The sequence below is a fragment of the Crocodylus siamensis genome, chromosome 6, assembly GCF_052110815.1.
Source record: "Crocodylus siamensis isolate JL-2025a chromosome 6, ASM5211081v1, whole genome shotgun sequence".
Classification (NCBI taxonomy): domain Eukaryota; kingdom Metazoa; phylum Chordata; order Crocodylia; family Crocodylidae; genus Crocodylus; species Crocodylus siamensis.
The window spans coordinates 72,261,080-72,405,258 of NC_143400.1; the positions used below are offsets into that span (position 1 = coordinate 72,261,080).

Here is a 144,179-nt window from a genome sequence, read left to right on the forward strand (position 1 = left end):
TAACCTGAGCTGGCTGCATTCCTGAGGGAGGGGGGAAACCTGCTCCCTCTGCCTACGTGACTGGCATCAGCCACCTGGGTGAGGGGCTTCTACCTGGGGAGCTGGAATCTGCCCGGTAACAGGTGATGCATTTCAAATTGGTTGGCTGACAGCCAACTGGGGCTGACTTCCACTGGACCAGGTGAATGAGGTCACAGGGGCTATATAGGTTGTGGGGGGAAGGAGGCTCTCTCTCTTCAGCCATGAGGTGAAGCAGCAGCAAAGCAGGGGAGACAGAGAAGCCTTACCATCTGGACCTAGCTCTCTCTCTCACCCCAAGACTCCAGAGGAAAAACTGGAGAACTCTGGAAGATGCTTGTGAGTAAGCTACCCAATCGGATTAGATATTTAGCTGGCAGTAACACAGATGCGTAATCAAAAGTCTACCTCAGCCACACTGTTTGCTCTTCAGGATTTCTAAGATATTGCTCAGTCCTGTACCCTAGTTTCTCCTACCCCTCGTAATCAATAAAGTTCTCCTTTTTGACTGGTGTGGGAGACTTATTGAGGGGTGGGTCTAAATTACGCCAGAGAGACCCCTTAGGTCTGCGGACTAAGGGAGATTTTACTTTTTGCCCCCCAGACTTGGGGAAGTGCCCCAAGTGCCTGTACTGGGTTGAGTACCCGTCGGACTATTAGGCCTGTGTTTCCCCGAGGACACAGGGCCGAGACAGTCCCTTCTCGGGGTGATGGCAGCGATGTTACCCCCAGACTAGCGAGTGTGCTCCGGAAGAGGGGTCGGCCAAGCATAAGGCGCCCCTAGGGAGGCATTCGGAGTCTGGAAGGTGGTCGGGCGCAGGGAGGTGGGCGGCTCAACGCAGGAGCGCCCCCTACTGGTCTGCCACAAATGTCATATATCTTGACTTCAAAAAAGCCTTCGATCTGGTATCCCATGATCACCTCCTGGCAAAACTGGCCAATTGTGGCGTTGGGTCCACCACGATCCACTGGCTGGGAAATTGTCTCCGTGGTTGGACCCAGAGGGTAGTAATTGATGAAAGTCAGTCATCATGGTGTCCTGTGATGAGTGGGGTCCCCCAAGGCTCTGTCCTTGGACCCATATTGTTCAACATCTTCATTAATGATGTGGACATTGGAGTCAGAAGCGGACTGGCCAAGTTTGCCAATGAGACCAAACTTTGGGGCAAAGTATCCACACCAGAAAACAGGTGGGTGATCCAGGCTGACCTGGACAGGCTCAGCAAATGGGCAGACAAGAACCTGATGGTGTTTAACACTGAAAAATGCAAGGATCTTCACCTTGGGAAGAAAAACCTGCAGCATCCTTATAGGCTTGGCAGTGCTACGCTGACTAGTACTATAGAAGAAAGAGACTTGGGGGTCATCATTGACCACAAGATGAACATGAGCCTGCAATGCAATGCTGCAGCTAGTAAAGTGACCAAAACACTGGCTTGCATCCATAGATGCTTCTCAAGCAAATCCCGGGATGTCATTTTCCCCTTGTACTTGGCCTTGCTGAGGCTGCAGCTGGAGTACTGTGTCCAGTGTTGGGCTCCACAATTCAAAAAGGATGTGGAGAAGCTTGAGAGAGTCCAGGGGAGAGCCATGCACGTGATGAGAGGTCAGGAAAACAGACCTTATGATAACAGGCTGAGAGTCATGGGGCTCTTTAGCCTGGAAAAGTGCAGGCTCAGGGGTGATCTGATGGCCACCTATAAGTTTATCAGGGGTGACCACCAGGATCTGGGGGAACGTTTGTTCACCAGAGCGCCCCAAGGGATGTCAAGGTTGAACGGTCATAAACTACTGCAAGACCGTTTCAGGCTTGACATAAGGAAGAATTTCTTTACTGTCCGAGCCCCCAAGGTCTGGAACAGCCTGCCATCGGAGGTGGTTCAAGCACATACATTGAATACCTTCAAGAGCAAATTGTATGCTTATCTTGCTGGGATCCTATGACCCCAGCTGACTTCCTGCCCTTTGGGCAGGGGGCTGAACTCAATGATTTTCCAAGGTCCCATCCAGCCCTAATGTCTATGAAAATCATACACAGGGATAAGGTAATCAAAATTTATTTATAGAAAGTTATACTCAGTCCAGCACTTCCTAATAAATATCAGCATAGAAATGCACAGATTTTACCAAAAGTATCATTCAGTCCTTTCCAAGTTGTTTGCAGAAGATGGAAACCTGACTTACATCATAGCGAACCTTGACTACAGGAAGAAATTGGAGAGCGGGGTTTACTATATTTATTTACTCTTTGGGGGCTTTTAATTTAGCTTTCTGATGTCTTAGCAGGGAATGAGCTGCTCTGCTTTCAGACTGAGACATAAGTCTATATAGAAGCATCACCACAAATACTATCCTCTAATTAACTTCCAATCTGGAATCCATATCCTTGTAAATCAGAATGGTTCCCAAAATCAGGAGAGAAAAAAAATTAACTACCATGATTTTCATTATAATGAACATCTCTTTAGATACCCAAGGATAAAGTGTACTTTCCATACTCAATCAGAAAAAAAAAAAAGATTAGGGTTTGGATTGCATAGTAACACTAATTTGTACAGTATAGCCCAAGGCACATATTTGGATTGGCACATGAAAGATTTTGTGCTGTGACTGCATAGCACTGTCATGATTGGAATCTTGCACATAAAAAAATAATCTAAATTAAATCCATCAGCCATAAGAATCAAGTAGGTAAGGAAGGGTGTTTGCAAAAAGGTCATAGCTCCAGCCAGAGTTGATGAGGTGATCAGGTTTTTGTATCTCACTAGAGAGGAAGAATGACATGGTATTTATTGAACACAAGCTTCTCTCATATTACAATCCTCAGAAAATTCAGAGTCCTAAATTTAAAATTAACAAGTTTATCACTGCAGGATAATTAATCTGGACAAGATTTTAGGACCATTTGATAAGATCCTTCTAACTTTCAACTTCTTCCATTGGTTTTAACACTTAATATTAGCCAGTAGCTAAATCAATGACATCAGCATTATTTTGCATAATCTTAATATGCATTAGAAACTACATATTGTTATACTAAAGTGAAGGAACACTAAAAGCAGGGGGAAAGCAGATTCTTCAGCTTTCTCTTTACCACTCATAAATACAACAGCATATTCAAGTGTTTTTTTACCCATTAGGTTTTATTTGAAGACAAAGGTTTCCATGACAGCTCATCTAGTATAGGCTGCTAAATTGTCTTGAATGGTTCTTGAAGTATTTAATATATCTAATAATAATGACGACTTGTTAATTTTATGCGCCCAGTGTTACGTCATCTCACTGTTTACCTCAGTAGATTAGCAAAAGAACCTGTACACACATACATATAACCTTTTCAAGTGCAGAGAGAAGTGTTGCTCCCCCCGTAACAGAGTGCTGTGCAGGAAGCATTCTGAGATGCAACAATTCCCCAGACCAAACAAAAGTTCACTATTGGCTCCAGTGGCCTGCTAGCCTGCAGTCCATTTCCCTTAACATTGGTCTCTTCTCCCTGCAAGGCTGCAAAGCTTTCAGAATGGAAGCAGGGAAAGAGAACAGAAAGAGTTCATTCTAGTGGTTTCCCAACCAGTGCTGGAGTGTGGGGTGGGTGAATTGGAGCCCCCCCCCCACCTCAAGGGGGGTTTCTAATACACCCGCCCCATCCTCCAGCATGGGCTGAAAAAACCCCAGACAAGGACTTCCTCCACTCCCTTCCTCCCTTCCGTTCTGAAAACAGTGACAGGCTGGCAGGCCACACAGACAGAAGTTACAGAAGATGCTTTGTTTTAAAATATCTTCATCTGACCCCTAATGCAATGATTTTTACTCAATCAAACATTTTTTAAGCTGTCCGCAGCCATGCACTTGCGTTTGGTCACGCCTATAAACTAGGGCTGTGTGAAACTTCAGTTGCTGATTCAATTTGGAGGAGATTTGGCCCGATTCAGCAGCTGAATCTGAATCAAATCAGGAGACCAATTAAAAGGTCTGAATCAATTTGAAGCCTCTGAATCGATTCAGAGAAGATTTGGAGATTCATGCAGTCCCCGTTTGCCACCGCAGGGAGCTGGACCCGGGCTCTGTACCAGTAAGCAGGGGGCAGGAATGAACCATGGGGGGACCCCCACCAGGCCCTATTCCCTACCTGCTCCCCCAGCTCCCCTGAACACCCCTCAGCCTCTGCCTACTCTCCCAGCCCCATAAGTGGTTGCCCCACCTGGCCCCAGCATCCCAACACTTAAAAACAAAAAATAGCCCCACACTCACCTGATGCTCATGGCAGAGCCCCCCCTGCCCCATCCCATGCATCACAGGGCAGTGGGGAATCGCTCTCCAGCCCCTCCCTGCCCAACCTCTGCCAGGGCTTTTTTTTTAAGTCATTTATTTATTCTTTTAAGTGCCAAGGCACTGGGGCCGGGCAGGGCAGCCATTGATGGGGCTGGAAGAGCAGGCAGGGGATGAGGCCTGTTCCATTCAGAGGTTTGGCCAATTTGGTGGCAACCAAATCTCCAAATCAGATTCAGCTGAATTGATTTGGGACAGTATTTGAATCACAAAATCAAATCACTGTCCCCCAAATCAGCTGAATCAGAAGTTGAAGCTAATACTAGCCACTTTGCACAGGCCTACTATAAACTGCTTTCTGTGGCCAGATCAGGCAAAAATTGTCACTTCTGTCTGCACCCTTACAGCTGCCTAATAATCAGAGACTCTAATATCAACGTGGCTCCTGATAATACATTCTCTTTAGTTTCAAAATTGGGATTAAAATTGTCAACGGTTGCTTGAGCGAGCCATAAACAGAATGAAAAGGAAACTGGAACAGCCTTAATTATTTCTGGTTCTTTTCAGTTTGGTGATGTAGGCTCTCAGTGGACACAGCATTTCCTTGGTGGTTAGTAGTGAGAGATGCTAGAGATTAAAAAAAAACCCTCAGCGTGTAGTGACCACCCGGCTTAATAAATACAGGCATTCTATGAATGAGAAGAACTAACAATAACAATAACTAACTTTATTGTGGACAGTAGACAATTTCTGCAGTCTTTTTGTCTGCTTCTAAGGGTGTAGACAGAAGTTCAGCTCCCAGGTACAACTCAGAATGATTTCTACAAAGTGTTCTGAGTTATGTTACCCCCAACCAAACAGAAATTCTCTGGTGGCTCCAGGAAGGAGGAGAATCTAACTTGAGCTGGGAGCGTGCAGCCCAGTTCCCATAGCAACAGCCAGGGCTCTCTGCCAGTGCTTGCTGTTTTCAGAATGGGAGAGGGGAAAAGCAGTGGAGGGAGTTTGCTCTTGGGGCTCCCCAGCTGATGTGGAAGAGTGGGTGAATTGAAGCCCCCTCCCCCCCTTTGGAGCCCCACCATTCTGAAAACTGTGACAGGCTGGTGATGAGGTTTGCTTTTGGGAATTGACTTGCAGGTAAATATATATGTATTAAAATAATGGTTCATCACAGCAGCAAGGGTTAATTGATTTCTAAAGGCCTGGTTGCCACACACAAAGTTCTCACAGCCTTTGAGGCAGATAGGGTGTCTAACCTAGGCAAGCAACAAGGCCAACAGTGTGGGAAGTTGTGGACATATACCACAGTGTTCCATGACATGAGATAAGGTGGCACCAGCTCACAAGGCCCGAGAATGGGGGGCCTGAGAGTTCCAGTTCTGGAGGAGCAGACCAAATTAGGAGAAGACCCAGAAAGCCCAAATTAGGATGTGTGCATGTAATGGGCTTGTGAAACAAAGGAATATGTTGACAGAACAAAACGTGAACAGAATGGTGACCACAGAAAGACCAATCAGCGATAGCCATGGGTGAAGTCATCAGGAGGGGAAAAGAATACAAAAGCAGAGACTTTAGAGCAACATCCCTGAAAAGGGTTCCCTGACAAAGGGGTCCCTGAGAAGGGAACCCGAGGCACTGTGGACAGAGGGCATATCATCCTTCTCATCCATCCCAATGGGGCAGGCAGGGAGTGCCCAGCAGCCCTGACCGCTCATGATCAGCCCGTGTCTCCCTGCTACAGTGTAAGCCTTGTGAGGGGCTATATTCTTCTCCTTGCTTAGCTGAAGCAGTACAGTCCATCAAGTGACACACTGTTTCTAGAAGCACTGGGGAGATGCTGGAGGACTGTACTATGGCTTCTCTCATAAGAGAACATATATTTGCTTTCCCAGGAGAAATTTTCCAAAAGTGATTTAACCCTGGTTGTTTCTGGTTTATTTTTTCCTTGCAGTGGCCATTTTTGCTCTGGGCGACAAATTCTGAACATCGTTTGTGATTTCTCCTGGTAGAGCAGCAACTCTCCCAGGAAAAATTGAATGTCTGTATGTGCCCAACTCTCCTGAGAGTTCATCTCCCAATTCCCAACTCTGGCCATTTTCTAAGTAAGGGAGTACTTCTAAATTATTACTTTTATGACTACACAGTGTACTGAGACTAATTTCACATCTGATGAAAACAAGGGCCAGAAGACAGTTTTTGGAAAAAATAATAATAATGACATGTTGATTTGGCAGAGACTTCTGGTGACCAATACTGCCTTCTGGAGCAAAAGTGTTTATGCCAACTACAAAGATATATAGTGTTCAGAGTTATAATCAGTTAGTAGTTTAACTCCATTGTTTACAATGAGGTCATATTAAGAATCATATTTTGCTGGTTCCTGTTGCAGTATCATTTTTAACTAAGAGCCTGATCCACAGGAAGTCAGTGGAGCTATTTTGCTTTGCTCTACTAGGTTCAGGCCCTAAAATTTAGACTGCATGTCTGGTTTAGAAAATGGAGGAACTTGGAAAGCAGAGGGTCTCTTCTCCTTACTTCACTGAAATTGGCTACTTAGCATTGCTAAACATATGACCACAACTGTGGAACACAAGAAGATATTTTATTACTGTTTTTATCCATGTGGAAAAAGACTTTCAACACTGACAGTTCACTCCTGTTATCATTAGTTAATGAGTTTATATTGATCCCTTTAGAAGTAAAATTGAGACAGTCTATTTTCTGTACTAGCCATACTGAACACATACCATTCATCTGTAGTCAGACAGATTAAAGAGTGCAAGTACAGCCGTTTTTGGCAAGATTCCACTTTATTTTAGTCATACATTTTCCAAGTAAAATGTATACCACATAAAACCTATTTTGTTTTTTAGTTTGTTCCAATTGAAATCATGAAAAAAAAACCCAAAACAAAAAACCCTCCTGTTGAACGGAAGTGGTGATGATGATGATTTGCATGTATACACTACTACAGTGGTCTCCAACCTTTTCCCACTTTTTGTAAGTAAAGGGCACCCCAGGATCTACCTCCCACACCCCACCCCAGTCCCTGTCCCCCTACCTCTCAGATAAGCTGCCCAGCCTGTGGCCCCACTCACCCAGCCCGGCCCGGGTGGCAGGGGACATGGCTCTGCTCAGTCACATGCATCCTGCTGCTCCTGATCATGGAACCTCTGACAGACTGAGACAGACTGTCAGAGGATCCATGATTGACCAGTCGATGGAGATGGAGATCAACTGGTTGGTGACCACTGTGCTACTAGAATGAAATCAAGTACTTTGTACCAACTCTCACAGACCTGATATTATTTTGTGGAAAAATATTTATCATTCACTTTATATCTTTCAATGCATAAGCATGTGCTAGGATTTCTCTAGGGTAGATATGCTGTCTTTTTTTAAATCCAGATAAGTAGTTCAGATATCAAAATACACACATCAGGTAAGGAAATTGGGATGTGGCAGGGGCGGGCAAAGTCCAGGCTGCAGGTTTGATACTGCTGGCAGTAGACTCCATTTCACAGCAGCCCCTACATGGAGGCACAACGTGCTGTGATAGCACAAGGCTGCGGTTGCCATGGAGACTGGCCCCAGCTGCACTGGTAGGCGCACAGCAGGGCAGGACAGGGGGCTGCTCTGGAGCTGCTGGGATCTTGCAGCAGGGGCATTTTGGTCATGGCCAGGGCAGAGCCACCAGCCTGCACACTCCGGGTGGGCAGGGGCTAGTGGGAAATGGAGTCCATCATTTTTCCTGCCCCTGGCATATGGTATAACAAAAGCTGCCTGATAAAAGCTTCTAATGGCTTCATTAAGTGGTTTTGCTGATTGAAGAGATAATTCACCTCCATTATTACTTGGTTCTTTTTGCTCCCATTCCAACAGAAAGGCAAGAATTTCTTATTTAGCAAAGTTGCCTTTGTGGTTTACAATCAAAATATTTGAATCTATGATTTTACTTTTACAACATAGATCTGAGGTGGTCTTTATTAAATCTATTTCCCAAATTTAGAGTTACAAAATAGGAAACTTCACTTTCAGGATTAATTCTGGAAAACCACCATGTGTCACATTATCAACACTTACACCTTAACAGAATTTAGCCCCATGTATGTTACTGCTGCATATATCAGCTTATCAGCATAAGAGAAGTCTGTGATAGTAAACTTTAGGTGTTACTTATTTTATTTACACCAGCACTGGAACAGAGGTGCTTAAACAGCATCCAAGGTATGCTGGATACTCTTTTAGGAGTCTTAGCCAAGGAACTGCTTCCTAAACATCAGTGTGACCTCAGAAATAGGCTCCAGCTAGAGGTAAAGGCTGCTGCAAATCCTCTTTCTGCTTGCACAATTCTCTTTTTAGGAAACATGTTTCCACAAAGAATCTTCATGAACCCAAACCAGTAAGAACAACCTTTGTAATTAAGGCTGATTGTTTGGTCAATTGTTAGGAAAGAGAACAAGGAAGACTGTGTTCAGGTTCAGACATGACACTTTTACCAATTGAAGGCTGCTTGCAGATGTTAAAAACCCCCAAAACATCCTTTACTATAAACTTGGTGCATTGCCCTGTTGAGCCCTGAGCATGCCCAGAAAAGACAAGGCCTTAGCTAGACCTGGCTAGCCCAATGTCTGTATAGATTGGGCACTTTAGTGGGTCTTTTTTTGGCATGTCTATCTAATAGTTGATTGAATCAGTTTTAAATAAAAGTGCCAAGAAGCCCTGCTGAGGTGCCTGAAGTAACATGCTGCTTCTTCCAAAAGCACTTTTTTAATGTCTGCAAGCAGCCCAAGTGATCAGAAATTGGTCTAAATCCGTAACAGGACAGAAGTTTGGTGCACAGAGACTGATATAAAACTGGTAGAACCCAGTCTAAGATAGACCTGGATCAATCAATGTGCACTTAAACTTAATTGATTTAGCTTAGATCGGTGCATTGAGCTTCAGTACCAAGTCCCCTACTGATTCAAGCTAGGTCGCTATCTGCCAATACCCCAAGCTCCTTGCAGCCCCTTACTATCCCCCCCCCCCGCCGGTGCAGGGAGGAACACTAGCTAGCACCCTGCTTTCATCTGCTCTGTCTGAGCGCTTAGTGGGCCCCGCTCCTAAGCTGTCACAGTGCTGAGTCAGGTCAGATCCTTTCTGCAAACCCACTTCCTCCCTCTGGCTAGCTGTGAGTTTCAGGCAGGCAGTATAGCTGGGGGTGGGGGTGGGGTTGGGGAGGGGGAAGGTGGCATCTATATCCCTGCACAAATCCCATTAGGAAGCACCCCACACCATACACACAGACCTGATACTGATCCCAGGAAAACCCCTGCAAGTGAGCACAGCCCCAAAGAGCTAGACCAGGCTGCTTGGGCATGGGTGAGCATTCCCCTTCCCCCTTCCATGTCATCTGTTAGCCACAGGCATCTGTCAGGTGCAGGCAGGAAGCTTGGGGCGGGAAGACTCACTGCTGGCCAGCAGCCCAGTTGGGCTATGCAGTGCTGCACCCACTTGCAGAGGTTCTCCTGAGATCAGTGTCAAGTCTGTGTGTACATTGTGGGGTGCTTTGTGATGGGTTTGTGCAGGGACACAGCTGCCTCCCTTCCCCCCTGCACTGCCTGCTTGCAGCTGACAGATGCCTGTGGCTGACAGACAACGTGTCAGAGGGAGAGGGGAATGCTCGCCTGTGCCTGGCAGTCAGTCAAGGGTGGCCTGGCTGCTCAGATGTGCTCAGCAGTCTCTGGCAGCCTGGGGATCCTGGGAGGCATGCAAGAGTGCCCCAAACCTGCTGGCCTTGGCTGGCGTAAGCAGCCTGTGCATTTCCTCGCTCCCGAAAGCATGAACACGTGTTCTGTTTGCTACCAATCTACCCTATACCTCATACAGGAAACCGCATAGCTTATACTGATTCTGCCTCAGACTTTTTGAAGCTGTACTTAGCCTGTCATTCTGATTTATCAGGATTGTGGAGAAATCATTCACTTTCTCAAATTGGATTGTTATGGCAGGGGTTAAGGTGACGTAGCCTTTGTGACAATCTGAATCCTTTCCTTGTTATACAATACAGGAGCACTCAACGAGTGGAGCAAATTTGGACAGTCCTTTAGTTCTACAGATCTGTTTTCACATTCTCAGCATTTAGGGGCTGGGGAAGGGAAAGCGGGTGTCAAGAAGCTGAAATTTTTTATCAATATCACATTTAAAAGGGAATTGAATCCCCACTTCCTGAGTCCTAATTCCATCTATTAACCACAAATGCACTCTTCTTCAACCTTAATTCACTCATGGAAGCTAACTATCTCCAGAATTAGTATCCTAGTACTTTCACAATAATTGGATATATGTAATTATAAATCAGCAGCATTTACCAAAAATTTACTTTTACAGCTACATGGTATCAACTCTTCATAGTGTATTAGTGCTCTAGCTGTTTTGGTTTATATACAACTGCACTGTTTGCCACTGTCAAAGATGTCCTTGAAAACATTTTCTTAATGGTCAGATGATATGATAGGAATGCTATGCAGCAAAATGAAAGCTAAGAACTTCATGTTTTTTGCAGCCTGAAAACTGATACATACCTTGCACACAGTAATACTTACAAGATATTTTCAGTGCTTTCCACCTGTGCCTGCAAAAATCTGTGTACCCACTGTGGGAAAATAGGTAAACATGCCTTTAAATATCTCCCAGGAGCAAAAAGGTTCTGCATTTTAAGTGAATATATTTGCAAGTTTTACAAAGACTTTAACAATTATTTTGAAACTTTCACTCTAGCTGCTTGCACCAAATAAGATGCTGCTACCACAGCAAGGTCAACTTAGGAAAGTTAAAGAACAGGGAAAGAAAAAAAAAACATGCCTTGAAATGACCTATGAACTTGCAGCACTGTTACTTGAGCTCTCCTAAGCTTTGTACTTCTCTCGTCTTTTCTTATTTGGGAGCAGGCACCAGGTACTCACTACCATTGCATCTTACATCTATTTACAGCCTATCACTATACCTTTTTAAGTGGGAGGGAGGAATGCCATTCAGGATCATGCACATCACCTGTCAGTTCTATCACACAATAAGTAGAAGCTAAACCACAATAATTTACCCAGTGATAAATTAAACCAGTGATCAATTATTGTGGTTTAGTTTTACTTACTGCAGGATGAAGTGGAAAATGTAAAAGGGACTGAATAAATTGACAAGTTCCCCTAAGTGGTAGATTCCTCCTTACTTCCTTTAAGCATAATTTAGTGGGAAATGGAGCTTTACATGTCAACAGCTTTTACCTCCTCCAAGATCCAACTTCGTGTTTTCCTTTCTCAAACTTCCCAGTGAAATCTATCAATCCCAGTTGTCTGGGAGAAACAAATCTAACTAAAGAAGAGTTAAGCAGATTTAAATGAGACTAGATGATGGAATGCCTAGATAGCTCTGGGGAAGCTTATTATCTATTGATCTAGTGAGATTAAGATTCTTACATCTCAGTTATGCTTGTCTAGCTTCTTAACAGACAAATGAGTTTAAGCAATCTGTTTCTAGTATTGCCTGTGGTATTTTCCTGCCTCCAACTGCATGGTTCCTACATTATCAATTTAAAGGTGGGAAAAGAAGAGGCAGGCTTTATTTTAACATATATAAAAAGCCTGCCATTATCATATTCAGCTGTGACCAATACATAGTCACTGGCATGCTTCAGCTGTAACACCTGTGAGTATATTCTTTACTTTGTTTCCTTTACTACACAGTGTAATAATAGTTGATTAAAATACTTAACTGAATTTTCTTTCCCTTAATATGCAGTCTTTACTCTTTCCATCTGTTTGCATATTTGGTCAGCTGAGAAGTCTGGGTAATGTGAGAATATCATTAAGTTTTCCAAAGGCAATTCTATCTTTTGATTGATGTCAAACCATAACCACTCTTCTATTGTGAAGGGCAACTTTGACTTTAAAATTTCTTCTTTCCCTATGGGCAAGACACTTCTTGCTGTGGTTTGCATAAACTTTCTTCCAAGAGAAGTGGTGCAGGCTTCTACCCTGGGGGTGTTTAAGAGGAGGTTAGATGCACATCTTGCTGGGGTCATTTGACCCCAGTACTCTTTCCTGCCATGGCAGGGGGTCAGACTAGATGATCTGCTTAGGTCCCTTCTGACCCTAGAAACTATAAGCAAACGACAGATGAGGAAGGGAAATGTGCAACCTCTGCTGCAGGTGAGAATGGGAAGGGATGAGAGATGCTGCTAAGCACTGGAGGCGATGGGCTACCAAGAGCAGGGGGAGGAAGTCTTACCTGCTTCCTGGACAAAAAGTCCCCAGTAGCTCCTATCTACTAGGGGAGGGGAGACGTGGGCTGCAAGCACTCCTGCTGTGCTGCTGGTATTTCCTACACCCTCCTTTTAGATTCCTAAATCTGCCTACTAGTAGAATGGAAATGCTAATCAAACTTCAGGATAACCAGGTAAGCAGAATGGCAATTTGATTGTCTACTTGCAACATGCCAGCAGTGGAATGTCTATACCAGGGGTCAGCAACCTACAGTCCATGGGCCACATCTGCCCTGTGGACATTAGGCTTTGCTAGCATTTGGTAGTGGGGAGGTTTAGCTGGGGGCACTCTTCCTATATTGCCACAGGGACAAAATACAGGCTGTCAGCATTCTCTTTGTGCCACCACAGGTAGAAGTATTGGCTACAGGTAGGTCCTAGTGCCCACATCCCTGTAATGATGTGAGGTGGGTCATTAGAAGGTGGTTACCACTGGTCTAAACCATTCATGTACAGAGTGATTCTGATTAATTTTTATAGTGCCACTTCATAACCCTGCGCACTCTAACCACAGGGGGGTTCAGCCCCGATGTCTAGAAATGTGGTTGAGCAGTGTAAAGTAAAAACTGAAATTGTTCTAAGTTCTAATACTGTCTGTTGCATTTTTGCTTTTTCTTTCAAGAATGAGGTCCTCGCAAGCTGACGCTTATTGAGAAAGACGTGACATTAAATTCTCTCTTTTTTTTCTCTTCCATCTCAGTCAAAGGACTTCATCCTTTGTAGCTAAGGCTACAAGTTGGCTCATCTGGCATTCTTTTAAAAAGGCTGCCGAAAAATCAATAATTCTGGCCCTTCAGAAGTGGATAAAAGGACATTTAGGCAGCATTTGTAAGAAACATTACAGTTTGCCAGTTTACAGCTGCTGTTTAATGTACATTTCATCAATCTTTAGGGAAAAGTAAACTGGGAAGTATAACTAGTAAAGAGACTGACTAGCACAATGCAGTACATTATAGAAATATTAGCAGATATTTAATATTACTTTTAGGACATTCAGGATAGGCCAAAGATGAAAGAGGTATTTCTATTACTGGCTGGTCATCCAGTGCTGAAATTTGCTTGGGTTAGTACTGTTGCCCAGAAAGCAAGATAATATTTGTATTAATTGATTGGCCTTCTTTTGCCAAAGGAATTTGACATTTTCCCCCTCAAAAAATGAGCTGACTTTAGAGGGTTTGGCTCACAAATGTACAACAGTAACTGCATGTTATGTCAGACCCAATGTACATTCAGACACCCCACTAATGGACTTTTGCTTGAACAATGCAGCGACCACCACCACAGGTCACCAGGAAGAACATACTGCAGTATTAGACCAGCACTACTGTAGCACCATGCAGGGTCTGATGATATTCCTATCTAAGTCATTCTCATTGTCTTAATGATGCAAGCTTGAGTCCTCCATGCTGAGCTGACTTTTGTTTAGTCTTCACCGAGAAGAAAAAAAGGTGTATTTTTAACTTGAATTAACCAGTGTGAGGTAAGAATCTCAGAAACTGTAAGGTAGTTTATAATTGTAAAGTGATTATCAAGTCAAATAAAAGCCTATAGGAGGGAACTAGTCTTTAATTTACCCTGCTAAATCATGTTTAAGCTATAAATTGTCTACTAGGCTTTTACCTTGCATTATCTAACATAATTTAAGAAAAATGCCTTTTCTTCTCCTTCCCTCCCCCCAAGTAATATGAGCCCTCAGCTAGGCAAAGTCTCTTGTGCAAGAGACCTACCAAGAGACCTACCTACCAAGAATCTGTAGTAAAGTGCAAGCTTCCCTACCTGTTAACTCAGTATGCAGAACTGTAGTTAACTCTGAGGTGACCCTTTGAAGTTCTCCATACATGCATGTTTGATGCAGCCAACCTTCCTTGCTGGCTAATTGTTAAGGTTGACTACACACACAGGCAAAGAACAATTTTCAGTAGGTCATAATATGCTCAAAAGTAATTTTTTTACTATTACAAGAACATTTTCTTTGAGTGTATCTGGACTGTTTTCTACCCTGCCTTCTTGCCAATGCTCAGCTTTCTATCCCAGCTGTTAAGGGTTAGAAGCATTTGAAAGGAGGTCACAGAATTGTCTTATATCTTTCACTGCTGATACACTCACTATACTCAAACAGGACCATCTGTCATGAAACTTTCTAATTACGGTCAATCTGAGGCAGAGGTCAGGGCTGGTAATTTACAGCATGAAAAACCAAGAGATTTGAATGTTAATAGTATCTAATACTGGAGGTTAATACAGAAATGCTCCAGCAGCCTTATCTATAGCTGTTGCTAACATTTAGACTATAATATGCTCTTTCAAATACCATTTAAAAAGGCCAAGACAGCATTGTATTTCTCATAAAAATAGGAGCTTGACCAATACCTTTAGCCAGCATTTGTCCCGTTTCCCACCTTTATACAGCATGTGTTCAAGACAAATGTATTTCATTACTACTTGTCTTAGGTATGCAGTATATTTCAAGAGTGAAAAACCATCCTTTGACTTACCATGGAAGGGGTCTATATAATGCAAGAAAGTCACAGAAAGTATATTTACTGGTTACAGAAAAGCAAAACCACAGAATGGCAAGGTTTGGGGAGGGGAAGACTCAGTATAATTAACATTTATGATTAATGTTGTTCGAGATAAACAGGTTTCCAATAGGCATTCTTCAGAAAGTAGAAATTGCACTCAGTCAAAGCCAACAGGAAGGATCATAAGCTAATTCAGATAAAATGCAAGCTAGTATTATGAGGTAATCTGAATAGTAAATAGCCAAAGGCAAATTTTAAAAAGGCAGTACATACCTACTCACACACCAGATAACAGGAAATTACTGAAGGACATTAGAGATTTTTGTAGGAATACTTACCCCTCTATCAGCATGTGTACACTCCTGCCTTTATTTCCCTGGTGAAGAGTCTTCCCCAAGGAATGATCTCACCCACTGGACAAGTCAAAAGTCCTAAGACATGGAGAAAAGCAAAATAGAGCGTCATCCTTCTTTCCCCCTTATAGAGCTGCAGCCACGGAGTTCTTCCTTCTTCATTTTGGAGACTTTCCACTTAAGAGTCTTAGAAAAAATAGGGTTGGAAGGGACCTCAGGAGGTCAACTAGTCCAAACCCCTACTCAAAGCAGGACCATCCCCGACTAGATCATCCAGTCAAGACTTTGTCTAGCCTGGTCTTAAAAATCTCTGATCTGCACATTATAGGAATTGATATGCACTTTATAGCCCACCCCACTTTACCTACTGGACAACAGACTAAGGGTGCAAACAAGTGTTCATCTCACCCAGGTCTTGGTTTAGGTGGTTTACTTTAAGCTACCTAGAGAGGTAGGTGCAGTCATTTGCTGCTGACAGGAGCGGTGCAGGGAGCCCAAGATAAACTTGGGATAGGCAGAGCGGGTGGTAGGACTGGAGGGAACTGGCAGGTCCAGGTGTGGGAGAAGTGTTATCCAGGTGGGAGAGGGTTTGAGGGGTAGGAATACCACAACTCTGGGGCTGTGCTGAGAACACATGCAGAGACATTTGCAAGGTCAGGCTAACCCCTTCCTAGACTAAGTTAACCCTTTCTCAGTGTAAGCTAGTGCACCTCCTGAGATGCACTAACTTAGATCAGGCATGCAATTTTTTGGCCACTTTAAACCCTCTGAACACCTGCAAGAGTACATCAAGAGTCAAGCCATCCATGGCCCTCCATGGGCTACAGTGTTCTTCTCAGTGCTTGACATTGCAGGGTTTTCTGCATTACTGGGCATCAGTTTACAGGAGTCCAAGCACTTTCCTGATCCCCAGCTCAAGCCTGGAATCCTGTACTACAAAGTGTTCTACTTCCTAATTTAGCTTTTTTCTACTGATGCAGTCCTCCAAACCCTGTCCCCAGCATCTGTTTAAAGGGATCTCTTGCCTAGTTGTCACAGCAACTCCTGTTCTTCAGCAGGTTTCTTCCAAAGCATCCTGAAGCAGTTTTTGCTGATGATTCTCTAGCTCCCTTTAAGCAAATCATGATAGTTCAGTCCCTAGAATAGCAGTATAAAAATGCAAAACCAAAGACACTTCATAGATCTCTCCCCTAGTTCAACAAGATTATTTTTATATCCTTCTTGTCCCTTCCTACCAGGCCCTCCAACTAGTCATGTACCATGAATAACAAGATTGCAGTGCGTCACAGGAAATGTAGTCTTGCCAGGGATCCAAGTCCATAGGGAGGAGTGAGGGCATGAAGTAATCAAACTACATCTCCCAGGAGGCAACATGCACCCGAGGCGGATCCACTTTAATACTGAGATGAGTCAAAGAAAGAAAGAAAGAAATTTCTAAATTGATATGCTTGGTGCAACTTTGATATTTTGACTGTCACCTTGATTCTAGAGGAATGTTGAAATACTAGGAATTAGTCATGTTGAAATACAGAGAATTGGAAAAATCCTGAATTTTTTGCTACTCTGTTAAGGATACAGTATGAGACCTTGATTAATATATCAGGATAAAGTAATATAGCTTCTGGAAGGAAACAATATGCCTCCCCAATCTATGAAAATTCTTTTAGCATATCAGAAAAATAGCGGATACAAGATTTATTTACATCTTAAAGTCTTTGATCAAAGTTTCTCACAGCAGGCTACTTAAGGAAACAAAGTAGACCTTGGTCAAGGGTTGAAGTTCAGTTATAGATAGGAATATGGCTGAGAAGCAGAAAACAGAGATTAGAAATAAACTGTCACTTTTCAGCATAGCATGAAGTTAACCATGGCATACCACAACTATAATCCATATTGTTTAACAGATTAATTACCTGAAAAGATCATGAGCAAAAAAATGGCAGAATTTGCATATGATGAAATATTGGTTCAGTGAAGACTTGAAATCTAGTGAAGACTTCAGACTGATCTACTGAATTGAAGAGAAAAAATTTTAACATGAATTTTTCAGTACTGACCAATGCAAAATAATTCCATTCGGAAAAAAATCATCTGAACTTCTTATAGCCATTTCTGGATTCTAAAATAACTGTATTAACTCAGGAAAAAAAAGATATGTGCATGTGGACAGTTCATTCTGCAGTGGTGGTACACAAGCAAATAAATGCTAGATACATTAAGCGAGGAATAAAGTAGTACTGCAAATATAATGGCGCCCTACAAAACAGTGGTATGCCCTCATATATAATACTATATTCATTCTGTTTGCTCAATCTGAAAAAAGGCAAAAGCAGAAATAGAAATAGACACAGAGTGAAAGTAATAAAAAAAAAAATTGGGAAAACTTCCAGGTAGAGAGAGACTTGGTAGACCATTACTTTCATTCAGAGACAAAATGAACAAGACAGGACACAATACAGATATGCAGAATAATGAAGAAAATATAATGAAGATAAATATAATGCCCTTAATCTCTTTTCTAGAAATGGGATAAAAGAGGGCATCTGCAACAGGGAACTCTTGCCCTGTTACTGGAAGAAGGCTGTGGGGCAAACAGAACCTGCGAAGACCATTTTAAGATCAGAGTTTTTGTGGCTCAAAAGGCTAGGTGCTTGAGAGGCAAATACAGCTGGAAGGACAGACAAAAAATGCTACCAGGGAGAAGCTCTGGGTGGCAAGCTGCCCAAGGGGAAAGAGACAAGATCCCTGTAATCACCAGTAGCCCTGCCACAGGTGTATTGAACTAAAGCAGAGATTACAGCCAAAGGGAAGGCAGCTGGCAGGCCTGAAGGGACTAATAAAAAAATCCCTGTGCTTAGGAAACTTAGGAAAGGAGCTTGCCCTCATCTCTGAGGGGCTCTAGTCCTGACTGGGAAAGATGAAAATCTTTTAGGCAGGCCACTGTGAAATCTGGGGACACAATAAAGGGAGCCCTGGTGCCTAAGGGGCAAAGAGTCCCTTGCCCCCCCCTCCTGACTGGGTTGGCCTAGGATGAAGTTTTATTTTAAGTTGTTTGCTGTTTTATGAAGGCCCAGAAAGGCAGTACTTTTCCTTGTGCTTAGGCTAGTAGGACTGGAAGACTAAGAGTGGCTGTGAGAGGAGGCTTTCAGGCCAAATGGCAAGTACCTTAAAAGCACCCTGTAAGTATTGCCCCATCTTTAGGCCTGAGGCTCAGAGACAAGGGAGTGCTATGAGGAATGAGATGGCTGAGAAACTTGAACTCCTTTGAGGCCAGAGAGTCCAGAGCCAAGACTGTGGGGCTTAAAGCCTCAGCAGAGAGGCTGGGGAGGAGAAGCTGAGGCTGAAATAAGGGGGACTAGGGCTAAGGGTAGTAGCCAGAATAAGTAGGCCAAGACTGAGAGGTCAAAGCCTAGACAGACACAAAGGGCACATATACACATGATGGACCTCTGCTCCAATTCATCGTAACTAGCATGCATTGGAGCAGTCTCAATTAATTAGCATACTCCAGCAGCCCCTGCATTACATGTATTCAATATCCCCATGTTTCAAAATGGCAGCAGGGATACTTTTAACTAAAGCTTGTCAAATAAGCCTTACTTAAGTGCCCCCCCCCAGCTGCTTTTTGAAGCACAGGACATTGAATACACACAATGCTGCAGGTGCTTTAATTAGAGTGGCTCTCAGAACCTCTCTAGTTAAAGCATTTCCCCCCTTCCCAAGCACATATATAGATACCTAAAGGCTGAGCCAGGTGGCCTAAATAAATCATCTCAGCTGTGAGGCTTGAGTGCAGCTATGTGGGCAACAGAAAGCTGCTATTAAAGCCTCTGGGGCAATTTACAACTACTAGTCAGTTCATAGCTGGATCTTGTCAGGCCTAGTAGAGTTTGCTATTCTAGTTCAATACACCCAGAGCAAGGCTGTTCTGAAAGACTACCACTTCAGGGCTCAGGATGCTTCCTGTAGGAGTAGTTATCCCATTAATGTGTGTCAGGTGAGACACTGGGTAGTAGTACAGAGGAGCTGGATAGGTCAGGATAGCTGGAGGTACTGATACTGCCTGTCAGGACTAGTCCTGCCACAGCATATTGCATGGATTGTGTAAAATGGGGCATCATCTATAATTCTGTTAAGCATTGGTTATATGAATAAGCAATAGCGTCATGGCAAATAGTAGTAGGCGACCATGGATCCTCTGGATCATGGTGTACCCGTAAGAGGTCTAATCAGATATCTGATGCATCCATTTGTGGTTGATGAGCCCAACTTGAGTGACACAGCTTGTTATAAGTTTCACAGCTCCATATGGTGTCTAAGCTGGAGTCCAAATTTACAGCATGCAGATAGGAGAGTTTATAAAAATAAGTGTGGTAGGAGCAGCTCATTCCACTATTATCCTAAGGTTTTTCAAACCTTCCTTTGAGTATGTGGATACTAAACTACATCCATTAATTATCTGATCTAATTTAGTATATTTAAAACTCTTCTAAATTTAAGATCTTAAAATTCTTGACCCAAAATTCATCTCCCATAGAAACCCCAAAGGAAAAGCCACTTTCCCTGAGGAAGAGCCAAAGCCTTACCTCAGGTGTGGAGGAAGGATGTCAAGCACATTTATACCCTCACTTTTGCTAAAGCAGCCAGGTGAGGAGTGATGGGATAAAGGCTCTGATTTTTGGTCTTTCATACTGGTATTCTTTCAAGTACTGAAATCTTGATAACCTAAAACAAAAGGCATAAACAGCTGGATTTGTTTAAATCATTCGCTTCAAACACCCACACACTGATATAATTTAGAGAGAATTGAACTGGCTAGGAATTTCCATGTAATCTCTAGCATACTCTCTCCCCTCCACCCCTTGTTAAGGATTTATCATCCATTTGAATCAATTCAGCTGTTAAAAGCAAGTTGGGGAAGAGAATGAAGCATAACATTTAATTGAAATCAATTTAATAAAATACTTGATTTTTTGCAAAACATCATCAAGAGGCAAAACTAGAATGAGTTCAATGTAAATCGTATCATCCAAAATATTGGATGGGATGCCTACTCAGCTATAGGAATATGTAATGATGGAAATATATACTAAAGTTATAGAAACATAAGTGCTAACCTGCTACATATTTTATGGTCATGCTATGAAATTAGGGAAATTGCGCACTGGCTGGCTGTATACAAAATCACAGTAATGGTGATTCACATTTATTCAAGGAATGACACCTCTATCCTTTACTGAGTCGAGAGCAGGGGACCACAGCAACTGAAGCAATATGACTTCAATGCACCACAGAACCCATTCATGAGATGTGCATTTCCTGTGTTGTGCAAAGCTCAGAGCTATGTAAGGCAATATCTGGAAGCTGCCACTTACTAGCACCAACAGCCTTTGACAGAGGCATGCTCGTGACGCAGGTTTATTCCAGTGATGCCACTCCCACAGCGTGGTCTTGCCTGGAGGATTCTACGCAGTTAGGCTGGGTTTCTGGTGTATGGGTATGTTTCTAAAAGCACAGGCAAAACTAACACTAAGAAATGGGTTGTCCATAGCTTTATTATTGCTATTTAGCTTTAAAATGCAAAGCAAATTGTTTAACAATAAAGGGATTTGTCTGAAATCATCACTTTGGAAAATAATATAGCCTGATAACAAACTGGCAGGAGTAACACAAGCACAATAAAGATGCAATTAAAGTACACATTCAGAAACTTAAAAAAAAAAAGAAGAAGAAGAATGCATAATAATGGCTTTGGAGAGGGAGCTGGAGTAATTTGGGCTATATTCTGTTTCGACCCTCTTTTGTCTTCTCTTCTTTACATGCTCCTTTTACTATTGTAGTCAGGGTTTATGAGGCCCAATCCTACATTTCTTACTAAGACAAAATTCCCAGTGATCTCCATTAAGGAAATCCAGTCCATACACAGTCTTATTGCCTCTACATAATAAATACAAAAATAAATGTATTAGAAATGCCTTACCATGACACGTTGATGTTTTTCAGATTTCAGTATTGTGGTTCTTCCTTCTTTGTGTCCTTGCGACAAGTTATTTAGCAGAATTTGCTAATTCATTGAAATCTAACAGGCCACACCATTAGCAGTTTTGCTGTGGCCTTGAGTTTACAATCTCTGGGTTGTCAACTGTGAAAATATTTATAAATATCTGAATTTTTGACAGCAATGAAATAAAATTGACAAAACCTTTATAAAATATGTTTGTTTCCAAGTATTTGGTCAGACTTTTCTTATCAGTAAAGCTGGTGCAAACACAAAAAATCATTAGATTAATAAACTTGTTAACAGATCAAATTTACAGTGCAAAGAAGAAAAATATTTAACCTTTTTTGATTTAGATTTAATTGTATGCTTGACAATAAGCTTGTTTATTAAGAACTATCCTAGGTTTTCTAGTTCTGTCCTGGATGATGACATTATGGCCAATGGGCTGGCTAAAACAAAATGGTCCATCTATCCAAATGATCAGCTGGGCAAACCAGGTTATTTCCTCAGTTACCCTGGGCTCAAGAACTGATAGAAGAAATGGAAGGAGGAAACACCTTCTTTACCCAAATCTGTTACTCCTCAGCTTGCCCACATTGTGGGTACCAGGGCTATCTTTACATTCCAACATGAGAGATGACAAGAACACGAATAAGGAGAAGAGTCATGACAGAGACAGCAGCCGAATCTTGGAGGACAAAGTGGAAGAGGACTGAAAAGACAGGGAGACTCAATAGGAGAGACCAGAATGGGAAGGCTGAATTTAGTCATAATTAAAATGGAAGGGTTTGGAAACTAGCAAGAAATGTAGAGAACTCATATTTGTAGTGTAAGGCTGAGTGTGCTGTTGCCCTTGCCCAGCTCTGAGCCATGGTATAATAACCTTAAGCTTTTACCAACATACACACAAGGCCTCTGCTGGGAAGGCTTGGAGACCCCAGTCTATGTGGAGTGCTCCTTCTTGGAAATTTGTTTTTGAACTGATGACAAAACCATGGAAACTCAATAGAAAACAAGAAAAGAACCCATGAGTTTAAATGTGCAGCATTTTTGAGGTGTCCTTTGTTTAGGTGTAGTGTTTGTCACCCTAGGGAATGACTTGGTCATAGGGACAACCCTATCAAATTCCTCCAATATTTTGACTTTGTGATGCAACTATCTTTTTGTGCTGTCAGTCTCCTTTTTCTATGCTTCCCTGGCAGGACAACCACTCTAGGAAGAATGGTTCCATTGGTTCTCCCAAACCTAGGGTGACTACATGTCCCAGTTTACTGGAGACAGTCTCCGATTTCAAAGACCAGTCCCGGCTGGTTGGCAAAAATTAAAATGAGTGTCCCTGAATTCAGGGGCACGGGGCGCAGTACAGCAGGGAGGAGGAGTGGCAGTGCGCCAGGCAGCTTCACCTTCCTGATGAACTGCGCTTACACCCCTGCCTGCCAACTTCTGCCACTGCCTGCTGCAGCATCGCTGACTCGTGGAGTTGAGAGGGATGACAGTGCCCCAGATATCTCGGATTTCCTTATGGTCATCTTACCCAAACCTGTAACCACGGCAGTTTCTCCAGGGAGTAAGCAGAAAGTACAAAATAAATTTTGTATTTATTATAAGCTGAATGATTTTACGCCTTCCTGTTCCATATACATTGTCAATTTACAGAGTAAGCTGTTTAGGGAAAGAGAATTGTCACTATATGTTTGGACAGTGTCTAGTACTGTGGAGCTTTGATCCAGGTTGGAGTACCAAAACAGTGTGGCCAACATGATGGAGACATCTATGGGGAAAGTCCACAGTAATTTCTGCAGAGAAGCAGTGGGGATGACATGCAAAGGGACCATTTAACCAACTCTTCCCCTAAAACCCGATTCATTTTAAGAGATTAATTTGATACAAATGGAAGCTAAAATATGCAGTGTTTGTGCTTGTTGGCTTCCATAAATAATACCACTGAACTTTTTTTCTATTACTTGGAGTAGAATCCTGTCAAAGTTGATATGAGTTTTCTGGATGATTGCAATGAGGCCAGGTTCTTATCTTTATATGTACAGGTATGTATATCTATTTAATCACCTCTTTTTTCAGCAGAGTCATTCCATAGTAACTTCTTTACATAACTGTTATATGTTCTTTGTAGTTATATTCCTAGCCTATATACTTTTATACAGAGTGGATACATCGGTCTGATATCAGATCGGCACCAATATAAAAAAATTGACTGTATCAGAAATCAGCCTGATGTGGCCGATAAATGCCCCATGCATGCACGCAGCCGCAGTGCAGCAGGTAGGTGGTGAGGAGTGAACCCTGGAGAGCTGCGTTCAGCTGGTAAGTCTGTTGTGGTGGAAGAAGTATGGGGGGGGGCAGCTCAAGGCCCCCACAGTAAGAGAGGGAGTGGGGCTGGAGCAGGGGCAGGGGTAGGGGCAGGTACTACCCAGTTGGGATGGGGTAGGGCACAGGGCAGAGCAGTGGCTCATTCAGAGGGTGTGGGGAGAGAGGGACGGCTCCTGCTGCTGCGTGCACCCTGGAGGGGTATGGGGGCTATGTGCCCGCTGGATCTACATGGGGTGAGGGTAGGCTACTACTGCAGGCTGGGGCCGGAGCTGCTGTGGGCTCTTCCCAGAGCGGGCTGTGCCTGGGGTGGGCGGTGGAAGTGCTGGGAAGGGAGCTATGGTGGGGTTACGGTGAATTTTGTGCTGGCTGCAACTCCCATCCGCATAGCCTCCTTCTAGTGCCACTGCTGCCTACCCTGAGTGCAGCCCTGGCCCCAGCTGCAGTGGCATCCTGCTCCACCCCACCCTGCACACAGATCCAGAGGCACCCCGCACGCCCTCCTGGGGTGTTCACAGTGGTGGGACTCTCCCCTCCCCGCCCCGTGGCCCCTGGATGATGTGACTCCATCCCATGTCCCACCCTGGCTGGGCAGCCCCAGCCCCACTCCCTCCCTCACCACAGGGGCCTCGATCTGCCCCCCACCCATGCCCCTCCCCTCCCCCTCTCCTTCTACCACAACAGACTTACCAGCCGGACAGCGCTCTTCAAGTTGCCAGCCTGCATGTCAGAAATTGGATTGGTATCAACTGATATGCCTCCATAAAAACTGGCTATTGGTATCAGCCCCAAAAATCTCTATCTGTGCACCCCTACTTTTAAAACATTTCTTAAAATTTATTGTGAAATAATAAAATGAAAGATTTTGATGCATTTCAATCTACACAACCATTCACTATGTTGTCAGCCTGTTAGTGATGGATCATTGAACTCTGTAGTCCCTTTGCCTTTTTGTCCACTTTTTTGGAAACCTATTTCAGGGATAAATATGAATTTTGAAAAACATTGTCTTTTAATTGGTAGTTTCAAGGCACTGAGTGTTAACGCATTGGCCTTTCACCTTTGGAGACTGGATCTAATACTGCTTAGGTAACAGATATAAATGTATTATAATTTGTTGTGTATTCTGCCGCTATTACACAACTGTAACACTACTTCAGTCAGACTGGAACACTAAGGAAATTGCTTTATGTGACTAACAAAATCATTAACAATCAAATAATGAGAAATATAGTAACAGGTAAACTTTAAAAGACTTTCAGCATGTTAATAGCGTGACCTTTTTTTTTTCTAAATCAGTAATCCAAGTTCCTTATTAAAATAAACTACTTGGTCTTTAGCCTTGTAGTTTATCCTCTTAGGAATGAGGATTATTGCTTCATAAAACAGCATGGTGGTCTTAATATAATCATGCCATATTCATCATATTTTATGTTTTATTGGTAAAATGTTCTCCCTTGTGGGAATGTTTGGTTAAGCAGTTTTTCATTAGTATTTTAAAGACTAGAGGGCACTAGGGAACAATTTTTGTAAGTACAGACTTTGACTTAATGATAAGCATTTTATAAATGTTGTCTTAATTTTATCCCAAATAAGACATCTTGAAGTAGTCAGTCCGTAGCTACTGAATTGTGGTGAAAGGAGGAAGAAAAACAACAAATGTACAAAAGGATTAGGTTTTATCCTGTAGAAATAAAAGAAGTTTCTTTAAAAATGTATTTTCCATAATTTGCCCCAAGGAGTGCGGAGTTTCAGATTCCTGTCTGTATTCATTTGTGTATTCCTCAAGGCATAGAATATTTTGTTGATTTCCCATGTAAGCTTTCCCAATAAATTAGTCATGTAATTTGGATGGACTTTCAAGATTGAAAAAAAAAATCACACATAAATAATGCATGAAGTAGTAACAGTCCTAAACCATGGTTGCAATTCAAATGAGCGCAAGTGACTGTAGCGAGTACAGTGTCCCATGCTACAGCAAGAAGCCGGATGGCTCCAACCAGCAAATTATTTTGTGAAGGAACAAAACAATTGTGCAATTGCTTTAGCAAGATACGATGTAAGTAGCAACAACTGTAAGAGAGCTAACTTGGAAAGCAATGCAAAATCCACTTCTAAGAGTGCTTACTCTACAGTTTTGTTTACAACCAGTAACACTGACTTGTTTTATTTATTTCTGGGTGGGGGGATTTCCAATCCAGACCGATGTATCCAGAGGTTAGTTGAAACCCAAACAAAATAACGAAACTTTTATAAAGGTGCTCTAAGAGAAACCTGGGAGCCGTCACACGTCGCCCATGTGACAAGCAGCCATCTGAACCCATCCTGCGGATGCTACTTGGGACAAACCAGCCACGAAGAAAATAACAGGGGCTGAAGTGAATTCTAGGACTCGCAAGGAACCCCCCTCCCCAACAAATCTAGGACTTTTTCTTTTTTAATCAACGTGGAAGGGGCCATTAAGGCGGGGGGGGGGAGGGGAGGGCTCCCGCCCCCGTCCCCGTGAGGGTTTTCTTCGCATCTGCCTGCAGAAGGGGAGGGGGTTGTGTCTGCTTGCTCCAGTCACTCTGAAGGCAGCGTGTGCGCGGGAGCGGAGCGGGAGCGGAGCCTGCCCGAGCTAGGTACGTACAGGTGTCCGCCCGGCTGCGAGCGGGGTCCAGCAGGACACGAGGCGGGGCCGCTGCCCGGCGCGCTCGGGCTCTGCCCCGGGGCACGTCCGCCCGCTCCTGCCAGCTGCCCCCGGCTCCCGCCCCGCGGCCGGGGCGTGCGGCGCGGGGATTGGGCGAGGGCTGCGGGGGTGGCCGCGGCTCCCCCGCCCCGCTCCGCTGCCGCCTCCTGCCGCGCTCCCCGCGCAGTTCGTGGGAAGCGCTCGCTGAGGCGCGGCGGGATCTGCTTGCGGCGGCGGCCGGGCCGAGGGCATATGCCGCCCGGGTCGCGCCGGACGGGGCGGCGGAGGCAGGAGGCTGAGCGGCCTCGCCGAGGTAGGAGCGTGCCCCGGAAAGTTGCGCGCGGGGGCAGCCCCGGCCGGGCTGAGGCACCCGGCGCCGCCCCGGGGACTCGCAGGGCCCGCGCGGCTCGTGCAGCGCGGCCGCGGCCGGGCAGGTGGCGTCGCTGCCGCCGGACAGGGCGCCCCGCCGGCCGGGCTCGAGGGGGCGGCGCTCAGCAGCGCCTTCCCGGCCGCTTCGCCCCGGCCGCCGCCTGTCTGCTCGCTTCCCGCGTTGCTTTCCCCCCTCCCGGGCCGCCTTGACGCCCCCGCCCCCGCCCCTCAGCCCTCATTCTGAGGCGCGGCTCAAAGGGGCTTCCAGCGCCCACGGGGCAGGCGTCTCTCCGAGCAAGTCGCTCAGCCCCCGCGCAGGCCACCTCTGAGCAGGGGGAGCAGAGCGGGCCCAGGTCCTCGTGCCCCGGTGGGGCGGGCAGGGACCCAGCTGCCCCAGAGGTTGTGGGGAAAGAGACCTAGGAGCAGTGTAAGTGGCCAAGGAGATGTTTGGGAGAGAGGAAGAAACCTTGGAGGAGCTCAGATGTTACAGAAAGGGGCAATATGAATAGCTGTCAGCTGAGGGAGGCCAGGTACCAGGAAATCTGGTTCTGCCTCTGCCATTAGCCTCCATTCTTTCCCTCCTGTATCTCCATTAGCCTCCCTCTGAAACTCCCAATCCCTTCTGTCCCCATCCCACCTCCATTCTCTCTCTTTCCATTCATCCCCTGTTCCTATATGTCCATCTTGTGGCCCCTAACATGTTGTCTTCACATCTTGAATCCAAGTTCCTTTCAGCTTCTCTTCCCTCCCCTGTTTCTACTCCCCTTCAGCCCCTAATTTCCATTCCAGCATCTTCCCTTCAGCCAGTCTGATGCTTACCTGCCACTTCTCTCTTTCCCTCATCACAGCCTGTTGCTAGGATCCAGCAAGGGGATCCTTGAGGGAGGACATGGATTGTCAGCCTGGCGCTCTGCACAGCCCTGGTCCTACAGTAGCTCCCGGCAGCAGGGAAAAAGACAAAAATCTACAGGCCGTTGTAATGTGGGGTAGAAGGGTATATGTCAGAGTCATGTCAAATGGGCAGCAGTTGGCAGATTCGAATATTTAATAGAAGAAGTTCAAGCCCTGCACTGAACTAAGCTGGATAGAGGATAAAAATAATTGAATAATTGAAGTGCAACACTAAACAAGTGGGCGTGGATTCTTAAGCTACAAATAATCTTTGTTTTTGCTTTTATTCAATATCAAGTTCCGACTGGGTCTGTCTTTGCCTTTTTTGTTTTAGATGCTTTCTTGTCCTCCCAGAGACGCTTGCTGCTTCACCCTTGGACCTATCTGACTTTAGTAGAGAGACCATGACTGAAGTCCTTTTCTCAGCTGTTTTGAATGGGACTGAAGCCAACTTGCTGTCCAGCAGTGGCTGGTCTCTGGGAAATGCCACTAGCAAATGTTCCCTCACAAAAACTGGCTTCCAGTTCTATTACCTGCCCACCGTCTACATCCTAGTCTTTATCACCGGGTTCCTGGGCAATAGTGTGGCAATCTGGATGTTTGTCTTCCACATGAGGCCTTGGAGTGGCATCTCAGTTTACATGTTCAACCTGGCATTAGCTGACTTCTTGTATGTGCTGACTCTCCCTGCCCTGATTTTTTATTACTTTAATAAAACTGACTGGATCTTTGGAGATATCATGTGCAAACTGCAAAGGTTCATCTTCCATGTGAACCTCTATGGTAGTATTCTTTTTCTGACATGCATCAGTGTGCATAGATACACAGGAGTGGTGCATCCTTTGAAATCACTGGGGCGGCTGAAAAAGAAGAATGCTGTTTATATCAGTACCCTGGTCTGGGTCATTGTTGTGGCTGTGATCTCTCCAATATTCTTCTTTTCTGGAACTGGGTTAAGGAGAAACAAAACCATTACATGTTATGACACTACTGCTGACGATTACCTGAGAAGTTACTTCATTTACAGTATGTGCACCACTGTGTTCATGTTCTGCATCCCATTCATATTGATTCTTGGTTGCTATGGGCTAATAGTGAAAGCTTTGATTTACAAGGATTTGGACAATTCTCCTCTTAGGAGAAAATCAATTTACCTGGTTATTATCGTGTTGACAGTCTTTGCTGTATCTTATCTTCCCTTCCATGTGATGAAAACCTTGAATCTAAGAGCAAGGCTAGATTTTCAGACTCCTCAAATGTGTGCCTTCAATGACAAGGTTTATGCCACATACCAAGTGACAAGAGGTCTGGCTAGTCTCAACAGCTGTGTAGATCCTATTCTCTACTTTTTGGCAGGTGATACCTTCAGAAGAAGGCTGTCAAGGGCAACTCGAAAAGCATCTAGAAGAAGTGAACTGAATGTGCAATCAAAAAGCGAGGAAATGACTCTCAATATTTTAGCAGAATATAAACAGAATGGAGACACAAGCTTGTGAATGAAAAAGATTTGCAAACAGAAGCACAGTCCACCTGGTTTTAACACAGTAGGACACCACACTGTCATGAGTGTTTGGGAAAATCTACCAAGCTTGCTTTTGTAAAAAAAAACCCAAAAAACAAAAAGCAAACAAACAAACAAAAAAACAAACTCATTTTCTGAGCCTAGGGAAAACTTAAGCAAAGTAAGTGAAAAAAAATCTTAATGGGGGAAAAAAACCTTTAGGTTTCAGTTTTTATGTTTTTTATGCTTGCAATATTTTATCTTGTCTTTCTGATTGGTGTCAGATACAGTAAAACAAAGTAAACCCCTAAGGGGAAAAATAGCATTAAAAGTGTTACTGTTTTATTTATTAATTCTCCTTGCCCAGAAAAGCTTTTTCCTTAACTAGTCACAGATTTTAAAAAAATGAAATAAACTTATATGGGTTCAGTCCATTCATCCTAACAGTTGTTTAAGCTAAAATTGTGATACAGTAATCTAATTTTGAATGCAGTCTTTTGATTTCTGTACCTTCTACTTTTGGATAGTATAGAAAGAATTTGGTATCTCAATAGCACCATGTATGATTGAATGAGGATTACTGAAGGTATATTGCATGTACAAATTATTATTATTATACATGAAACCTGTTGGTGAAATCCTGACCCACCAGAACTCAAACTGGCTTAAAGCAAGAATTGCAACCCAGGTTTTAAAACATGTAGATATACAGGCTTCTAGCTAGTTTTCTGTGCAAACTCCTGCTTAACACACCATTGTAGTCAAAATTATGTTTAGATGCCAGCATTGAAAAGTGAGCAGGTGATCCTCTACTCAGTAGTTTAGCGCTTAATGCCATGTTTGTTCTCATTCCTTGCTACTGTTCTCAATGAGAAGACCACAGAATGGGTTGGAATGGCAGAACTGGGCACTTTGCAAACTTGATTGACAGTTGTTCTTGAGAGTGATAAATTTTAACCAGCATCCGACTACAGACCTGACATTTGGCATCTAATGCTGAAAGTTTGTATCAATTTCCGCATAGAAATACATGTTATTGAAAATGTCTGTGCTTTTATCTGGGCAAAGGCTACAACTATTTGAATGATCTTAATCTTAATTTGGTATCAACAATCTTCTGAGATAACGTAAGAGCTGATTCCCTTGTAAAATCTTTTAAAAATGGGCTAAAGAACAATATTTTTGTAATCAGAAAAATATATAAAGAACTTCATCTCTCTCTTTTTTGCTGTGAATAAAGTATTATTGTAGTAACAAGATGCCAAAATACGCTACAGATAATTTCACAGTGGAAGTGAGTCTGAGCCACCCCCTATAATTTATTTAATCCAAATGTAGAAAGAGGTTGCCTAAAATCAGGAAAAACAATACAGAATCCTATTAGTGGAAAAGAGCAGTCTTATAATGAACTGAGAACAGAACAAATCTGTGTGGAATAAAACTTAATTTATTTATCAAATATATTGTTTTGATATGTGTTTCAAAATATATGCTAGAAAACTGTATGAAAGATCTGGAATTATAAATTTAGTGTATAAAATGCAGTGTTATATAATCTCGTAAATGGTTTTAACAAACCCTTATCCCCTCAAATTTTATATTTTGGATAGAAACATACTATTTACATCTTGACTATTAATTTTGAAAGATTGAATATAAGCAGAAAAAAATAGCTTGAGGTACTTCTTGACTACATTGCGAAGCAGCTTGAATTTATAAACATAAAGCTACTTAATCTGCAAACAATATTTATTTATTTATTGGAAGACTAAGTACAAATGTAAAGTATTGTCTAATACATTTTAAATGTTTTTCATATTTTTCAGAATTGGGCATTAATGGAAAAAAATTAATGAAATGTTCACATTGTTGTAATACTGTATACTATAACTGAACAGTTTTTACAATAAACTCTGTTTCACCCCACTAAACATTTTAGACTACCATTCACTGTTGACATGTAGCCTGTGTATAAACTGCTGCTTAGCAAGCATTCTATCTTACAATAATGATAAAAATATGTTAAAATTTATAAATTTAAGACCTACAGCAAAATAAACAAACACCTTCCAAAAAAGCCCTAAACTGACACCAAGGCCAGTGCTTTGTGACAAACTATTGTAGGATGCATAGGTCTTGGTTCCCACTTACACTAAATCCCATTTATGCTGCCAAAGAATGAGAATCTGGCCCACAGTATGTTGTATGAAACATTATGTACTTATCTGAGACTGTACTTAACTGAGACATGCACTGCTTGGCATAGCAGATGGTTTAAAGACAAAATGTTGGAATAGATTTTCAGCCTGTTCTCTCAATGTTTTGTTCTTACATGTTTAAATCCATGTTACTTTCCAAAGTTTTGTGGTCTATTTTTCTTTCTTCTTTCAATCAGGAAATAAGATATTTCACTCATTTTTGTTTGAAAAAGTTCCTATATGCCTAGACACTCAGTAGAGAGTAAAGCCTTGAATTCAGGTAAGTCTATTTAGATACACTTTTAAGGAGGATAACCTACCCAACCTAAAGCCTTATGTTAAAATGTGTATCACTAACATGCTAAAATGATTGTTTATTCATTTATGTACATTAGGCCTAAAACAATTAAGAGTGAGAATAAAGTTCTACAGACATAATTGTACCATTTGCATTTATGGAGTGAAGGCCAGTGCAAAACTGTATAACTCCCTGGACAAAATCTACTCTTCCTGAATGAGAGATTGCTGTGCTTCTGTTTCTTCATGGGTATACAGTATTCTCCTGTAATGCACCATTCCCAATAGCAAGGAATGATCTAGTACCCATTTGGAAGGTTTCCAATAACTAACCCATTTTCTGAGCCAAGGGGAAACTTCAGCACATCAAAGTACAAAAAGAAGTAATGACAAAAAGATCAGTGCAAATCTTGCTTCTGTGCATTTTTGAGGGAAAGGTACGCAGTTTTAGTCCACTTGTCTGTAATCGCCTTCCATTTTAGAAATAACCTGCACAAGCAACAGATATCATTCACAGATAAGCTTCCATGTTGCAGTGAGAAAAGACATTAAATACATTTCCCTTAAAATATATTTTCTTTTTTTCAGGTCCTACCACATCCAGAACTACCATCCTGCTCCGATGTGACTCCCTGATGTGCACATATTGAGATGTCACAGTTACCACTAAACCCAGCTGGAACATGGAGCTGATCCACACAATCTCATGTTAAGTCCCTTCTTTTTTTTCTAAAACATTGCTGTATTTGGCATATACTCTATATCGTAGAGTAGGTAGATCGATGGCAAGATCATGCAGAAAAGACTTCTTAACTCCATTCTCCAGCATGGTTACTTTGTATCTGCAACATCACAGCACAGTGTATATTGGGCCATCACATCGAAGAGGAAGCTGGTCAACTATGGCAATTACAGACCATAAATAATAGGTTTTCCTAGAACAGTGTTTCTTAACCTTTTTAGACTCGAGGCATCCCTTGGAAAGTACTCGGTCTTAGCTTTTTCTCGATTTCTTGACCATGGAAAAATGATAAAGCAGTTCTTCTGTTGCAAAGAACTTAGACTACAACAGGCCAGAATGGCTTTGACACTGTAGGTACATATTTGAAATCTCTGGGTTTACCTGGCGAATCATGTAGGTATTTATATCCCACAACACCCTTAAATGGATCTCATGGCACCCCAGGATGTCACAACACCCTGGTTGAGAATCACTGTCTCGGAAAGTATGTTAAATCCCCTCTTAACTTACCCCTGGAGGTATATTGGCAATATATATTTTGTGCTAAAAATGATCACCCTGACTAGTCTTGAGGCCAAAGATGCCTGCATTTATTCACAGAACAAGCATGGTATAGGCGATAGAAGGGTAAACTTCCCCTAAATCACCTCAGCATTGTTTCTCATTCCTGGCCAAAAGGGACCACCTTTAGGTAGGTAAGAAGAACTCGGTCTGTTCTAATCAGTCTTTGACTTTGCTGAAGCTTCCAACTATGATGACATTTAGCAACAATGATGATAATTCCTTTTGTGGTCAAGTTCAATGGTAACTGAATCTAGGCAGTCATTTCATCATAAAAAGACCACCTTCCAGTACTGACTTTACTAAACTTGAACCAGCAAGTTAAGTGATTGCTCTGTGTTTTATGGTTAATTCCTTGGGCTTATTTTTTTGCTTTCCATCTTTGCTGGTCATCTTCAAAACATAAATTAGTTATTGAGGGAACCTTTACAACCCTTGGGGTAAATGCTTTTAACAAACTGGATACCTGACCTACTAAGCAGAGCTACAGAGATCCATAAAGAAGCAAATGGCTATTCATAGCATACAATTTGCATTCAGCTCCATTGAGCTAAATTTTTCTCATTTATGCCCATGCATTTCCAGGAAGAGTAATATTTAATGCAAAATGAAACATCCATGGAATCCAGTTACTGCACATAGGCTACAGGCACTATTGGCTGGGTATCTTGGCTGTTTAAATTATGTTTTGCTTTTATATGATCAGTTTTGAGTCAAGTTTATGTACTACAGCAAAAGCTCTGTTATCTGGCACCCATGGGGAATGGGCTATTTCACCTGCTGTTTCCCCATCTATGGAGAAGTGATGGTATAGGACATAGGAGAGAGCATAAATCCTGGTATATTTTACTGGAATCTAAGTACATAATGCTATATAAAATGGCAGTTATTTTTATGTACCCATCTCCCACTCCCAAAATGTAGTCTCAAGAAAATAACATTCCTTTGGGTATGAGGAGGGAGGATGGGGGAAAGCATGTTTCAAATTCTTCATTCTTCTGGGATTTTTTTTGCCCCATGTTACTTTTATCCCCTAATAATGTATACAGCTTTCTGTCTGTGACAAGGGCATATTGTCTAAAAATATAATTTAATACATACTATTCCTAGCCTAAGTATTAAAATGCCCAATTTCTGCCTGGAGTCAAGTTTTGTGAGAGAGAAATGCACCATTTTGCTAAATGTTGCCTGAAGTTCTCTCTCAGTCTAGGCATTTCTTCCATGCTTATGAGTTCCTGTGTTTCCACAATTTCTAGTAATGGCTACAGAAGTTACAGCACTAATGATACATAATGGTTTACGTGTTCAGTACATCATTATACAGACATCATTGCCCCTCTGAGTTAGGTAAATTATCCCTATGTATACACGAAGAAGCTGACAGAGAGGTAAAGCAAATTGCCTAGGGCCAAACATTTAATCGGCAACTGAGATGGGATTGGAACTCAGGAGAGTGACTCTCAACCTATTTATATAAACTATGCTGCTTTTGTGCACGTAATTCAGTAAGAATCTTGCATGTGTATCTGAGGGAAGAATTTGCCCTTCACATGAAAGCTATTCTAAAAATACTAAGAAAAACTACAGTACAGCTGTTAACTAGCAACATTTTGCTGCTCATATGTTTATAGTATTATTTTTAATTCCAGATGTTTTAGACACTATTGAAAATTTGATTGCTTCATCTGCATCTGTTACAGAATATTATGTCTGGGGTGTAATTGTATTTCATCATAATTTCAAACTAATATGACGGAATAAAACTTGTGATTCATAGGCTATTTTTTGTGAATTTGGACTATATTGTGTCTCATGTGAGTATGTGAAAATGTTTATTTTTCTGTTGTTCTATGTGATTTGCTATTGTTGAGTAAATCCAATTTATTTGTGATTAACAGTGCCATTTAATTTTATTTGCCAACAGAGCAGTGTTACTTGATATTTAAGCTTCTCAGGTTTCGTAGTTAGTTTAAACCAGTAGTAGCTGAAAAAAACCAGAATTGTATATAACTCTTATGAATAAAAAAGATGTCCATTTTTTATGAAACACTGTTGTTTGCATGCAGTTTTTGGTGTAAGGCATGGCTACTGAAGCTGTAACTATTTTTAGTGACAACAGAACTGCAGTGCAACCGCCAGAGTTACTGGCATTGTATCTAGCAACTTAAGACTGAACAAGACCCAATAAAATCATGAAACATTGTTTTGCTGGTTTCTATATTATTATGATAAATTAAATTCTCAGGTTAAGACAGCAGCCTTGTCTCTGTTCGCACTTGACAAAATCATTAATTAAAGGTTTTCAGAAATAGAGAAGTTCTGACAGTTCTTGAGGGACTAGTCTGACCCACTGAGGTTTAAGACAAGGGATGAAGAGGGAAAACAGGTTTCAAACATCATTATGCATGATCTTTCATTCTAATATCGTATTCAACAGAGCATTTAATAGTCAACAGGGGTCTGATCTACTTCCTAATACTGATCTTTATAGAGGGTAAAAGACTGCTGAGAGTACATGTGAATAGCTGAGATCAGATTCTGCCCCAATCTTGAATATATACTTCATGCATACTCTATACCTCCTCTAAGAACCTTTTTATAAGCTGCTTTTTTTCAAATACCACAAAGTTTGTTTTGATGATTCTCACTCTTAATTTTCCCTAACCTTTTCCCTTTCTGCTTCAGGTATTCATTTCTCCCGCTATTGTGGATCCTCAACAACATTTATCTGACATACTATAACACCCCTCCGCCCCAGTATATTTAGATCAAAGACTAAAATGTATTTACATTGCTTTTTCTTTTTATGCATGCTTGTTGCATGCTGATTCTGCTTAAAGATCGATTCCATATTGCCTTTTAGGTAGCTTACAATTTAAAAAATGAAGTAAATTTTTTCAAAAATTGTAAAAAGATCCTGAATACATTTAAAAAGGTATTTCTGGTCTGATAATATCATAAAATTGAATTTTGTATTATCCAATAATTTTCCAATTTGTATTATCCAGTCATTTTCTTCAGTGAGAGCCCTACCTTGAACTTGGTTAAGGTTTGTCAAACCAGAGAGATTTTGAATAAAACCTATGACCCCAGCTGACTTCCTGCCCTTCGGGCGGGGAGCTGGACTCGATGATCTTCTGAGGTCCCTTCCAGCCCTAATGTCTATGAAATCTATGAAAACATTTTAATGAACTAACATTTTTCAACAAATCTGTTCTGTTGGAAAATTTTTGACCCGCTTTAATCTACACAAGGAACTTTAATAAGTGCAGTAGTACTACAAAATAAATTGAGACTACTCACATGAATTACTTGTTTGAAGGATTGATAGATCCTTGGTCACCAGATGGTAGTTATTGATATAAATTTACGTGCATAGATGACTCTAAACCAAGGGTGTATGTTTGACAACTTTGATCTAAACCCAAAGTTCTGATCCAAACAAGAATTTGTAGAGGGTTGGAATTGGAACCACAGTGGGCACATCTACACATTCAATTAATGTGACACAATAAAATCAGGAGCTGTTTGTGCTGGAGTAAACTGTTCCCTGGTGCAGTGTCTGCACATGCACCTGATTCAGCAGCAGTTTGAACTGGGGCAGAACAGCCCTGGGCTGACAGCAGGCTTGGAAGGTTAGTCCTGGACTTCAGGTGTTGGAGGGACTGGCTGGGGCACGAGAATGCCCAGTGTGCAGAGCCGTGCAACAGGCAGCTCCTGCCCTGTAGCACCCTCATGCCCCAACCAGCCCTTGTCACCATCTACAGGTCCATTTCGTCACACTTACTCTGCCGTAAAATAGTACTGTCTCCAACTAAGTCAATTCTGCAGGAAAGCATACATGTTGATCAAAATACTGTGGTACCAGACAACTGTAGTTACATTTAAGCTGTTAACTTTAAACAAAAATTTGGTACAGCTTAACTGGAAATGTATATGACTATTTAAAATTAATTTGCTGGTATTTAATAGAATATTTAGCCACTTGAAGTGAAAAAGGTCTCAACTCTTCTTTTTTCTCTCCAGCATCTTTAAAGTATTACTAATCAAGTACTTGATTTAGATTCAAATAAAATTGGAACATTTCAGAGCAAGATAAACACCTAAAATTGAGTAAGAATTATTCATTGAGATGAATAATTTTTATTATTGTGTCCTAGAATTAGGCTGTAAATCTGAAAAGAGCTTCTCTGTGGAAGTTTTGGAGCCACAATGTTTGATTTTTTTTTTTTTTTTTTACTGTTGGTCTTGAACTCTGTTGCAGGTTGCCTGTGGTCTGCATCAGGGACACATGATATTGTACCTTTCCAATCGTTTTGTTTCATCTCACTTCAAATCAGCTTATCTTCTTATCTCTATTTCATATTTCTTATTACTTCTCCAAAAATATGGCATCTTAACCTTTTTTACAGTGAATTGATTCTATAAGCAACAAAAACTATTTGTTTACTCTTCAGAAGCTTTCTTCCTTCTTTGAAACTTTTTAATTAACTATTCTCTACTACCTTATAATATCTTTTATTTGTATTGGAGTAAAGCCTAGACTTTTTAATCAACTTACATCCTTATTACAACAGGCACTCAAGAATAAAAGAAAGTCTCTGCTCTAAAGAACATGCATTTTTCTTTAAGACAGCACAAACACAGTAGGTGAAAAACACAAGCAGAAGGTGAATGGTGTGAGGGTTGACAAGTGCATAATGTGCTTTTTGGACTAAAAATACTTGTCTTTTGTAGAAATTCAGTATGATTTTGTTAGTGGAGAAAGTAGATTATAAAATGTAGTATCTACTAAATGAAATAAACTGTTTAACATTAATTCTTTTACTTACCACAGTAAAACCAGTAAGGCATTAAAATGCCCATTATTTTCTTAGATATTAGAATCATTCTAAGCTAAGTAAGGGACCAGAATACTTGCATGATGGGACACTCACAATTTTTATAAATCATAAAATACAATAGAAATATGACATGCCTATCTGTTCTGCTGAACAATGTAACAGGACTTTCCCACATGTTCTGGCTGCCTATTGAACTATGAATATTAATAAAAAGAATTTACTTTTCTGGAAAGACCATCTAGAACTAAATTTCACTTTTAATTTGTTTATGTGTTTGAAACTTTTTGATACAGATGCCTTAATATTGTAGCCCATGCAACTAAAGGCTGAAATAATTTTATTGTTTTTTAATTCATGACCAGAAGAGACCATTTTAAAAACGTGTAAGAAAGATTGGTACTTGGCAGGTTGAGCTAATAGCTTCAATTTTCCAGTTTCTCGGTGCTTTTATATATTGTAAAATAAACATATTAAAATACGTATTAAGATAGTAAATTCTATTTGAAGACAAGTAACTGTTAAGAAGGCTGTGTTTGCTATGCACTTTTTGATGTAAGAATATTGCAGAATTATAATGGGGTCAGAGAAGGGTGATGAGAATTATTAGAAACATGGAATAACTTTTTATGTTTAAATTTGAATGCAAACTAAAATCCTGGAAATAAAATTATTTTAAAAGATTGTTTCAAGTCCCCATAAAAGTCATTAGGATTGAAATACAACCAACTCACTAGCAACTATAGAATTTGCAGCACAGAAGTATTATGGTATTTCTCCTCAGGGATTTGGAGACACGTTGTTATAGCCACAATGTACAGAGCTATGAGTATTCAGTTGCTACAAGCCCCCCATTTGCAGGTTAGGGCACTCTTCTTGGACCCAAAGGCTAGAGTACCATATATAGACACCCTACATCAGGGGTCATAAACATACAGCCTATTGGCTGAATCCAATTTATGGAGCCCCACTATCTGGGCCCTGAACTGCCCCTACATCTGAAAGAACCACAAGGGGCGCGGTGTGGAACTGGTTGATGGTCTGGATTGGGCCCACAGAATGCCTCCTCTTTCCCCCTTCCACAGCATGTCTGATCCAGCAGCTGCTCCAGCTGGTCTGGGTCCTATGCTGTATCTGGCATGGATCTTGGAGTGGCCTAGACAGGAACTGGCCTAGACAGGACCTGTGAGTCTAGTTGAGGGTGTGGATCCCAGACTGGCCAGAGCTGGTGGTGTGCTACCCATGGTGCCTGCCCTAGCAGGCCTGGGCTGTGTGTGGTACCTGCTCCAAGATGTGGGCTGCAAATCACACCTACCCTGGTGGCTCCTGGACTGTGCCTCACATGCAGCCTGCTCTAGCCAGTCTAGGATCCATGCTGCACATGGTGCCTATGAGTGCCACATGCAGTGTGGGTCCCAGACCAGCTGGAGCAGGCACCAGGTGTGGCGTAGTTCCCAGAGCAGTCACCCTGTGTAGCACTGTCTTTCTGGGGCAGATTGCAAGGGTCCCAGACCAGGTGAAGAAAAATGAGGGGGTCCATCTGGCCCATGATCTAGCCTGCATCACTTACCTGGCCTGTGGGGCCAGATGAGTTTGACACCCCTACCCTACATCCTCCCTAGTTTCCATAGAGTTTTTGCACTTACTCATATGTACCCTGTATATACTTCTTCTATGATAAGAGTGTGTTACATGTTTAATGGTTACATAGAGAATTTTAAAACAACAACAATACAAATAAAACATAACCTTCTCTATTTAGGTGCTAAAACCTATTACAGTTAATTCCTAATCTTATAGTCCTTTATTTCAACAAAATGTTGCCAGCAATGACTCCAATTTTGAGCCTTTAAGGTCAATGCCATCATAAGTCCCCAGGTCTGTGAGATGGTCAGGGTTCTCAGTTTCTACTGAATCAATGAAAATCGAAAGTCTAAGGCTAGGTGTAATATATTTATATATATGTGGCAGGAGCCTAGGATGAGGTTCTAGAGAGGAACTCCAGGCTGAAATAAACAGAGAGAGAGGAGAGATGAATAAAAAACAACACTTTTTCTCAGAATTCCTCATGGGGTGTTAGAAGAAAGTGACTCTTACTGTGATTTTTTTTTCATTGTCACATGAGAGTGGGTACTTTGTATCTTGTAGCAGATGCTTATCCCCCTCACCAGATTGGACTTCTTGGTGCTAATGATCAGTTCTGGCAGAGGAAACATACAGCATCAAACCCTGCTCTGAAAAAGCTTAGATTTTAGTTCACCTTTATGTGTGACATTTGCAAAACCACATGTATTTTTAGCTATTCTTTAAAAGAAGTTCTTGTCAACTAAATAGCAGTCCCACTCTTTGCCTGGGCTGAATTTTTTAACTTACATTATCAAGAACCATATAAATAGCAACAGATAGAAAAGAAGATGAGCAAATAAGGATATGTACACAACAAAATGTAGGGTTAACTTGATGTTATTCTAGACCAGAGCAAGGCACACAAGTTGTTTTTATCCTGAATATATTACTTTCTATTATCCACATCAAAACTACCCACATTATGCTTATTTCACAAGCATGGCTCCACTGAGCTATGCAAAGCAAAGCTATCCTAGGAATCTGTCTGAGGACTGTATATCTGTATGGGCAGGAAAGAAAAGGGAAACCAGAAGTCAGGAGCAAGGAACTGTGGGATTCCCCCTCTACTTAAAGCAGACCTCCTCTGCTTCAGGTCTGCTGCATTGGAGTACATTCCAAGCACTTTTCTAAAGGTGAGGGCATGGAAACAACCAGGGGTAGTGTTGACCTCACACCTGTAGATTCAGCAGAGGCCTCAGGCTAGGCTGTGCTGTGGTCCAGTTTAGGGTTTACAGTCCAAGTGGTTGTTGGGTATGGCCTTAAGGATGACTTTAAAGTTGACCATTATTGTGAACATTACATAACCTAGAGAAAAAACAGAAAAATGGGAAAATAAAATAGAAATACAACTGAGATATAAAGGTTAGTCATGAGTAAATGTTTTTATGTACTTATGTTAAGTACAGTAACTTTAAGGTTGCTTAAGGCTAACTCTAAAAAATGTGGTTCTGTATTGCTTTTATTTCCTGACTGTTATTTTCCTAACAGATAAGCATGTTGCTCAACTCAAACTGATCTCAACTAACAGCAACAAAAATTCAGTTCAGTAACTACAAATGTCAAAGTTTGCAACATACTTTTTTTTCCACTATTCATTCTGCATCAGAAGATACCACCCATGGCTGTAAAGAGTAACGAACCATCTTAACACTTTATCTTCCAATTTTGAGGAAATATTTGAGTTGAAATATCGTTTCACCATACAAGAAAAGCTAGTGCTATCAGTTTAGGAGATATCTAAGTTAGAGAAATCTAACTTCACTCCTGTAAATTATGTATTTTGATATACCTCCTCTGGCATTCCACAGTCATGGGAAAGAGCTCTTTCTGTCTCTTTCTATCTCAGAATTGGGTTATTTAGAGAGGGCCACAAGTGTGGAGGTCCTCCCCTATACCTTGGAGTTATGATCTTAAAGATAACTTAATGAGATTTTAAAATATTTTTCAGAAGTCCTTCCCTTTGCTTATACCGTAATTTAATAATAGCATTTAAATATTCTTATTTATTATATTTTGTCATATATGATGCAGGGCTTGCCTCTACCCCTTGAATCAGCTAAGAGCCCCTTTCTTTATCCCTTCCATAGCAAGTATCAGCTGGCAGCAGTGCTTTTTGACTACTGCCTGGTGATAAAAAAAAGTGTTGTTGGAAAATGCTCATTCATTGAGCCTGAAATGTTGTGTTAATGAAATGGAAATGAACCCCTACATAACCTGTGTACAACTCAGTTTTGGGGATTCTTAGACTCAAGTCCAGTCCAAGGTTCTGAGTTGTGGAGCAAGCCTGGTCCTGGGATAGCCTGCATGGTGGGTCTATCTCAGACCCTGGACCCTGGAGTCTTCAGTGCTGGAACTTCCAAGCTCTCCATGGGAAAATAAGATCCTGAGAAGGCCTGAGAGCTGCTGCAAGGTTTGGTTACATTATCCACAGCAGAGAGCCGGAAAACCGAGAGGGCTTTGGTTAGTCAGGTCTGCCTGGAATTCCTGTCAAAACTTCTGGTTAATCCATGTAAAGGGCAATCTGTGCTGAAGAGTTGATACTCAGAGCCTGAAAGTTCTGGGACAGAGTCCTGGGGTCTGGCACAAATTGACAGTCCATGCTATGGACAGCTGGTGGGGCCAGGAAGCTATTTTACTTCAGAGACATTAAACCTAGGTGACATTTTGTTTGTGAAGTTTACTGCAACCAAATGTTATCAAAATGTTAAAATTTGTGAAAAAAAATTGATTTGTATTGTTTTGGTCTGATTCAGAGCAAAACCAAATTGATGGGGAAAATCCTCTGAATTAAAAATTCTGCTTTTCAGCCATCTCTATTTCCATCACTTCTGGAATGGTTTTTTTCTTTGTTTGTTTCTATGTTTCCTTCCAGACTTAAGGTTAATCCCTTCTTCTAGGGCTGGAGTGAAGTGAAAGAAAGTTATATTGGTTGCATGATTGACTGGGGCTTGGTACCTGGTCAAGTGTGGGTACACAGATTGGCACGTCCAGACAAGCGGGAACATGTGTTTTGTGGCAATCCAAAGGATTCTGAAGCCCCACAAAACGCACACAGTGCACGTGAAAAGGTTCTCTGTGCTGCATGTGGAACACAGTGAAATTAGATACTAGGAAATCCTGGTATCTAAAATAATGCTTAAAAAAAGTGAGACAAGTGTACATGGCTACAACGTGCGCTGCCCCAAATCGGAGCCTGGCTAGCCAGAGCCATGATCCAGTTTCTGGCCGTGCTCTGCACACCCAGATCACCTCCATTGCAGCCCCAGGACCCCAGGTAAGGCTGCTGGTGCCAGTGTAAGTGCTGGACCCAGCTTCTCCTATCCCACCTGGGGCAATTTGCCAGGCTGCAGAGAGCATGTGTGATGTCATTCCCCATGGACAAGTAGCAGCGGCACACATACGTGCTGCTGCTATTTGTCCCTGGAGAAATGCACATGTATGTTCATTGGGACATGCCCATTCTGGGTTTTTTGGTGGGTAGGGTGGGGAGTGTAGAGAACTAGCTGCTTAGAAATTGGTTTTGAACTTTCAATTATTGTTAATTTCTTATTTGTATGCTTGCATCTGCCCTGGTTAGAATGTAGCTCTAATGGATGGCAAAAGTGTTCTTTATTTTGTATTTATACAACACCTCAAATAGAGCCCAACTTTTAATGAAGTCTATAAGAACCATTGTAAACAAATGTTTTATTACATTCATTTCGGCTAATGAACACTGACTGATCCCTCATGCACAGTGCTGCAGTGGCAATGTAAGACCAAAGTGCAACCACACTGAAAGAAGAAGTGTCAGGAGACTTGATTGGTCAGTTATGGCAGGCGGAATGACAAAAGTCAGTAGGGATTTAGAGAGAGCCCATGGTGTAACAAACAAACAAAACCCCATTCAAATAAAGGCAGAATAGAGATGCACCTTACAAACTAACTGAATCAGAGCTGCATAAGCTTTTGTGAGCATCTAATGAAGTGAAGTCTTGCTCACAAAAGCTTGTGCATTTCTGATTCAGTTAGTCTATAAGGTATAGCTATATCCTGCCCTCTGTCTGACTTCAGACTTACACAGGTAAATGCCTCTGTGCCCACTCTAATGAGCACTGAGTATTGTAACTTTGTAGGTTTTCTGAGTTTTCCAAACAAAATGGAAGTGCCTCATTGTGTAGCCCACCTGAAAATACATTGTATTGTTTTGGTCTGATTCAAAGCAAAACCAAATTGATGGGGAAAATCCTCTGAATTAAAAATTCTGCTTTTCAGCCATCTCTATTTCCATCACTTGTGAAATTACTGCATATTAATTTCTAGTTTTCTCAATCTCCCACTTAATCATACCATTATAATTATATGAATGTAGCAACCATTTATTTGTAGCTAGATTAATTGCTTCTACAGCATCTGAGTTTGTAGCCTGGAATGTGCCTTGCTTGCACCTACACTGTTTCTGTGATTAGCCAATAGTTAGGTATAGGTTTACGTTCATGGATTCATATTTCTAGTTATGATTTCTACAGCAATTTTCTCACATAAAAATCCAATCCTAAAGTGGGAACTACTGTTTACCAGGTCTGGAAAGACTTCAGGTGCTTCAGTAGTCTTTGGGTCAGGCCATATCTTATCTATTTTAGTTCTTGTAATTGCTGCCATCCTGGTAACATTTGTGTTACCTTAGGGAATATATAAAAGGAACACAGGGTAGCCCCTGTAATTTTCTTTCTCCTCTCTCCTTTCTGTCAGGCATTTGTTTACTCCATGTACTTCAGTGAGGTTTGTAGAAATGGCAGATCTAATCAGTGAATTTTTCATTTTCTGAAAGCAATAATTTTTAGACGCCCTTCTGGAAATAGTCAAGGGTTTGTTGCCAAAGAAACTGCCTGCTGTACATACAAGTCTAAGTTTTTTAGTTTGACAGTCACTTTGGGTGCAGACAGAAATTGCAATTTCCACCAGGTCCAGCCACAGAAAGTGATCTACAACTGTGGCCAAACACAAGTGCAGTGCTACAGACCACTTAAAAATGAATGATTGGGCAAAAATCTGAACCCTCATTACATGAAACAGAGCATCTTCTGTAACTTCTGTCAGTGCTGCCTGACAGCTGTCATTGTTTTCAGAATGGGAGGGGGGAAAGGAAGAAGAAGGAGTTTAATCCGGGGCTTTTTCAGCCCCCACTGGAGGATGGGGTAGGTGTATTGGAGCACCCTTGAGGTGGGGGGAGGGGGCTCCAATACACCCCCCCCACCCTTGAGCACTAGCACAAATGAGTGAACTGCTCACAGGCAACAAAACTGAAAATACTTTTCATGAAAGAGTTAAACTTGCAATACAGGAATGAATCTAACACTCACAAACTGCACAGATTACACTTGCATTCGCCTACCAGTTTGCACCTGGAGTGCACAGCTCAAGGCAACATACAGAAATCATTGTGCCTGATGCCTGCCCAGCCAGTCTCAGTCTGAATTTACTCTTGACAGAAATCTTAAAATTAGGGAAATTTTCTTGTTCCAATCTCTCTTTCTCTCAAGTTTAAGGTGGGGAGAGGAATGTAACATTCCAAAGATGACACTACAACTATTGCTGTGGGGGGACCCCCAACATTTTAAGACTGACTTTTTTCTGGGTGAGTTAGGCAATTAAGGCTGAGGTGCCTCATTCCCACACTCTCTCCTACATGTGCCAATCTGCACAGCCTAGAAACTAACTAACTGCTACCAACTTCAGAGCTGCCATTAGCCATCTGTGGATTGTCCAGGACTGCATCCCAGATGTTGCTCCCTGCATGGTGGTCACTTTATCCCCCAAAGTGATATGGTCACACTTTTCAGAATTAAAGGCGCAAACAAAAAAACAGCTTCTGGAAACACCATGAGTTACAATGATCCCCCAGACCCAACAGCTTGATTCCCCAATTTGCTACTGGGGAATCAAGCTGCTGTTTAGAGCAGCTATGCGCCTGCACCCACTTTCCCATAGCAATGCCAGTAGCCCATCCCCCTCCCACTCCAGGTGCTGCTTTTAGAATGGGAGGGGGGAAAGGGAGCAGAGGGAGCTCATTCTGGGGGTTGCCCAGCTGACACTGGAGGATGGAGTGAGTGGACTGGGGGCTCCAACCCACGTGCCCCACCCTCTAGCACCAGCTGAATAAACACCAGACTGAGCTTCTTCCACTCCCTTTGGCCCTTCCCATTCTGAAGACAATGCTGGTAGCATTGTAGTTATTGAAAGCACTCCATTTTGGAGCATCTTCATTTGAACTCTCATTCATTAAGGGTTCAAATTGTCATGGGATTGGGCCCTTCTAAAGTGCTCTGCAGCCATGCATTTGTGTTTGGTCACAGGTGTAGAGCACTTTCAGTGGCCAGCTTGGGCAAAAATTGTCACTTCTGTCTGCGCCTTCTGTTTCAGACTATATTCATCTCCATGGGCGCGCCTTCTCATCATGGTGAGGTAAACAAGCTATTTTGCACCTCTGAAAACTGTTTAAAGGTTAAATTTTTTAAGTGCTGTAAAATCCATGTTTGTAATTTGGTGTGGACTGCAGGATAGGGCTAGTGATCCAAATTTGGGATCATCTGAGCCAGATAGTTTTTCCCCTCAAATACTTCCAACTTTTCCTAAGGCTGACAGATTTACTTACCTGGGAAACTGATCTGTAACCCTGTTCTAAACCCAAAGGCCAGGTCTGGATTGCGAGCTTACCAGCCTAACAGTACCATTCTCCACATCTCTATATGTTCCTGGACAAGAAGCAGTGCAACTACATCTGTGCAATACTGATTTCAGAATAATTGATTATACCTTTTTTAACGAGTTGGGCTGAACAAGGCAGGAAACTAAGACAGGGCAGGTTGCATGCAGGTTGGTTTGGTGTACTGCTAAGGCTTTTCAATCAAAGAAGGGAGCACCCCTTTTGGGTTCTATCTGGATATTCACATACAGAAAAACAGAAGAGGGTACCAGACAGCCAAAAGCAACTTCTTATATACTAAGGGCTTAATGAGACAGGAAGCAAATGGTCAGCTGAAAATGGTAGCAGGGGAGCTATATAATGTCAGGGTACAGGAGGAGAGAGATGCACTAGATTGCGCTTACGTGCTTAATTATTGTAACCACTTTATAATAAAACTCCCAGGTTTGGGGGATGTAGACTATGCATATGACTCACTGGCACTTCTGTCTGACACACTCCTACCATTTCTGTATAGAACCGTACTACCTGTTCCACTCTGCCCAGCATTCTTTACCTTTACCCAGCCTCAGGCTTGTCTCAACTACAAAGCCACATACTAATAATAACTGTCTGAATCACCACTACTTCCCATAAAAGCATTGACAAAAATCTTCATTAAGGTACAATTAAGGTTGTCATGGGCACCTTGTGCCCTTCAGAATGCCAGGTTCAGTTAAACTTGAACTTTTGGAAATCAGAAAACAAGTTGAGGTATCCCTCCTCACATTTTCAACCCCTTTAAACCCTAACATGCCATTTTCACCCCCCTTTTAAGCCCCAACATACACCTAAGATCCATGCTTTCTGCCTTAGAACTGTACTGAACAGGAGCTACCTATATCTGCCCTACAGTCAAACCCAAACCTCTTCAGCATCATGTGCATGATACCATTTAACACTGTACTTCCACATACTCAGCATTAAAACCTCTTTTCCCATATGACTGCTGACAATATGGCAAAAGGACCCTTATGCCTGTCCTTGACATAGCTCCCACAATGCAGTACTGAAATGAAGATATAGTGGATCTTTCAAGGGACACATGTACCTCTTTAATCACACATTAGGGTCAGTCAGGCAGAGAGGTTTCATCTCCACTTCCAGAATGGCACAGCATTCCCAGATTGCCTCACAGCACAATTATAGCTTTGTCAACATGCTCCAGCAAATGCTTCTGCCACTGAATACAGCTACACTTAAAAATGAAAGTGGTGAGTACTCGCAATTAATTCCCATTAGCTATTGTGAGTTTTTGGATGAGGGAAATAAGGGGAAAAGGAATTATGGTTGTATGAAATGAGAGGAAAGGAGTTAAGGTTGTTCACTGACAGACCTTCTCTACTTAAGGCCTGCTGCATTGGGATAATTAATTTCTTGCTTTACAGAGTTTGACTTTAGCTGAATCCATAATTTTAGGAAGGTCTTCATTCTGAAGTAATGAATTGCATACAGTGACATGATTGAGTAATTTGGGCCAGGTTCTTGGGGGACCGAAAGATGAGGACCAAAATCTTGAATTCGGTTTATTACTCAATGGGAAACTTGTGGGGAGAGAGCTCTGCACTGGAGTACCACATTGCAGCTTATATGGCTGGGCTCTGAATAAAGGTGAGATTTTTTTTTAACTTTGACAAATTCAGTTCCTAGCACGATGCATTAGAGTGACTTAGCCTTGAGGCCGTGAGTACATGGAATATTGTTTTCATGTTCATATTCTCCAGGTTGCAACATATTCTCCTGGAATATCTGTTAATATCTTATTATCTCTTTTAAGTTTGCAGACAAGTCTGACTGACTACTTTAAAAGCACTGTTTCTCTTGATTCTCACTTGCCACCTTCTTCTTCTTGCCTCTTCCTTATTTTCCCTCTCAGCATGCAGCTAGGGGTTTTGTTATTTGACAGTCATCCCCTCCCTTACCAACTGGGAAGTGTGCATGTCTTTTGGCTGACGGTGGCTTCAGCAATAAACACAATGCATCTCTTCCACATGGGACAGAGACAGATCAAAAAGAACTGTCAGCCATTTCATGAAGTGAAGGACTTGCAGCAACACGCTGAAGTTCATAAAGTCACAACAGATCAAAGTGAACCAGCAGATTCTGTACTTCCTTGGTATCAAAAGAATGTCCCTCTGGTATTTATTGGCCCAGAGTACTTGAGCTCTTATGCACTTGAGTGGAAGTGCATGGGAACTTGTTGTTATGTTTTACTGAGATGTTTTATTATTTAGTACTGTTCTTTTCTGACTTGCATTGGTTTTGCATTATATCAGAACTTTCAGATTCAGTGAGATTCAATGAGTCCCAAATTTTGTACAAGCGCCAAGAGGAAGCTAGTACTTAAGCTCAATTATCTGTATGTCTGCATTACATCCTTATCTAAGAAATAAAATTGGCATGATTACCTCATCATAAAACTGGATTGTAAACTTTCTGAGGCAGGACATGTCATATTACTTCTTTACACTGTTGGAAGCATGGTAGGTTCGGTTGAAATTCCTCATTTTCTTAGGCTATGGTAATACAAGCACTGTAACAGTCTTACAGTTAGATTCTATTCACCTACAAGGCATTTAAATTGAACTTCTACATTTAAGGGTATAAATATTATTTAAATACCTTAACGTCTAATAGTGAACATATTATATATCCCGTTCAAGTCCCTGAAAAAACATTAACATATAACATGGTTGGTTCCTCGTCTTCCTCCTTGTTTCTTTTTATAACTTAGCCTCCAGGTTAAGATGAAGGAGTGCTGCTAAAGTGCTATTTTTTCAAGGATTCCTCGCTCTCCTGTCTGAAGACAGGACTTTATTGTTTGTATCTTTTCTAGTAATTAGAATGAAAATAAGAAATAGTTAAAGAATATAAATGTCCAGTTGACATCACCTCAGATCTGGTACATTTAATAGGTTTCCCTCCCCTTAAGAGTTTTAGATAATGTAAACATTGCAGCGCCCAGAAGGCCTGCCCATGGCAAGAAAAGAGGCAGAATGTTGTTATTTGATTTATTTATATTGCAGAAGTATTTAGGAGCTCCACAAATGGAAGATGATGTGCTTGGTGCTTTACAGATGCATAACAACAGGAACAAAAATGACCCATTTCCCAAAAAGAACGTATTCAAGTCATTAATAGATATCTTCAAGAAGAGCCAGTTGTGTGATGTTAAGGCTACATGGTAAATGAGCTTTGCTGGTCTGAGGATACAAAATTGGGATATAGTTCTGGCTTTCTTTTTTTTTTTTTAATGCTGGAAGCTTTTCTTTCTCTTGGTAAAGATTGTTGCATTTTCTGACGCTCACTTTGAGTGATGATATTGTGACAACAGGCAAAGGTTTTTTGCCTTTAATTGCTGGGTATACTTAAAAGTTTTTATTGCCTTGTCTCCACATATGGAGTAGAAAATGGTTGTCTAGATCATCACCTAAATAAACAATGGTTGCAGTAGGGAGCAGTGGACAAGTGTGAAGGAAATGAGGGTGACTGAATATAATGATGTTCAAGTCAAAACAGCTGGAGTTTCTGTTGCCCTTTTAGAATATCTTTGTTTTTGCTTTACCCACACATCAATCTGTCAAATTAAGGCCAAATTCTGTCATTTGGAGCTGTGATTTCATAGGGATCGTGTCCAGTTTTCTCATTTAAAATAAATTTTAAGCTTGTAAAGCATCATGAAAATTGATGACATGAACATAATTAAAACAATGTGATACAACATAGAATATTTATGGGTTCTTGACAAAAATATCACCAAAGCATGGAAACATATACAGAGGAAAGGGGGAAAATGATTCAGGCAAGCACAGATCTTTTAGCCTGACCTTGACAGCTTGCAAGGATTTAGAAACATATCTAAAGGAAAGAATAACTAGTGGAAATGGGAATAAATGGGATATTGAGAAATGGAATAAAATCAACAGGAGGTTAACCATAAATAGATTGGGACACATAAACTTGATATATGTATTAAATAAGATCATTGTGTATTTAGACAAAGTTAACACAATAAATCTAATCTATCTGGGTTTCAGTAAAAACATTATATGGAAAACTACTAATTAAAATGGAGAAGATAGAAATTAGGACAAGAAATTGTAAAATACTTAAGGAAGATGGAGAAGAGATGACTTCATGTTGTGTTAAAAGCAGAAGTTGTAGTGGGATGAGGTTATTAGTGTAGTTTCTCAAGAGCCAATCTTGTGATTAATCTCATTTAGTATTTTTATTGATGACCTGTACATTACCAGTAGATGCGTGCTATTAAGACTTGCCAACATCATAAAGTTGAGAAGCACTGGCCATGTAGAAGAGGCTAGAATGTCATATATGAAAAAACCAGGTGACCTTGAAAACTGAGTTAAGCAAAATTAGATTGAAGTGAACAGTACATCAGTTGGATGTAGCAGAGGAAGAGGAAATCTGTAGTGCAGCAGTTGATCATAGGACAAATAAGAGCCCCCAAGGCAATGTGTCCTTTTACAAGACAAAATAATTTCAGGCATCATTGTATCAGGACAGGAAAGGAAGAATAAATGCCATTGTACCAGGCAATACTAAGCTATCATCTTAAAATACTATGTACAGTTGTGCTCACCTGTGGTAAAGTAAGATGTATTCAGATGGAAAAAATGAAGTACTAGGTACTAGGGATGATCAGTGGAATGCAGAGATTATCTGAGAAGAGGAGACTAAATGAGCTTGGGTGGGTGAGTTTAAGAAAATTAAGGCTAAGGAAGGACAAGATTGCTCTCTGTGAATGCATCATGGAGTAATCGCCAGGGAGGGAAATAAGCTCTTGAAGCTAAAAAAGAATACAGGCACAAAAGCAAATGGGTTTCAATTGGTAATGAAAAATTTAGGTTGGAAATTAGAAGTATTGCTGGAACAACCTTCTAGTAGGAGTTGCAAGGGCAAGAAACCTAACTTGTTTTAAGATAGAGATTCATAAATTAATTTAAAGTGTTTTATGAAATGATTGTCTGTGATAATACGGAACTGGATTAATTGATTCAGGAAATCCCTTTCCCATTCAATGTTCTTTTTGCCACATTTCTTTAATGTAATAATTTGTTTGCTTGTTTATTTTAAATAAAGAAAAAATCCTGTATGTCTAGCTGTCTTAGATTAGACTAGATTTGCCATGCCTGTTACCATTTTATAATTTCAATGATCTTGCAGAGTTTGCAGCTGTGTAAATTGTAAATTCTTGGCACTTAATAACTCTGAAAAAAGATCAGAGGATCAAAGAAAAGTTGTGTTGGAAGGTCACATGGTTATCTAGCCCAGCCCTCTGACTCCATTATTGCATCCAAGTGTCTGTCCAACCTGCTCTTGAAAATTTCCAGGGATGGAGATTTCACAGCTTTTCTCCTAATTGGTAGCCTGTTCCAATGCTTGACCACCCTAATGGTCAGAAAGTTCCTCCTAATCTCCAAATTAAATTTCCTCTGTTGCAGCTTAAGGCCATTGCTCCTAGTTATATGCCCGCAGAGAAAAGCCCATCTGCATCCTCTCTAATCACCACAAGGAGTTGAGGACTGTTATCAAATCTCTGCTCAGTCTTCTCTTCTTCAGATTCTTTCAGCCTTTCCCCATAAATCATGTTTCTCAGGCCTTTAATAATTTCTGCTAGATTCTTTTCAATCTGTCCATGTCCTTTTTTGAAGTGTGGATCTTCAAACTGACATCTCTGTTTTCATGTCACTTATGTTACAGAAAGGGGTATAATTATTTAAGTAGCTAACCAAAAATACTCACAAAGTGTTTATAACTTCACAGTAAAGTTATTTTTTAAAATTAATGTAGTATGCATTAATTGTATAGCAATGGGTTTAACTTATTAAGTAAGGTTAAATAAAAGGTAAAAGAGACAGTTTGGGATTAAACAGGTTCCTTTGGATTAAAAGAGAATCCAATGAAAGTGGAGGCCAAGTAAAGAATCACTTTTTCATGCCAGCCATAACACAGGAGAACTCATTTTTAAGTTACTCTTAGGAATATCACTGCACTTGACTGCATGAAGCTATGAGTATTATAGATTTACATTTCCCTAGAAACCTGGTGCTCTGGTGAAGTGCCTGAAGATTGGAAGAAGGCCAATGTGGTGCCAATCTTCCAGAAAGGGAAGAAAGTTGATCCAGCAAACTACAGGCCCATCAGCCTGACCTCTATCCTGGGGAAGGTCTTGGAAAAGATTATCAAAGAGGCCATCCTTAACAGACTAGCTGATGGCAATATCCTGAGGGATACCCAGCATGGGTTTCTTGTGGGTAGGTCTTGCTTGACCACTCTCATTTCCTTTTATGACCAGGTGACCTATCACCTGGACAAGGGGGAAGAGATTCATGTCGTATATCTTGACTTCAAAAAAGCCTTCACTCTGGTATCCTTTGATCACCTCTTGGCAAAACTGGCTAACTGTAGTCTCAACCTCACCACGATCTACTGGCTGGGGAATTGGCTTCATGGTAGGACCCAGAGGGTGGTGGTTGACAGAAGCCAATTGTCTTGGTGTGTAGTCACCAGTGGGGTCCCTCAAGGCTCTGTCCTAGGGCCTATACTGTTCAACATCTTCATCAATGATGTGGACATTAGTGTCAGAAGCAGGCTGGCCAAGTTTGCCAATGACACCAAACTCTGGGGTAAAGCATCCACACCTGAGGATAGGAGGGTGATCCAGGCAGATCTTGACAGGCTCATGAAATGGGTGGATGAGAACCTGATGGTGGTCAACACCAAAAAATGCAAGGTTCTCCACCTTGGGAGGAAAAGCCTGCAGCATCTTTATAGGCTTGGCACTGCTATGCTGGTTAGCACTACAGAGGAAAGGGTCTAGGGGGTCATGATTGACCACAAGATGAACATGAGCCTTCAGTGTGATGCTGCAGCTACTAAAGCAAGCAAAACACTGGCTTGCATCCATAGATGCTTCTCAAGCAAATCCTGGGACATTGTTCTCCCATTGTACTCGGCCTTGGTGAGGCCACAGCTGGAGTACTGCATCCAGTTTTGAGCTCCATAATTCAAAAAGGACATGGAGAAGCTTGAGAGAGTCCAGGGGAGAGCCACGTGCATGATCAAAGGTCAGGAAACAGACCTTATGATGAGAAGCGGAGAGCCATAGGCCTTTTCAGCCTAGAAAAGCACAGGGTCAGGGGTGATCTGGTGGCCACCTATAAGTTTATCAGGGATGCTCATCAGGATCTGGGGGAATGTCTGTTCACCAGAGCACCCCAAGGGATGACAAGGTTGAATGGTTACAAACTCTACCACGACCAATTCAGGCTGGACATAAGGAAGAACTTCTTTACTGTTCGAGCCCCCAAGGTTTGGAATAGACTGCTGCCAGAGGCAGTTCAAGCACCCACTTTGAACACCTTCAAGACACCTTTGGATACTTATCTTGCTGGGATCCTATGATCCCTGCTGACTTCCTGCCCCTGGGGCAGGGGGCTGGACTTGATGATCCTCCAGGGTCCCTTCCAGCCCAAATGTCTATGAAGTCAAACCAATTATTCCACCATCCAGGTACGAAGTATGGGAGAAGTTAGATATATAAGAGAGGGAGTTCACCACAGTCAGCTTAGCAGGGGGCCACCTAAATTAGTCAACTGGAAATGATGCATAGAGGGGTAGGGTCTAAATCTAGCCCCTCAAAACTAATTTGGCATTTCTCTCCACAGGATTCATAAACCTTCTCTTGGAATTGGGTATGTTAGCCAGATCCAACCTTTCTCAGGGGAAGCACAGCCAAGAAAAGGACTGAACCTCTCTTCTCTTGTTCCAATAGTCTAATAGTGACAGCACTTACCTGAGATTGGGAGACCTTTGCCTGATTTGAACCCAGATTTCCCTACACACTAAACTATAGGGTATTCTGGGGAGCTGAGGCTTCAGATTATCATTGAAACTGGCTTATGCTTATAGAGTACTTAAATAAACTTTGGACCACAAAGAGTGAGAATTTTTCTACGTGGCGAAATACATGCCAAGAAGAGATACCTGAGCTTCCTCAATTAGCCAAAGCTTTATAACCATATTAACATAGTGCTCTGCCTGGACAGGGGTTTAGAGCTAGCTCAGAAATCTCTACAGGCACTGACATATGTGCAGCCTCCCCACTCTAACTGATGATACTTACAGAAAGCTCTATGAGTTAAAGCAAGCCCCTTGACCCAACAGATGTTTACTGTTGGGGCAGGGCAGGGTTGGGGAGAGGAGCAAGCTCCACTTTGGAGCTGATCCAGTGGAGGAGGTTCCTGCCTGCAGCCTCTCTCCCCTAACCCTGCCCTCCCCTCCCAGCTCTGATGCTGTCTGCAGGGAGGGAGCAGAATGGGGCCTGGGGCAGGGAAGATGCAGGCTGGGGTTTGCTCAGCCTGAGCTGGATGGGAAGGGGGCTGTGGGGGCACTAGGGGATGGCAGGGTTCCAATCCACCCACTTCTCCTACAGCTCAGGCTGGGCAAACCTCAGCCCTCAGATCTCTCCTCCTCCCCCAGTGGACAGCACTGTGGGGGAGGCTGGGTTGCATCAGCCCAGCACTGATTGCTTGTAGGAATTGGAGAAATGACCTAAGGTGCTCCACTTTTGAGCACTTTCATCTGGTCCCTCATTGGATGAGAGTTAATTTGCCATGGGATCAGCACTTTTAAAGCATTCTCCAGACATGCACTTGTGGCACAGCACAGCAGTAGACCACTTTCAGGGGGCTGATCATGCAACAAATGCCAGTTCCATCTGTACCCTAAATGACACTACACTGGACTTTGCAGACAGCCATGAGAATACCTCTGTAACCTGAAGGATCAGGTTCTTGCTACAATGAACTACCTTTTCCAGGGTACATCCTACACAAGTTTACACTTGCTTAAAGTACACCCCCTTGCTTGGATATCCTAATTAAAGGTACCCCAACTTTATGAATCTGTAGCAGGCTTCAGCATGGGATAAATGTCAGACAGTTCTATTCCATCAAGAATTAGGCAGGGCATATGGCAGAGATCATCAGCCTACGGCCCACAGAGCCATCAGATTTAGCCCGCAGAGCTGGGTGGCTTCACTGACATTCCAGCACAAGGAGAGGTTTCCCTATGCCTTAGCTTGGTAGCAGAGAGGCTGATTGGGAGATACAGCAGCAGGGAAAAGCACCAGTGTCAGCAACCAAGTTTTAGTGCCTGCTTGCCTCAGACCTGGTCTGGGTCACTTCGGCCTGCTGTTTGAAAAACTCACCAAGTGCTGACTTAAGGGACTTTATCAGTGAAATATGGGTATCTACAGAGTTAGATAGCTAGTGAATCTGGGTTCTGTGAATACCAGTCATGCCTGAATGTTGACTTAACACGCCTAACTCCCCAGTATGGGCTTAGCTCAAGACGTAAACAGACAATTAATGGGTATTTTCAGAAATTATTTACTAGTTTTGAATAATTAAAATTACCTGTATTGAGTTCTTCCAATTCTAGCCAGTCTCACAAACAAGAACAACTCTTTACAAATGTGCAGGTAGATAATACACCTTCCTAGGTATGTCTAGAACTAGTGGAAAGCAGCTAAGACCTGTCAGTGAGCCATCCATTCAGGACAAGTCAACTCCATTTCCTTAATGAGCTCATTAGGGAAACCTAGAATAAAAGGCCCATCTCAAATCAGATGTAGGGGAGAGATAGGGTGGGTGACATGTTTTAAGAAAGAACAGATAAGTGAGTTAACTGTAAACATATTCTGTTAATTGTAGCAAGCTGTTGGTGAAATGTTAAAAAGACGGGCAGAGCCAAATGCTTATGTGGATGACAAATGCAATCCTCACTTCTTCTGCTCATGTTATCAGTACAAAGCTACTCTGTAGGTGCTACTGAACTCTTCTTGTACTTCTCCCTCAGAAAACCCCATTAGTCCAATAGAAAAGAGCTCATGGGACTTACAACAGATCAGGCTGAAACACAGTTATTGTTTGTGTGTCTCCCCTGTCCTGTAATAAATGAAAGCTAACCTGCTATTGCTTAACAGTTGTTTCTTTCTGGTATAAAGCTAACCCAGATTTTCTTATTTAATGTAGAATAGGATTTGACACATGAAACAACTATGCTGGATCAGCTGACATATGCTCATAAGTGGTTATTTCCCCCCCTCTCTTCTCAGTTTCCTTTAAAGGAATATAACTTTTGTCCATGAATGCTGCATGCCCCTGGAGGCGAGGGGAAGGTGGGGGGAAGGGAGGAACAGCAAGCTCTGCCGGCAGGCGATGGTGGTCCTGTCAGCAGCAGGAGCATGGTGGTGAAAAGCAGTGAGCTCCTGCAGGCTGCTGCAGCACTGTCAATGGTGAGGGGGTGGGGATGGTGAGCATCAACAAGCAGTTGGCAGCAACTTGCAGATACCACCAGCAGTGGTGGCAGTGGCAACCAGTGGCAATTGGGGGCTGCCTGCAGACACTGTCAGTGGGGATGGTGGGGGGAAGGGGGCTGGTGGGCAGCAACCGCCCACAGATCAGATGTAGGGGAGAGATATGGTGGGTGCCGCCAGCAGTGTTGGTGCCCCTTTTTTTGAAGGGGGTGCACCACCACACTCAGGGAGTGCATGTGCACCCGCGTGCAACCCCTACACATCATCAATGCTTTTGTCTATTACCTCTATGGTTCTGCATGTTTGGAGATGTATCAAACATATCCTGATTGTTGTTGCTAAACTACATACTTGTATGTCAAGATTTCTGAGGATAGTTCAAGGGCTGAATTCTGAAAATATATATTAGAGAGAAAGAAAATGAAAGAAGAAAAACAGCTCTTAAATCCTGTTTGGTGTGTGTTCTCCCTTTCCCTCCTCCTTTTTGAGTTGAGTTGTCCCCAGGCTTTGAATTGTTTAAAAGGGGAGGAGGATAATATGGTGGTGATGCTTTACAGGAAAGCTACATTCTGGGAATTCAGAATGACTCTTATCTGGGAGATGATTTATTTCTGCAAGGTGCATGTTTTCCCACCAGGTATATCCTATGAGGAGTGTCAGCCTGTATCTGAAAACTTGTATGTGTATGTAGCCTCTTGTGTCTCTTCTATGTGAATAGTGTCCATTCAAGTACAGTTTATGCTGTTACAAAGTTTCTGCAAAGCCAATGGCAACAAAAAGTAGGTTTTGGTTAATGTTAACATTGTGTTTTTTGGTTAAGCAAACATGACCTCTGTAAGTAAAGGTGAGAACTCTTTAAAATCTTATCTCCCTTAATACTTCAAGTTAAAGGGGCCCTGGCATTTCCCACTTTGGAACCTATCCTGGCTGACAAGTTCTCATTCATCTTGGCATGCTAGCAGAAAGATTTTATGGGAGATTTTGTAGAACACCAAATAAATATCCCAGCAACAATTGCATTTGAATGGAATGGAGGAAATTGTGTCCCATTTCTATTTCCTGCCTTTCATCCTAAGGAGGATCATAGTGGCATGGTGTGGCAGTCCAGGGAATGATGTCAGAAGCAAGGTTAGATTGGTGGTATCATTTATTGGGCCAGCTATACACCTGGGAGAGATGCTAGACGGGTTTTGGGGCACAAAATGTATTTCCTCATGTTTGGGAACAAAGCAGCTGCAGCCTGAGCTATAAAACCAGACCAATCCAATTTCTAAGCCCCCAGGGGCCACACCAGCAGGGGCTGCATGCTATCTGGCCACACTGGGCAGGCTAAAGGACCACTAGGCTGTATGTTTCATGGATGCTTCCTCCCACTGCTCTATGTGCCTTTGTGGGCACCCTCCACTATGGGATTCCTCCACCCTCCACTGTAGTACTACATTAGCATGATTTCCCACCATCCCTGCTGCAGCATCCACCCTCATGGGCTCCACCCACTCACTTCAATGGACCTGCCCCGCCCTCACTGCTGCCTTGTGGGAGTGTGATTTTCCCCTCTTCCCCTTCTATGCAATTTGAATTAGTTCTCATCTTCCTGAGCTACACTGCTCCATTCTCTGTGGTGAGGGCAGGAAGCAGAAGTTGGAGGAATGAGGAGCTTGGATACATTGGCTGCTGCTGTAGCTGGAGAGTGGCAGCTGAATGACAGCCTAGTGGCTACAATTTAATAGGCCTGTATGAAGCGGCTAGTATTTGCTTTGGATTCAGATTCGGCCAATTCGGGGGACAGTGATTAGATTTAGCAATTCAAAACACTGTCTCAAATAAATTTGGCCAAATCTGAGATTCAGCTGCTGCCAAATCTCTGTATCTCTGAATCAGCCAGGCGCATCCCCACCAGCCCAGCAATGGCTGCCCCGCCTGCCCCAGCTCCTGGTGCTTCAAAAAAAAAAAGTCCCAGCTCATCATATGCTGCTGGGTAGAAGGGTGATCCCCGCCCCCCCCCACTCCCCCAGCCCCCCCCATGGCTGCCCCACCCCCCCTGCACCTCTTTCCCTTTAAGAAAAAACAAGAAAAATCACTTGACTCACTATTCCTGCTGGTGGGGGGAGTGATCCTCAGTGCCCCCCACTGCCCTGTGCCACATTGGGTCTCTTCACGAGCCTCCTGAAGCCCCAAGGCTGCTGCAGGAGTGGAGAGTCCTGGGACATTTTTCTGTTTTTTTTTTTCTTAAAGTGCCAGAGTCATGGCAGTCTGGGGCAGTGGGGGGCAGCAGGCATCATCCCCCTGCCCAGCAGCACCCAATGAGCACGGGGGGCTTTTCTTTAAAGGGCTGGGAGATGGGGCAGGTGGGGCAGCCATTGGGGTGGGGGAGTGGACGGGTGTCAGGGGTCGGGTGGTGTTGCAGACTGGTGTTTCAGATCAGACGAGGGTTGGGGTTGGCAGGGGTCCCACCATGGTCCCCTCCTCCAGTCCCCTCTCCCCCAGCCCTACTTACCAGTTTGGAGTCCAGCTGCAGCCCCCTGCTGCAGCAACTGGGAACTGTCTGAATCATCAAAGCTCTTTGAATCTTTTCCAAAGATTTGGAGACCTTTGAATTGGACCTTTTAATTGGTCCCCTGATTTGATTTGGATTCAGAGATTTGGCCACCGAATTGGGCTGAACCTCTTCCAAATCGAATCACCACCTGAAATTTTGTGCAGTCCTACAATTTAACCCCTTGCAGACTACATGTGGCCCATGGACTTCCAGTTGGACAGCCCTACTATAAAACAATTACTGTTGTTTAACATCATAATTTAAGGAAAAATCATTATTTTACTTGGTGTTACTGAGGAGGGCATTTTGTGTCCCAAACCTTGTCTAACATTTCTTCCAACTATATTATTGGCCCAATAAAAGATATTGCCAAACAAACCTAACCTCTTTCATCCTAAAATTACCATAAAAATCCTCCCCCACATGCACTCAGTTATGTTCTTGGAAAAGCACCAATACAGTCTCAAATGACCACTATGGGATCCACTTTTTGAAATGCCTGAAACACCATTTAGCCTTTCATGATGCTTCCATTTAGTCTAGGAACAATGAAGCATATAGCTTCTTCATTTAAATAATTTATACAATTTTTACATTTTTATATATATTTTTTCAATAATGCAAAAAAATATGGAAGCCCCATTTAGTTGCAGGTGTCCTGTTAATTGAGAGTGAGAGAGAGAACTTTGAGGAAATATGGTTACATCCCTTTTCACTTCCCTGTCTTCCCCCCACCAGGGACTCTAGCAACTCTTTTATAATTAGCATAAAACCCATTAGCAGGCATCCTGGCACTATTAGGGTCTGATACTTTAAGGACATACCAGTTCTTAAAAACCATGAAAAAAACAGCAACAACCCTCTTACCCCACCCCACTCCAATCTTAAAGAAGACTAGTCTACTCATTGGACAATTATGCTGCAGTTCATAATACTGTCTTGTAAAATAATCTGGTTCTGCAATACAGCCGTCATTGTAAGTGTGAAAAGCATGAGAATTGCTAGTTACTTTGTAACATATTGCTGCATAAGTTACAAGTGCTTTTTAAAAGGGAAATACAACTCTTTACATCCAGCATTGTTAGAGTATAAGATTCACCATTGCATATCTGCTCCACTCATAATCAGACTGGTGTTGTACAGCCCTTGGAAGGTCAGAATTGATTTAGTTTCTAGGCTTATATTTCCACAGCACTGAAACTAAGGCGGGAGCCACAGCTGAATCAGAAGCCAGGACTCTGATGAGATCTGGCCTTGGAGACTCTGAAAAGGAAGCTGAAAGCTGTAAGAGCTCCTCAGGGTTTCCAGACTTTTAGTTCTGTAGTAGATTATGGGGCTAAATACAGGCAGTTAAAGACCCTAAGACTGAATTGATTCAGTCTTTGCAGGTTAGTCTAAGATGCAGAGATTAAACTGACTAACAAGTAAATAGACATTCACTTTTGATTCAGGAAATACAGCCACATGCCTGCAGTAGCTCAGGCCATAAGTGTGTGGGGGGAGAGCACTAGAGCATGGCTCTCTGGCATGTTGTCAGCATGGACTGTGTGTTCACTTGGTTTTCCTGCTGCCCCTGAAGTCTCTGAAATTTGCAGTCCAGAATCACTGCAGCAGGACTCTGCAGGGTTGCTTATCACTCCCTCTTCCTGCTTCCAGGTGCCTCTGGTATTTGTAATCCACAGTCACAGCCAACAGTAAATTTAGCAGAGCAGAGCAGCTCTGTTCTTGAAGGAAGGGGGATTTCACCTTCCTCCCTGGCCTCAGACCCTAGCCAGGGTTTGCCTGGGGAGGTAGTCCCTATCTTCCCTCCCCCAACCCTTCTCTACTGGAGTAGGCAGCACAGCACAGGGATGCATAGCATGCTGGGATGCTGCGGGACTGTGATTTAATTTGAACCAGGAAGGGATCTGGGACAGAAGTTTCATAAATTAGTTTGACCCAAATCAGTTAAGTCTGATACTACATTCAACCAGGTATATCTTAAATCATTTTCAGCAATTCTGAAACTGGTTTATATGCACTGAACTTTTGTTCTGTCACAGGTTTAAATCAGTTTCTGATTACTTAAATTGGTTTATATGTAACTTCTGTCCCTAGCCTGAGAGCTTCACCTCAAGCTAAAGTTCTTGGGGCATCTAGGCTCCCTCCTGCAGATCCAGGAGTTGAGCACTGGGTGGAGCTGGAATTGCTGAGGCTTCCAGATCCTGCAGCATTTGCTGAAAGCTTTGGGGTTGCCTAGGTCTGAGGTAGCCTGCAGAGCTGGGGTACCTTAGGGCTGCAGTTCCTCAGAAGCTTGCAGGCAGGTTTCTCAGAAGTTCATCAAAATGTTCATCACTTCTGCAAAGATGTTCATCACTTCTGCAAAAATGCTTCAGCTTCTAAGCCCTTGTTTTAAAAAATAAGGTTTTAGGTTCTACAATGATAAGGGTAACTTCTGCAGATGGGGACAGGGGGAAGATTAAACCCACAATGTACCCTCCAGATTCTGCAGACAGTCTGAAACAGGAGCTCTGAAAAGGGTGAGCTACCTTGTTCATAACAGTGGATTGCTAATTGCAACACAATGTCTTTATTGTAAATCAACTTTTAAGCTAATGCAACCAATTATTTGAGCACAAATATCCACCTAAACGGAATCGCAGTCTGCCTCTCCATCTACTTTAGTAGGAGATAGGTGAAAACATTTTAAATACCACCAAAAAATCCACCACAGTACAAACCCAGTATGTGTATGGAAAAGGTGTAGAGCCTGTAAAAACTTGCGGTAATCCCACAGATGGTTGCTGGAAGGAAGGAGATGTGTTTGATGTACCTACCTAAGGTTGCCCTGTGCTGCATCCACTTCCAGTCCCAGCTCCACAGGCTACTAGATTCATCATGGAGAGTTGCCAGAACAGCTTTAGACAACTGAAAACACTTTGTACTGCCAGCTCTATAAGCATTATCTTGTGAATGATTTAGCAGTGTTTTGTCCACTCCTTTGCAGTAGCATGTAATGTGCAGAGGATTCTGCCTCTCTTCCTCACCAGTAGCTCCCCTTTCCAGAATTTATGCAAATATAGACATGCATGTACAATTTATGCAAATATAGAAATACATGGACAATGCTGGGTGGGAGTCTGGCTTTTGTACCTTTCTGAGTTTTCTCTCCAGCCTAATTTCTGCACAGTAGATGCACTTTACTTTGTGTCTATATCAGGCTGAAGAAGAGCCTGCAAATCATATGGATAATAAATCTCATAAGCATCTAGGACAAAAATTAGCTTTCTTAATATTAAAATGCTAGTTTCTTTATGTGTTTGTTGCTCATATCCAGAGATCCTTACATTTCTCAATACCCTCATGTATTAAGTAGTAAAATGTCAGGCTGCAAGTGTGAGATATGTAGGAGGAGGTGCTAATAGATTAATGCAGGGTGTACCTTGGCTGGGTAGAATGAGAATATGACTTGTTTCCGTCCATGTGTAAACCTGCACTCCTTTCTTTGGAGCCATTGGGGTTGTTAGGTCTATTTCCCTAGTGAGACCAAAGGAAAATGAATACTTTTCCTTTGGAGACTAGAGTTACCAATCCATGCTCCAAAAATGTTCTAAGAAGCTGCCAATTTTCCTTTATTGGCCATATATTTTTGTTGACAACTTCTTTTGTAAAATATTTGTGAATAATTATATATTTGAGCAGATTTACCACTCTGTTCTTGCCATTTTCCATTAGGCTACTTTGATGATAATCAGCTTTTAAAAAAGAAACTGAGTAGCAACTAAAATATTCTAAGACTTGCTCTCTTAAGGAATACTGTCAACACAAATTAGCTAGTTTTAAATGACATATTTAGACTCCCTGTCTTATAAGCAGCCTGTTTGTTCTTAATTTTGCTTCAGAATGCACTGGGGATGGGGGCAGCTTTTATGTAGCAAATGTACCAGGCTGGCAATCAAAGACCTTTATAAATAGTAGCCCAAGAACAAATATATGGATACATATGGATGTGGAGAACTGCCCATGTGAGTACTCCATGGATCTTGATTCATTCCTCAGAAATCAGTGAGGTAATATGTGCATACATTATGGCACAGTTCTTAATTACATGTTCAAGTTTTATTTTTTTGGTCATAACCTCACCTTCAAAATCTGTGGTTGGGTGTTATAAAAACTTTGAAACAAATAGTTTCAAAAACTGGGGCAAAGCACTTGAGCTTTTTAACAGTGAACCTCCATATAGGCTTAATTGTGCTGTAATTGATGAAAACAATGTCAATTCTTTTTTTGTTTATTTGTATTAAAACCCTTGCTTTAATTATGCTTTTTTATTAGGTTTTTCCCCTTTTGTGAAAGTCCTACTCTTCCTATAATAGGATGGGTCTTCATTCAGTGGTTAGATGCATAAAATGACACAAAACAACCTGTAATCTGATGGCTCATATCAGTATAGAACCAAATTTCAATACCAGGATAAGCTGGATTTTGTAGTTATTGCTATCAGAAATAAATTCACAATAGCCCAGCTAGGACCCCAGATAGTGCCCCTGACACAGCACTGTACCACACCCTTCCTGAGTTATGCATAACCACAGCAAGGTTAGGCATAATACCAATGTATCTTTACTGGAATTGGTACTTTATCTTTATTGGTACTGGAATATCAGTACCAATATATCTTTACTGGAATTGTTTGTGGGTTTTTTTACATATTGTAGCTATTTTAAAAAACAAAAAATAAAAAAACATTTAAAACTAAAAATAAAGACTGAAAATGGGACTTGCTGATTACAAAACAGCTTCAAAGACTTCAAAGTATAAAACTAAGGAATCCCTGAAGTGCTAGAATATTACAGGCAAGGTCAGCTTCCTGACTATGGTACCTGGCAACACAGTTTGGGGAGGAGGTGAGCAGCTGACAGTGGCAAAAAACAGTGCTAGGAACTATTTAGAAAAGGTAGATGTGTATAGGGTCCATGGGGCCAGATATGATGCACCCGAGGGTGCTGAGGGAGCTGACTGATGTGATTGCATAGTTGCTGGCCATTATCTTTGAAAATCTGTGATCAGGTGTGGTCCTAGACACCTGGAAAAGGGCAAATATAGTGTCCATCTTTAAGAAAGGGAAGAACGAGGATTCAGGGAACTATAGACTAGTCATCCTCGAGCAAGTCCTCAAGGAATCCATTTCTAAGAACCTGGAGGAGAAGGTGAGCAGGAAAAATCAGCATGGATTCATCAAGGGCAGGCCATGCCTAACCAATCTGAATATCTTCTATGATGGAATGACTGGCTCTGTGAATGTGGGGCTGGTAGTGGATCTGGCATATCTTGACTTCAGCAAGGTTTTTGATATGGTCTCTCACAACAATCTTGCAGGCAGGCTAAGGAAGTACGGGTTGGATGAATGGACTGTAAAGTGCATAAAAGCCTGTCTGGAGTGTCAGGCTCAAAGTGTAGTAATCAATGACTTGATGTCTAGCTGGCAGTCAGTATCAAGTGGAGTGCCCCAAGGTTCTGTTCTGGGGCCTGTTATGTTCAATGTCTTCATCAACAATATAGAAGATGGGATGGAGTGCACTGTCAGTAAGTCTGTGGATGACACCAAACTGGGTCAAGTAGTAAATATGCTGGAAGGGAGGGGGAGGATTCCAAGAGACCTAGAAAAATTGGAGGATTGGACCAAAAGAAATCTCAGGAAGTTCACTAAGGAAAAGGGTGACGTCCTGCATTTAGGACAGAACAGTCCCATGCACTGGTACAGGCTGGGGGCTGACTGGCTAAGGAGGAGCTCAAAAGAAAAGGACCTGGGAGTTACAGTGGACAATAAGCTGAATAAGAGCCAATGGTGTGCCCTTGTTGCAAAGAAGGCTAACTGCATTAGGGTGTTGTCAGCAGATCAAAAGAAGTGATTATTCCCCTTTATTTGTACTAGTGAGGCCACATCTGGAGTACTATATCCAGTTTTGGGCCCCCCACTATAGAGAAGATGTGGAAAAATAGGAGCGTCCAACAGAGGGCAACAAAAATGGTTATGGGACTGGGGAATACATCTTCTGAGGAGAGGCTGAGGGAACTGGGCTAAATTATTTAGTCTGGAGAAGAGAAGAATGCGAGGGGATTTAATAGCAGTCTTCAACTACCTGAAGGGTGGCTGCAAGGGGATGGACCAAGGGCAGGCAATTATTTTGAGTAGCAGGCCGCTTACCAAGTTTTGATGAGCTATTGAAGGCCACATAGGTAGCCCTGCTCCTTGACAGTTTCCCTGCCCCTGGTCACCATATTGAGACCAGGTGCTCTGTGCCCCAACCCTTGACCTTTACCACCGGAAGTTCCTCCCCTTGCCCCAAAGCACTTCTTTTGGGAGGAAGGGTGCTACAGTCTTCAAACCAGAAAAAAACCCCAAATCATATACCAAAAAATAAGAGATCTACTATAACATATTTTCATTTTATTTAAAAATACTTTTGTACTGATTCATGTGTTTGTGAAGTGTATCTAGAGGTGATTGCATAAAATACAGTTCCCCACGCTGTTCCCCCTGCTGCTCCCTGTGCTGCCCCTGCTTTCAGCAGCCCCCTTGCCATCCCCCACTACCTTCTGTCCCCCCCTCCCTGCTTCCTGCTCTGACTCCAGGCTAGCCTGGCCAGCACCATGCAGCTCCCAGCTGCTGGGCTGATCACAGCTGTTTTCCCCTCTCCCTCCATCTGATCTTATCTCACTTTCCACATAGAGGAAGGGAGAGGGAAACAGGCAACAGACACAGGGTTGCAAGGCCAGAAGCCACAGAGGCTTTTTGTTGGGGGCTGGGGTGCAAGGGTAGGTGGTGAGGAGGGCTGGGGGTGGGGAGCAGTAGTTCTTGCTGTTCAGCCATGGGGTCCTGCCACCGGCTTCCCCTGGATCCTGCTGCCACTGACTGACTGCCATCTTTGACAGGCAGCCAGGGGCAGATCAAAATTAATTTTCTAAAATTTTTAGGAGCCCCATAGGCCAGATAAAATGGTCTGGTAGGCTGGATCTGGCCTGTGGGCCAGATTTTGCCTGACCTTGAGCTAGACTGTTCTCAGTGGTAGCAGATGACAGAACAAGAAGCAATAGTTTCAAGTTGCAGCAAGGGAAGTTGAGGTTAGATATTAGGAAAAACTTTTTCACTAGGGGGGTAGTAAAGCAGTGGAACCAGAGAGGATATGGAATCTTCATCCATAGAGGTTTTTTAAACCCAGGTGGACAAAGCCTTGGCTGGGATGAGATAATTGAGGATGGTTCTGTTTTGAGCAGAGTGTTGGACTAGATGACCTCCTGAGATCCCTTCCAATTCTAATTTTCTATGATTCTACAATTATTTGGAAATTCTTGGTCAATGCTCGAGATCCCTCAAATATATCTGAAGTATAATAATATTTACATTTAAAAATGTTTAACTCTCATTGTAATCAATGGGAGTTATCCACCTAAATATCCTTGATGTAATGTTGTAGTGTTTGACGTTTAATATTTTTTGTTCCCCAACATTCTGCAACTAACCATTCCAACCACTGTATATCAAAATTTAGTAAAAATATGCCATTTCAAACATATTTATAGATTGTAAGGGGCTGGAAGAGACCTTGCAAGATCATCAGGTCTAGCCCCACCTTCTCTGGGCAGTCCAGAGCTGACTGGGGACTGCCTGAAATGGGACAGTCCCCAGCCACCTCCAGTCTCCACATGCAGATTTCCCCTCACATCTCAGGGCTGGCCAGGAACTATCCCAGTCAGGGGCAAGCTTCAGGCTGGGTGGGGAACTCTTCCTGTGCAGATAGCTCCCATCCTCTGCTCCACGACCAGAGGGTTGGGCAGGGGCTGTGGAGCTTAGTCCCCGTCCGCTCCCTGTGATCACAGTGAGGCTGGGGAGATTGTTCCTAGCCCCAGCTCTGTGATTGAAGAGCAGGGGCTGAGAATAGGCTGGGAGCTTGTTCTCAGCCCCTGCCCTGCAATTGCGGAACTAGGGCTGGGAAAAGGCTCCCAGCCTCCACCTCATGAGTGGGAAGTGGCGCCTGGGAGCTTCCTGCTGTTGGGGGTTGGGGACATTGTCCCTACCCAGGATCTAGTGGCAGAGACCACACTGGCAGCAGGCAGCTCCCAGGGGCAGAGGGCAATCTCCCGCTGCCTGATGACAAGCTGATCGGGAGCAAGTTTGCTCCTAGCTGGCCATCTACATGTGCCATATGGTGGAGTAAGTAATCAAAAGTAAATTTGCTACTTGTATTTATAGGTAGCAAATTTACTTGCAATTAGAGCAAATTACTGTGCAGCAAGCATCTGCATGTGTAGATGGTGATGCTTACTGTGCAGTAATTTGCACTAATCTGGAGTAAGCATCTTGTGTCCCCGTGCCCAATTTGTCAGAAGCAAAATAAAGCCCACATCTGCATCTCCCACTTTTCTCTCTATAACAAAATATGCATGGTAGTATAGTAGTGATATTAGAGTCAAAGAATCCAAGCTTCAATTCTCCTCAAAATTCTGAGTTGAAATATTCTCTAGTTTGACCTCACGATAAAGAGAAACTACATTTTTTTGGCACACATGAGAGAGAAAAAATACGAAGAACTGCACCGAAAAGCAGAACATTCAAGGTCAGTATGGTTAATAGAATTGTGAAGGAAAGTTGCTGCATACGCTTGCTGGGAACATTAACGTTATACTATTAAAAAGGATATCGCCTGTCATGGAGGTTTTTTTCTATAGCAGAGCACATTATGTCCTAGAAATCCCTCTGAACTTGCAGCAAGTGAATGAAAGGGGAACTGTTCCCAGAAAAGACAATGTAGCTCAATCAGGCTCAAAGAAGCCTGACCCACAGACCACCCCAGAGGCACTTCCATAATCGTCAACCAATAGACACAGCCAAGGAACCAGTCTATGCCAAATTCCCTAATAATCATTCTATTGTTTGACTTCCACTTGGAATCAGTGGCTTCTAACCATCTCCAACATATGATTGTGGAAGCAGACTCTCATTTGGCTGCTGAAGGAATGTGAATAAAGAGAGAACACTGCAGCTTTGATCCCCACTGGTAATTCACCTATTTTTACACTGTCTGCATATTATCCAGCTTGAACACAATTATACATCAGTAAAACATCACTACATGATTAGTGGTGATTAGATAGTGCCAGGTATATAGCATAATTTACAAGAGACTGGTCCTGTTTTGCTGTAATAATTTTCATACGTGCTAGTGTAAACATGGACATTTTAAATAAAAAAAATACACAAAATATGACCTCAAAATAGAGAGGGCAGTGGAAGTAAAATAATTAATAATTTGCTTTTTATGTCTCAGTGCTGGAAGGATCCTTTGTCTGCAACACTGTGGAAAAGTTATCTAGTGCTGGCCATGGGATTAACTGAATCAGTGAGAAATTCTTTGTCATAAAATTATTTTTTAACACAAATTTGTATCTTTTCTTAAAAATAAAACATTCTCAGTTGGTTGAATTTTAACAATATATTATTTTCATAAGGCAGACAAAACCTGCTGCTACTGCTTGTCTCTGGGGAATGCCTGTGCCACATGTGCTCCATTGCGTGACATGTTACCCCAGGTGGGGTAGGGGACGTTGGGGCCAGCAACTGTGCTGGCCCCAGCAGCCTTATCTGGGGGCCTTGGGCAGCTGCAACTAAGGTCTCATGTATTGGCAACACCACACTTCAAAATGGTTGTGGCAGTACTTTATCTAAAGAGCATTCAACAAACTTTAGTTAAAGCACCCCCACTGCCCTTTTGAAGCATAAGGACACTGATACACAAGACAGTCCAGGTGCTTTAATGAGATAAGGTCTTGGAACTGCTCTAATTAAAGCACTCCATTTCCCCCCTGCCCCCTGCAACTCCCAGAGCATGTATAAAAACATCCTCAGATCCCAGCCTATACTGGTGCATGGGATTGTTCTGTCCTAAGTGCAGGACTTTGCACTTGTCTTTATTGAACTTCCTGAGAGCTTCCTTTTGGTCCAATCTTCCAATCTGTCCAGGTCTCCAAATCCTAGCCCTTCCCTCCAGTCCATCTACTCAGTTTGATGTCATCTGCAGACTTGCTGAGGGTGTTCTCCATCCCATTGTCCAGATTATTGATAAATATATTGCCTATAATTGCCCTTCAGGTGTCTCAAGAATGTTATCAAATGCCCCCTCAGTATTCTCTTCTCCAGACTAAATAACCCTAAGATCCTGCTCATCAGCTCCCTGAGTGAGTCAAAGTCTACTTTTCTGGAGTCCGGTGTCCTCACTGCACTGCTCTCCTTCCTCCTTTCCTCAGGATCCTGAACTTGATTATCTCATAGTCACTGCTGCCCAAGTTACCACCCACTACTACATTCCCCACCAATTCTTCCTTGTCTGTGTGTGGCAGACCAAGAAAACCATGATCTTTAGTTGGGTCCACTTGTACCAGGAAGTTGTCCCCAACACTCTCCACAAACTTCCTGGATCACCTGCACACTGCTGTATTGCCCTCCCAGGAGTTGTCAGGGTGATTGAAGTCCCCCATGAGAACCAGGGCTTGTGATCTGCTGACTGTTTCAAGAAAGCTTTATTCAACTCATCCTCATGGTCTGGTGGTCTATAGCTGACACCCATCATGCATGACATCACCCTTGTTGCTTTCCCCTCGACCTGAACTGAGAGACTCTCAACAGGCCTATCTCCAGTTTCATGCTGTACCTCCAAGCAATCATACTGCTCCTAAAGAGCAACTCTTCTTCTCCTTTGCGTGTCCTTCCTAAACAGTTTTTACCCATGTGTGACAGTATTCCAGTCATGCGAGCTATCCCACCCAGTCTGTTATTCCGATCCGATCACATCACATTTGTATGACTGCAAGGACTTCCAGTTCTTCCTGCTTGTTTCCCAGGCTCTGTGCATTTGGGTACAGACATCTGAGGTAACTAGCTTGCCTTTTCTTTCTCAAAAATAATGAGACGGCCTCCCCTGTTGCTGCCTCCTGCTTGTGCTTCCTCCTGGTCACCTTCTTCCCCACTTTTAATGATCTTGTTGGATATATTTGTCAGTTGGTCTTGCTGAGTCATCTATGAGTAGGGTGACCTTACATCTGGGTTTGGCTAGGACAGTCCTGGATTTCATAAGCTGGTCCTGACCAGTGGTAAAAATTAAAAGAGAAGTCCCGAAATTGCAGTGGCACAGGCTGCAGTCTGGTGGGGAAGTGGAGTGGTATGGTATGGTATGCCAGACAGCTTCTGCCTCCCCACCAGACTGCACCCTGCCTCCCTGCCCCTGCCTCTGCCCCTGCCTGCAGCAGCATTGCTGTTTGGGGTGGGGGGAGGGGCAGTGTTTTTAAGGATTGCTTTAGAAATAATATGGTCACCCTATCTATGAGAATCAAAACTGAAGTGGTAAAAACTAAGAAGTATCTTTTAAAATAAAAGCTAAAAACAGATAGGTGATGTCTTGAATATTCTTCTTTGTGTTAATTAATAAAAGTATGAAACACTTGTACCTTGTTTGCCTAAAATACTTTTCCTGGTCTCCTAGGAGATTAAGAATGTCAGAATGTTAATTCTGCTAAAAATGAGATGTTCTGCAGCTCAGAAGAAAAATGTGTTGCTGTGACTGAGCCATCCTAGTCAGTTAGTGAAAGAAACCTTGTCCTTGAAACAAAAGAATTTGGTTCCAGAGCCCCTGCTGAATGATCAACCCCAGCATAGAAAAGGAAGATTCATTAAACAATTGTGTGTTCATTATTTTTATGTTTTGTTGTCATCTAATTTTTATAGAGTAGATTCTATCAAAAATACTGAGTCAAGAAAATAATATGACAGAAAATATTTAATTGAAAGAAATTAATTATACGCCATTTTAAGCCTTTGGCTGACTGACGTCTGAAAAAATGTGCTTTAGTTTAATTAATAAATTATTCTTTCTCAGCCTCTCCATGGCTAGCATGGAGCTAAATGTAAGTTGTGTGTATTGGTTTTAATCTTCTTTTGTCATCTAGGAATTTGGTCAGGGAAATTCTAAAGCAACTTTTTTCTTAAGCCTACCTGTTATTTCAAACACCATCTCTCTTACCTTCAAAACTGAAGAGAATCCTCAAGCAATTGCAACCCATACTGGAAGGAGATCCAATTCTTAAAGAGATTTTCCTAAAACCACCCATCCTAGCCTTCAAACAAGCACTGAACCTTGCTAACCTCATCACCAAAAGCAAACTTCCTATGGCCCAAAACACACCAAATGGATCCAGACCATGTCTTGACAAGAAATGCAAAACTTGCCAACATGGCTAGGGACAGACATTACACATAAACAGGTTTAAGTGATCAGAAACTGGTTTAAACCTGACAGATGTTCAGTGCACATAAACCTGTTTGAAAATGGCTGAAACTGGTTTGAGATAAACCTGGTTGAATGCAGTATCAGACTTAACTGATTTGGCTCAAACCCATTTATGCAATGTCTGTTCCAGACTCCTGCTGGTTTAAGTTAAATCAGAATCCCCCCAGCATGCTCTCTGAGCTGGGCAGGGCTCTCTGCTCCACAGCAGAGCAGAGTCCTCCCGTCTGCTCCCTGGCTGGAGCTCAGGACAGACTTGAAGGCACAGCAGGGTCTGCTGGCTTCCCTATGCCCCTCCCCCCTCACTGCTTAAGCAGAGATCCATTCCCCCTCTCTGCCATAGCAGGCACCATAGCCAGCATGTGGTATGCTAGCCAATGCCAAGAGGTGCCTGTGTCTATCTCTCTCTCCTATTTCAATGAGATAGGCAAAGAGAACAGTGACCATTTAGGGCTTTTGGAGCCAATTAACAGGTAAGCCATTTAAGAAGTTTGAAGTAATGTAAAGAGGGGCTATTGTTTTGCTAATTGGGAGATAAAGACTGCTATCAGCCCCCCAGATGGCTTGCTTGCCTGTCAGTTTGCTGCAGACAGTATGACAAAGCAGGGAGGGAGATTGAAAACCTCCATATCATAAACAGATACATGCACTGCACACACACCCTTGCCTCAGAGTGCTAGCCTGGGGCTAGCAATATTCCCACCCCTTGAGCAGCCAGTGGGGAAAAGTCTGGGACTGTGCAGGCAAACCTCCCTAATGAGAGAGTCTTGCCAGGGCCTGGCCATGCCCCCCTCAGCTCAGCTCCCTGCAGAAGGGAAGGGAGGGCTGCTCTAGCACCACCCCCAGCTTCTAGCTTGAGCCACTGCAGGCATATGCCTGAATTTCCTCAGTCCAGAGAGAATGTCTGTCTGGTTTCAAACCAGTTCAGCCTAGCCAGGTTAGACTAACTTGCAAAGATTGAATCAATTCAGGCTCAGGCTTTTTGAATGTTTGTCTCTAGCCCATATCTCCACCACTCCCACAATTACTACACCCCAAAACAGAACCATCAGCATTCCTGGATCTTACAGCTGCACCTCCAGAGATGTAATATATCTCATCTAATGCACCAGATGCCCTGATGGAGAGACCAAAAAACAACTGTGCACCAGAACGAACGCACACCAGAAATTTATTACCGACAAGAATACCCAGTTACTGGTGGGGGCACATTTCTCACAAGAAGACCACTCTCTCTCCAATCTCTCAGTTCTAATGCTCAAAGGGAATTTACAAAACACTTTTCACAGACAAGCATATGAACTTCACTTGATCAACCTCCTGGATACAAAAAATCATGGACTAAATATAGACATTGGATTTATGACATATTATAACCTGCCTGCCATCTAACTCCCCAGGTACCTCTTCACTATTTACCTGCTACATTCATTCCCCTTCCCCTCCCCCAGCCTGTCTCTCACCTACTGACTGGCTTCCTTGCATGCAGACCAGCCTCTAGTTTGTTTACTATTAATTCAATCCAGGAAGAGCACGTACTAACTGCAGATACTTCCTCAGCATGACGAAGAGTTTTTAAATCCAAAAGCTTGCTCAGAAAAAAATGTTTTCAATTATTTAGTTGGTCTAATACAAGATATCAAATTTACCCAAAGAACCTTGGCTGTATAATGGTGGTTATTTATTGCATTTACTGTAGATGAGATTATATCCTAAAAGCTACCTTTCTATTGGATACAAGATGAGACAGTGAAAGTGGTCACATTCTCCCATGTTACTAGTTTTCCATGGATCCTGTGAAAGACTTTGAAAATCAGGATCTGTCCTAAATAAGTAGGAGAGATGTTGGCATTCTCAGAAAGGGAAAAAGAGAGCTGGATGGGCTACTTTACCCCTTCAGCAGCTTCTGTTTGAACTAGGACTAAGCAGAAATAATTTCAGACTGCTTTACTGTATTCATGGACTACTTCTGTGTCAGGAAATTGCCATTTATGGTTCTGGAGAAGGAAACCACAGGCACTGGAAGTGTTGGCAGTACAGTCGCATCAGAACTACATGGGCAGATAGGCCATAGATTATGCACCCAGTGGAGAGGCACAAGGTCTTCATATGCTTCCCCTTTTGCCTTGTAGATCTTCTGGGCTATGGAGCCAGAATCTATTGTTATAGGGAAAATGAGAGAAGCAAGAGAAAAATGTCCCATCTCCTCCTGGAAATAATTGGGCAGAATGTTATAAGAAGACTGTGTGGCAAAGGGGTAAAAGAGCAGCCAGGTACCTGGGGCAGGAGGACACATGAGAATAGTGGCAACTTCTGGCTGCCAATGCGCTGCCAGTGTGATTGTGTAGTTGTAGCGGCAGTTGATATTTTTCCAGATCCTCCAGCCCCCAGTTGGCACCTGGGGCAGCTGCTCTTGTCACCCTGCCCTAGTTATGCTACTGCTGTGTGGTGCTCTGCTTTCCCTAGGGCCACGTCTAGGGGAGGAGAGGCACAGAGGCCTATATTAGGAAGCAACATCAGTTGTATAAACAGAAAGTAAACAGCAACTTCAAGGATTTTTATAATAATTGTCTACTTAACTAAATCACAGATAAAAGCAGTGTAGCCACTTTCTATTTATGCATTCTTTTGAACTACAGCTTTCATCTGCCTCCAAAATGTGTCAGGACATGTTTGACTCGCATAAAAAAATAAGTTGTTTAACATTCATCTGTTTGTTATGTTTTGGCAGTGATGCTTAATATAAATAATAATAATAACAATAATAAACCTGTGGTGGCATTACTGTTTGATATCAAGTTAATTATGGGACTGTTACTTAAAACTAGCTACATTTATGCATTAGAATTGTTCTTATTTTACTAATTTCTCAGTCCTATGTGTTAGATAAAAGTAATTCTCTTTTCCGTTTATTTTTAATGCAAAAGTTATTTAAACCAGACTATACTGCCTGTAATTAAACTGAGATAACAGCATCCTGTTTAATTAATTTGGCAAGAAAAAACAGATTTTTGTTTTACTATATCATGGGAGCATGAGGAAGTGACAAAAATCATTTGTTTCTAGATACATTTGTTACCATATAAATAAGATTTATGCATTTCAAAATAAATTACTATTCAGTGTAGTAGTAAAGGAACTTCCACCTCTATGACTTCAATCTGCACTAAATCTTAAGTACCAAGAAAAATGATGTGATAATCTTATAGCTCAGCCTCCAGGTCTTCTCCCACCTTTGTTAGCATTCCTTTGTCTGAAATACATGGCTTTCTCTGGTAAAGTTTTCAGATGCCAGCCCACCAAATCGTCTCTTGCATAAGTTGTTGCATCAATATAAATGAGATTATTTGACATAAAAAATATTATTCCCTTGAAAAGAGGTGTAGTGAAGGTCCTTATTTGGAAGAGACCTGTGACAACATTAGTGACTAGCTAAAAAATGGAAGGTTTGTGTTTCTAGCACAACATTTCTTAATGTTATAATTGTTTAAGTACAAACAAACTGTATACAAAATAATTAAGTTAGAATAAGAAAATTAGAGTCAAGGGTGATAATTCTGACATGTAACCATATTTGTGTGTGATAACTCACATACTAACATGAATTATATGACTTTAATCTAAGCCATTTTGTGATTAATAATGTGATTTTGAGGAGAGAATAAATAGAAGCGTTAAAAGAAGCAACAGCTGTAACTATGTTTGCCATTTACAGGACACAACTGAAAAAAAATCCTTTCCTGTCTTAAGGACACAAGAAAATTCAGTATTCAGACATCCATTTTTGTCAGATTCACATTAAAAGCCTCAAATTCACAGATCTGCGACAGCCCCAGCAAAGATAGCTTCTCAGAACAAAACTTTTATTTCTATATGTAGAAGTGCTATACAGATGTATTTCTTAAAGTGATGAGTGAATTCAAAGTCAAATAGATGCCCCTCAGCTGCCTGATGGCTTGTAAACCAATCTAGAAAGCTATTAAAAAGCAAAACACCAAATGGAGGGAAAAGGATTTGCTTTAGATTTTGGATCTGATTCAGTGAAAATGCTTTCCATCCCTTCCTTTCTGTGTGGGAAAAGAAAGTTAATCCCTGTGCATAGAAAAGCATATTTCTTTTCTGTCTGTTGGCAAGATTGGTATCATACCAACAATACCTAGCATTGCTATTACCAATTTTATATACATTTCTTAAATATACAAACTGAAAAGTTTCTGTAATACTTTTAACTACTTCATAAAGTGATCAGCATGAAGCTGTATAAGTAAACAGAAAGCTGAAAACTAATGAATAAATTAGCTAACCGGATTATGCAAGTAGTTGCTAATAAATACTGGCCATTAATTTTATTAAGTAGAGTAGATTTTATCAGCACAGAATAGCCAAGTGTCTCTGTAATAATACAAATCCAAGGAATGACATTCTGGAAATGAATACTTCATAAAACCTTTTAGGACACTATCTAACTTTCCCAGTGCTTTCCTGAAGGCATGCATTAGCCCTTTCCTGAGAACCAGAAATCCTGAATTTTATTTTTCCTTCCATAACTTCCTTGTCTGAAAAGTTACTTGCCTATCACTTGCTCCCGAACATTGTCATAATTCATCCCTACCGTACTTCGTTTGCTGCCCTATTGAAATGTTTTGAAAAGCCATCACTTTGAATACCATAACAAAACTAAAACTCCCCATAGAAGACTTTAACTTAAAATCATTAAAGAGAAGACAATTGCAGCATATTGAGTTGAGTTAAAATCCAATGCTTAAAGGTGTTTCAGTGGAAAACTCTTCTAACATAGGTTCCTCACACTGCCTTGACTATTATTTCACAGGCAGTTATTTTCCAACATTGTAAATTAGAATGGGTACACATTTGTCTAATCCACAGATGCATCATATTGGATTCTAGCCACCCGGCTAGAGGAAGCGCTTGATTTTGACAACCTCAACATCATTGAAGGTTTTGGGGCAGAAATTGTAGCTGCACATCCTCCTGAAAAAAGCTGGCAGTAGATAGGAAGATGGGTTGATACTCTAAACTGAGACCTGAGCACTGCTGGAGTTCTGGGGGGTTATTAAAAGTTTACACTTCAAACTGCTCTTGCCCTCTCGGGCTGCTGTTCAGGAAGGTATACTTCATTACAAGTAAATTACAATAAGATACAAAATGCTCTGGGTGTATTATGTCATTTTTTTCTCTCCACTTATGAAGTCCAGATTCTCCTGTTTTCTCAGAGTAGTATCTCTGCTGAAACTCTTATGTCTTCCCTTTATACAGGGAGGGATGTACAGGTGCATGAAAGGCAGAGGGCATCCTCTGAATGTAACCTCCAGTCCCTAACAGCTGGATGGCTGTTGACACAGCTGAGCTTCAGCTAGCTCCCTCCAAGGGAAAGTGAGCAAGGGAGAGAGTGAGGTTAACGCACAAAGCAGAAATTAATGCTGATCTAGCAATGGTAGATTCTCAGGAAATTGTCACTGGAGAGCAAAGCCAAATGCATCACTGTTCCCCAGAACCTTTTCTCTCACCCTTGCATCAGAAAGTTCAAAAGCCCCACTCATACTATTTACACAGAGGACCAGGTGCAGTTTTGAGAGAGCTCCTCTCCTTCATTGACCTGATCCTCAGTCTGTTAAAGTCAAGAGAAAATCCCCCACTGATTTAAGTAAGCTAAGTGCACTACTACAACATCCAATCGCCTAGAAATATATTTAATATGACAAGTTGTTTGTTAGTTTTGCTTGCTTCTGTTTAACAATCCTGGAAGGGATTTAGAAATAAAGTACCAGTGGAAACTTTCAAAAACTAATTATAAATTCCTTTCCAAAATTGTATGGGCATATTTTTCCAGAAACAAATGTTTTATTCATAATGCCCCCATGGTTTAATTAATATTCACTATATTAATGTTCATGTTGTATATACAAATAAATCACAGAAGATATATATAATGCTATGGGCCAATTATGGTTGAAATTATTTTTCCCCCACTTCAAATGACACATGATGAGCAGACTGGGTTTTCCGTTTCCCATGAGGAAATGGAAAAAAATGTGTATTTTCCCCCTTTACCTGAGAAAAATGCAGATTTCTCATTTTAATGGAGAAACACATAGATTTTGCAGTTTTGCAAAGAGCTCTCTGCAGGCTGGCAGAGTTTCAGCTTGCAAGGGGCTGGGGAGAGTGGGAGAAGGGCAGTCAGGCAGGGGGCACCATGTGCATGTATATGGAGAGCAGCTCCTGTGGATAAGTTTGGCACTGGCAGGGCCAGGGGGCTTTGAGTGGGGAGTGAGCGGCACCAGCAGGGCTGGGGGCTTGTAGCTTGGGAATGAGGAGCCTACACCTAGATTCTGTGAGCTAAGCGGGTAGGGGAAGGTCTGATTTTCCATGATATAAAACCAGAAATCAAATACCAACATTTATAAGTATTTAGAATTTATTTTATCATAGAGATTGAGACACTGGTAGGTTTTCAAATTGCTTTAAAATTGTAAATATATCAATAAAACATTGTATTCAATTGATACCTATATGTATAGTGCCTTTATTTTAATTACCAATTTGTGGGGTTTAATCAGCAAATTTGCAATTTTTTATCAGAGAATTCATGATTTACAATTCCATCAGGGAAAACCGGGATCCTGATGCTGAGTAGAAATTACTTATCCTCATTGTAACCCTAAGTTTGAGAGTTAAGTAGGCCTTATAAACCTTCATCTTGATCAGTTTGTTCTTACTCTTTGTCCAAAGATCTGGAGTAATGAATAGAGTATATACTTAAATAGTGTAGAAAAAGCAAAGGTAATTTCTGGGATTTTTTAATAGTATCTTCAAGAAATGAAATTTGCTAGCACAAATTAAACTAGCTAGCCTGAGAATTTAGGGTAATGAACACAATGCACTGTGCAAAATAATGATGGCTTTTTATATGGGCTTTTTAAGAGCATTAAAGCCATTAGAGCCATGGGTAATGTCCAGAATCAGCCATCATATGCAATTAGGACTTGATTTTTTAAAAACTCATAGTTTACCTTGTTGGCTAACAAAATAGATGGGTAGTTTAGATATAGTTTCAACCGCCTGCAAAAATTATGCCTGTTTCTTGTCAGTGGGTGTGTCTATACATGCATTACATCTGGGAGTTTTCTCATGAGTAAACTACTCATGAGTAAATGCTCCTGGGCAGGAAAGTGGGAGCAGATTTGCTGCTAATGGGGGGGGGGGGGGGGCTCTATGCCCCTCCTGGATACAAATCCAAGGGCTGGCAGGGAGCACTGGGCCAGGAGACGGCTCCCTGCCCCTGTCAGGCTGCCTACCACTCCAGGGCTCGGGGACAATATTCTGCTGCTCTGGCAGGACGGAGTTCCTGATCCTGGCTCCCTGATTGGGGCAGGGGACTTGGAAAGAGCTGAAGGGGAGGGGCAGGTCCCAGCCCCCTGTCCTGATCCACTGGTGGGGCAGCTAGCAGCCAGCCCCTGGCTGGGTAAGGATTCCTCAGGCTGTTTCCAACCTAGCTCTCCAATCACAAAACTTGGTGGGGAACAGCTTCTCCAGCCCCCGCCAGCAGGGAGCTCTCAGCAGCAGCTCCACAACTGCAGGCCAGTGCTGGGAGATCCTTATCTTGCTGCAGGGCTGGTACTCAGGTCAGGAAGCTGCTGCTGGGACATAAGAATCTCCCAGCCCTCTGCTCCCTGATTGCAATGGCAAAATGGGAGCTGGGAGATAAGGATTTCCTAGCCCCTACTTCTCAATTGCAGTTTTAGAATGGCAGGGAGGGGACTTGGTGATGTTGGGGCAGGGGGATGTAGTCTCCACCTGGACTCTGGTGGTGAAGCCTGCCCCAGCAGCATGCAGTTCCCAGTGGCAGGGAGCAATTTCACACCACCTTGTGGCCGGCTGACTGGGAGCAGGTTTGGTCCTGGTCAGGCATGTACACAAGTGTTACTTTACAGTTAGTAATTGCAAGTAAGTTTGCTACTTGCATTTGTAGGTAGCAAATTTACTCTCGATTAGCAAGGTTTACTGAGCAGTAAGCATGTGCTTGTGTAGATGCACACGCTTACGGGGCAGTAAACTATGCTACTTTGCATAAAGCATCTCATGTTGACACAGCCACTCACTTGTAAGAATCTGGGGCAGCTTTCATAAATGTACATTGATGTAAAACTAGTGTGAAGAGAAGCTCATTGTGCTTTGGCTTTTTTTTTTTTGCCTTCTTTTTGTAAGGCTTATTATTGAATCTTTGCTCTAACCTCCTTTACGTAAAACCACTCTTAATTTCATTGGATTTTAGTGCCTCAGTGGGTGCATTTACACATGAAATTAAGGTGGAATAATACATTCTGACAGTTCATGTCTGAACTGGTCCCATCCCCGATGGGACCACAGCACTTTGAACTGGGATGGAGCAGCCCTGGGCTGGCAGGGGATGTGGGGTTAGTCCTGGGATCTAGGTAGTGGTATCCAGCAGCAGAGGGACTGTTTGGGGCATGAGGGTGCTACAGTGTGGGGCTAGATGGCAGGCAGGCTCTGCACTGTAACATCCCTGTGACCCAGCCAGCCCGTCACGCATGTTCCAGTGCAGTTAAGCTAATTAGTCTACACTTCAGTAAAGCACATGTGCAGGCAGATACACCCAGTAAATTGCACATGCTGGTGGATGAACCAAACAATGAGTGCAATCTTTTAAAGTCCATTGTGAAATGTGTCTAGAAGTTAGTGAGGATGAACTTCCAGCCAGGAAGGAGTTAAACCATACCAGCTATTGGTTTCATGGGAACCACTTGGATTTATGTAGTGTATTATGAATAATGGTTCCATACGTACTACATTTAATAAAAAACTATATTTAATATTAGAAGTTATTGATGCTTCTATAATAAATCAGCTTGAAAATGAATAATTGAGAATTTACAGTCAGTGAGCAAGCATCCTTAATTTTTGTAGTGACATTTTGAGACGCAGTTATTAAGATAAAGAGAGAATTTAGCAAAAAAAAGCAAGTGCTCTTTATTAACTAAAAAGCTCACATCAATTATATGAGCAAAAGATGAAAGACCTTTCTTTAAACCAGAAGGACAGATTCAAACTAGTTCTGACAGAACCCCCTCCCACACAGCTCTTCTGGAAAGATACAATGTAGCAATATGCTGAACCAATGAAACATGACATACAAGCTTTGCTGCATATGGCATCCTGGCATCCCTGAGGCCAGTCATGTGATATAAGCAGCCACTGGGGTGAGCCTTCTCAGGCTTGCATCATCCATATGCAACTGTTCTTTGTCAGGAACTGTGGAGGAAAAGCAGTTTTGCTCCTCCCCTTCAACAAACTCAGTGTTCTCATTCTGCCTGAACCAAAGGAGGAATAGCCTGCTTAACGTGCCTCCAAATGGTGGCTGATGCACTAGAGCTTCCAAGGAGAAGAATGGATTTGTCCCCATTTACAACCATCTACCCATAGCTGCATCAGGAGTGGAAGTTTTCCCTTCTCTCCCCCAGTGCAATCTGAGATGGCCTTCTCTACCGCACTGTTGGCAACTTGGGCCAAGGGAAGTGAAGATGCCTTCAGTTGGGCCTATTGTCAGCAACAGGAGGCTAAAGATCATCAAGATGGAGGCTGAAAAAATCTGGCCTCCTAATAAGGGCTACTGTACTGGCATTTAAAGGCTGAATTAAACTGAGGGAAGGGCAGATTATTTGATATGATTTGATTTGATGGGTCTGAGTAAGTAATGGGAAAAAAATAATTTAATAGCTGTAAGGTCTGGTGAGTTGTTTGCTGATGGAGAGGGTGAATCTGTTTTTTATAGTACGCAGTCTACTTCTGGGCATTTCTGATCCCCTAAAGGTGGTGGACCCTCTATTCGTTCCCTCTCAGAACCTCAGATAGAAATGGTAATGTGTGGGAGGCCTATCAGGTGTAGCTAGAACATATGACCAGACAGGACTTGTCAGGCCATCAAGTCCAGTCTCCTGTACTGTACATAGTCTTATCCAAAGTCTTAAAAACATCATCTACTTCAGCCCCTCATGCACCACAGCCTCAAAGTACATTATGAACACAAAACCAAAAAACACCCTTCAGCATACCAGAGGTTAAAGGGAGGGAAGAACTGTGCACCGCCAATGCCCTGCAATTGCAATGGCAGACAAACCACCCTTTAGTTTCATGAGTGCAACGGGAGTTTGGACTATTCATTGTGGAACCTGAGACTCTGGGTTGCATCAGGGTCTCTGACTAGCACTGTCAAAATGTTGCAGAGAGCAGCTTTTGAGGCAGACTCTCTGCCAGCCTGACTCAAAGCAGCCTGAATTCTCCTTGGTCACAGAAAACTTCCTGGCTTGGTTCACAGAGGCCAGCCATGTGCATGTTTTCCAGAACCTGCAGTAGGTTTCCCAGGCATGCCAATCAAAGTGTAAGGGTAAGACAGGTGTGGAGTCTTGGTTGGTGCCAGTCTTCCTTCATGTCACTGAAGGAGTTGTGAGGCCTGCTTCTTCAAAGAGGCTGAACTGGCAAGAAGGCAGTAAGTATTTTATCCTGTCCCAGTTATAAATCTATATCCCAAATAGGGACAAAATAGTAATATACCGTAGAGAGAACTGCCTGTTATGAAAATTCTTCCAAACCTTCTAGCACCTTCTCCACTGGTGATATTCAGGAGAGATAGTAGTGAATATGGCATTGCCCAAAATGGCTAATTCAGGTAATTTGCCAGCCTCCAGTGGCAAACTATATGTTTCATTACCAGATGCCATAATAAAACTGTCAGATCCTGCTAAAGCAGCTTCCTTTTATAGAAAAAACCTTCGTAATTGTTGCTATGTGGAGAAGTTTGTCAACCAATTTGTGTTAGTCAAAGCATTTTCAAAGCAAATATTTTGAAAGTGACAATTACATTGCACTGTATAACCATGTAAAACTGCTAACATATTTCACAACAGCAAAGTGAATACTAATGTTCTTGTCATGAAGTCTTTTGAACTAACACTCCTTGCATGAAATTCTCACAGTGCTTTTACCTAATACCTTTGCTACCTCTCTTACCAATTTTACAATGCAGTGAGACCTCAGTAACAGATTCCTTGTTTCATTGTTACAGCAACCATTCATTACAATGGGCACTACTTCATTTCCAGTACATCATGTGCTACATTGACTCTGTCAGATGGCAAACTACAAACTAATGCTAAGGACTACTTCTTTCCTCACAGGTTGCAATTTGACAGTTGCAGCAGCAGTAGTAGTTTATTTACAGCTTTCATTAAAATAATGCAATGACATTATATAAAACATAATAAAAGTATGTAATTTGTGGTTATTGGGATAGCATACTATTATTACAATTAGTAGTACAGTTACAGAATAGAATGTAAAAATACTTGGATGCAAACTTGAAAGCTGCTGTTCTAGATATCATTGAAAGGGAGATGTATGAATTCTACTCTACTAGCTCAAGTACAGGCAGTCAAAAAGTCTAAGGCTGAATCAATTAAATCATCACAGATTAGTCTAAGCTGTGTAAAATGAGCCATTATGCAAGTGAATGGACATTCACTTTTGATTCCGGAAATGCAGCCACATACCTACAGTGGCTCAGGCCAGAAGTCTGGGTGGGGTGGGGTGGGGTGGGGATGGGAGGGAGGGAGGGAGGAGGACTATAGAGCACTCTTTCCTGCTCAGTTGGAGTAGACAGCTGGGCTAAGGCTAGCCCCCTGACCCTGTGAGAAGGGTTTATGGGGGGAGGTGAAAAGCATCTGGGGATGCTGGGGGACTGAGAGTTAATGTGAATAAAAATGTTAAGAAGATATTATCAGCATCTGGTTCTCTGTTGCCTTGGGCTTCGAATCAAAATAGCAGCATTTTATTTCTACTTCATAAGACACAAGGTAGTCAAAATTCACAATTTGCAGCTAATTAAAGCCTGCAATAAAAGCAGAACATCTTGAAAACAGATATGGGCTCCAGAATGACCTTCTGCTTAAAGTGTTCTGCTATTAAGAGTAATTTTGAAGCAATCAGTGATATTGTGGGATTCCGGGACTGCAATGCTTTCGATTCTAGGTTAATTTTAATTCATCTTACAAGTAATTTTTGTTATTCTCTGTGTACTCTACAGACTCATTCTAGCTTCTGAAAGCCAAAGTATTTTTTTCCCATTGAGTTCATTACCACTATTAGGGGTCTGTGGGTCAAGTAGCAACCTTTTTTATACCCATGCAACCCAGTTTTCCTTCAGTGTAGCTGTTTTCACTTGTTGGAGACTGGAACTGGAAAAACAATTTTGTTTATGCAAAAGAAGAAACGGGATTCTAGGTTGCTCTTGAAGCAACCTAGATCTCAGAGCCATCTAATTTAGCTGCTCATAGTCATCTTGCTGGCATGGCCCTGCATTTCTAATAGGAGTAAAATGAAGGAAAAACATGTGTCATAAAAAAGATGATATGAATCTGGATATGCACCAGAAGTAGATTGGCCAAGCCAGATGGAAGTGCTTTTATACAGTAACTTATAAAAGAGTAGGTGCCCTTGGACTAGATCCTGAGCTAGGGTGTGAATTGGTGCAACTCCGCTGAACTCAATTCCACTGTGCTGACTTAGGCTAATTGAAAATTTAAGCCTATACCTCTTGCCTCTTCAACCCTGTAAATCACCCAAGTTCTCTTGCAGAGTAGAGATCTTCCATATGCTGTCACGGGTATTCACCAGTAATCAGTTTAAAAATCTTAGTCTACCAATTTTGGTTTTCACATTTTCCTCATTATTACATTTTTTTCATGTTATATGTAAAGCTTCCTCAAGATAGTGCCCTAGACACTGGTATGTGCTACACCTTTGAAAAAACATGGCCACACCTTCTCTCAGCCTTAACAGCATCTCACCATGCCCCATTTGGAGCTAACACCAGTGATGACAGAGCTATCAATGTAGCTGTCAATTTCCTGCTGCCGAGCTACCCTCCCCCTAACGCATATGAGCAGAACCACCCTTAGCACGCCCACAAAGTGGAAAGACAGAATGAATCTATCAACTAACTGGGACAATCATAGGAAGACTGGCTAGGTCTCTGACTGGAATACATAGAAGCTAACCCTCAGCTTTGATGCAATGAGAAGTCATGTCTAGAAAATTTTCCTTTCTAAAACTGGGCTATAATTATTATGCAAGCCAAAACATAATAATGAGATTGTTCACAGGAACTGGAAGAATTATGGAAGTTCGTAGTACAATTACCACAAACATTATAATAATGTAATTACCAGACTGCTCTCTGCCAGTTAGGCAGATACGTGAATGAGAAAACACAGCATTTGAATCAAGGGGAAAGAAAGGATGCAATGCCTCCTGTAATTGAGAGCTTGGGACTCTTTCATGCTTTAAGAGAGAAAGAGCCCAGGGAGAGCCCCATGTGGGGGAAGACTGCATGGGAGAAGCTGCAGGAGAGCTGGCCCAGGGAAGCAGGGACTATGTGAGCATTTTACACATGTAAGTGCCACAATGCCAGGTGCTTTGAAAAGCTCCCGGCACTGCAATGCTTGCAGCTGTATAAGCAGCAAAATGTGCATCAGCACTGAGAAAATGGTGGCGTACTTTTGAATTAAGACATGTAGAAGATGCGTTAGTTCAAAAGTGCATCGCTGCCATTTTCTGCACACTGACGTGCATTTTGCCACTTACACAACTGCACATGATGCAGCGCAGTGCACTCCAGCTCACATGAGGAGCAGGCTTAATTAATTGTGTCTGCTCTGAAGCAGTGGTTCTCTGGCACATTGTGGGACCAAAAAGTATGTGTATAAATGCCCTGAGTGCTTACTGCAAAGCTAATTGTTCTGCAGTAGTACACTAGGACAACACCTGCGTGAGCAGTAGGAAGCCTATTGCAGTGCTAGTTGCTCCACAGTAGGGCTGCCTACCTGCAGCAGTGCCTTCAGGGGAGACAAGGCACTGCTGCAGGTAGGCTGTCATGGACAACAGTTAGTGAGCCTATTTAGAAGGCACCTGCGGCCAACTCATTGGAGTCACCTGACTGAAAAAGGGCAAGGTCTAGGAGAGATATAACCCGGGGCCAGAGACAGGGCAGGCAGCATGGAAGGAGGCTGCATGGAAGGAGTTCTAGAGCAGGACTTGGGGCCAGAGGGCTCTGTGCCCAGAGCGGGACAGGGACAGGGACAGGGACAGGGACAGGGACAGGGACAATGTAGGCTCAGTGCCCAGAGCAGGGTGGAGATGGAGTCAGGGGGCCAGGCGAACAGAGCCAGAGCAGGCTCAGTGCCCATAGCAGGGCAAGGACTAGGCCAGAAGTGCCTGAGAAGGACTGGCATCAGAGCCAGGGGGCTCAGGATCCAAGTAGAAGAGACAGGGGCTGGGACCCAGAAGCTCAGTGAACTGGAGCTAGGGGGTCCAGCAAAAGAAAAGGAATGGATGCTGAGAAGGTGATGGCCCCAACAAGGGAAGGATTGCACAGTAACACCTGCAAGTTATTGGCAAGATGTAAGGGGTGGATGGAGACACATAACAGCCCTTAAGTCTACAGGTGACCTGGGGCAGCGTGGTTGGGTCAGGATGACCAACTTACGCTGAGAGGGGGAGAACTGAGACTGGGGGGTCTGAGAAAGATCTGCTGGTGGCTAGAAAAATTGAGGCTTGCTCTAGGCTCCTAGGCAGCCTCCCTTTCATCAAGGTGTGGCAGGAAGAGTGAAAAGGGGAGGGCACCCCAGAGCTTGAGCAGGGCAAGGGTTTTGTGGTCACCAGGGGGCATTACAGCGACATCTTGCTACACCTCCAACTCTCCTTACCAACTCAGGCAAGAGCCATGGTCAATCTTAGTTCTATCACACTGTTAAAAAAACTGTTAAAAAAACTCCTCGTGGTTTGGGTACAAAAAAATATTTTAATCTCATGGATTAAATAACTTCCTAGGAAGATAACTTCTTGATTTTTTTCCTCAAAAAAAAAAAAAAAAAAAAAGGAAGAAAAAAGAAACATTACAAGTGGTAAAATCATGGGTAGCTAGAATGCTACAGATTTTACAAATGCATGTGTTTTGTCAGTGCGATAAGTTTGACACTGAATTTCTTAATCACTGGAAAAGTTTGGATTCTGAGAGAGATTTGCCACATGTGTTGAACCAAGTCACTTTTAGACTTTGCCTCATGAATAGGTATCAGCTGTTTTGTAGAAAGTTATTTACATTCCACATATTTCTATTTGAACTTTGTTTTGACTAATTATGAGAGGGAATGGGGCTCTAGGGACTGCTGAGCTCATTTCATTTAGATGATTCTAGGAAAAAAAATCTCTGTGCTTTTCTTTGTATATGATAATTCACTACATGTTTCCACAGAATCTTGCTAAATATCCCAGATGTTTGTTCTGGGATTCACTTTCTATTGAGAAAAGTGTTGTCTCAGATAATTAATGGTAAGAGCAAGTGAAGCATGTGTGGAGAATGGTTAAAGGAGCTCCCAACCTGCATGAGAAAGTTCTGTTGATCTTTGCCTTTGGGATGTATAAAGTCATGTAGGGGCCTGTCATGTTGACAGCAGCTCAAGCCCTCCCAAGGGCTTGCTTACATTTCAAAATTCAATTAGGTCTAAATAGTGATGAGTAAGTTAGTTGACATGAGCCTGCTTACTGGATACGATGCCACACATGATTTGTCCTAGCCTCCACATAGCTGCTAGGTTGATTGTTACACTTAAAAACAATGACATGCCTTATTGCAGACAATCCTAATGCAGCTGGAGTTGATCACCACTCATTCTGTCTATCCAGCATCCTTGTTACAAGACACTAGCTCCATCCTTTCAAAGACTGTTAAGTGTGACAGGTGCATTAACAGGATCCAGGAACTATTTTGGCTAAGTGTCTCTCATCCACACATCCCAAAAGTAGCCTATGTAACTAACTTAAGGGCTATATCCTCACAATCATTAAAGTATTTATCACCCTTTGAAGTGGGAAAATGCTATTGTCTTGGTTTTGCAGATAGGAGAACCAGGGCAGAGAGCAACTATATGATTTCTCCACCATCGCACAAAACATCTGTAGCAGAGCAGTAAACTTTATGTGGTTGGGAATTGAAACCAGGCACTGTAACCACTAGACAAGCCTCACCCTCTCTTTGACCTATGAATGTAAAAGCTGCTTTAGAAAGCTTTTGCAACAAAATGAACGTGTATCTTATAGTGCTAAGTAACTTTAAAAACAAATGCAGTGTAAAAAAATCATATCGGCACACCCTGAGCAACAAACTCTACAAATACCAAACAGATCTGGAGATGATAATAAGAACCCAAAACTCCATCTATGTTATTTGCAGTTCTTAGGTATGGAAATATAGTTTAGTGGGAGAAGAAAACAGCTTGGTCTGTAAGTAGACAACCATTATGGTCATGTGTCACAGTCAGCATTTTTCTGAATAAGATTGATGAAATAAGAACTGACTCTGCTCAGCAGCATTAGCTGTGGTCACTAAGCCTGTGGCTCTGTGAATAGCTTTAGTTGTCTTTATAGTACTTCATATACTTAAGGAGCTGTAAACAGAAACTTTCCTGCCACTAGGTACTGTAGCTGACTACTTTGAAAAAATCCATTCATGACTCTAAAATAAATTTTGGACTTTGTGTATTATACATGATAGAATCTGTAATGACTAAAATGTGTTTAAATTATTTTTTATGAAATGAGCTTGACACCTCACTCTCAGCAAATCAGCACCAAGGGCCAGTAATTCCATATTATAAGGAATATAATTTAAGATAATTCATCCTCATTTATCTCTTCTTGGAAAAAGAAACAAAGCTAACTGGAAAAGAGAAAAATCTAAGTCTGTTCTGAAGAATGCAGCTGTCTACAATGACATGGAGGTCATTTTCCTGAGATGTTATAAACAGGACCAGGCTCAGTGTATATGTTTCCTTGAGGGCCTGGTCCTACTTCTTTTTGAGCACCTCAAAGTCCCATGGAGTTTCTTTGGATCAAGTGCAGTATCTTTATTATGTGTATTGGAAGTTGTTTAGAAAAATAGAGTCCCAACCCTTGATGCAGTTCTATCACAATAATAAAGTGATAATAGAGTGCAAGTTTTGGAGACTCAAGAAAAGCAAGGTTAGTGCTCAGCTATGTAACACTGTTATTTGTGCATTCACACTTTTGTACACTGCTGTAGGTATGGACAGATGATTTAAAATACCAGGGAGCTGGTTAAAAGGATCCCAGAAACGTGGGGAGAAGATAGTATGGGAAGATGTGAGGGCCACTTCAGTGAAAGAACTGTATATATGCTCATGTTTCTTGATGGGTCTTTTATAAAGAATTTCTGAAATTTGGGGAAGGTGCCTGGAAGGAAAGCGGAGTGGAAATCCGCAAAGAAAAATTAACTAAAACAAAGTACAGGTGCCTTTGTGCTGACCAACTACTCAGAGTGGTCCCAAGCCCCCCTGAAACGCCTCCCAACCCTGTCTAACTTTGGCAATTCTAAATTTAAATATATTGCTCTCAGCACATTTTGCCACCCCGCTACTTCAATCCATTTTCTTCATCTGAATCCTCAATTGATCTTGACACAATTCTCATTACACAGACAACACAGATGTAGCTATCAATGATAAAATGTGGTCAAGCCAATTCCTTCCCTAGGCTGAAAACATGACAAAACAATTGTATTATCAGTGATTTTCCCACTGTGCACTTTTTGCTTCAGGCACCAGAGCCCAACATTGCGAATAACGTTTGTTACTAACAATAGTTTTCAATTTTACAGACTTTTTTTCATAATACCCACTAAACTGTATTGCTACAGCTGCTACCAGGCTATTTGCAACTGTTTACTGGTATGCTTACTCTTTAATTGCCTGAACTAAAAGACTGAGTAACATTTCAGAGTATTCAGTCTTTTTGGGTACTGTCATTTATCCTCTGCCATCTGGAAGTGTACTTATTTTCAGGATTGCAATATGAAAATGCCATGCCTCCATTTAGTCACAGTGTAACGCACAATCCTCTCAACACTTGTGGTTTCAGAAACCATTCAGTTAAGCATATGCAAATATCATGATAATATTCTTTGTCTAACGTCTTTTGATTCCTGTTTCACCCAAAGTTTAAAACCAACTGCCTCATAGTGGCAGCAGCATTTCTAGTCAGGCAGTATTTAGGGAGTCGATTGACTTCATGACTCATCATAATGTACTTAATCCCATCTAAATTCTTGATTCCACAGGTGTTAACAACCCTCTCTTTTTAATGGTCTTTACTTTTCCCAGTCAAGCTATCCTTCATTCTACAGTTCTGTGGTCTGTTAGCTGCTCCTGGTAATGAAGCTCTCATTTCATAGCCCTGCTTAATGGTGTTTTTTAAAATCCATTCTGATAAAGTTATGTTTGGTTTTGCTGCCATCTCAAACTGAATAATATACTCCTAGGCCCTTAGTGTATTAGTAAAACTTCTAGTTTATTTTTAACTGAAGAAAAATGTGTTGTTTTATATGTGATTATGCATCTCGCCATAAGAACGTCCCCTTTTCTAAATTCTGGATTTGCCCATGAATACATCTAACTTGTCTGTAATACATGAAAACGTGAACTTTGTGTATTGACTATTTACTATTTAAGTTGTCCTAAGTATTTGTCTCTTGATGAGATATATCAACAGATTTGTTACCTTCTAGATATACTTCTAAATCAACCTTTTTTGCCTTCTTCAAGGCTGTTGAGTAGGGTTTGGTCCAAGTGGATAGACTTATGAGTAAACCATCAATTCATTGCTTCATGGGTCAGACTTTCAGAGCACTGGATGGATGTCAAAACCCAACATAAAACTAAAAATATGTATTCAGAGCACTCTCAATAGTCATTCAACATCTGTTCACCGATCATTGATAATCTGTCAGACTATTTTTTGCAAATTTACTTAAATGAGTCAACTGACTTCCAGTAGGACTGAGGAAGGAATTTTTCTCCTGGAAATGAGAGAAATTTGTAAAGGTAAAATCTTAGGTAATATCCTAACCATCCCTTATCTATGTAGGATTGGCTTACACAGGATATTCTCTAATCTTCTATTTAACTCTGTTTTAAATAACTCAAGTACCAGGATTTCCCTCACTTTTCTCTCAGATTTCTTTTTTTATAGGTGTTTTCAGTTGGGTAAGAATTAGCTTTGATCAACTTTAAAATTAGTTTTAATCACTTTAATTACCACGTGTTCTATAGCTACTTTAAAAGTATACAATAACAGATTATGAAAAAGAGTTAAAATACATAAATCTATTATTCTTATATATTATTTATGCATTGTTTGAAGTATGGCTGGCAGTTGACAGACGGAAAAAATACTGTTCATACCCAGACTCTGTATTTACTCGTTTGCAAGTTGTGTTTTTTAATCGAGTGGATTGCACAAGCACAAATTGGGACCCAAAGTCATTAAATTTCTATTTTGTTATTGTCCTAATTCTAACATCATATCCTTTAAATATCAATTGATCACATTATTTCTGGATCTTGAATATTTAGTTTAACTCTGGTTCGGAAATTCCTTTTATAAGTAAGAAATCCTTGAGATGAAGGTTTATAATAAAAGTGTTGGAACAATTTTTCTAACTAAAAATTACCATGTGTACTTGTATGTTCCCTTTCTTGATTTTTGGTATCAAGAGACTTACTGCTTCTTATCATTTTTAGGTACTTCAAAGAAGGGCAAGTGACTAATTAAGATAATAGCTAAATTTAAATTTAAACAATATCAAATTAAGAAATGTTTGCCAGGAATTTTTCAGCTATACCACTGCTATATTACTTCTATATTTGCACTAGTTAAACCATTCTGATCATTTTATCTATCCCATTTTATGTTTAGGATACTGTCACATTTGAAGGCCACTGCTGACCTGTGATCTCTTCTAAAAGGAAGGATTCTGTTTATCTCAATAAATATCCTGAGAACAGGTGGTCATTAATGCTTGGAAGTTTAAAGATAATTTTGAAGAGGTTTTGTTCTTCAAGTTGCACAGTCATTATACAAGTTGCTACTAGAATATTTCATACAAATGAAACACCTAAGAAACATATCTTTTGTTTTCATGGTTTATCCTGCTAAAACATTCAAAGCAGATTAGGAAAATCAGGTCTCCTGATAAAACAGATGAAGGCATTTGCAATCCTTGTGTTAACATTGAATGGGCTCTAGCATGTAATGAATACCATAACAATTTCCCTATAAAAACTGGCAACAAAGATGCAAAAACTTACTAGTACTGCACATCAGATGATAGACACGTGATACCAAAGAGAATGGGTTTTTGTGTTTTGGGGATAAGTATGAAGAGAGGAGACTATTTGTTTAGGGGGTATCTGTTTTTTAAAAAGGAACCTATCGTTTGAATTCAAAACGGGTAGCTTAGAGTATCTTTACACCAGCAGGGAACAGGATAGAGTTGGAACTTTTTGCATAATATAAACAATCTGCCATACTTTTGATATATGGAATGAGACAGAAGTTGTTCTGATATAGAAAAATATCTTGTTAATGCACTGAACTCCCTGTTCACAAGTGCAAGGACTTCATAGAATAAATATGAGGAGCTAAAATTAATGCCTGAGATTATAACCCAGTGGGCATAACAATGCAATGGGAAGCTTTTCATACTGTTTCATTTTATACAAGAGAGAGTTAAAGGGAACAAGAGATGGAGGGGGGCACTTTATACCAAAGAATCTGTAATGGCAGGAAGATGTAATTTGATAATGGACAACATAATGGTGAAATTCTCTGGTGAGGATATGAGAACAGAAAAACTAAGAAGTCAGAGTGTATCTCCTGTACCCCACTGGGGCAGGAGGGGAGTCGAAATGGAATGTAAGTAGGACAGTGGTTGTGGTTAACTGCAGTGATAGTGGTGGCAGATCATTACCAGGGGCATGTAAAAATCAGCTGAACAAAGCACTAAACACGTTCTGGAGAGAACACATCTGTATTGCTGGGCTAAATGGCCAAAACACTAATTATCACCAATACAAATTGGGATGCAGAGAGCATTTAAATGTTTAATCAGACCAAATATCCCCACAAAATAATCTATGTTTTTAAAACTATTGCTTAATTAATACTGCTTTTACTGGGCATTGGGGACAACATTTGGCTATTACTGTGTATATGTTCTACAAATTGGACTTTATATTGATTGGCTGAGGGCTAGATTCACAATTCACTTAAACTGGTATGAACCTGGATCTAGAGTTACTTCAGTTTTACACCAGTTAAGAATGAAGATTTTCCTCTTACCTGCTCTTTTCTAAGTGTAGTAATGTTGGAGAGCTACCGAAACTTTGTTTACTATATGGTAAAATTCCTGCGTGCTGCTCCCTAGAAGGATGACGCTTGGGTTTGTGGCAGTGACTTCCAACAACTGTTTAAAGAAGAAAAGCACAAAGTAGCTGAAAGGAGAGGCACCAACAGTTATTCATTGAAAAATACACTGTCATGGATTTTTTTTTTTTGGTTTCTTTTTTATTTCCACTTGCCTTTATCTTTCACAGGCAGATGACCAAAGGGAAAGCAGAAGAGCTTCTTGAACTCAGGCATGTTTCTTTTTGTCTGAAACTCCTGCATGGCTTCTGCAGATGTATGAGATACTAAAAAAAGTACTCAAAAAAGAACAAACTATTAATGATATAATCCAGCGGCTCTTACATAAGTATGCCTTACTCCTTCACCAGTTTTATTGGAATTAATCGAACAGCTGAAGGAAGAATGCTATCTAAATGTGTATGGGCTACTGGAGCAAGACCTAAATAAGAAAGGAAAATAAAAGAAATGTCTTTCTTGACATTTTGCAATTTGAACATCACGGTGATCTTTTAACCCTAATGTCTCTTCTGGAATGCTATATTATATCCTCTGCTGTACTGAACTGCAGACCAGAGTTATTTGCTTCTTTCTGTTCAGATAATAAGTGAATTTCAAGGAAAATAAAGTGGACTGTTAAGCAGGAAGTTAGGCCTTATCAGCACACAGACTTGTATTTGTTTAACTGCAGGCATGTTTGTGTATAAACTGTTTGTGTGTCAGTGTTTATTTCATTGTAAGAGTTGCTTATTTCAATTTCAATTAATCAGGTAGCAGAATAAGTTCAACTGAAATAAACCACTTAGGGTTTTACAGAAGCTTAGTGCACTGTTTTGAAACCTGAATTAATTTCAATATCTGTACCTTCTGTGTTTAGACAGGTTTTGGAAAAGGTTCAGTTGTAAATAGCAATGTCTATTGCTTCAAATGATTAGATCATAAGAATATTGTTTTCTGTCTTGTAATTGTCTTAAAAAGCATTCCTTACAATTCCTTCATTTTCTTTACTTTTGTACTCATCAGTCGTTATGTTCTTATAATGGATCTGTCTGTTTAATAAGCACATTTTAACTAAATCAGAATTAAGGAAGATCACTTTAAATTGCCCTGAGTCTTTTTTGGGTTGGTAGGGCAGGATATAAATCTAAATAATAATAATTTGAATAGTTTCTGAAGCGAAAACATGTAATCTGCCAGCAGCCTCGCAGACCTTAAAATGAATTCAAGAGATGAGTCAGCACAATTGACCATCCTTGCACTGTGTTCTGGGTCAGCAGTCACAACTTCGATATGAAATGTGAAAATGTAGATGCCATGTAGCCATTCACAGACCTGGTGTCAGAAAATAAGATGTGGTTATGAGTCACAGTCAATAGATAAACTAGGCGCATCTACACGAGATGTTTACTGCACTGTTGAATAATTAACTGTGCAGTAAATGTCAGGATAGACATGAAAGAATTGTTGTTTCCATTACATGGAAGTCTGGCAAGTGTACATCTGCTACACAGAGGGTGCATTTACACCTGGCGCTATGTTGCCATAGCAATGCACTATGGTGACAGCATCTCTGGTATAGTGTGCCGTTATGGTAAAGTTGCTGTTAAAAATAACCATGCATTGTGGATGTGGCGCAGTATGGCCTATTACTGCACCATTATTTAGTATTTCCTTTTGGAACTACTAAATCATGGCTCAGTAACACATTACCATAGCAACATGTGTAGATGTGCCCATAGGGACTAGGAGTAAGAAGCAAACCTAGTGTCTTCATTTGCTCCATATAAACCAGTTTAGCAGGGGGCATGGAAAGGAATGGCTAATACTTATGGGTGTGGACAGTGGATGTGGAACCACTGAATTCTTCGAGTCACCAGGGTGCTTAAGTAAATGCTCAACCCTAAGCTTGTGAATGTTCATTGCATTTCAATGGATAGTTCTTTTGCAGTTCAAATTAAAAATTAAAAATGTTCAGGGCTTACTTCTGTGTAGAAAATGAAAACTCAAGAGCCAAATAGCAGCCTTGAATTGGTTTGGAATAGATTTTTGCTCTCTTTCTATGTGTGCTGGAAGGTAAACCCCCCTCACAAATTCTGTGCATTTCTGTTGCATGAAACATATTTACATGTGTCCATGCCAGCATGTGCATGCATGAGTGTGTGTATGTGTGTGTTTGAGATACTATTGAACTTTTCATGGCCATATTTGTTTTTATATCAGCATGCAATGCCAAAGTTTAAAACGTAGCTTTTTAGACAGAAGGCTATATCAGTCAGTGTAGGCACTTTTCATATTTTATCTTGGACTTTTAAGTCTTGCTAAAAGTGTTTTATAATAAAAAGCAAGGCTAAAATACAGCAAACACTTGGAATGTGGGAAACTTTAGAAATTTAAAACAGGGTAAACACCATGCAAAAATATTGGGGTTAGATAAAAGTTTGAGCAGAATATGGTATCATTTTGGACAGTTTCTCATGCCTGGCATTTGGATAATAAGTAATAATATGCTAAAGCAGAAAAAAATATTTCAGATTAAGTCACTGTAAAATGATGCATTTGGCTTGATCAAACAGTTTACTTGATCAATGAAAAAATATTTGGTGCCAAGGGCAAAAGTTTCAAAATTAATAATTATTTCTAAATATTCCCAAGTAACATGATATTCAGATCTGTAGTTTTGCTATTGAGTAATTAAAGTAGTTTTATCTTTTAAACTAGAAACTTCATGAAAGAGAGTAGAGTTCCCAAGATATGCTACCCTGTTAAATAACTAAAATTATATTTTCATTTCAAAGAGCATGAAATCTAAAAGTCTTAGAACAGTCTGTAAATGTCATTAAAACTGTTTAAATTAAGACTTAGGTTTTGAAGTTTAAATATAAATAATACTGTATAGAACTCTCTGGTTCTTGGATATCAGTAACTTTAATATAATATTTTATTCATTTTATTTTACAAGTCCCTAGAATTATATATTTTAATAAGTATTCTAATGACTCTATTAGTTTGATTTAAAAAAAAAAACCCAAAACCTATAAAGTATTTAAAATCACTTGCATTCCTCATATTTGAAAATAGTCATTATGGGCACCTATACACATGCTTGATGTCTGCTCTGATGCATTCTAATTAGAACACATTGGAGCTAATCCAGTCTGCTGAAGCATTCTAATTAGAATGCTCCAGCAGCTGTGGTGTCACATGTATTCAGCATCCCTGCATACCAAAATGGCAGTGGGGGTGATTTAATTAAAGCTCATCAAACAATGAATATACAAGATGCTATGGGGTCAAGAGCTGCTCTAATTAAAACACTCCCCCTGCCACCATGAAGCATGTGTAAAGACACCCTATTGTTATGTTAGGAAAGATCACCCATCTAGTCATTAGTAAGGTCATATTTTTTTAGTTAGATTCATAGGACCACATTCCTAAAAAGCCTTAACATGGTTTCTACATTTATGTATATAAAATAGATAAGAATATATCTATATCTAGAACTGTGCATGCAATTGCTTATAACCTATTTACATTTGTAAATGTTATCAACATTGCATAATGAAAATAGTATCTGGAAATTTAGCCAGTAGTCAGTGGGAAACCTTCAAACCGGGTCCTTGTTACAGAGTAATTTTGGGTGGCTCCTTCAGCTCTTAACACCTGGATTTTCCACGCATTAACACCTGACAGTAATTTTAAGCACTCCATATGTGGCTCAAAGGTAGGCAACTCCAGGGCAGGACTGTCTCTGACCTATGTTACACAGCTTATTTTACACTAAGGTGTATTCACTTTAAGATGCAACTTAGTGTAAATATCCCACAAGACCCCCCTCCCCCACCTACTGGCCTGGATTGGGCCCACTTCCCCCTTCCTACTCCCCAGAGATTCCTTCCAACTGCTCTCCTTGCTTCTTCCCCTCCCTTTACTTGTGACTGTCCACATTGTCTGTCCTGGAGGAGCAGGCAAGGAAACATTAACCCACCTGCCTGGCTGCTGCCATCACTGTTGCTGCCACCTGGGTGTGCTTTGTCCAGAGAAGAGCAGCAGCCCATCAGAAGGGCTTGGGCAGGCAGGTTAACACTTCCTTACCTGGTCCTTTGGGACAGACAGAATGGATAGTTACACCTAAGTGGTGGAGAGAGATAGAGGAGGAATGTGGGGTGGGGAGAGCCCCTTGGAGGGGGAGGGGAACCAGGGAATCCCCAGGGAGGAAGCCTGGAAGTGGTGGGGAGGGATCCTGACTTTTCAGTCCTCCAAGTCCCTGCTGGCCTAAACCTGTCACTGGTCCAAACTCAAGCTAGCATTAACACTGATCAACATTTGTGTGGCTCACAGCGTAAGGTGTAACAAAGGCCTAAGACACAGGTCGGTAAAATGGTGGATGCAGCTGGTGGCTGGATTCCATTTCCTGGCAGCCCCTGTCTGCATGGCTGGAGCTGGTTTCCATTGAGACCTCAGCAGCAGCTGCACTGTGATAGCACAACACTGGCGTTTCTGTGGAGACTGGCTCCAGCCGCACTGGCAGGGCACTCGGCAGAGCATGGAGCTGCTCCAGAGTCCAGCTGGGATCTTGCAGCATGGTCCAGAACTAGGGCAGAGCTGTGATCTGCATTGTGCATGCCCTGGGCAGGGATGTGCAGGCAGCAGACCGAGGCTCTGTCCTGGCTCCTTGCAGCGGACAGCATGGTCCAGAGCCAGGGCCGAGCCATGATCTACTGCCTGCATGCCGCTGCCTGGAGCATGCAGCCTGCAGATCGTAGCTCTGCCTGGACTCTGGACCATGCTGTGACCTCTCCCAGTCAGGCTTCAGAGCAGCTCCCCTCCCTGCTGTGCACCCAGCCAGCAGGGGTGGTGCTAGGAGGTTTGGGGGGCTAAAGCCACCCCCAAATTCCCCGTAGTCCCCCGTAGCCACCCCTTTCAGTCGCACAGCCATCAGATGGCAGCAGCTGAGCCCGCCCTGCTCCTGCCTGCAGCACAGCCCCCCCTTAGCATCCCTCAGTCCCCCACCAGGAAGAGGCTGGTGTTGCTGCTGTCTGCTAGCACTGCTGGGACCAGTCTCCATGGAAACCCCGGCCTCATGCTATCATAGCATGGCTGCTGCTGTGGTCTCCATGTAAACCAGCTCCAGCCACATGGGCAGGGGCTGCTGGGAAATGGAGTCCACCGCTGGCCGGGTCCAGCCCATGGGCCAGAGCTTGCCCACCCCTGGCCTAAGACATAACTATAAATCCATAAAATGTTGTTTATTCTGATTCCCAACCCCAGTCCTCTGATACATTGTGTCAGCATTACTTCAGGCATGTCCATGTCATGTGTGGAGCTATTCAATCCCATTTAGACATTTATTTGGTCACCATCTGTCCATCTCCTATGGCAATCATAAAAACTGAATCTGGTCAAAATGTTTTAGTGAAACTATTTTGATGAAAATATACAAATTCACCAGGATGATCAGTTTCCAGTTTTTAAATGAAAAAAAAATCAGAGAGATGCAGTTTCAAGCCCCCTCTGGGCAAACGGCATCCTAGGACCCATCTTCAGCTTTCTGGGCCAATGCTGTAACTCTTTAGTTACTGGAGCTTAAATGTTTTCAGGCCTTCTTCCTCTGCATATTTTTTCTGGTTATGTGTGTGTGTGTGTGCCTATTGAGCATAATTAAACTACTATACACACATACTTACAAGCCCACAGTTCAGAGACAGAACCAAAAAAGGTACATGACTTGAAAAACTGCCATTTAGGCTCCAAAGGGAATGAAATTTTCCCCTAACTTTTTTTTGTGCAGGATTAGAAGAAAAATTCTGGATATTTTCAAAAGAAAGAGGAACCATGTTCTAAAATGAGGTCTATTCTATAGAAACCTTGATTTTACAGAGCTTTCTCTTTTAAAACTTGTATTGACATTAGAAAGAGTTAAGTATAAGGCAGGGTAGATTTGTACTTTATAGACTAACCAACGTGTGTATGCATGTGTGTAGCACAAGCTTTTGTGACCTGTAGCTTGCTTCTTCAGATGCTGTGAGAGGACAGGCCCCATCTTCTACTTCACTTCAGACTAACCCGGCTAACTACATCTCATTAACAGGATTTAGACATGTATGAGCCCCTGAAGAAAAAGGCAGAATAAAGCAGTTCACGATAATGATTAGCAGATCAGCTTTGCTTATTTAAACAAAAGATAAACATATGAAATGTATACAAATTAGTGTCTGAATTGCTTTTATGTCTTTTTATTATTGGATGCTACATTGAAGTCATTAGCCTGTCAAGTCAGTTCAGTACTGTTTGTGGAAGGCCACTGTGACCAAGTTCAGTAATTAGCATGGCCTATTCATAATTTGCTTTCTACATTTCAGTCTAAGCAGCTGTCAGTAACATGTTTACTTTACAGAAATGCGTATAAACTTACAGCCAGACTGTGTAGCTGTTGAGAACACAAGGCAGGGGAGGACACAAATAGCTGACTCCATTTGCATTCTGCAGGCAGACCTAATTGCATCCTCTGCTTTGAGTGCAGGAACTGGCACCTTCCAGCATCAAAAAGGAAAGGAGAAGAGAGGGTCATCACTCAACTACTTGTAGGAGATCCAGGTTTAAGCCACTGCCAGATTTGGAGCCAGGTCTTAAATCCAGATTCCCTTAGGGAGATATTTAATTATCTACTGCATCAGACAGAGCAGGCCTGGCACTCCAGCCTTATCTACATTGCCTTTGTGTCAACTGTGGGCCCATGACTCAGAAGTATACTTTTCCCACTTTCTCCTACTTGGCATGTGCCAAATGCAGAATGAGGCAATGTAGTTGCCTTAGAGACCTCAGCTCTTGAGCCTACAACTCATGTCAATAAACTCACTTAAAACAGAGCCTTGGGGTGGTTCTAGGTATGGGCTTATGGACACTTTGGGGTGTCTCTGCTACATTTCTAGGATTTCGTATGAGCAGAGTGGAAATAAATGAGTACATGCATCTCAACAGCAGCCCTGCACTTGTCACAGAGGTGGTATAACCTTGGTGGTCTGAACTAGGCAGAGCAGTGACTTGAAGTTAGCCCTTACACATCCTAATGGGGTATTCTAGGGTGGCATCTCTTGTTTCACAAAAATATTCAAAGGTTTAACACTGTGATAATTCTGTATTTTTTTAAACAGCTTGACTTGTAATCAGCTTTTTATTCATGAATCCCTGAATTGTCTTGCAATTGACAGTTGTACCTTTATGTCTTTGTAATAGACCATACAATGGTCTGATATTTCCTCAGAGCAGTGAAGGGACAGAGAAGTTATCCCAGTTTGGAGCTACATCTTATAAAAAGCTTTTATCAGATAACTCTACAGCCACGACCAGAATTGGAGTTAAATGAAAACTTGTTTCAGGGGAAAAGAATCTATATGCTCATTTGGGGTAAGTTCTATAAACAGTTTTGGACGAAAAAAGGGAAGTAAATTTGGAAAAGTTAAAAATTTTGTTTTTATATTTTCCAAATGAAATACTTTTACTTTTCATTTTAAACCAGTTATTTAATTTCAAAATTAACTGAAATTTTAAAAACAAAAAGGTAAAAAAAAAAAAAAGGGAGAGGGTAAATAAGCTGAAAAGGAAATCATTTGGGTTGAATGAAACATTTTGTATCAACTTGAAACTGCTTTTTTGATTTTTTTCCAGTTCAATCCAGTTGAAGTACAGCTCTAATTCTGCTCTACTGCTTCTAGTACCCATGCTAAGTTGTCTAGAGACAGGTTGAGGATCTTGGTACAGCATTGAGCTTTTCTATCTGTGAGCTTGGTAAGGTCATGTGAGCTTTTCTATCTGTGCTGGCTCATCATAGTTTCCAGGAAACAAGCAAAAAAACCCCAAGTCACATTAAAAATATTTGCTAGAATTTTAGAACATTGTTTTAAATTTCAGTTTCATTTTTACTTCTCTTAAGTAAACAGATGAGGGAATTCTTGGCAGATGCACTTGTGAAGATAATTTATGTAAATAAAATTTATCCAAACTGTGTAACTGTTGATATTGTATGACAAACTGTTTCTTCTTTAAGTTACATTTGATTTATATGCATCTCCACTTATATTTGATATAGTAACCTGTAAGTGCTGGTGTTATATAAGATTGTTCTCCTTTAAGTTTTATTGTATTTAATATGTGTGCTGTTAAATTGTTATGGTTTTATACAATGCATCATGTGTAAACATGCATAATTTCTCTAAAGAAGCTAAAGTTTTATTTATTCCTATAACTTTTGTTACTCAATTTTTTTTTTTGGTGTTTTTTTTCCAAAGGGCTTCAGACAACCAAGGATACAGTGTATTGTTAAAAATTCACAGAAAGAGAATCCTGATTTCACAAAGGCATGTATTCATGGTGGAAAATTTGTTCTAGGAATTATGTGCCTCTAGAACAGAAATATAAATGCTTTATGGTATGGCTTACATGCCCAGACATACCAAAGTAGCACAGCAAATTTGGAATTTTTGTAAGAAATTGCTTGTAAACTATCTTAAATCAAGAATTGTTCCTAGTATGTCAAATAATTGTTAATACTGAATGCATTTAAGAGCATGACAAATCCACCTGTAAGCAAATTCTTGCAGAGATTTAAAAAAGAGGTAAAATGAACTAAAAAAAAATTCGAAAAGTTTTTTTTCCTAGATCTGTTTAGCAGTACATTTCTGAAATGTCTAAAAAAAGAATGACAGCTGTATTGTCACTGGCCAGTCACTTACAGAGGTACTCATTCAAACAGAGGTACTAACTTTATGTGCCATGAGAATAGGACTACACAGACTGCATAAATTATATGTGCATGTATTTACACAATCAGGGCCTGCAACTAATCCATTTAAGTCTTTCAAAGATCGGTACAGACAACTTTGACTGCTTTTTGTATGCTGTCTGAAGTCCCATAATTCTGAACTCTAATGAGTGCAAGTATCTTGATTTTAAAGTACTTGAAAGACTTTTATATCAAAGCACTTCTGAAACATAATCGAATGGATTATTATAGGTTTACATCTTCTCCCAGAGGTAATTGTTTGATTTTCATGCAAACTATTTTAATTATCACTAAATTATTGTGGCTAGAATCAGTGATACCATAATGAACAAATTATATAACATTTAATCAGAATGCTTAGAACTTTAGGCAATGTTTCCATTATGTTATAAACTGTGACTGTGACTGCATCATAATTACAATTGGAAATAAATCCGTATTATAGAATAATAATGTGGACACCATTAATTCCATTGTTTGCGTGTCTGGGTCATGGCTTCAAGCTAAAATGTTAAAAAATAATAAAATTGGCAATATAGTATAGGAATGCACCATTCCTTCTGCTCTAGTGGAGTCTAGTTGACTAATTAACTAATCAGCTAATGCTGGTTCTGTATAAAGGAGATACAGGTGGCACTCAACTGGGCTTTTCTTTGGAAAGTAAAGAAAAAAAGGTTGCCTTTGATTTTGGTCAGATATGATGCTGTGGCTTCTGAGAACTGACTGATCATGCTGGAATAAAAGAAAACTTATTTGCTCCATTTAAACTAAAAGGAGAGAAATTTGAAATAGCTTCCCTGTTGGAGAGTTTAATATATGCAATGCTCTTTATTATAAGTGTTCTACAAAGATACTGCAGAATTGAATCCTCTGTGGTTGCTGGTAACTGTACAGTACTAATTCTTAACCAGTAAAATAGTCTTAATTAAGTTTGCAATAGGAGAGATTAAATGTGAACACAGAACTACAATACAGTCAAGGTAACAGAAATATGAGCTTTCCTGAAGCATGTTCAAAGGACAATGTAATACTTCTGAGGCTACCTTACAGAGCTGAATACAGAAAATCCATAAGTATATACTTAACTACTGACTAGTTCATGGCTCTATTCATTTGCTTAAACACATATAAATTTTTGGTCATTTAGGATTAATAGTTATATGCTAGGTCATGCTTAACACTCATTTAATTCTTTACCTTTCTGGTAAGATTTCAAACTATTTCTGATAGGTCTCTGGAAGTAACTAGAGTAAGACCAGTCACTAAGACATTGATTATCAGTTTTGTTCACTTTTAATAGAGGCTAGAACCTGACCACAGGGCCAGGGACAGACATTACACACAAACCGGTTTAAGTGATCAGAAACTGGTTTAAACCTGTAAAGGAACAGATGTTCAGTGCACATAAACCAGTTTGAAAATAGCTGAAATCATTTTGAGAGAAACCTGGTTGAATGTAGTATCTGACTTAACTGATTTGGGTCAAGCTGATTTATGCAATATCAGTCCCAGATCCCTTTCTGGTTTAGTTAAATCAGAATCCTCCGGCATCCCAGATGCTTTGCAATGCTGGGTGGGGCTTTGCTGTCTGCTCCAGACCAGCAGGGCTGGCCCCTCCTTTCTGCTCCCTGGCTGCATCACCAGCAGAGACAGCAGGTACAGGGCATCTGCCTAGCTTCCTCCTGCTCCCTACCCCTACCCCCACCCCCTGCTTCAGCAGGGATTCCCCACTCCCTTCTACCTTGGATAGTCACCTCTCAGCATTAGCTAGCATACCACATGCTGGCTATGGTCTGGTCCAGGCTGTGGGAGATGTAACAAAGGTAGACAGGACACTGTTGACTTAGGGCTCTTTGGAGCTAATCAACAGGTAATGTCCCTCCTTGGAAAAAAGTTGGTTATGAAGAGTTTGAACTAACGAGAGATCTTTTCGTTTTGCTTATGGTCTGATAAATTCTCCCTGTGTAACTCCCTGCCGTGTAGATAAAAGCTGTGTAAATCCCAGCAGACCAGCAAGCAGGGGGGGAGGGGACCCCTCCCTAATCAGAGTGTCCTGCCAGAGCCTGGCCATGCCACTCTTAGCTCAGCACTGTGGAAGGGTAGGGAAGGCTGCTTTAGGACCCCCAGCTTCTAGCCTGAGCCCTGCAGGCATATGCCTGCATTTTTTCAATTCAGGGGAGATGTCCGTGTGGTTACAAACTGATTCAGCCTAGGCAGGTTAAACTAACCTTCAAAGATTGAATCAATTTACATTCAGGCTTTTTTAATGTCTGTCCCTATCCCAAATCTGAGATTAGCTCAGGGAAGGACTAGAATTGAGATTTTTCAAGAGAATTTTCCATCAGTTTAAAGCAGTTTACTAGGGTTGTGGTAGTGGTTGTCATGGTTTTGTAGGGGAAGGGGAGGTTGTTTATTTGTTTTAAGTCTCTGAGACCATAAATTCTTGGCATATGCAATGTAATGGTGCAAACAAAAGCTCTATGTTCTTTGTAGAGGCTAATTATTATACTTTTATCAGGTAGCAGCTCTTCCTTTTGAGAAGGAAGAAAAAATATTGATTCATAGATTTCATAAACATTAGGGCTGGAGGGGACCCTGGAGAATCATCAAGTCCAGCCCCCTGCCCCAGGTGCAGGAAGTCAGCAGGGATCATAGGAGCCCAGCAAGATAAGCATGCAAATGTGTCATGAAGGCGTTTAAAGTGGACTCTTGAACCGCCTCAGGTGGCAGTCTGTTCCAAACCTTGGGGGCTTGGACAATGAAGAAGTTCTTTCTTATGTCCAGCCTGAAATGGTCACAGTGGAGTTTGTGACCATTTGATCTTGTCATCCCTTGGGGCTCTGATGAACAGTCATTCCCCCAGATCCTGATGAGCACCCCTGATAAACTTATAGGTGGCCATCAGATCACCTCTGAGCCTGCGCTTTTCCAGGCTGAATAGCCCCATTGCTCTCAGCCTCTCATCATAAGGTCTGTTTTCCTGCCGTCTGATCATTTTAATTTTTAATTTAATTTCTTCATCAAAAACCTTTTCCTGGAGCTAGATTAAAAAGGATATTTATCTAATATTTGAGGTGTAAAGCTAGTTGCTCATTACTTTGGGTCTCTGTCTATTCAAGTTGATGAGCAATTTTTTGAATGTCTCCAGTAACTGGAGCTGGACCTCTTATTCTCAATCAATTCCCCTTGTTCAAACAGTATATTAATATAGCCAGATACTATAACTTTACCTAAGTGAATAATCCTTACTAATACAAGCAACTTTACTGAAATCAATGGGACTACTTCTGAGACGCTCATCAGATGCATAGCTATTAATTAATCCTTGTAGGTAAAATTGCAATTTGAATGTTTTAAAATATTTCTGCTCTCATTTGCAAAACCCCTTCCCTAAAATATCTTTTCAAATAGTGTCCCACCCCATAGTTAATCTCTATTCTCACATTCTTGAGTTGTCCTGTGTGCTGTCTTACTTAACATAATCAGTGTGGTGATCATGTCTCAAAGGCATAGTGCAAAATACAGATGCTTTTAATAACAGCTATGTTAAATGTTTTGTACAATAAATTTAGATTACTTAATACATTCTGCTCAGTGTTTCTACTAGACGTCCTCTCTAGATCTTGGATCCCAATTAGGCTTAAAAGATAAATAGATGCTGAGCTAGTCAACACTGCCAAGACTAGAGAAATTCTTGGAGCTCTAGGAACATAGTGAATTTTCAAGTCCAACAGGATGAGGTGCTAGGTAAGTAGAGGAATGCAGTTTTGAACTTTACCACTTGGGTATGTAAATAATTGCCTATATTTTCAACAGCAAAATTCCCTGTGTGATTTAGATTATTGCTGGCTTAAGTATATTTTTGCTTGTACGCAACATGGAAATATGCTAGTATCTTAACATGTATAAAGAGAGGTTAGGTACACTCCCCAGCAGACATGAAAGTGGACCAGAAGTCAACCCTCCCCCGCATCTCCCTGGCTTGGCAATTGCCCACAGGGGGACCCCAGGTGCCCCCCGACCCAGGAGGCACCAGTCAGCAAGCCAGGGTGCAGCCCCCCCCCCCTCCATGCACTCCCTAGCGGACCCAGAAGTGGACCACAAGTGCTTCTGGTCCACTTCTGGGTCTGCTGCCAAGTGTGCTGGCAGCCCTCTGTGCTTCCATGGGACACTCCATGCACCCCAGGATCTCAGCATTCATGAGCCCCTGCTACCTAGATGTATGTAAAAAAAACATTAAAACTGTCTCTTTGAGAATCTTGGAATCTTTCCAACTCTCTCTGAATCAATTCAGAGGGTTCTGTTTTGATTCAGAGAGATTAAAGGGTCCTCTGATTCAATTCGGATTTGGAGATTTGGCCACCATATTGGACCAAATCTCCACCAAGTTGAATCAGGGTCCAAAGCTTCACTTAGCCTCAAATACTGTTTTAGGAATATCTGAGCTAAACTTGATAATGCTTATGTTTTTCCCTCTTCATGGTTCAATATCTACAAGTTTTGATTTTAAAAGAGAGGACAGTAATTTGGATTGGGATTAGAACTCAAAACATCAGTGTTAGCAGGTACTTCTACATGTTCATTAATATGCTTTAGGTAATGTAATGTTCATTAAAACTAGTAAATCCATTGTGAAGTACTAGAAAAAGGGGCATTATCCTATTTTAATGCACATTATATAAAGAGCATGATATTTTTTGTGATGCTTTAATGTGCATTAAAGTGCATGTGCAGATATACCCACTGTCGTGTCACTCATGGTTTGGACTAATAATTACACAGTGTTGTTCCTTCACTAGGACAGTGATCAATATGAGAGAACTGTTTCAGATGAAAGTGAAAAACATTTTGATAGAATTAATTATGAGATGGGGAAATAGCGTAGTTATGCAAGTGATGATTCCTTCACAATCCCAAAATACATCTGAAAAAGGCCAATTTACCTTATTAAATTGTTTTAAAGGTCTCATTGTTTCATTTTCTTCATTGCTCTCCCTGCATTAGTCTCTCTGCCTGAGGCATGAGTTTTGATTAGTTATAACATTGTCTTTATGTAGCTGCACATGCTGTTAAAGGTTACAGAGTTATTCAGTTCTCTTAAAAATATTGTTTCATTTTCTTTGGCAGTGAATTATGTGTAGAGAGATAATAGGACTTCAGGTCTCATGAAGAAAAATAACTGGTATCAGATGCTGAACCTGAAATGGAGCTGACGGCACATCTTGAAGACAAATATATAAGGAGAACGTAAATCTTACTAAAGCTAGCAAAGAGAGAATTCTAAAATTTTGAAAACTTGCATGAACTAAACACACTTTCCCTTAAAAACCAGCTTATTTTTGGGTCCATTTGTTACACAGATTTAGAGTTACTTGAAATAGCAATTATTTATTTGACACAGCAAAACACGGAATGAGTTGGAAGACAATTAACAGCCGAGTCTATTATAAACTTGCAAATACAGACTAATAGCATTGACAATTTTATAGACATGCACAATTATCACTAATGGCCACTAGGTGTCCTCTATTACCAAGTCTATTTCAGCTTTCTCACCATGGAATCTCTACTTTAAAATATTTATTCTTAGTACTGATACATGTACAAATAATTTCAACAAGTTTATTTTTTTTGGCCTTTATTTTCCTTGAATTACTCCTTAACTATTGACCAAAATAATATTTCTAAGACACTATCACTTGTCTTAGGACAGTGGTTCTCAATGTTTTTAGGCTCAAGCACCCCTTATTAAACCAGACACCCCTCCATAACTTCTGTGAATTGACACCCTATTTTAAAAACTAACTTATTACACTGCGTACCTCCTTGCAGAGGGGCCAGGAAGCAGGGGCAGGGGGACAGCCAAGAAAGGATGAGCTAATCGCCTGACTTATCTACTTACGCTTCCAGCACCCTTCAAAGGATCTAGAGGAACCCCAGGGTACCCCAGCACCCTAGTTGAGAATCACTGTCTTTGGGTAAGGACAAATATACCATTTAGTTAGTTTAAATGGGGTGGGAGAGCTGCTGCTTGAGAAAATTGTATAGTTGTTACAGTATAATTACATTTGCATGATCTAGGATGGATACAAGTTAGTTAAATTGCTCTGCCTTTGACTATGAATAAAGAATATCTTTCTGCATGAAGTTTTGAGTGCTGACTAAAACCTGAGTGACTTCTAAACAGCTGGAACTGTGCTTTTCAAAATAGTCCATCCCAACAGCATTACCTTTAGGGCTTGTCAGCCATTATGCTAGACTTCACTCACACTTCCAAATGAAATAACCTTTAATTTTTCTTTGAATTTTTGTGATGTTTCGTTGAAAATATATCTTGGTTAGTGTAAATAGAGGGTGTGTGTGTGTGTGTGTGTGTGTGTGTGAGAGAGAGAGAGAGATTGTGTGGGGTTTTTTTTAGATACTGACTAATTATGTGGAAATCTCTGTTATCTTTACTAACCATTTTAACAGCAGCTCTCAGTGAAAGTTAAAGGCAGTGTTTTGCCAGAATTGCCAAGTCTCTATTTTCATTTAATGTATATTTATCTTGTTTATTAATTTTCATAGATTTCATAGACACTAGGGCTGGAAGGGACCTCGGGAGATTAATCTTTGAGGTGTCATATCCACCCCCCCTCCCACACCATGATTATCGTTTATTGATGCCCACCAGGAAAAAAACAAACAACCCTCCCCCCCCCCGCAATTTAAACTATTTAGGCAATTCACTTTGTGAGGTAAGCAACTTTTTTCGTGATCCCAAGTCCTCTCGGAGAGAGTACCACCCAGGACATTATTAGAGAGAGCAATAGTAACAATTTTCTGTGGCTGAAATTATTCCTCCACTGAGCAGCCAGAATGGGCTGGCTGCCTTGTGGCCCAAGATCAGTTGCATGGGAGGCAAAATATTTTAATCTACTAAGCAAGGGATTAGTTTTGTCCTCTGACTTCATCTGTCACACAGAGAAGTCAACACAGGCAAATTTGGGTGCCAAAGGTAGGCCACCTGACCACGTCAAATCTCTGGGTTTCATGAAATTTTTGTGAAGAGAATGAACAGTTATCTGCATATTTCCAATTGTTTTTGCAATCTGTACATGCAGCGTATTTTGTGGGTTCCCCCAGTGAATTCCAGGTAAGAAAATTTCTTTCAAGAGGTCCAGATACAAATTTGGTCATTAAAATCAGACAAATTTATCTTTATGGTCTGAGAAATAATGTCTTTTGATGTGGTACGGACATTCAATAAAGATCTTTAACCTAAAGCACTTTACCTCATATATATAGTCTGATACCTTATATATCCAGATTTGATTTAGAGTGGGATCTGCCATTTTTTAAGGCCTCTGTGTTCCATGAACATCAGTTTAGTTATGGCTTCAGAGCACTTTCTGCACACTTTAACACATGATAAGTATAACTTCTGTGGTCCATTTTTTAAATAGAAAAGTCTGAGTGATGCTATACCATGTGTACACCAGGTATCTCCCCTGCAGATTTTTCATTATTGTTGCTTTTTGAACTGTACAACTGGTAGAACTGGTTGAGAGCTCCAAGACTAGATGTGGCGCCAGCAGCCATCTGTGGTGTTACCTAGACTATTCAGAGCAAAGTGAGACAATACCAATAACTGCACTACTAGTGTTTCTACAGTTACTACAGTACACCTTCACAGGAGACCATGACAAACAGCAGCTATAACACAGGTAGTGACAACGGGAGCTTCTACTAAGCCAGCTTGTGTCAGCTTTCAGTTGAAAGAAGACACCTGTTGAGGTAGTTCAATATCAGTCTCCCAATTAAGCCATAACTTCTGCATAACAGAAGTCTAGTCATGATGATGCTTTTATCCTAACACGGAAAAGCCACCTATCTGCTGCTGATGTATTGAAACCATCTGTTTATTTTAATTATGGTACTCAACACTCACCATAGACACTAATTCAAATTACTAACAATCTAGCCCAGATTTAAATTCATGTCCAGGAAGGGAAAAACTCTGCATCCCATATTCAATTTAAAGTACATGTACAAATTCATAATCAATTTTAGTATTGTATGTGAAGCACTTAAAACTGCCACTGATAGATAAATCACATTATTATTGCTGTCACTTTGTTTGCATTTCACGTTTTGCCATTACTTATTGAGAGAGGAAAATGTTGTACACAATTTTGCTAACAATTTTAAAAAACCCATTATTTCCCAAGAGGTTGGAGTAAAAATGCAAGTGGGAAAGGCCAGACATTATTAACTGTGGTTCTTAGCTACAGATTTGGAAGAAAGCTGATGATCTTTTTATTGATAAAGACAAACTACAGTCATGTGTGAAGACTTAAAAACTACATGTGAGAATGAGGACTCGAATGCAGCACACATTTTTTTCTCTTTAATAAACAGTCCTTGAGCTTTAAGTCTTCCTTGCTTAGGTAGGAGGGAGGTAAATATGAAGATTGAACTTCTTCCCTGCTAGGTAAATACTACTGAATATTTTTCTTCTTTTTAATGTGAAAACCTACATTTTCTATAAAAAAAAAGTGGAATTTTCTACCAAGCTAGTATCCTTACAATCGAAGTGATTGATGTCATTCAAGTATATATCACTATTTCACACCAATTTGAATAATATATTTAATCAAATGTAGTTTTTTGGAGGCTATGAATGTGTTTTGCTATGTATTTGTCTAAAAAATATAATATTATTACACTATGAAGTCAGACAACTTAACATAGACAAACCTAAGTAAAAGACTTTTCTAGTGGGAGTCAAAAAACAGAAAAGGGTAATATGACAGAGGTTACAGAGAAACAATTTCCAGATCAGCGGAGCAGAAAGGAGACAGAGTCTTGAGTGTGTTGGGGATAATGTGATCTGACTGGAAAGATGCAGAAGTGAAGTGTCCTAAGATGAGCAGAAGAATGAACCGGAATAAACATTAACAGGATGGTCAAAGAATGAGGAGCAAGTCCACTGTATTAACATCATGGAGAGTTCGTTAAATAGATAATGTTGGGTGTAAGGAGATGAAGAAAAGATTTATGCTGTGTGATAATTGAAACTTCCTTGTAGCCTGTACACCAAAATGTAATGAGGTACCCTAACTTCTGCCTGATTTCAGACCAACATGGCTAACCACCTGTATGAAATAATGAAGTAATTGGATCATGATGGAATCAATATGGTCAATTTTTTCAGCAACTTAATGGATGTATTAGTTTTTTTTCATTCAAATGCATTTGGTAAAAGTCAATACCATTTCATTAAATCCATGCAGTGCTCCTTTTTGATAAAACATGTCTCTACTTGACCTTCATGATATTCTTCCAATGTTAAGACAATGTGATCTAATAAAACTCATACTGTAGGTCAAATGGTATTTACCAGATATAATAGAAAATAGCAATGCAGTCCCTTTAATTAATAGTGAACTAGTAGACCTCCAAGTCTTAGGTACTTAAATGAACTAAACTTACTTCCCTACCCCATACACTCAGTATTTGATATATTTTTTATATATATTTTGGTTCATATACATGTAGGTCATTTTTCTTTAATATGTATGGTATATTAAAAAAAACATTATAATAAGCAAAGGTCACCATTTCCAAAAACTCTGTTCTAATAGCCCAGGAAGGTTAAGTCCTTTTATTTATCCACAGGATAGGTATTAGTTTGGCAATGTATACTGAAGCCAAGGTGCAATAAATATACAGAATCTGAGAATGTCCTTCAGTGCATCACTATAGATTCACAGAAGTTTAGGGCTGGAAAGGACTGCATGAGATCATCGATTCCAGCCCCCCTGCGCTGGACAGGAAAGACTGCTAGGATCAAATAACCCCAGCAAGGTGTGTGTTCAGTCTCCTTTTGAAGATCTCCAGGGTAGGTGCCTGCACCACCCTGCACTGGGAGTCTAGTCCAGAGTCTGATCCACTGTAGTTCAAGAATGAAACTTTTTGCCATTGTTACATGGAACTAGTTTTGCTCTGACCAGTGCTAAACTACACCAAATGTTCAGCAGGTATAACATTTTGTCCCTGCAGGTCTAGCATGAGTATATACCACAACCAGGTGCTGAGATTATATCAATGTAATGTATGATACTACCAGTGAATGTATAATCAAGAGGGTTCCAAAATCTGGGAAGCTCTCTGGTATTAGCTCAGATACATCACTGCTGATGAGTGAGACAATTGTAGAAGACAATTTATGAAGAGAGGCTAAGAGGCATGGGACTCTTCAGCCCAGAGAAGCAAAGGCTCAGTGGAAACTTGGTGACAGTCTATAAGGGGTGTGCATCAGGAACTGGGAGAACATCTGTTCACCAGGACACCCCAAGGGAAGACAAGGTCTAATGGTCACAAACTGCTGGAAGAGCATTTTAGACTGGACAGAAGGAAAAACTTCTTTATCGTCCAAGTCTCCAGAGTCTGGAATAGACTCTCCCCAGAAGTGGTGCAAGCACCTACTCTGGATACCTTTAAGAAACACTTGGATGCCTATCTTGCGTTAGCTGGGGATGATCTGACCCCAGCTAACTTCCTGCTCCTTGGGCAGGGGGCTGGACTCAATGATCTTGCAAGGTCCCTTCCAGTTCTAATGTCTATGAAATCTATTAAATGATCCATGTTCCACCTACCATCCATTAGTTTTGTTGCTCTGAGAAAATTAATTACTGTGATTTTTATTTTTATTTTTTTTACTATGTTTTGGTGTTCATTTTTCTCATTAAACATTAAATTTTCAGAAATACAACTGTCTCTTCTGTGATATTATTTGGAATTGTTTTACATTAAGCATATTTGGTATTTTCCTTAACTTTTGCACCTGTTTAAGATAATAATTAAAAAAATCTAGACATTCCAGGAATTATCAGTTGTTGAAATGTCACTGGAAGGGTTAAAACAAGCACCTGGACTCATATGAAGTCCACTAAAACTGTCCCTCAAGTTCCTAAATGCTATTTAAATTGGGAGTATGACTGTAAAGAGTTATTTAACATAGTGGCATGAGTTTAGAAATAGCATACAAGGTAGATCTGTTAACAATTCTTCTCCATCCAAAATTAGCTAGTCTTATGATGGCATGCTAGAATGAGGTAACAGACTGTGCCAGTGGCTATTTCTTGGCTAAGAGTATATGATCTGTTTCCCATAGCTACAATATTGAGGTCCAAAATACTGGTAGGGATTGTCCTCAACAATATGCATGGAAAGAGAAAGGGTAATTTACAAGTATACAAATTGCTTCTGTGGAAAACTAGGTTGTACAATCTCTCCTGCTCTACAGATTCACTGAGGTAAGAACTCACAGCTATAAGGATCACCATGGTAACTGTTCAGACAAATCTTGCTTTTCATGTACTGTCTTGATGCTAACAATAGATGGAATAAATTACAGAAAATGGCCAAGAAGCAGAAAGAAGATAGAACAGAGTAAGACTTTTTGCTGCTATGTGGAATGGACACTTAAAAGGTAGGCAAAAATAATACTGTCTCAAATACATAGCTATGAAGAACCAGATCTTGAATTCCAGTTGAGGAGAATGTGGCATGAGCCAAAGTCCAAGTGTGCAAAGTAATCTGTAGGTCATTGTTATAACTCTGTTATCCTTGGCTGCGCAAGTTGGCTGCCAGGAACAAGTTAGAGCACCCAGAGTATGCTCTACTTTGGGGATGATAACTTTTCCAAGGGTGCATCCATACATACAAGCACATGCACTTGCAGCAGCTCAAATAGGAACAGCACAAATTTCTGCTGGAGATTTTAGCCTCAGCACATGTGCCTCAACATGCACTTTGGTGTGGGACAAATTGTGCCACTTGGGGCAAACTGACGCTGCTCAGCTCCTCTTCAATCTGCAGCCAGGGGGAGCTGTAGGCTGGGGCCAGCACCTATGATGGCCTCAGCAGCATAAAAAGTGGTCCTGGTGAACAGCTTAGAGCTACTTGCTCTCAAGAGCTTCTGAGGCCCAGCCAGTTGACATACAGGGACACTAGCCCCCTGTGCCAGCTGGACTGCTGCAGCAGCTGTGATCTAGAATGGCCTCTGTACCCTCTACACACTTCAGCAGTCTGGCAGCAGACTCTGTTGCCTGGCTGTGACCTGCTGCCACTTGCGACAGCATCTGCCCTCTTGGACCCACAGCCCCATGTCTGTATACCTGCTAGACCTGGATGGGGACTGCATGGCTGCCTGAGCTGTGGCATGGACACTGTAGAAGGATCGTATGCTATATGCACTGGTCAGCTGCCAGTGGGCTGTGGCTGCACCTCTGTGTGGCACTGCTACCATGTGTGCCCCCACCCTGCTATCTGGGCAGCTATCTCCTGGAAGATGTTCTCAGTCTGATGACCTGCTTTGAACTGTTGAAGCCTGTCCTCCTGGCCTCAGCTCCACAGCTCCTACCAGCAGGTTTCATTCTGTCTGGTAGCTGGGCACACGGGGTGTGTGATGGTGGGGGATGGGGGATTTTCAGGAGGATGGTGGAAGGGGTGTGGGAAAGGGTGTAGGGGGATGTGCAGTGTATAGGTAGATGTGGGTGGGTGGGGGCATGTTAGATTGTGGGAGACATGAGTAGGTGGGGGGTGTGGGGTTGGCAGGAGGAGGGTGGGGCTTCCACATGCCCACCACCCTACTCATGCCCTGTGGTGTACAGCCCCTAGTTCTGGTATGAGGGCCATAGCCCACTTGCAGGCACAGCCCTGCATCTACACATTGCTGCCTGACCCTCATGGAGAATGAGCCTGGCCTGGCCTGGCCTGCCCTGGCCCACCCTGCTAGCTTGCAGCTTTGGATTTGAGCTGCACATGGTGGCAGGAGCCATCCCAGTCCTATCCAAAGGTGCACTAGCAGGGAGGGGCAGACTGGGCCTGTTCTCCATGCACAGATCAGGGGTTAGGCAGAGCTGCAGCAGGCACAGTTTGGCTGGCTGCTGCCAGTGCTGGGGGCTGTGCACTGCAGGGGGTAGGGAGGCAGGGATGTGGCAGCTCCTCCCTCAAACCCCTACACAAATCTCACAACCACCCACACTCCCCACATATCCCCACACCTCCACCGCTCCCCACATACCCACCCACACATCCCACATCCCCCACACCCCCTGCCGCTCCCCACACACCCCACATCCTCCCTCACTAGAAACCTCACAACCCCCTTACCCCCAGTTTCTACTTACCTGGAACAGTGCCCAGGGCTAGGTCACACCACAGCCTTGCCCTGCTTCTGTTTGCTTTGCATGCTGAGGCAGCATGCTAGGGCAGCAGGAACACCATAGAGACACTCTGGTTAGATGCCAGAGCATCTCTGGAGGACCCAGACCTGGCTTACCTTAGGGCACACTTCAGAACCATGCCCTGAGTTGTTTTTTTCCTTGATGGTTTTTTTTCTGATACTTGGAAATCCAGGAATCAAATTTTGAGCCCATGCTGCAAATATGCAGTGTGGTAAACATTTTTTCATTCTTAGCATGCCTCTTGTGGCAACTCAAACTGGCTTGAGATGCTGCAGTAGGCACATGCGCACTCGTCTGGATGTGCCCAAAGGGGTTATTATGGAGGACAGGGATCCCACAGTCACAACCCCTTTAATACACTTAATTGGTACTAGTAATATCAGCAGAGTTATTTGCATCTCTTTTTAAGTTGTCAGTGTCCCTTTAATAGCCAGTTATATAAAATTTTGAAGTGAGTAAGTATTCAGAAGAAAAGTATTAAAAAGCATGAGGCAGTAAAGTGTTGGGAGTCCTAAAAAAACGTATAGTCAAATTTAGTGTTAACAGATGAAAAAAAATGGAATTTATGTAAACATACCAGATTCTCAAAATGTTGCTCTTGTACCCTCAAAAAGCATGTTAAAATAAAGGCTTGTATAGCAAATAACAAGAATTGTTTCATATTCCCAAATTAACAGGAAAAAAATGCATTAGGGAGATCATGCAGAGAAGATATTATGGTGGGTGGTTTTATTCTTTGAATGATTATTAGTAAAAAGTCTAATTGCAGGGGGTAAGCTAATATACTCTTGAAGCAGAAGGAGCTATAGCTGGTTTCTCAATCCTGAGTTAAAGGCTCAGCTGTGCTGCATTGCTCACATAAATTAATCTACTCCCATTAGAGTATTTGCCAGACAGTTAAAACAATCCCTCAGCTATAATTATGGGGAGTTGGTAGCTGTTTCCTATTTAAGGTTGAAGCTGGTACCCTCATTTTCAAAAATGGCATTTTGGGACTCTGTGGGCAGTTACCTTGTTCAAGATTACAATGCATCTGCCACCTCAGTTTCCCCTCCAACTCAGTCATTTCGAAGTGTTAAGGATTTTGATTATTTGGTCCAGCAGCAAATAGGAATCCTCCTCTTCTAGGACAATTCAGTCTCTCTGAACTACAGAAGTCCGTCTTTCAGGCCTCCCTTGCCTTGTTGCCCTGTGGGGTCAGGCCAACTCTCAGGATCTCAATATTGTGCTGTTAGGAGGGTGTGACAATTGCATATATACAAAACACACAAATCAACTAGGTGCATACACACACACACACACACACACACACTACTAGCTCAGGCACAGACACATCCAAACCAGCCTAGGCACATGCATATCTATCACAACTTAAAGCATATACACACACACTAAAAATTAGACAAAAATCAATTGTCAATACCCAAATACTCAGTACACATACACAGTTCACTAATTTGTATATCATTCACACAATGGTACACACACACACACACACACCCCACCTACATATAGATAAGTTCCTAACTTGGATGGTATGGTATTTACGTGTATGCTTGGGGTACCTGGGATACTTGGGGGAAGGTAAGAGAGTGAGAGTTAAAGTGTAGGGAGTGAAAGTTGCCAGAACTGGGATTAGAACCAGTGGACTAGAGAGAAGCTGGCTGAGGAACTGAGGCATAGGTTTACTGAAGATCAAGTGGCCCCAGGGTTACTTGAGGTCATTGGTGCATGGCAGGGAAGGGAGAAAAAAGAAGCCGGTGGCAAGGAAGAGACAGCCAGGAAAGAGAGAGAGACAGAGACCTGGGAGCTTGGGGCTGGAAACTGAGGCAGACAGATGATATATTGGGGCGGGGGGCAGATAAGTGGTGGCAAGGAGGAGACAGCCAGGAAAGAAACTGAGGCAGAAACCTGATTGCTCAGGGGAAAAGGCAGTGGGGATAAGACAGTGGCAAAGAAACAGGGGGGTTGGAGGCAGAGAGGAGCTCAGGACAGGTATTGAAGGTAACAAACAGCCAGAAGCAGGAGAGGGAGAAATGAGACAGAAGTTAGAGGGGCAAGGAGCAGAGCCAAACCATAGTAAAGTAAAACCCAACTCACAGGTCCAAATAACAGGTTTATTAAACAGACAACGTGTCACACAGCCCCATGAAGTTATTGGTTCCCACATGCATAAGTACTCACAATGGCAGCAGGAGAAAGAGACTCAGTGGAAGGGCTGGAGTCCAGGTAGGGAAGAGAGACAGAGTCCAAGCCTTTGGTGGGGGGTGATAGCCACCTATCCAGGCTGGAAAGGGGTCTTTGTCTAGTAGGTGTTGTTCAGAGTGGGGGGAGGGGGTCACTGGCAGGGCCTCTGGGTGGATAGGTGATGTGGCATGGTGCTGGTTCAGATGGAGAGGGAGTCCCAAGGAGTCAGTCTTCACTCCCCATTTTTACGGGGCAAACTACCTCTGATCTCCTATGGGGAAGGCCTGTCCAGGCAATGTCAGTCCTGGACTAGAGGGCTCCAGGTGTCCTTACTGAGTATGTGCAGCCTGGCATAATGGTGGGTAGCCTCATCTTTTGTTTTTTGAATGCTGAGGGTAGTTCCAAGGGCTGGGTCATTGGTCCAGGTATTGGTGTTGATGGTTCAGTCATTCAGAAGGAACTATTTTTAGACTTACTGCCATTGTCTCTCAAGCACCCTCATTCATCCAGGAACCAAGTTACATAGGAGGGGTAGGTGTGAGTCAAGGGTTACATGACCAGGCCTGGGGACAGGATGGAGACTTGACAAACAAAATGGAAACTTGACATGACTTATGCTAACTTAGATATGTAGGCGTAAATCGTGTAGTACCAGTAAAACAGAACAATAAAAATCAATATAAACATAATAATTACACAACATAAAGAAGAAAAAACAAAACCAATAGAACTTGCTACCAAAATAAAATGCTGAAGTTTATCCTATATCTTAGCTCACTTATACTTATCTATAGGGAACATCCGAAATGGTTGGGGAGGAGGAGGGAATGCATTTTAAAGGGAAAAAAAATAAAAGAAAAACTGGGGGTTTTGCTACAGGCTCAGACATTGACTCTCCATGCAGGGTTGTCTCTCTTCCCTGGCTCATTAACGATAGATTAGAGATGCTATTTGCAGAGTTTAAGTAGTCCCAGCTGTTTCTGGATTAGACACCTCTTGTCTCCTCCTTATACAAGCATTTGTGGAAGCTATCCAAGGGGGGGTTGTACACATGGCCATTATCCTTGTTGCCTGTGAGGTGGGTCTTTGCCCTTTATACACAACTGCCATACTCCCCTGTTCTCCTTGACCATGTTCTGTGACCCCTGGAACCTTTTTCTCTGACTTCCTTGACAGTGTTTAGAAGTCAGTCCTGGGAAATGAAATGCTGAAACTTGAGCTGGCCACAGAGAGGCCATACATTCTAGTACCTGTAGGGGAAATCCACTGTGATTGGCTGCCTGCTCTAGAGGTCGGCATCAGGACTGGCTCACAGGAGAGTTGGGGAGAGATAGCGCTTTGCCCATCTCCTAAGCAGTCTCACAATTTAGCCTAGAAAACTAGGGCAGCTTCCTGCTCCTTCTCCCACTCTGTGAGCAATGCGGTTGGCTCACCTGCTCCTCTTCCCAGGCTGGGTGCTGCTGGGGGAAAGGGGACTCAGAAACTCAGGTTGCACATGTCATGGGTATACCCATGTGCCGGGCCAACACAGAGGGGTCCATCCACTCCTGCCTATCGTAGTCCAGGAGGTCTCCAATACAGGTGACACCAGTCAGGATCAACCTCTGTCGCAACCAGGATGCCTATGCCATTGGCACCTTCAGCTGGGGGTTCCAGAGGCGGGGCTCGACAAGCAGGTTGTCACCCTGGGCGACTGTTGCAGAGGACCTGGAGGCAGAGACCAGCCAGAGGAGGTCCTGGTAGAAATCTGGCAGCCCTTGCAGGTCCTGCAGGGAAAAGCCCCACAGGCTGAGCTGCCAGTCATATCAGAGGCTCCCAAAATGGTAGGGGAAAGTGCACCCTGGGTGGCCCCGTGCTGCATGGCTGCCAACACCGTACAGCGGTCGTTGCAGGTTCTGAAGGTAAAATGCCAAGACCTGGCTGCGCAGGCAAACCAGGCCCTGGCCACCCTCCCGCAAGGGGAGACTCAGGACCTCTGCAGTGACCCAGTGCTGTCCCAGCCAGAAAAACTCCAGCACCTGTCTCTGCAGTCCCACCAGTACCATAAGGGGAACAGGCAGGGTATGTAAGCAATGCCAGAGCAAGGACAGGACTAGCTGGTTCAGCACCAGCACTCTCCCATGCAGGAAGAGACATCATAAGAGCCCTTCCCATGCCTAGAGCCACTTCACCACCCTTGCCTCCAGCTGGTGCCAGTTCTCTGGCAGGGAGGGGTCTGTGGAGAATAGGTAGACCCCAAATAGAGCAGCAAGCCCACACCTCAGTGGATCCTGCAGAGCACAAATGGAAGTGAACCCACCTACCACCTGTCACCTACCACCAGGCCAAAGCTCTTGATCCAGTTGACCCAGGCAAAGGAGGCCACCAAGTATAATGCCTGACAGGCCTCTCCCTGTGCCAGGTCGCCCGAGTCCTGGACTATGAGGAGTATATCGTCAGCATATGCTAACAGGACTGGCTGCACTATCAGTCTGGGCTGAATCTGAGGAAAGTGGGGAGCTCCCCCTGTCATGCTGGAGGGCTGTGCTGACCCTCCTGCCAAAGAAGGGAAATCTCCATGACTTAAGGAATTGGCATCCTGTGTCCCTCCTGTGTACAGACTACAAGGTGGTAGTGAATGCCATCTCACTGTGCCTGCAGTCCATGCTGACGGACATGATCCATCCCAACCAGATGTATATGGCAGATGGGGCACTCATGATGCGAGTGCCCCAGGGCATGGTACTGGAGGCACCACAGGTCCTGCAGTGTATAGAAAGTCCTCACCAGGGCCCCCTGATAAGGAATTACCAGGCATCCCTCAGCCTCCAGCCACTATCCCACCACTAGCTGGATCATGACCTAGCGAGGGAAAGAGTGCATATGGCAGAGACCAGGGTCTCGACACCCCAGTGAGATGGCCACCACTGGGGAGATAATTCTCCCCAGGGTTTGGAGCTGGTGGAGCAGGGCCCAAATGGGGATATAGGGAGTGATGGAGCTGAGGATCACCCCGGCCCCCAGCTCTTCTAGAGGCTTGAGGGAGGTGTAGTTGCCCTCCACCATGAGCCCCCTCTCCACTGCCTTTTGTGCAGTGGCCTCCGAGGCAAAAACAGACACCCCTTTGCCATGAAAGTAGGAGGCCACCATGATTTCAGGGACCCCACTACCCAAGCCAGGGCCTGCACCCAGGCCTCAAAGTTCAGGTTCTCCCACTTGGGCAGTTGGCACTTCACCCCATGCCTGTGGGTAAGTGCCAGAAAGGGGGCCCTACTGCCAGAGATGGAGGGGCTAGTAGTGGAGGGTCCAGGCCCCCTGGCTTTGGGTATCCCCACAGCTGCCTATGCATAGCTGCAGTTTGCTCCCCCACCAGGTGCCCATGTTAGGGCCAGGGACAGGCTCAGTGGGTGTGCTGACTGGTGTAGTGCACCTGGTCTCCTCAGATGCTGGTGGTCTAATCTTCAGAGCAGGGCCATTGCCCTTCCCACCCCCAGCTATGGAGGATGCTGAAGAGGAGCCCTTCCCACTGCCCCTGCCCTCTGATGATGGGAGAGGGGGCTTGGGAACCCCTTTGGGGAGAAGCCTGGCCAGGGGTGACCCCCAGGCCATGTTGGCTCCCTACCAGAATCCCATCTGTCCCTGCAGTGGAGGTGGAAGGCTTCTCCACCCCTGTAGGAGTTTGGTTGGACTCTGCCTCCAGGGTGGAGGTTGCAGGGGTGTTGGGGGGCTTGGCTGGAATCCACCGCCAGAGTGGGGACTGTGGGAAGCTCTATGGGGGCATCTTCCTGCCCTGTCATTGTTTCACATGAGGGAAAGGAAGACAATAAAGAAAAATAAAGTTTCCCGCAGGGCTGGTGAATCTAGTAGGGGTAGGCTGGCATTGTGGGACAGAAGGGGGATAGGGAGGAAGGGGGTTGAAGCTCACTGAGTCACAGCCCCACAGGAAAAAAAACACCTAGGAGGGCTATGCTTTGAGAAGGGGGGAGGAGAGGGGGAACCCCGCCCCCCCAAGACACACACATAAGGGGTGGGGAAACTTGAGCTGGCTTACTCAGCCACACAACAAACACCAGCTCAGGGGGAATGAACCACAGTACTTACCATACAGGGGCAAAAAAAATAAAACACATAGGGAAGGCTACTGAGGCAGGTGTAAAAGATAGCTGGAGCAGTGGAGAAGCTTTGTTTGTGGAAGATCTGTCCAGAAGCCCTCAGGCCTCCAGCCAGTCACTCAGCAGCAGAGCAGTTGGCAGGAAGACAAATCAGCATCAGATGCAGTGAGGTAGCTGTGAGGAAGGGTAGGAGCAGTCGGTCGATTTGGAAGTGATCCAGTACAGGTGTGGTGTCACGTGGTGGAGCAGGGAATCTCCCTCCTTCCTGAGAGCGGGCAGCGGCAGCAGCGATGGTAGGAGCCATCCAGTTCACCCACTCAGGGTGTGCTTCTTGTGAAAGTGGAGGTGAAGGTGGGGGTGGCCGCCAAGGCAGCTGGGGCAGACAAGTTTCCTTTAGGCTCCAGCAGTGATGGTGGGGGAGGTGCCCACAGGCAGCACAGGCTCCCTCTCTAGGCTGTCCCCTGACTGCAGCTTGGTGGCGGGCTCAGCAGCAGGTTGGAACAGGGGTTGCAGAAGCTGGGGTGCGGTGCAGCGCACCCCCCCCCGAAGGGGGTAACAGCATGCAGCAGAGGATGCCCGCGGGGGGGCAGGGCAGCAACTGCAGCAGCAACTGCCCAAGGCAAGAAGAGGTGCAGCCAACTTACTCCAAAAGCTCTGAGACCAAGCCAGGAAAGGAACTGGCCATCTTCTCCCTAGAAGCTCCTGAGACCAAGCTTGCAGCAACCAGCCACAGCAGCAGCAGCCTGGGACAGGAAGGGGCATGGCCAACTTCCTCCCAGAGGCTCCTCCCCCAGAAGCTCCTGAGACCAAGTAGCTCTGAGTTGTTCACCAGGGAAGCTTCTGATACTGCTCAGGCCAGCACAGGGCAGGATTTTATATGGCTGGGGCCAGCACAGGTTCTGGCCCCAGGCTCTAACTGCAGATCCAGGAGGAGCTGGGCAGGGTCATTTTGCTCTAAGTGGCACAACTTGCCGCACAGGCATGTGCACTGAGGCAAAAATCCCTGGCACAAATTTGTGCTGCTCCTATTTGAGCTGCTGCAAACTCATGTGCCTGTATGTGTGGACACACCCTTAGTGACTATCTGGTTCATTTCCAGAGAGGCAAACTACAGACCCTCTGGGCTTTTCTTTGTCAAGTATAACAAGAGTTCATTCACCTTTATTATAGGAAGAGTCAGCTCTTTGCTGAGAAATATTTCCAGCAGGCTTCTGCCACCACTGTGCCTTAAGAACAGCACAGAAGGAGCCAAGGCACAAGTGTATTTAACAATTACACTATTTTTACTTTAATATTATATATGTCAGATGAAACAGCAATAGAGCCAGCACACGTGTAGATGCTGCCCTGGCTGGCTGGAGCAAAAGGGGGCATCAGTGCAGGGCTTGCCTTCCAGCTAGCCTCCCCCAGCAGCACTCTTGTGCCCCAGCCAGCCCTCCCATGGCATGTTGAGCTGAGGGAAAGGGAGCAACCTAGCTAGCAGAGGACTGGCGCAACATGCTGTGCTCATGGGCACACATTCAAATGGCAAGCCCGGGAGCAATAAACTCCTGAGCAATAAGCTCCAGACTTTATCGCTTCACATGTATTGCATGTGTACATGCACCCCCTGACTTCTAAAATGCAGGATGATTTGGGATGTAACCTTGAACCTTTAAAAAAATCCAATAGCTCCTGCTCTTACATCATTCCTGGCTCTGATGCTGTAGCATTCTGCAAAATGTCCTGCCTCAGCCTTGATGCCACCCTCTGAAAACTTCTCACCACGTTGCAGTGATCTGACTCTGAGCCAAGAATTATTTCCAGATTGCAGTAATGTAATCTCTGAACTATAAGTCCTATGATCCAAATACGAAGTGGGCTCATCTAGTTTTCTGGAAGATCTTGGTCACCCAGCCCCACCTCAGCTGTTTAACTTCATCAGCATTAACTCAATCAGCATGTGTGATTTTTACATTGTGTTTTCAACTTGAAGTGAAAAGGAGGGTAGGTAGGAAAACAAAGGTGACATTAACCATTTTCACCTACTTAACAAATAGGGTAGTATATTAATAGTGTAGGGAATAGAGAGCAGCTAAATCCATGTATCACACAGGCCTTTGAATACCAACTGAAGGAGGCTGAGGAATAATAAGTGTAATACCTGTACCTAACTTTTAAGTCTAACTGGTTCAGAGAGGCATGAGTTTTTGTAGGCAACGGCTTACTTCCACAGGTGTAGGTTCATCTTTGAAGTAGGTTGTTGCTTAAGAAATCTCATGCCTCTCTGAACCAGTTAGTCTCTAGGTGCCACCTTGCCTTACTTCCATTATGAGTGCAAAAATTCACTACCTACCTGACCTGAAGTCAATATTAATCTTCCATAGATCATTGGTCTATGGATCTATTTCTTTAATGTTAAAAAAGAAAAATCCTGAAATCAAGAAAAACACTTCTCTTCAGTCTTATTCACTGATTCATAATGAATCATCTGAAATAAGAGTTAAATAACAGAAGTTGCTTAAAAAAAAAGATGTCACCATAGATAGATAAGTAGCCTGGAATATCGAGCTGTTCAGACCTGGAATACCTGTATGATACTTAACTCCTTTGTAAAGGACTTTCAGGTCCACAGACAACCAGTATCTATATAGCACTAATAATATTATTTCAAGTCTCTCTAACTCTCTTTCTCCATCATGAAAACAAATCTTTCAAAACCACACTTCACTTAATGCATCATTTACCGATTCTACATCTTACGTCTTGTTATTGGCTTTAAGTTAGGTTTATGATTTCAATAAAGCTAGAATTTTAAGCCTTTTGAGTAGATGGGGTAGCCTTGGTACAAGCTGTCTGCTCCAGTCCAGCAGAGAAGTGTGCTGTAGGCTCCCCCAGCTTCTGGTCTGGGCCAGGGCAGGCACTTGGCTGCATTTCTACAATCAAAAGTGAATGTCTGTTTACTTGGTTATCAGTTCAATCTATGCAGCTTAGACTAACCTGTGAAGATTGAATCAATTCAGCCTTGGGCTTTTTGACTATGTATACTTAGGCCCAAGGCCAGGTTTCCAGTGCCACAGATAAGACTTGACATAATTGCCAAAATGCAGCTTATACAGTGAAACAATCCAGCTTTCAGGTGTTGCAAATATTCAGGTGTTGCTTTAGGTAGTTCTAAAATCTCCATTTCCCCCCTTGACAATACAAAAACTCATTGATTTTGTTAAAAAAAACCCAATCAAATAAACTGGTGTTTACATAGGAGAAAGTTCAGAAGTCTATTTTATTTAATTTAAAATATGTTGTATACTCTCAAACTATCCTACCATTGCAATTTCAGGATCAGTCAGTCAATATTTATTCCCTTTTTAACAGTACATGTGCAAATATATGTCAGATGTAGTGTGAATTTTACTTTGGAAAAAATGCCCTTCACTGAGGAAAACCAATGTGAATGTGAACAAGCAGGACAGTCAAAATAGATTCCATGAACATGATGAACCTAGAAAGTTAAAGAAATTATTCATTTTAATACCAACTACAGAAAGAGAGAGGACTGTAATATAGGAATAGTCTGTTTTAATTACTAGTAGGAAATAAAGACTGTAGATGTGCCTACATTGCTCAAGCACAAACATTTACAAAAATATCACTAGATGGCACCAAAGATGTCTGAATTTTTTTTCATTTGAAAAAGAAAAAGGGAAAAAGTGAATGGTGGAAAGAGGCAAAAATTTGCAGGCGAGGAAAGAGAGAGAAGATGAGCAAGGAAAAAACTGCAAATAGGTGTCACAAGTACAGCCAGTTACCAAATGCTCCAAAGCTTACCTGGAGAAGGATCCCCACTTCTTTGAGGTATTTTAATAGAAAAAAAATATGAGTAGATCAGGATGTTTTGCCCAGTCTTCTTGCAGACATGTCTCTTGTTAACTTATGATTAAGCCAAAAATTTGGGTTTGAATTCAGCTGACCAGCATGTATGATACCATATTCAGAGGAAGAGTTTTCATTGGTTTTGGCACTGCAGTTCTGTGTTTCCAGAAGTAGTCTCTCTTATTGGGCCAACTGTATAATTGGGAGAACTACTGAACCAGCTTTCAGGTGTAAGTGCCTTTCCCCAATAAAAATATCACACAAAATCCTTGCCTTCTGTATAATTCTTTCATCATCACAAATACTCCAAACCCTACTATTCAGCCTCTGCTTTTTGTTAATTTACATTTTTTAAAAATAGTTGTTTATATGTTGGTAGCTAATGTGGAGATGCACAAGATTTAAATATGTATGTTTGTTTATTTGGGAAGATCTAAACATCTTAGTTCTTTATGGATTAAAACTTCTGCTTTTAACCTTTATCTTACCCTTCTATTCATTTCTCCTCTTCTTCTGAGCAGAGGTTCTTCTTTTTTTCTGCACACTATGTCTTTTTACACTATAGTTACTGGGTCTGTCATTCAGTTAAGCTATTGTCCAGAAGCTCTAGGTTCACGTGATCTGTGTTCTGATTGCTGTATGGTACTGCTTTATTAATTTACATGGCCAATGGGAAGAATACAGTGGTGAGGAATATTGGGCAAAGAAGTTTCATGAGTTTCTAAAGCTTCAGTTGCATTGGCTGTGGAGAGGAGGGGAGTTCAGGGAATAAAATAGGAGGTATTTGAATAGAGAGAGGTAGTTAGCTGTGTTAAGTCTGAAGCCAGGTAGAAGGCAGGGTAAAGTAGATTGAATAATTCCTTCCTTCCTTCCTTTTGTTTTGGATGCTTTGGACCAGGCTTACTTGGAGCTGCATGGGGCAATCCTGAGCGTAAGACTCCCCGACTTCCTATCTCTTTTCTTTTCTGACTCCCCCCTGTCTAATGGTCTCTTGCTTCTGTTTATCTTCCTTTCTGATTCTTTTCTTGTATTTTCGCAGTGTGTTTTCTTCTTTTTTTCTGTTCTCTGTCCTCTTCCCCTTCACTTCTGGTTTCTTTGTCTGCAAGTTGCTACTTCACAGCTTTTTTCTTTACTATTTCTTTTGTTCTCTCTTTTTTGCTTGTTTGTTGCAGGGAGTTATCTTTTTCAATATCTTGCCTTTGGAGGGGTGTTCTTAATTCCTCTGCCCCACCTTTGTTTTCTTTTTTTCTGTTTCTGTTTTTTTCCTAACCCTCATAACCACCCCCTGACTATTTTCATTCCACCCCTTCCCCCTCCCATTTAGTTTTTTATGGCCACATTTCCAGACACTTATCTCTGTAGTTAATATACACATTTTTTTTCATTCTCTTAGCTTTTAGCTTTTGAAATTAATCCTATCCTAGCAGGAATGGCTGCTCCTACATCCAGCAGCTGGCATGAAGATGCCTCTCAAGACCTCCACCTTACCCATAGCTTGAGGGTTCACACCCCTCCCTATGTCTGGGTTGAGGTTTGCATAGGTACCCTAGCAAGTTTCCTGGCACAGCAGAAAATAGCAGGTCATCTTAACAGAGTCCCAGTGATTTACCTGAGCACTTCCACCCTGGTCAACAGGGTGTGCGCAGAGGGCCTGGACATCGCAGGTGTACACTATCTTGTCATGCCTCTAGACACCCAGGCAGTGAGAGTGGTGATTTCCAATGAGCCAGCACATGCGGCTGGGAGCTGGCCAAGGAACTGAAGCCCTATGGGGTTTCTACGAGTCCCTTTTGCCGACTGACAATCAGAAGCAAGGAACCGAAGCTGAAGCCTGCCCTGTCTTTTCAAAGGCAGATTTTCATGCTCCTCAAGGCTCTGCCTTGCTCCTAGAGCCTCATGTTAATGGGCAGAAGTTTGTGATTTAGTTTTCCTTGGGGGAAACCATGTGTTTCCAGTGTTGTAGCTCTTACCACCTAGCAGCCCAGTGCCCATGGGGGAAAGTAGCCAGAACATCGGCGACTACAGCAGCTCTAATAGATGGTGCATCCACTTGTTGGACCAAGTGAGGCTGGGAGCTCTTCCCGACCTCTTTTCACCCCATTGCATCCAAGGGGACTGGGGTCTCTGGCATGACAGCACCATCCAGCAGAGGGGCTGGGACTACTTTCCAGCCATCTCCCCCACCCATTCCACCTATGGTGCCCACCCTCCGGTGCAGAGGCCCCACCAGGTGGAGGGGCTGATGCCTCCACTTGCCCCCTGCCTTCCCTGACTGCCGTGGCTGGGGTGGCCGGTGACTGTGGCACTAAGGCCCTAACAGACGATGGGGCTCAGGCCTCCTCCCAGCCACCCTCCACTGCAGCCTTGTCTGAGGTTGCTGGCCTTGGGGAGGTGGGCTGGGAGCAGTCCAGCTTATCCCCTATGAAGGGTGGGCCACCTGCTACTAGGAAGAAGAAGAACAAAGAGAGGAAGGTAAAGGGAGTCTCTCAGGACACTCCATCCCCTTTGGGACCCTCCTCAACTAGCACTGGGGGGCCCCTGCTGGAAAGCCTGACCCTGCTTCAGCTGTCATGCCGGTGACCCTGTTTACCGTGGATGGGGATGACTTGGAGGCAGGGGAGGTGAAGGTGGGAGTCATCAAACCCTCACTTGTCTCCCAGCCTCTGGAGTCAGGTGGCAGTAAAAGTTATGCACAATGTCTGTCTTCTGGAGGCCCGACCCAGGGGGCGGGAGAAGAGTCTGCTGATCTCTTGGTTATGTCCCAGACTACTGAATTGGATGAGGGAGCTAATAAGATGGATATCCAGCTTTTTAACTGTTGCAAGAGACCTCAAGAGCAGGATGACCTCTCTCCCCCCCAGAAGGTGGAGATTGCTCTTTAGAGCCAGTCCTTGACCTGGACTATGAGAGGAGGCTGATGTATCTAGACATTGAGGATGTAGACACTGCATTTGTGGGTGAGCTCCCCCTCACAAATGCAGCCTCACTATGCTTCTGTCAGAAATGTTCAGCCCATGTTGGCAGACCCCACCCTGGGTTGGTACCAATTATGGGGGTCTCCTGGCCTTTTTGAAGCAGACCAAAGGACAGAAGAATGTAGCAGGGTGCATCACTCAGTGTTGCACAGATCCTAAAATTTTTGTCAAGGCTGCCAGAGCTGTGGCCAAACTTATGCAACAGGATCTAGGCACTTAGCAGATGGCTTACCATCTGGAGAAGTTCACACAGTGGGTGAGACAAGAGTGGGGCATGGGGTGGGCAGTAGAGTAGGGCCTTCTCTGACCAGTCTCTGCTTTTTTGCTCTGCTCTGTGTCAACAGCTGTCACGATCCAGTGAAATGGGAGGGCCTTCTGGAGCTCCTGCACCAGAAGCAGCTGGCCATCCCCTTCCTCCAGGAGACACATTCCAACGGGGTCAACCAAATGGCTTGGCATGCTGCTTGGTGAGGCTGGTTGTTCCAGAGTCATGGCACCAACCTTAGCGCTGGGGTCGTGACTCTCTTATCACAAGTACAGCATGATATGGCAGTGGCATGGGAGATCATCCCCGGCCGCCTGCTGACTGTCCATGTCACCCTAACACAACACAACCTGCTACTTGTCAACATCTACACACCCACTGATGTCCAGGAGAGGGTCATTTTCTTCAAGACCTTGGTCATCCTCCTGTACCATGCCAGTGAGGATGATGACCTTCTGCTCATAGGCGGGGACTTTAATTGCACCATTGACACCTCATTTGACCCCACAGGACCTGAGCCTCACCTGCCCTCAACCCACAAGCTGGAGTCTGCCCTGGAGACTGCAGGCCTCACTGATGTCTGGCAAGCCCTGCATCCTGATGCATGCCAGTATACCTGGGCCAGGATGAATGCCAGTGGTCTCACTGTGGCCTGCCTTGATTGCTTTTATGTCACCAGGCACCATCTGCCACTCCTGCGCAGCAGCTGCATCATTCTCCTGGGCCTGTCAGATCATGGCCTGGCATGCTGTGAACTGAGCCTGCCAGGGAGATCCTGCATGAGGGTGCCTTATTGGTGCTTCAATGTTAGCCTGCTTCAAGACTCCTACTTCCAGGACTGCTTTGCCCACTTTTGGTGGGGTCGGGGGGCCACAAAACTGAGCTATTCCTTCTGGAAGCCATGGTGGGATGTGGCCAAGGTACAGATCTGGGACTTTTGCCAGCAGTACACCCAGCTGGCCACAGATGAACTGCACTGCTGTATCTGAGAGTTGGAGGAAGATATGGCAGAGCTCAAGGCCTCCCTGCTGGCTGCCATCACTGATGCGGGAGAGCCTCCGATTCTGCAGAAAATGCCTGCATGACTTGGCAGAGATTGCAGCCCATGGAGCAAGGATTCGTGCCTGCTGCCAAAGCTGACAGAAACTGATTCCCCAACTCACTTCTTTTTCAACCTGGAGGGGCAGCAGGCAGCGAGCAAAGTCTTGGATCACTTCAAGATCCCCAAGGGTCAGGTAATCACAGACCTGGGTGAAGTACATGAGCATACCATTGCCTCCTATCATGACCTGTTTGCAGCTGAGCCGTACTGCTCCAAGGCCACGCGGTAACTTCATGAAGCCCTGCCATGTCTCTGTACCTGGAGGCCAGTGAGCTTGAGCAGGAATTGTCTTGTTCAACATCTTCATTAATGATGTGGACATTGGAGTCAGAAGTGGACTGGCCAGGTTCGCTGATGACACCAAACTTTGGGGCAAAGTATCCACACCAGAAAACAGGAGGGCGATCCAGGCTGACCTGGACAAGCTCAGCAAACGGGCGGATGAGAACCTGATGGTGCTTAACATCGAAAAATGCAAGGTTCTCCACCTTGGGAGGAAAAACCTGCAGCATCCTTATAGGCTCAGCACTGCTACACGGCTAGCACTATGGAAGAAAGAGACTTGTGGGTCATCATTGCCACAAGATGAACATGAGCCTGCAATGTGATGTTGTGGCTAGTAAAGTGACCAAAATGCTGGCTTGCATCCATAGATGCTTCTCAGGCAAATCCCAGGATGCCATTCTCCCCTTGCACTTGGCCTTGGTGAGGCTGCAGCGGGAGTACTGCATCCAGTTTTGGGCTCCACAATGGCCACCTAAAAGGTTATAAGGGTGACCGTCAGTATCTGGGGGAATGTTTGTTCACCAGAGCACCCCAAGGAATGATGAGGTTGAACGGTTATAAACTACTGCAAGATCATTTCAGGCTGGACATAAGGAAGAATTTCTTTACTGTCCAAGCCCCCAAGGTCTGGAAAACCTGCCATTGGAGATTGTTCAAGCACCTACATTGAACACCTTCAAGAGTAAATTGGATGCTTATCTTGCTGGGCTCCTATGACCCCCGCTGACTTCCTGCCCTTCAGGCAGGGGGCTGGACTTGATGATCTTCCGAGGTCCCTTCCAGCCCTAATGTCTATGAAATCTATGAAATCTCTGGAGGATCTGGCAGCTGCCTAGGCTGGCCTCACCTCTGGCAAAGCCTTGATGGGTTACCTGCTGAGTTCTAGAAGGCCTTCTGACCTCTCCTCAGACCCTGCCTCCTGCACATTTTCCAAGAGAGTCTTGTCAACAAGGTCCTGCTGATCAGCTTCCACCAAGCAGTGTTCATGCTGTTGCCCAAGAAGGGAGACCTTGGCTGCATTAAGAATTAGTGGCCAGTCTCCCTGCTGTACATGGACTACAAGGTTCTGGCCAACGTGCTTGTGACCTGTCTCCGCACCATCATGGCCTCCACCACTGGGCCTGAGTAGAACTACTGCGTGCTGGGCAGGACAATCCAAGACAACCTTTTCCTTCTGTGCAACCTACTCACAGCCAGTGAACTCCTCAGCCTAGACATCAGCCTCATCTCTCTGAATCAGGAGAAGGCCTCCGACCGGATGGACCACACCTACCTCTTCCAGATCCTGGAGGCCTTTGGCCCTGGGCTCCTCTTCACCAGGGCCCTCTGGGTCCTGTATCAAGATATCTCCAGCCTGCTCAAGATGAATGGTGTGCTCTGCATCCTATTCCCTGTGTGCACGGGCATCCATCAGGGCTGCCCCCTGTTCGGCATGCACTATGCCAGGGTTAGGCAACATTTTTTGGCCAGAGTGCCAAAAAACACCACATTGCCTACCTTGGAAGGTGCTGGAGTGTTGGCATGCCAGAAAAACAAGATGAGGGAAGGGAGTACATGGCAGGATGCCATGCTTGTGCCCCTTGCCCCCCATGCAAAGCTCCTGCCCCCCAGCCCTGCTGCCCCTGCCCCCCAGCTCAAGCTCTGTGGCTGTCTGCAGCTACTCCAGGTCTGGGTAACTGCTGGAGCCCAAGCTGCTCCCAGCAGGGCTTGCAGCATCTCAGCTGCATGATGGGAGCAGCCTGGGCTCCCAGCTGGCAGCAGCTACACAGAGCCAGGGCCAGCTGCAGCTGGGAGGCTCCAAACAGCTGCACTGGGCTCCAGATGTGTGCACCCACTACTTGGAGCAGGCGGTGGGGAGAAGCATGAGGCAGCTCAAACCCAGTCTCTCTCCTGCTGCCAGCACAGAGCTGGTGACTGGGCTCCAGAGCCTGGCACAGCTCTTGGTAGCCAGCCTGGGCTCTGGGCAGCTGCAGCAAGCAGCGGGCAGGCTGCAAACAGTTGCGCCAGGCTCTACTGCTCTGGCATCAGCTCCACATTGGTGGTGACTGCACTCACAACTTGGGGCAGACAGTGGGGCAGTTCAGCCCTCCCTGAGGTACCCGTGCAGTCACTGCCAGCATGGAGCTGATGCTGGAGCTGTGGAGCCCAGCAGAGTTGTTTGCAGCCTGTGCTCTGCTTGCTGCAGCTGCCTAGAGCCCAGGGTGGCTACAAACAGCTGTGCCAGGCTCTGGAGATCTGCCATCACCTCTGTGCCAGGAGTGGGGGAGAGACCAGGGCTGCGCTGCCTCAGGCTCCTCCCCACCACCCACTCTAAGGTACGGGTGCGTGCGTGCTGGTACAGACCTGATGCCAGGGCTCTGGAGCCCAGTGCAGCTGTTTGGAGCCTCCTGGCTGCAGCCAGCCCCGGCTCTGGATAGCTGTTGCCAGCCGGGAGCCTGGGCTTCTTCTAGCAGGTAGCTGGGATGCTGCAAGCCCTGCTGGGAGAAGCCCAGGCTCTGTCACTGGCACCAGCTACCCAGAGCAAGGGCTGGCCATGTTGTGCCGAGCAAAATGGCCTTGCGTGCCATGCTCAGCACACATGCAGGGTGTTGGCAACCCCTGCTTTATGCCCTGGCCATCAAACCACTGCTGCACATGTTGCAGCACCGCCTGAGTGGTGTGACCTTGCCATCGGCCATGGGTCTGCCCATTGGCCCTCCGCTCTGGCTGTTGGTGTATGGAGACAATGTGACCATCTTCCTTAACACCCAGGAAGATGTGCAGGCCCTGAGAGATTGCCAACAAGCCTATGAATGCACCTCCTCAGCCCGTATCAACTGGGCCAAAAGTGACACCCTGCTGCCTATATGCCTGGGTGGTTCACATCCACCCAGGTGCTGGTGAGCTGCCCTGATACACTGGGGGCCTGGTGCCTGGGGCCACCAGATTCCCCACCAGCCCACCCAGCTTGGTGCACATTGTATAAGCCACCAACCACCAAGAAGATTGGTGACCTGCTGTGGCGGTTGATGCACAGCATCCTAGCCACTGGCACATTTGCATCCCACTTTGACCCAGCCACCTCAATGGCCTGCCTCTTCTACTTCAAAGGCATTGAGGAGAACCTCATTCATGTATTCCTTGACTGTCCCCTTACTTTTTGTTACCCTTGGGCTGCTGCTGTGGGCAATAGGCAGGAGCCTCTTGAAGACCAACTACATGTACTCCTACCTGTACCGGGCAGCCAAGCAGGGCACCATCTGCCTGGCCAACTTTTTCCTGGGTTAGGCCAAGATGGCTGTCCTCAAGAACCACTGCAACCAGCTTGCTGAGATGGGCTTAGATGATGCCCTGTGGCTTTTCGGCCTTCTGGTGCAGTTGTGCCTCTTCCTGGAATTTGAGCATGCTGTGCTCTGGCAGGCGGTGCCCACTTTTGAAGTAAGCTGAGCCCTTGAGGGAGCACTGTGCTATGTGGAGGATGGCTATCTTCAATATACACTCTGACGTCATGACAGGTTTGGGCGACCGTTCAGGCTTGGTGCTGGACTGCTATTCCCAGCTCATGCCACACCCTGGGCCCTCACCAGGCTGCTTTTTGCCTTTTTCTTTGTATAGGAAGTTGAAGGTGTTGTTATGTTTATGATTAGATAGAGCAGGGTAGGAATTGTTTGTTTATAGAGGGCTTTGGTCTGCATGATCGTGTGGCCGGTGTCTTGACTGCGTAACGGCATGTTAGGCACAACATGTAATACAGCGAAGGTGTCTGTCAGGGTGTGATGTTATGAATGTAATGGCATGGTGCTCTTGGTTTGATGGTAATTTGTTTGTCTTTGCTTTGTATAGTGGACCTGGATTCTGGAGGTGCCAAAATTTTGCACCCTGAGCCCCGGAATAAAGTAGTTAAAAAGTCAAAGTCCTTCCTTCCTGTCTGTAACAGGAAACTCTTAACCTGCTACTGGAAAGTGGAACAGGTCCTTTAAGTGCAAGGGGTTTTGTAACAAAGGATGTTATTAGGGGTGTGTGAAGTGGGTCCTATTTGATTTGGATTTGGATTCAGTACAAATCAGGGACAGTGATTCTATGAATTAATTTGGATCACCATTCCTGATTTGATTCGGCCAGATCTGAATCTGAAGATTCAACGCTGATTCAGACAATCAGGATTCAAACATAGACACAGCTTTAAAAAAAATGTCTATATACCTTGAGGTAGCAGGCGTGGCTCATGATCACTGAAATGCTGGGGCACATGAAGATTCGATTGAGTGTCCTCCACCTGCTCAGTGGTGAACCTGGAAGTGGACCAGAAGTACTTCCAGTCCACTTCTAGGTCTGTCGGGCAGTGCGCTGGGCCCCGCAACCCTATGACTCTTGGCCCAGTGATCAGCCACAGGGGGACCCCAAGTGCCCCCTCCCAGACCCAGGAGGCACCGGTCACCGAGCTGGGGGAGCATGGGGGGGGCCCCAGTGTGTTTCCCGGCAGACCCAGAAGTGGACTGGAAGTGTTTCTGGTCCACTTCCTGGTCTGCTGCTGAGTGCTCTGGGGAGTCCCCCCACACTCCTGTGGGACCCTTATGCACCCCAGTATCATAGTACTCATGAGCCCCTGCTACCTAGAGGTATGTAGAAAAAACATTTGAACGGGTATCTACGTCCAAATCTCTGAGTCTTTCTGAATATCTCTGAATCGATTTGGAGGGTTCTGATTTGATTTGGAGAGATTAAAGGGTCCTCTGATTCTATTCAGAGGTTTGGCCACCAAATTGGGCTGAATCTCTGCCAAATTGAATCAGGAACTGAAGCTTTCATAGATTTCATAGATTTCATAGACATTAGGGCTGGAAGGGACCTCGGGAGATCATCGAGTCCAGCCCCCTGCCCAAAGGGCAGGAAGTCAGCTGGGGTCATAGGATCCCAGCAAGATAAGCATCCAATTTACTCTTGAAGGTGTTCAATGTAGGCGCTTGAACCACCTCCGTTGGCAGACTGTTCCAGACCTTGGGGGCTCGGACAGTAAAGAAATTCTTCCTTATGTCCAGCCTGAAACGGTTTTGCAGGAGTTTGTGACCGTTCGACCTCGTCATCCCATGGGGCACTCTGGTGAACAGATGTTCCCCCACATCCTGGTGGTCACCCCTGATAAACTTGTAGGTGGCCATCAGATCACCCCTGAGCCTGCGCTTTTCCAGGCTAAAGAGTCCCATGGCTCTCAGCCTGTCATCGTAAGTTCTGTTTTCCTGATCTCTGATCATGCGCGTGGCTCTCCTCTGGACTCTCTCAAGCTTCTCCACATCCTTTTTGAATTGTGGAGCCCAAAACTGGACGCAGTACTCCAGCTGCGGCCTCACTAAGGCCGAGTACAAGGGGAGAACGACGTCCCGGGATTTGCTCGAGAAGCATCTATGGATGCACGCCAGCATTTTGGTCGCTTTACTAGCCGCAGCATCGCATTGGAGGCTCATGTTCATCTTGTGGTCAATGATGACCCACAAGTCTTTTTCTTCTGTAGTGCTAACCAACGTAGCACTGCCGAACCTATAAGGGTGCTGCAGGTTTTTCCTCCCAAGGTGGAGAACCTTGCATTTTTCGGTGTTAAACACCATGAGGTTTTCGTCTGCCCATTTGCTGAGCTTGTCCAGGTCAGCCTGGATCACCCGCCTATATTCTGGCATGGATGCTTTGCCCCAAAGTTTGGTGTCATCGGGAAACTTGGCCAGTCCACTCCTGACTCCAATGTCCACATCGTTAATGAAGATGTTGAACAGGATGGGTCCCAGGACAGAGCCTTGAGGGACCCCACTGGTCACAGGGCACCACGATGAGTGACAGCCATCAATCACAACCCTCTGGGTCCGACCACGAAGCCAATCTCCCAGCCAGCGGATCGTGGTGGAGCCAAAGCCACAACTGGACAGTTTGGCCAAGAGGTGATCATGGGATACCAGATCAAAAGCTTTTTTGAAGTCAAGATATATGACATCAACCTTACAGCATGTTGGAGCAGCTTCAATGCATGTATATAGGCACCCAAAGTGACAGGCAACCAGCAGAGCAGGAGTTAAGGAACAGCCCTGTGGCCAATTCAGCTGACAGGGGAGTCACATGACCTGAGGGGGGCAGGCCTTTAGAAGTATATAAGTCAGAGCCAAAGCCAGAACAGGTAGTTAACCCTAGAAAACAATAGAGTGAGGGAGCATTGCTGTGAGATGGCTGCTACTGATGACTGTTTTGGGGAGCTTTAGAAAAGCAATCTGAGGGACCTGATTCAGGGCCTGGAAGAAGGTTGCTATGCAGCTGGTGGGCTGGGTGTTTGAATTGCTGCCACAAAGCTTAAATTTGGATTTGAATTTTAACCAGTGGTTAGTGTGGGACAAGGAAGGGGTGGTCTGATGGTCCCATTAGTGCCTGAAGGGCATGTGACTGCTTTGAGCCCTGACAGAAATAAGGCTCAAGGCACAGACAGGGACCAGGGATCCCAGAGTTAACTGGAAAGGGCAGAGACAGTTCTGGAGAGAACTAACTAACTAACCCTAGAGAGGGGCACAGCCTGGAGCTGGAGGGTCTGGAGCCTGAGAAAGTTCAGAGAGAGCCCACAGGGAGCCAGAGGGCCCAGACCCTGAGCAAGACAGAGATTAAAGGCAGGAGAGCAAGATAAGAGGCTGGAGCCCAAAAACCAGGTCTGGAATAGTGGGCCTTGGCTAAGGGAGCACCTGGGCTAGGGACAGACATTACACATAAACTAGCTTAAGTGATCAGAAACTGGTTTGAACCTGTAACAGAACAGAAGCTCAGAGCACATAAACCAGTTTCAAAATGGCTGAAACTGGTTTAAGATAAACCTAGTTGAATATAGTATCAGAGTTAACTAATTTGAGTCAAACCAGTTTATGAAACTTCTCTCCCAGACCCCTTCCTGGTTCAAGTTTAAATTGCACTCCTCAGTGTTTTGCCACCCTGAGATGGGCTGTACCATCTGCTCCAGAGAGTAGGGCTGGCCCCACTCATCTGCTCACTAGTTGGAGCAGTGAGGTCTGGCTGACAAAGGGGTGGTGGAGGTGGGGAGGGGCAAGTCTGGCTAGGGATGCAGCTCAGTCTGCAAGAGGGGTGGGACTTTCCCCACCCAGGCAAACCCTGCTGGGGTCAGGGTCCATGGAGGGGGGTTAAACACCCCTTCCCCTGCTTAAACTTACTTCTGGCTACAACTGTGGACAACAAATCCCAGAGGCACCTAGAAGCAGGAAAAGGAAGTGATGAGCAACCCTGCAGAGTCCTGTTGTTATAGGTCTGGACTGCAAATCCCAGAGACCTTGGGGGCAGCAGAGGAAGTAAACATATAGCCAGAGAGCCATGCTCTAGTGTCTTCCTGGCTTCTGGTCTGAACTACTGCAGGCATGTGGATGCTTTTCTTGAATTAAAGGTAAATGTCTGGTCAGTTCTGCTTCAATTTAATCTGTGCAGTTTAGGCTAACCTGCAAAGACTGAATTGATTCAGCCTCAGGCTTTTTGACTGCCTGTACCTAGCCCTAGAGTAGAGGGGCAAAAGGCTGAAGCCCCATCAAGGGAATAAAGGCCTGACATGGCCTTATGGTTTTGGGGGACAAGTGATGATATATAACAGCTTTAGTGATGATATATAACAGCTGCAAGGCATGGATGTGGTGTAAAGGGTGATTGGAGCCACAAATTAATCCCTTAAGGCCAGCAAGGCCATGAGATTTGACCAGTGAAAAAGATGGAGAACCTTAGTCTCATCAGACTCCCTTACATGAAATTTACATCAAGACATGGCAGGAAAGATAGATAAGTGAAACCTTATGAAGCAGGATAGAGAGAGAGCCTGGCAAGAGAGATGAGGAATAAGGCAGTCCTCAGTTGCCTAACCTACTGCACTGTCCCACTGAAAGGATATTACAAAACACTGCATAGTTTTGGTTGAAACTTGGAGGTTCTTCAGTTAGAAGACTTGTTTCCGTTTTTGTGGAAGACCACCTGGAAAGAAGTTTAGTACCTTACAGAAACCAACAGGATGTGGGAGAGATTTGGGGAGCTGTATGTGGTTGTGATTGTGTTTTTTAATACAGTGGAGTGAAAGGAGAAAGGCAAAAGACCCTTGCAAATGCTTTGAGGAAATATTGGGTATATATAGACATGCTCTGGGAGGTGAGGGGGGGAAGGGGACAATTAGATGGGTTCCAAGAGTCATTCTAATTAAAGTGCCCAGAGCGTCAAGTGTATCAGCATTCCCACACTGAAAAATAGCAGCAGGGGTGGTTTAACTACACCTTGTTGAATGAGTGGGGATACTGATACAGTGATGCTGGAGTCCGCTGGAGTGCAGAAATTACCATGCTCCAGCAGACTTGATTAATTGAATCTGCTTCGAAGTGTTGTAATTACAGCATGTTGGAGCAGCCTCTGCATGTATATAGGCTCCCATTGTGCCTAAAAGAACTGATGAGTGAATAGGCTACTTAAATGGCTTTTCTGGCCTACCTGGGGTTGAGGGAGAGAATGGGGATAGGGTGCTTATTTTGGTACTATGCTATACCCTACTGATATCTCCCTGGATACAGAACAACACTGTAGTGTAGTTTGTTATAAGGAAGCTAATGGAGCAGTGCTGGTCATGTGAAATCAGTAGAGGACTTTGCTGCAAGGTTGAGCCACCTAACAGACAATAAGACAGATGTTAGATGTATAACAGATCTTCAGTAGCTAAAATGTAGCTTTTATCTACATTTGTACTTACGATAAACCTAGATTTATAGATGATCTGAGACCATTGGACTTAAATGTAAGAAGGCTGAAGTATTGATACTTCAATACTTCAAAGCTAATCATGCCAAGTTTAACTGATTGCCTTATAAAGATTTTTTTTTTTTAATTCTCAGCTTGTGGTTGCACATGAGATGTCTTTGCCTCCCATATAGCATACATAAAGTTTGGATCATCGGTTTTGGTTTTGTTCTTGATCAGTTTCCAATTAGTGAAAGCAGCTGAGATTTAAAATCAATGATACAACTTTTCTTCTGCTTTGGAGGGCATTTCTTGTGGTGATTTGATTTTTGTATATTAAAAAAAAAAGTCAGGCTGGTCTGAGCCATCTGTTCAAAATAGTTTGATTCTATAGCAGCACATGGCACCTCTCTGTGTACTCCATGATTTACATTGGATGGCTATTGTCTTCCAGGTGAAATTTAAGATATTGATTTTTGTCACATAGACCTATATTTTTTGGGACTGCATACTTGATGGATTGTAAAGCCCAAAGAGACCTTCATATGTATCTAATTCAATATTCCCTATAAAGTAGGGCATGACATTTCCCTGAATTTCTTGTTTGAACTAAAGCATTTCTTAGAAAATTATCCTATTAATTTAGAAATTACTTATGCTGGAGATTTCCCCATGGATTTTAGTAAATTGTTCAAGGATTAATTGCCCTCACTATAAACGTGCATCTTATTTTTCGTCTAAATTTGTCTTGCTTCAATTTGTAGCCATCAGATCTTGTTTTACCTTTATAGTTATAGTCTGCTAATTCAGTAGTGTAAGGACAGATGGGCAAGTGCAGCATAAGATGGGTACTGCTTAAGGAATAGGGGGCAGGGATGTCTTAATCTCCTGTTACACTCTTCAGCTCTTCCCTCAACTCCTCCTCCCATCCTTCCCTTCCCTCCCCTGTTTGCACTTTCCCTGCAAAAGCTCTGGCTCAGGGAGCTGGGAGGGCAGAACAGCAGCAGTGGCAGCACAGAAGTTTGTGTGAGCTATGCTGGTGCCCCTCAGTCCCAACCCACAGCTCCCCAATCCCTGCTGCTGACCCTCACTCCTGACCCGCAGACCCCTGGGCTGTTGGTACCCCTCACTCTCAACTAACAGTCCCCTGCTCCCCCCAGCTGCCCCATTCCAACTGGGCTGCCCCCATCCAACTGCCCCCTTTCCAACTGGGCTGAAGTGTGGCAACTCTGATTCATACATGTGACACAGGAGTGAGTCTGACCCTGGTGCAGGCTGGAGGGAAGAAGAGAAGATGTCTGTGGCACCCCCTGCCCTGGGCTGGGGCTCCAGCACCATGCCAGGCAGCCTGGCCAGGCCCCTTCCCAGGCAGTGTCTCCCAGCTACCCTGGCCCTGTGAGCAGGGGCACCAGCCCTCGTGCCGTTGGCCTAGCCATTGAGCTCCTTGCTGCCCTCAAAAGGTTCCCTTGTACCCTCCCACCCCTGGAGGGGCAAACGCCTGCCCCCCACTTCACCTGCCACAGTGCCCAGACAGCTTCCCTCAGTGACAGTAGGCACCCACCTGCCCCCCACACACACATGCACACAGAAACCTCACACAGCCCCCCCCAGATAGTCCCCAATCCCTGGCTCTCCAACCCTCCTCCCCAAAGACTTACCTACATCCAGCTGCCAAGGCTGCTCCCATGACCCTTCCAGGCTGCATGCCTAGAACATGTGTGAGCATGCACAGATGCACATTCACCTCCTGTCTCTAATTGCCCTTCTCCACCCGTGAAGTGGAGCAAAATCCCAGACATCAGTTCAGATTTAAAAAAATTGCCCAGATGGAGATTGGAGGGTACAAAAAGAGGACATGTTCAGGAAAACCCAGACATATGGTAGCCCTAGCAGAAAACCTCCAGTTGCTGCCTTAACACCGTGTGCTGCCAATGGTGCTCAGTCTCTATGCTAGTGGAGCTGTTGTGGGTGAGGAAGGGAGAAGGAAGGGGTGGGGAACTGCCCAGAGAGTACTAGTCAGTTGTACCTCTATATAAGGGCATGTTTCTAAATAGATCAAACTTCCTGAACCTTCATTTTTTGTGGGGTAGAATACTCTTGGTGGACTAGATATTTCCTCTGGGTGACCATCTTTTGGATTTGCATGGAAAGAAGCTCCTGGGTCTATATAATTTGTGACTGTGCTTTTATTTGGTTAAAAAAATGCCCAGAATTTGGGTTAATGCGTTGCAAAGAAATCAAAATATTCTAATATTATAAAAGCCTTAGTCTGTCTGTCTGTCCATAATGCTTTATTTGCATTGTGATTGGTTGTCTGAAACAACCAATCAGAGTGCTCCAAGAGCATTTCAGACATGAGGCAGCAGCAGAGCACTGCCATGATGGTGGGGATAGAGTTGGGGGCAAAGCCCTCCCTGCTTCTTGGAGATGGTAGTGGTGGGTGGAGTGGGCCTGGACTCCAAGTGGTTGTGGAGGGGAGGAGGGAAGCCACCCCAGGCCCAGCATGGCCAGTGGGGGAGGGAAGAGTAGGCCTGGGCCCAATGCAATGGTAGGGGGGAAGGGAGGAGTGGGCTCAGGCCTGATGTGATGGGATGGGGTGAGGGGAGGAGGGGCCCAACGTGACGGGTTGGGAGGGGAGGAGTGGGCCCAGCTTTGATGTGGAGGGGAGGAGCAGGCCTGGGCCTGATGTGATAGGGGAGAGGGGAAGCAGGGATAAACCCCAAGTGGTGTGGGCAGCAGGGGGGAAGGTGGCGAATGGGCCCAGACAAAGAGGAAGGGGGTGGACATGGGGATCTGTCCCCGCCTGTCATTCTTGATGGGCAATTTGCTAATATAAATATAATTGCCTAGTGATTAAAAATATTTAATGGGTGAAATGAACTGTTAATAGCTTAATTTTACTACTGAATCATGTCTTTGTTTGTAAATATTGCACTGTATTTATGAATACTGATATTACATTTTTTTAGCTATGTATTACTGTCCTTGAAGACCTCCTTACGTACAGTTGTATTTGTATGGTTCATCTGTGCCTGAATAATTGCCCCAAACCAACACTTTCCCTTCTTTTTTTCATATCTTGCTGCTCAAGGCATTTCAGCCAGTTCAGAACACATGTTCAAAATAGAATAATATAGTCAAACTTTCTAGCACTCTCATGTTTCATCTCTCCAAGGTTTAAAATGTACTAGGTTGCCTTTGCATTTCATATTGGAGAACAGGGGGAGGGAAATCTTTTAGCAGAAATACTGGATATATAAAGGATTGTGTGAAAACAAACATGAAAATTCAACAAGCCTTTTAAAATGTAACCTTTAACTCATGTCTTTTAAAAGCATGATTCCTATCAGTTTTTCAGCACTTTAGGTCTGAAAGTGAGAAGAAGCAGAATGACTCAAGTGACTTAAGTGCATTAAAAAAATAAATAACCCATCAATATTCTCATCATCGTGGATTTCAATTTTAAAGTTTATAATAAGTTAGTTTACCAGTAGCTGTATTTTGAATAGATTGTGGTTCTCTGCAGACACTCTAATAATACATATGCCCCTAGCATGTGAGTTTAGACCTCCCTATAAAGCAGTAACAATCAAGTGGCAGACTTTCCATTTATTTAAGCATTGCAAGAAAGCATAGGCTCTTGCAACTCTTGCAGCTTCTCTCCTATTGGTTCAAGCCTGAAAATGAAATTGGGAAATATATGTAACAAAATGTCAAAATACCTCCATTATAGCCACTTATATGTTTTTCTCCTCCTTGAAGATAATCTAGGACCACATTTACAAGTACTAAATGACTGTACAGTAACCACAGTAGCATCCATGAATGGCTTTTTGGTGACACTGACTGCACAGTAGCTCATTAGTACTGTGCAGTAACATCACATCACACTTTGTGCCAGTCAGTGTCTGCGGCCTAGAAGCAGCAACCCATAAATGAGGGAGGCCTAAGAAACACCAGTTCACTAATCTGTAACAGACCTGGACATCAGATTGATAGTAATGCTACAAATATTTGACTTGAACATCAGTCACATGCATTTGTAAGAGACATAGTTTTTAAAAATATGGTGGTGGCTGTCTTGAAGCAGTTGGAATGTTATCTTTCTTATGAGATCTTTCTTTGATAGGAACAAGTGCAAGAACATAGCAAGTTTTGAATACAGTGCACTTCTGGGTAGAGGAAAAGAGTTTATCTCCCTAATTCCATAGCCACAAACACTTTAGGAGACTTGCAGACAAGTTAAGGTCCAGATCTGAACAGAGACCCCTGATGTGGATCTTAAGCAGAATTTGGGAGCTGAGTCCTAAATCTCAAATCTGAAACCCTCCCACTCTGAGACCCCACTGGCACCATGCAACTGCCTTACCTTCGGTGGTAACTGGATTTTGGTCTCTGCACATTACTAACATTCACCTGGTAAGCCCAGGCCTGCCCCAGGCTTGATAGGGCTGGGCGATCAGCTCACTGCCTACCTTGTGCTTAAGCTGAGTCAAAATCCAGAGACTGAGCCTTCCGCTTGAGTCCTCTGGACAGTTTGATCTGGTAAACACTAACACTCTTACACTTACCAATAGGATTGATCGCCTCAGAAAATGCAGTTGCAGCCTCTGCCTCATCCTCTTTATAACAACTTAGTAGTGAGAGCACTTGCCAAGAATGTGGGAAACCCAATTTCAATTTTCTCCTCTGTCTGTTAGAATTCAAACCCATATTTTTTACCTTCCAGGACAGAGTCCTAGTCTTAAGGCCAGGGTCCATTCTGGGTGGGGAGAGGGCATGATGAGATCACTCTCTGCCCTTCCTATAGAAGCTACACCTCTGTGTAGAAAAGAGATCAACATTCATTGGGCTAAAAAGCAAGGAAATATAACTCTCTTGTGGGCAATTGCTGAAGCACTCAGCCGAGAGAGGGATCCCTGTATTCTGGTCCTTGTTCCTAGAACTGTTTCTCTATTTTCATGGATTTCATAGACATTAGGGGCTGGAAGGGACCTTGCAAGGGATCATTCAAGTCCAGCCCCCTGCCATAGGCAGGAACTCTGCTGGAGTCAAATGATCCCAGCAAGATATGCATCCAAACGTCTTTTGAATGAGTCCAGAGTAGGTGCCTGCACCACTTCTGGAGGGAGTCTGTTCCAGACCCTGGACACTTGGACTGTAAAGAGGTTATGTCTACTCTAAATTGGCCTTCCAGAAGTTTGTAGCTGTTAGACCTAGTTATCCCTCGGGGAGCCCTGGCGACCAACTATTCTCCCAGATCCTGGTGCACCTCTCCCCCCTGCCCTTATATACTTGTAGGCTGCCACCAAGTCTATCCCATTCCCTCTCCCCTTCCCCCCCCGCCCAGGGTCTTTTCTTCTCCAGGCTGAAGAGTCTTATGTCCCTCAACTTCTCCTCGCTTAAAAAAAGCATAATGGAACTTCTTCCACTTCTTGGAAGAAATGGCATAAGCACTGATTGCAGGAGAGGAATCAAGACAATGCATGTCAGGTGTGTGGAGGCACCTGCCTGTAATCCTGAGAGGTGGGATTTAATACACCCATGTCCTCAGTGCTTATGTCTTGGTTTGCTGTAGGTAACTAATGCTACCCATTCTGGATCCCATTCTAAAGGAAAGTTAGACAACTTTCTCATGTATACTAAGACCCTAGTATTAGGCATTTAGATTCCACTCAAAGAGAGAAAGTCCTCATTTTTGGTTTTCAAATTATTTATTGGATCTATACCTTAATCCTAAAAAAAATAAAAATTGAATATTTGGGTTGAATAATATCAGGTGACATGCTGAATATTGGATTTAAGTTTATCATAAAATAGCACAGGAATGTAGCAAAAGATTATTTGATACATTTAATTCAATCAATGATCTATCATGTCCTGGGTTCTGCCCCAGGCAGTAGTCCAAGTTCTGAGTCCTTGTCCCTGTTGTAACTCCCAGT

General features: G+C 43.0%; 1 protein-coding gene and 1 long non-coding RNA gene across 5 annotated transcripts; both read left to right on the forward strand.

Annotated features, from left to right (window-relative positions):
• Positions 1-26,324: 26,324 nt before the first annotated feature.
• On the forward strand, positions 26,325-39,163 carry P2RY1 (purinergic receptor P2Y1). 4 transcript variants are annotated; one of them, XR_016443147.1, is made up of 3 exons: positions 26,639-26,765; positions 28,047-29,394; positions 32,297-39,163. XR_016443147.1 is itself a non-coding variant. In XM_090053450.1 (2 exons), exon 2 carries the CDS (start codon positions 28,117-28,119, stop codon positions 29,206-29,208), a length of 1,092 nt encoding a protein of 363 aa, XP_089909576.1. In that variant the 5' UTR covers positions 26,325-26,405; positions 28,047-28,116; the 3' UTR covers positions 29,209-39,163. The 4 variants fall into 4 exon arrangements, 3 of the variants coding, with proteins under 3 accessions (XP_089909576.1, XP_089909575.1, XP_089909577.1); XM_090053450.1 differs by lacking the exon at positions 26,639-26,765 and adding an exon at positions 26,325-26,405 and having other exon boundaries at positions 28,047-39,163; XM_090053449.1 differs by having other exon boundaries at positions 28,047-39,163.
• Positions 39,164-47,375: 8,212 nt separating this feature from the next.
• Positions 47,376-110,796, forward strand: LOC149862997 (uncharacterized). The gene is made up of 3 exons (XR_016443093.1): positions 47,376-47,416; positions 92,943-92,984; positions 99,985-110,796. It is a non-coding gene; the product is annotated as an uncharacterized LOC149862997 (long non-coding RNA).
• Positions 110,797-144,179: the final 33,383 nt, after the last annotated feature.

Coding starts and splice junctions, on each gene's coding strand:
- P2RY1 (XM_090053450.1), top strand. CDS start 28,117: ATGACTGAAGTCCTTTTCTCAGCTGTTTTGAATGGGACTGAAGCCAAC.